General features: G+C 30.5%; 13 protein-coding genes and 1 long non-coding RNA gene across 32 annotated transcripts; 5 read left to right on the forward strand and 9 right to left on the reverse strand.

Moving 5' to 3' along the window:
• Nucleotides 1-15127: 15127 nt before the first annotated feature.
• Nucleotides 15128-18371, forward strand: LOC129313716 (uncharacterized). 2 transcript variants are annotated; one of them, XM_054957042.1, is made up of 5 exons: nt 15128-15262; nt 15345-15559; nt 16576-16651; nt 17482-17608; nt 17818-18371. In XM_054957042.1, the coding sequence occupies exons 2-5, from the start codon at nt 15446-15448 to the stop codon at nt 18011-18013; spliced, it is 513 nt and encodes a 170-aa protein (XP_054813017.1). In that variant the 5' UTR covers nt 15128-15262; nt 15345-15445; the 3' UTR covers nt 18014-18371. The 2 variants fall into 2 exon arrangements, with proteins under 2 accessions (XP_054813017.1, XP_054813016.1); XM_054957041.1 differs by having other exon boundaries at nt 15190-15559.
• Nucleotides 18372-25390: 7019 nt separating this feature from the next.
• On the forward strand, nt 25391-30666 carry LOC129313637 (bidirectional sugar transporter SWEET2-like). Of its 8 annotated transcripts, none has more exons than XM_054956907.1 (7): nt 25391-25981; nt 26122-26158; nt 26255-26471; nt 26592-26750; nt 26850-26969; nt 27064-27199; nt 30114-30666. In XM_054956907.1, the coding sequence occupies exons 1-6, from the start codon at nt 25921-25923 to the stop codon at nt 27175-27177; spliced, it is 708 nt and encodes a 235-aa protein (XP_054812882.1). In that variant the 5' UTR covers nt 25391-25920; the 3' UTR covers nt 27178-27199; nt 30114-30666. The 8 variants fall into 8 exon arrangements, 7 of the variants coding, with proteins under 7 accessions (XP_054812882.1, XP_054812881.1, XP_054812883.1 ...); XM_054956906.1 differs by having other exon boundaries at nt 30117-30666; XM_054956908.1 differs by lacking the exon at nt 30114-30666 and adding an exon at nt 27952-28547.
• Nucleotides 30667-32084: 1418 nt separating this feature from the next.
• Nucleotides 32085-32783, reverse strand: LOC129313861 (uncharacterized). The gene is made up of 2 exons (XM_054957259.1): nt 32471-32783; nt 32085-32416 (listed from the first exon to the last, which is right to left on the reverse strand). Exons 1-2 carry the CDS (start codon nt 32781-32783, stop codon nt 32085-32087), a joined length of 645 nt encoding a protein of 214 aa, XP_054813234.1.
• A 1717-nt stretch (nt 32784-34500) lies between these two features.
• Nucleotides 34501-43243, reverse strand: LOC129312946 (transcription termination factor MTEF1, chloroplastic-like). 5 transcript variants are annotated; one of them, XM_054955747.1, is made up of 3 exons: nt 40970-41121; nt 38232-39296; nt 34501-35992 (listed from the first exon to the last, which is right to left on the reverse strand). In XM_054955747.1, the coding sequence occupies exons 1-2, from the start codon at nt 40987-40989 to the stop codon at nt 38255-38257; spliced, it is 1062 nt and encodes a 353-aa protein (XP_054811722.1). In that variant the 5' UTR covers nt 40990-41121; the 3' UTR covers nt 34501-35992; nt 38232-38254. The 5 variants fall into 5 exon arrangements, 4 of the variants coding, with proteins under 4 accessions (XP_054811722.1, XP_054811720.1, XP_054811721.1 ...); XR_008593775.1 differs by lacking the exon at nt 34501-35992 and adding an exon at nt 41979-43243 and having other exon boundaries at nt 37968-39296; XM_054955745.1 differs by lacking the exon at nt 40970-41121 and having other exon boundaries at nt 38232-39724.
• Nucleotides 34749-35910, reverse strand: LOC129313862 (uncharacterized). The gene is made up of 2 exons (XM_054957260.1): nt 35529-35910; nt 34749-35392 (listed from the first exon to the last, which is right to left on the reverse strand). Exons 1-2 carry the CDS (start codon nt 35908-35910, stop codon nt 34749-34751), a joined length of 1026 nt encoding a protein of 341 aa, XP_054813235.1.
• A 2332-nt stretch (nt 43244-45575) lies between the features above and the next one.
• On the reverse strand, nt 45576-49143 carry LOC129314478 (transcription termination factor MTERF2, chloroplastic-like). Of its 3 annotated transcripts, none has more exons than XR_008594124.1 (3): nt 47902-49143; nt 46880-46958; nt 45576-46399 (listed from the first exon to the last, which is right to left on the reverse strand). XR_008594124.1 is itself a non-coding variant. In XM_054957921.1 (2 exons), exon 1 carries the CDS (start codon nt 49088-49090, stop codon nt 47921-47923), a length of 1170 nt encoding a protein of 389 aa, XP_054813896.1. In that variant the 5' UTR covers nt 49091-49143; the 3' UTR covers nt 45576-46958; nt 47902-47920. The 3 variants fall into 3 exon arrangements, 1 of the variants encoding a protein (XP_054813896.1); XR_008594125.1 differs by having other exon boundaries at nt 46880-46972; XM_054957921.1 differs by having other exon boundaries at nt 45576-46958.
• Nucleotides 49144-50994: 1851 nt separating this feature from the next.
• LOC129314572 (uncharacterized) lies at nt 50995-52219 on the reverse strand. Its single transcript, XR_008594179.1, has 2 exons — nt 51382-52219; nt 50995-51266 (listed from the first exon to the last, which is right to left on the reverse strand). It is a non-coding gene; the product is annotated as an uncharacterized LOC129314572 (long non-coding RNA).
• A 2646-nt stretch (nt 52220-54865) lies between these two features.
• On the reverse strand, nt 54866-56389 carry LOC129313863 (uncharacterized). Its single transcript, XM_054957261.1, has 2 exons — nt 55749-56389; nt 54866-55705 (listed from the first exon to the last, which is right to left on the reverse strand). The coding sequence occupies exons 1-2, from the start codon at nt 56387-56389 to the stop codon at nt 55015-55017; spliced, it is 1332 nt and encodes a 443-aa protein (XP_054813236.1). The 3' UTR covers nt 54866-55014.
• Nucleotides 56390-58400: 2011 nt separating this feature from the next.
• LOC129313119 (uncharacterized) lies at nt 58401-60405 on the reverse strand. Its single transcript, XM_054956024.1, has 2 exons — nt 60110-60405; nt 58401-58752 (listed from the first exon to the last, which is right to left on the reverse strand). Exons 1-2 carry the CDS (start codon nt 60376-60378, stop codon nt 58596-58598), a joined length of 426 nt encoding a protein of 141 aa, XP_054811999.1. The 5' UTR covers nt 60379-60405; the 3' UTR covers nt 58401-58595.
• Nucleotides 60406-66521: 6116 nt separating this feature from the next.
• LOC129313118 (transcription termination factor MTERF6, chloroplastic/mitochondrial-like) lies at nt 66522-69344 on the reverse strand. Its single transcript, XM_054956023.1, has one exon. It carries the CDS (start codon nt 69287-69289, stop codon nt 68132-68134), a length of 1158 nt encoding a protein of 385 aa, XP_054811998.1. The 5' UTR covers nt 69290-69344; the 3' UTR covers nt 66522-68131.
• Nucleotides 69345-70845: 1501 nt separating this feature from the next.
• LOC129312803 (uncharacterized) lies at nt 70846-73788 on the reverse strand. 3 transcript variants are annotated; one of them, XM_054955532.1, is made up of 3 exons: nt 73567-73788; nt 72506-73008; nt 70846-71346 (listed from the first exon to the last, which is right to left on the reverse strand). In XM_054955532.1, exons 2-3 carry the CDS (start codon nt 72830-72832, stop codon nt 71275-71277), a joined length of 399 nt encoding a protein of 132 aa, XP_054811507.1. In that variant the 5' UTR covers nt 72833-73008; nt 73567-73788; the 3' UTR covers nt 70846-71274. The 3 variants fall into 3 exon arrangements, with proteins under 3 accessions (XP_054811507.1, XP_054811506.1, XP_054811505.1); XM_054955531.1 differs by having other exon boundaries at nt 73233-73788; XM_054955530.1 differs by having other exon boundaries at nt 73146-73788.
• A 5226-nt stretch (nt 73789-79014) lies between these two features.
• Nucleotides 79015-84498, forward strand: LOC129312957 (probable sodium/metabolite cotransporter BASS1, chloroplastic). Of its 2 annotated transcripts, none has more exons than XM_054955760.1 (7): nt 79015-79789; nt 82422-82515; nt 82593-82626; nt 82713-82767; nt 82949-83032; nt 83224-83511; nt 84153-84498. In XM_054955760.1, the coding sequence occupies exons 1-7, from the start codon at nt 79232-79234 to the stop codon at nt 84294-84296; spliced, it is 1257 nt and encodes a 418-aa protein (XP_054811735.1). In that variant the 5' UTR covers nt 79015-79231; the 3' UTR covers nt 84297-84498. The 2 variants fall into 2 exon arrangements, with proteins under 2 accessions (XP_054811735.1, XP_054811734.1); XM_054955759.1 differs by having other exon boundaries at nt 84223-84498.
• Nucleotides 84499-86995: 2497 nt separating this feature from the next.
• On the forward strand, nt 86996-89411 carry LOC129314560 (uncharacterized). 2 transcript variants are annotated; one of them, XM_054958038.1, is made up of 2 exons: nt 86996-88087; nt 89047-89411. In XM_054958038.1, exons 1-2 carry the CDS (start codon nt 87107-87109, stop codon nt 89086-89088), a joined length of 1023 nt encoding a protein of 340 aa, XP_054814013.1. In that variant the 5' UTR covers nt 86996-87106; the 3' UTR covers nt 89089-89411. The 2 variants fall into 2 exon arrangements, with proteins under 2 accessions (XP_054814013.1, XP_054814012.1); XM_054958037.1 differs by having other exon boundaries at nt 86998-88087; nt 89041-89411.
• An 11102-nt stretch (nt 89412-100513) lies between these two features.
• On the forward strand, nt 100514-101372 carry LOC129312374 (kunitz type trypsin inhibitor 106-like). Its single transcript, XM_054954944.1, has one exon. It carries the CDS (start codon nt 100567-100569, stop codon nt 101185-101187), a length of 621 nt encoding a protein of 206 aa, XP_054810919.1. The 5' UTR covers nt 100514-100566; the 3' UTR covers nt 101188-101372.
• The last annotated feature ends 1514 nt before the right edge of the window (nt 101373-102886 follow it).

Here is a 102886-nt window from a genome sequence, read left to right on the forward strand (position 1 = left end):
TATGAAAGAAAATAGATTACGCCAATTACTTATTGTTTGAGTTTCAAATTAGTATAACCCTTAAGATCTTTAAAATTTTAGTAGAGAAAATTACTGTTCTAAACTGAACATATATTCTTATGTTTTAAAGGCTATTCATCAAAACAAATGTCTTATAGCCTAGTGATATGCTACATATTCTCTGTGCTCAAAGGTTGCTGATTCAAACCTGTTATTATTATAAATACCAGTTTGTCTTAGGTAATTTTGACGGAAAAAAAATGGTCGAAAATATGGAATCCGTCTCTTTCTTTAAAAAAAAAATGTAAAACGTGATTAAAGATCACTATTATGTAATTTACTTTCAGGAAAAGTGTTCTATAGTTCTCAATTCATGAACCTTGGTCCACAATAACTCAACGGTGTGCAATCCTTTGCTATTGATTTTCTGTTAAGTTTTTAATGCGTGCCAATTCCACATTAATTTCTGGCAAAACAAATTCTGCATTAATTAGGTTCATTATTTTGATGAATGAGAAACCAATTAATTAGTGACTACGCAATCCGCAAATCACGCGCCTTCATGAAACATGTTTCTACTATTTTTGTAGATTCATAATCTATATCATTATACATATGAGGGAATGAAAGGCAACACAAAAAAAAAAAAAAAACACACACACACACACACAGAGAAAGAATGACATTTGAATCCTTTACAAAAAAAAATTACTCTTCCCATTAAAAAATATAAGATATTTTTAATTGAATCTCACCCTCCAATAAAATAGTTACCTACTTTTCAACTAACCCTATCTTTTTATATTTATCCCTATTAAACACCCTATAATAATATAAAGTCATGATCAATAGGAGTATTTTTTTTAAAAAAAGCAATAACTACACCTCAAAAGACTAAAATACATTACATTTTTTAACATCTAACTTCTTAAAAAATGTCTTACATTTTTTACTGAAAGGATTATTTATACTTTGATCGCTTGAATATATGATTTTTTTTTCCAAATAAACAACTACTTACTATAATTTTTTTTTTCAAATAAAAGTAAGACTACTACAATAATAACAATAAGTCTTATCTCACTCGACAAAGTCAACTACATTGATTGAATTATATTATTGTGTTTTATCAACAACCAAATATTTAAGTATATTATTAACTAAAATGTCTTGTTCAATAATTTTTTTGAGTATTCTCTTTATGTTTTCACTGTTTCTCTCAAGACAATGGATTCCACTTTTCCTTATAGGTGCCTCCCTCAATTTTTTTTTACACATGTTCAAATCATTTTGTACATTTTTCTGTCTTTTTTTTTTAATAGAAGTCAAGCCCGCATTTTTTTTAGTATATGCTCATTATAAATTATATTTTTTGTGTATGTTCACACATTTATCTAACGTCTTCGTATATGCTACTTTAACTTTTACGTTCTTATTGTCCTTTTAAAACTCAACATTCACAACCATATAATATGATTGAGGAGTTTGATAAAACTTTCTTTTAGAATGAAGTGTTAGCAGTCTTCTTAATAAAGAATACAAATGTTATCCTCCCAAAAATCTAATTGGGAATCAAGCTAATCGTTTATGTTCTTTCAATCAATAATTAATTAGTTAATATTTATAATTTTGAGGTGGTTATTGAGTCGGTTTTTTTGCATATTTAATCACCATACGTTTATGTACTTAGTCTGGCTGGTTTAATTGACTCTTACACCTTCTGTCTTTCTTTCCTCTCATACTCTCATACTCTTTGTTGTCTTGTAAAGCTAATGAGACTTGTTAAGTTATGAATCCGCCTATTCTCAATGTTGAGATTTGTATTTGGAATAATTTTATGTTAGGATCATGGATGTGACTTAATTGAAAATCATGACCAAATAAATATGAAAATACACTACAAGTTGTTGAGGCTGAAATGAAAATAATCTTATAAGACAAATGATTAAAGTACCCTTGACTAAAGTGAGGAAAGATAATGTGAATCACTAGTTAATACGATTTGTTAAATGTGTAACATGACTTGTTAAATTCCTTATATTACTTTCTAAATCCCCAACAACTCACAAAATGCTACTTTTGTAGCATAACAAAATGTTATTTGTCTTAACAAGTAACATACTGGATTTTACAAGTTAAGTTAATAATCTAACAAGTTGTAATATGTAATAACCTATAAAGTTTTGTGAAAAAAATTACATTAAATATATAATAAGGTGTATTAATTATAGTCATATTAATTTTAGGACCATTATGACAATATGAAGTGTTGGTAGAGTGGGAGTGTGTGTGATACCCATTACTAAGATCCCAAGTTCAAATTTCCTGATGCTAAGTGGGATTTTATTTTTGGTTTCAGCTCCTCCAAAATTACTAAATAGCCCTCTCTTCCATTTGATTATTATTCTCTTCTCTCCTTTCTAATACACGTGTACAAAGCTGAAGAGGGACCTAGAAATTTTGTCTGTAAAGCTTCTAGGTTCATCCGAAAGAAAGTCACTGCCCATCATCTTCCTCTCCTTTATTTTGTGCCCAATATCGATACAATAGAAGTGGAGGCTTATCACTGTTTGATACATCCAGGTCCTTCTTCATGCTCTCTGCTTCCGTTCGTTTTCTTTTTCATGCTACTGTTCTATCTTTACTGTGCACATCTGGGTTGTTGGCTGATGGAAGAAATCAGGTCGCTGGAGTAGGTGTATTGATCGTGAATTTGAATCAGTGCTGAGTTTGTTTTTCTTCTCGTGAGTGATGCTCTGTTTTCCTTCTTTTTGGTTCAGACAAAAATCTCATCTTCTCTTCTTATTCAGTTGACAGCCTCTTGGTCTCTTCCTCCTTTATTTTGTTCGTTTGTGGTTGGGAAGTGAAGGAAGAGCTGATATGGTGTTGTGGAAGAATTAATTCGTGGGTTGAGGCTGAAATATTGCTATATTATTCTTCCCCTATTCAGTTGTAGATTCAATTTTCTTCCTCCCGGTGTGTGTACACTGTCGGCTAACGAAGGTGAGAGATTTTGCATTGTTTCAATTGTTGGTCTATTGTGCATGTGAATGGATGAAATAATAGAGTTGGATGTTGACAATTGTTTTCCTTTGTGCTGCTGCCGTGACTGTATGTGTAGTGTATGGAGAAAAAAAGAACTTGAATTAAGTTGAAATATATAATAAGAAAAGGGAGATGATGATAGTGTGGATTTAATTATCAATTGGAAATAACTAGATATTAGTAGAAGCTGAAATTTGGAAGGAAGCCTTTGTAAATTAAAAGATAATTTATTAAATTTGGTCTATTAATATCTTTATAGGACGTATAGAGGAAGAGAATCCCGATAGAAATTAAAGAAAGAATATTTTGGAGATTTGAAATTGTAACAGGTAAGTGAATATCATTCCCTTTAATTTATTTTTATTGGTATTTTTATTTTTAATAAATTTTCATTGAGATATTTTATTCTTGTGAATTACATTAGTTTTGAAACTTTTTGATATTGATGCGAGATGGTTAAAGGAGGATATATGCATTTATTTTCTCAGGGAATATGTTTCAAAGATTTATAGAATTATTTGGTTTATTAAACTCTTGAAATCCTTAATTATTTAGATAATGCAAGCTAGTATATTATTTTATGAAAGACTGTTTTCAACAAGTCTTAAATTAAAATTTAAAGTGATGCATGCGAGTTTGGTATTGAAAACACAGATTGTATTTCAGAAATAATTATTTTTCTTGCATGTTTGAAATATAATTTTTGAGAGGACTTTAAACAGAATACTGCTACTAACGGCAGTTCTATTAGCCTATAGCACACTGTGGTTAAACACTAGCTAGTTGGTTCGTGAGTTGTATTCTCACATTTGGTATTCGTGGGCTTTGTACTCGTGTTTGATTTTGTGGCCTAAGTCACGTTTGGTTAGTTACCTTTGTGGATTGTGTGTCCACATTTGTTTTATAGCTTTGGCCGCGTTTGGTTATTTACCCTCGTGGACTGGGTGTTTTGTAGCATAAGCCGCGTTTGGTTATTTATCCTTGTGGACTATGTGTCCATGTTTGTTACCTGTTCTGTTGAGCTCTCAAAATTTTAAATGTTGATTAATGTGCTTTTAAAATTTACATGATTTTGGTTAACAATTTTATCACTTTGAGTTATATATGAGTAAATTGTTTTCTTTAAGTATGATAGCGTAAATCGTTTTCAACTTACTCATATTTTACAATTATGGTTATGACTTACTAGTTTATAAAACTTTGAGGAATTCTTTTAATTAGTTGACACCATTATTGAAGTTTATTGATTTAAATTATAAGAATTTTATCATGGGAATGATATTCACTGAAAAAATTATTTTGGTCTCAGACTTGTTAGCTGACGTTGATCCCACCATCGACCTCTAAAGGGCAACTAGCTACAGTGGGTGGACATTTTAATTGGTATTGTTACTTTAATATCAATATATAATTTGTATGTCCTTTTAATTTGAAAGAAAGAATAAATGCTCCACATAGGTTATTGATAAACCTTATTTTTGGTCTATATATTAGTTACTGGCTAGAAGGAGCTACGCTTCTAATTTATACTGTTATCTGCAAAAAAAAATTTATTATAGAATTTTTGGGAGATCCTAGTTATAAGAGAGGTTTTGCCGAAATTTCTACAAAAAACATCGACACTTTCTTATGATAATGAGTTTAAAGGAATTATTTTAATTCTCATGTGATTTCATTAAATTTTGTTCTTTTCTTTGAAAAATGAAATAAATATTCATTTTGAGGCTTACAAGAATGTGTGAGTGGTCCACACTCGTGTCGATTACCCTCCATTTTTGGAGCGTGACATAATAGATTTAACACAAGTTAGATGATTACAAGCAACGTGATAGACTTATCAAGTAACACAAGAGAATTAATAAGTAATGTAACATTTTTAACAAACAAGTATGAGTTAAGATAACAATTTAATAAATTATACATATTTAATTGGAGTTTATAAATTTGCAATCAATGTTAGGGATTTAGCAAGTAATATTAGAGATTTGACAAGTCATGTTAAGTAGTTATTGCTGATATCTTTCTTCATTTCTATTAATGACACTTTAGTCACTTCACTTGACTAAAGTGCCCTTAATTGATCAAAATAATGATCACAGGTAATTGCCTTATGAGATTCATGAAAGACATCATCACTTATGCTCCTACGACAATCCCTAACAAGATATATATTAAACTCAATTACATTAAATTATAAATTATAATCAACTTTAGTCAACTAGTAACTTAATTTTGTTGTGACTCTTCACATACATAAATACTTTGAGAATGTCTACTATGTAAGATATACAGTTGAGCATATAAAAGAAGTCCTTAAAAAGATAGCCATATTGGTGTTCAATGGGTGTGTGGATGGTGTTAGTGGTTAAGCCTAACTGGTTTAGGTATATATTTACACATCAATTTGTTGGCCAATTTTGATGTCTTGGGGTACTTAGCTCAGGCAATTTATTGGAAATTAGCTAATATTCTAGATTTTTTAGAGTTTGGGGTTTATATAGGAATTTTAATATATTTGAATAATAATTTTAATGAAGTATAGTGATATTATTGCTGTTGCCAATTTCTAGTCATATTTTGTACAAATTTTGCAAGGAGCTTCTTTTTTATTTATTAAAAAATAATCATAAATACTTAATAATACTTTAAATAAGTGTCAAGTTTTGATTTACTTGACAATTATTTAAGAATAACTGTTAAGTTTTTGGGCCAAGTGATAATTTACCAAATATACTTAATAGTTATTTGATAATAACCATCAACTATTTGTTATTAGAACTAATTAAAAGCCAAATCTAAAAGCAAATACTTAATAGTTGTCTCTAAATAATCATCAAGTAAGATGGCCTATAATATATAACACCACCTTACTTGATGATTAAAGACAAAAAATAACTGTCAAGAAGTAAGGCTTTTTCTATGTTAGTATACAAGAAATCTAAAATTAATTGTAATTTGTTTGGCCATGAATTTTCATATTTATAGATGTGGATTCAATGAGTATTCCAAATTGTCTCATTGATCTAATGAGTGTCCCATATGAACTATATAAATTATCAATTTAATCGAACAATTGATAGAGATGTAAGCACAAAATATAGAGAGCAGCATCAAATCTCAACTCCATCTTTTGTTGTGAAATATTCTTTAATTTAATGGTGGATATGACTATAGAAAAATGGTGAAAGTGCTTCCTAATAAAACCATTATTAAACTCATCATTTCATTTATTTATGGTCAAGCATAAATTTTCAAATGTTGATAAAATTTATTACTATATTGTGGACACTCACGGTCGGGAAGAGAATTTGGAACACTTACATAATCCAAACCCAATATTTACAGCCTAACTATTGGTTTAAATAATTTTTTATTCCCGCTGGATGTTATATTTTTTTAGAATTATAAAGTGTAAACAAATTAAAAAAGAACAAATAAATTTCATTATTAAGTAATGTATGAATTAAAGATATGATAAAATTTATAATAAGTTATGTGAAATGATAGTTATATCTTTAAAGTTACTTTTAAAAATAATGTAATTTACTCTTATTTGCAATTAATAATTACTCCCTTCATTAAAAAATATAAAATATTTTTTGATATATTATTAGATATTTAAAATTGTAAGATATTTTTAATCTTTTGAGGTGTAATCATTGTCTTTTTTTTTAAAATACCCCTATTGATAATATTTTATATTTTTTGTAGGGTGTTTAGTAGGGATAAATATAAAAAAATAGGATTAGTTGAAACGTAAGTAACTACTTTATTGGGGTAAAATTTAATTAAAAATATCTTATATTTTTGAATGGAGAGAGCATAATAAATTAAATAAAATAAATTAAAAATATTAATTTTTTGTAAATTTAAATGAAAATAAATAGATATGAGGTAAAATTAAAAATATTAATTATTCTAAATCTATTTTATATTAAAAAATCTTCTCTATCTTATATTAAGAATCCGACAGGGCATAGTTTATTTCTCACATTTATCACTAGTTAGGTAGTTGAAAACTACTCATTTCGTTAAAAATATAAGATATTTTTTGAGGAGTTAGATATTAAAAAATATATGACATTTTTAGTTTTTTAAGATGTAATTATTGCATTTTTCTAAAGTGTCCATATTGATAATAATTTTATATTTATTATAGGGTGTTTAATTAGTGAATATGAAAAATAGAATTAGTTTGAAAGTAGATAACTATTTTATTGAAGAATAAGATTTGATTAAAAATATCTTATATTTTTTAATGGAGTGAGTATATTATAGGAAAAACTAAGAATGAAAAAAGATGGGTCAAAGTATACATTTAATAATAATAATAATAATAATAATAAATAAATAGAACAGAACAGAACAATAATTTTTCCTTGTATGGAAAACCAACTTCAAGGTTTTTTATAAAGATTTTAATTATAAAAAAAATCTCATAAAACTTATAAATTATAAAATATTTTTAAATATTAAATTCTATACAATTGTAACTTGATAAAAAAATAATAATTTAACAAAAAATTAATAATTTAATATTAAATTCATACTTAAATTATTATTTTTTTATTGAATTATAATTGTATAAGATTTAAAATTTAAAAATATTTTGTGTATTTTAAAAAATTTTAAAATAATTAAAATTTATGTGCAGGATTTCTCAGTAATTTTCCGTTTCATTTTGATCTGTCTTGAAAAGACAACTCAAGGTTGCTCCAAAAAAAAAAAAAAGGACAACTCAAGGGATTCGGGTATTCTCTTACCATCATCCTATTTAAGAGAATTAAACTAACAGACGAAGACTTGGTGTATGCTCATTTTGAATTCTTCAATTTGGAGTGTCACATTACATCCGAGTCTCATTTATATCTGCTTCTTTAGGAGAAAAATGCATGTTCGGACTTGGGAGTAGTTAACATGCGCCTCCAAAGCTACAAATATAATCCTATATTTCTATCACTTTTTAGAATTAGTAAGTGATTCCATAAATATTAATTGGTCATTTACTCACTTCATTCATTCTTCCAGTTCCATTTACAAATATCTTTTAACATATTTTTTAGAATAAAAAAATTTAAACTCATTAACTTTAGTTAAAAATTTAATAAATTTTTAATTTCATTTCTATTAAATATACACATTACTCCTTGTCTCAATTGATAAATTTTTTTGAGTAAAATTATATATACCAATAAAATTCATCAAATAAAATTAAAAATGTCTCATATTGAGGAGGAAAAGAGAAGTAGCCAATAGCAGTTATATCACTGTTGGGAAATATTTTTTAAATAGACACAAATACCCTTCTCATAATAAAATTATAAAACAATTAGTAATAAATATATATATATATATATATATATATGTATATGTATATATATATATATATTATCCAAAATACATCTAGATAATTAATATATATAAATTATAAAATAATTTTAATATTAAATTGGACCACCTAGATTACATCTGTACTATTTAAAATATATTTAGATAATCAATTCATAAAATTATAAAGAAATTAATATTAAATTTTAAAATTTTATAAAAAATTTTGAAAGCACCAAATGCAGACGTCCTCTCATTCTTGTGGGAACCATAGTGAGCTACTATCACTTATCACTAACCACTAAACTATTATCTACTAAATTATATTTTTCTGATCTTATTTATAAATTATTTTTTAAAAAAATTATCCCTATATGTACTTTTAAAATAAAATACTTCAATATTTAATAATCTTTTCAATATTTAAAAGGAGAAAAAAAAGATAAAGATGGGCATAAAAATCATGAAATTATTCTATAAATAATATCAAAACAACTACTTTATTTACCTTTTACTTTATAAATAGAATAAGAGAGAAAAGTAAATTTTATATATTTTTTTCCAACTGAATTTTGTAAATATTCAAACTATCTTTATCAACATCCAAATAACTAATCTATACTGATACACAGCACTTAATAGAAAAAGTTTTTTTGGTTGTTGACTAAAACAAGTTTTGATTATATTATACTTATAAGTTTTGCTTATTAAAAATAATTTCCTCTACATTAAAAACCACTTAGTTTTCAAATGAAGTAGTTCTACTTATAATTTACACTCCTTTGATCTTGTTTATCAGTTGAGAGAAAAGAACTTTTAAAATTATATTTATAAGTTATATTATTAAATTATTATCATAATTTTTTTTACCTTCTACTGAATTGAATAGAAAAAATATATTATTAAAATATATATATTTAATATGAAAAAATTTTAAAACTTATTAATTTTAGTAAAAAATTTTAAAAATAATTTATAAAAAAGACTAATTGAATATATGTGGGGCGTATTTCTGATTTAGAAGGAGAAAAAGTTCATTGTGGGGATTGATGGACACGGCGGGGGATGTCCCGTCTTTAAAAGCATTTAAGATGAATTAATTTTGTTAGGTGGTTGTCACCCCAGGCGACGTGGATGGTCCAAATTCCAATGATCCTTCAAAGGTGTACGGTTTTCTTTCATGGTGAGTAGATGGGAACGAGTTTATGGCATTATGTTTACTCTTCCTTGTTTTTTTTTTTTAATTCATATATATCATATTATTAAATTTTTATTACAATTTTTTCATTTACACTGAATTAAATGCTTAATGAGAAAAAATATAAATTATTAAAGAAATTATATTTAATAAAAATAAATTTAATAATTTATTAAATTTTTATACAAAGTTAATTAAATTTTAAAATAAAATAATAAATTTTAATTTTTTTTTACTTTAATGAAATATATTAAAAATAAATTATAAATAGAATAAGACGAGTAATATTTCCTCCTTCCCAATTTTCTCTGTGATTTCATCACCTCGGTGTCTTGGAGAATTTAAGGTGTTACCGTGTTTTGTCCAAACTAATCTGAACACTTATTTCGTAGTATCATCTTTTGGAATTGTATAACTATCAAAAGTTCGTGACTGTTCATCGAAATTGTCATTTTGAACTCTCATCAGTCCATTACCATTGACGTCCAATAGCTTTGCTTGATCTAAAGAGCACTCTGCTGATTTCCCAATATCTTAAAAATATCTTTTTTATACATATATTTAATACAATTACCTATTTTAAAACTCAAACTTAAAATCTCAAAATAAATTAATTTAACTTCCTTGATTGATAAAATCAAACACCCTTCAATCATTTCTTTTTAATTTATAAAACATTTTTAGAAAGGGCTCAGTATAAAATATAAGATAATTTAACAGAAATAATTTTTTATAAATTGTACTTGTTTCAATATTGCCTTTCCTACTTATTACTTTTTCTCTCTTTATTTAATATTTTACAAATAATGTTATATTAAATGAATAATATTTTTAAAAATTTATATTTACATTTAAAAAATAAAATCTTATAAATTAAAAGGAAGGGAAGACATTTGAAGGATACTTATAAATTGGAAAGAAGGGAGGACATTTGAAGGATATTCCATTAATTGGAGGGTCTCCTGACAGTGACACTCACTAATTGAAATTATTTCTCAATGCTCCTTTCTTTTTAATTATAGGAAAAAAAAAGTACCATATATTTCATTGTTTTTTCGAAGTAAAACTATAAAATTTAAGAAAACTCACTTCAGTCTTTAATATAAAGTAAAATTAACTTATTTTGTGCTTATTAAAGAAATTACATTATTAAAATTTGATAATTTAAATAACATAATATTGATAACAATCATATAAATTAATGAAGAGGAATATCATTATTTAGGTAAAAAAATAGACTATAAAATTTTAAAATACGATAACAAAACATATTATAAAAAATTATATTGATAAAAATTAAACTCATTTAAGGGTTAATTTACTTTCATTTAACTATATATTTATCAATATATTTTATACATTAGATTATTTTGATATTTGATATGTGTTTTAAAACTTAAAGGATTCACATAATAATTTAAAAAAATATAAAGGATTAAATTAATAAAAATTAAATTTAAAGAACCAAACTAATAGTTAAAATAAACTTGAAGAATTAAAAATTTTATTATCCTAATTAAAAATTGAGGGAGTCCATTTTAATTGAAAATTTTATGTGAGGTGGATCAGTTTGCAACATTAATTCAAAATGTTCCCTCTCGTCTCTCTGTAAGTTCAAAAAAAGCAGTTTTGATCCTATAGCTATTTGCATCATTTCACATATAAAATTAATTACAACCAATTTCTAATAAACTTGAGAGTATTTTATAAATTTGTTTTAATTGAAATTAAACTTATTCATGCTTTTCCCTTCGTCCTTTTCTTTAGTTTTTTCTTTTTCCCTTCATGTGCTCCATTCTAAATGCCATACAGTAATCACTTGCCACAAGCCATACGTGATGAAAATAATTAGATAATGTGTCAAAAAGGAAATTTGCTTTTTTTTATTAATTAGTATATGAAATTTTAAATGATTTTGCCAAAGTAGCTAGCAAATGATTTTTCTATTTTTTTAAATATAAAAAAGTTTAAGTGGGTTGAGTTTTGGACTTTCACTAGAATCCTAATATGCCTCAAAAATTAAAAAAAAATTATAAATATACTTAGAAATTTCTCACTAATAATATTTTTATAGTGAGATTTAAACTTATGATCTTATAGATTGATCAATATTTGTTGGTTGTTTTTGCTAATTTGTTACTTTCTCCGGTTTCAACAATAATATGCTTAACAATAATATCATAAATTCATAATAAGTACAAGAATCTGTGCTAATAAATATGATGGATAAAATGAGAATTTTTTTTTACAAATATTAAATTATTTATATTTTAAATTAAATTGATTGTAAAAAAGTGGCTTATATTTTGGATTGAAGAGAGTAATTTGGTTTCCAACATGAATTTTTCTTTTGAACAATATTTTGCATTGATGATCCAACTCATTGTGGATCCATATTGGATTTGAAACATTCACATACGCACGCTCACTGATCTGGACTTTTTTTCGACAAAGTTTTTTTTCCCCCACCGTCTGTCAATGTGTTCGGCCCAGAGAAATTCGTCGTTCATTTAAGCCCATCCTCTTTTTGCCCCCTCCCTCTCTAGAGAAGCCTTGTCCTAAACCACTTGAAAAAAGAATACCTTTTAATTTTTATAAATATTTTGAGATAATTAATCTTTCAATTATTTAATTTTTAATTTATTTTTAAATCAATCCCTTAATTATGAATAGTTTCAATTCAATTTTTCAACCTTTGATTTATTTATGATTCAGTTCTTCAACTTTTGACCTTTCTGTAACTTAATTCCTCAATTTTTGTTGGCTCTTTTTTTTTTATTAGTTTAGATCTCACATTAAAGGACAAGAGAAGGGTATTTTAAAGTAAGATATGAGCATTTATTTTATCTCTCTTATTTGATAAGGATAATTTTTTTAAAAAACATTTGAAAAATAAGGATTGAATTATAAGTGACTTAAAAGTTGAGGGATTAAGTCGTAACGAATTATAATTGAGGGACTAACTTATAAGTGAGTTAAAAATTAAAGAATTAAAGAATTAATTTTTCCAATATTTTAAGTATCTTTTTTAACGTAAATATTTTATAATCAATTATTAGTTCAAAAGAATTGCTAAAGCACTTAAGCCTTCTGTATTTTAAATTTTATTATCTCTGTATTAATAGAAATACTTAAATTATTTTTTTATTACAAAATGATAGGACTAAACCTAGAGGAGAATTACATCATCTTGTCCGATCAATATAAGTCATTACATTTCATTAGAGGTTTATACCAAATGCTAAAATCATCCTCTCTATTTTGAGAAATACTTAAATTATTTTGTCTTAAAAACAACAACAAGTGGCAAGAATACATAATTTATAATCTTACTTGATTTTAAATGTAAGATAAAAAATATAGCAATTAATTTATTTTTTTCAATATTGCTTATTTTATTTTTTTTACCATCATATTACTTATTTTTGATTGCAACAACTTACTGACAAACTTTGAATTTCTATATACACTTTATAAAGGTCATTAATGCTAGAGAAGAACAAGATTAGAATGCTACACCTTTTTTTAAATATAAAGATATTAATTACCATACTTTAATAACAGTGAAATTAGTTAACTTTACAAATAAACTAAATCTATAATTTCAAGAATATAATGATCAATAATTATTTTTTCAACTATACTCTTACTTAATTTATTATTTTTTAAAATATAATATATTAACATTTCAATTATTATTAAGATCTCTATATAAAGTATTTAATGAGAATACATTTAAAAAGATGAATTTTTGTTAGAGATTAAGGATGTGTTTGATCTTTCGTTGGGCAAAAGTCAATTTATCAAATGAATATTTGAAGAAAATTAATTTAGTAAAATTTAATTGTTAAAATAAAATTTATATTTGAATAAATTATTTTAAAAGTTAGTTAAGTAAACTTTTAAACATACAATAACAAAAAAGGATATTGATTAATGATGATTTGTAATTTTTGTTATACAAATATAATACATTAAAAATGTTTAAAATAGACTAATATTAAAAATTATATAAATAGTTCAATATATATTAATATTAAAAATTAAAAAGATTAATTATTTAGTTTATAATGTATAATCTAATATATATATTTTTCTTAAAAAAGTACAAATTCACTTATATATTTAATTTCTCTTAATTTCTCTTCTACCATTCATCCGTATTCTCTTTCTTTTTCCCGTTCAAGAGCATCCATCTCTGTTGCTCATAAATTTGAACTCACCGTTAAATACTATTTCAGTGTTAGGTATGATAAAAGTATGGGCAGAAGCAGCAAATAATAGAGAACATAAAAAAAAGAGAGAAGGAAGACGCTAGAAAGCAAGGAAAACTTGGTCATATAAATATATAACATCCAACTTTCATTTCTAAAAGCTCCAAATTTTTATGTTGGCCAATTCACTTTTAACTTCATTTAAATATATTTTTGCAAAAGTTAGGCTGAATGATAATTGGTTTTCAAATAACATTCAACTTTTAAAAAGTGAGAAAGTACATTTTAAAAAGTAATAAAACCAAATGAGACATTAAGTTGTCACCAATTTTTTTAAAATCGTTAAACAATTCCAATCCACATCATGCACTAAAGTTGCAAGAGAGCTCTATCTGAGTTAGTGGACATGCTTGACCAGATCAAGGAGGAGCAGTTGAAGAAGGGGGTGATGCATGATGGGCTCGGGACTCATGTGATGGCGAACTTTTGTGGTGGGATTCTAATATGTAGATGTGCTGAAGACAAGAATGATGAACATGAAGGTGGGAAGCCACCATACTTAGGTGCGATATATTGCTTTGTAAAGACGGTGTGAGCAGAGGATCTGATGGCGCTTTATAATAAAGGATTTATACCACCAACTTCCAAACAATGACCCTTCACTGTGGTGTTGTTTGTGATGCTTGAAGAAGTTTGCAAAGCTCCTAAGGAATTTCTGATGATGAAGCTACTAGGAGGGAGAGGGAGAAGAATTTCTTTAGCATAAAAAAATATAAAAAATATTGGTGAGACCTACTATGCAATATTTTATAATAAAAATATTAAAAAAATTTAAATGTGGGCTCACTTAATGAAAAAATGAATGGAGAAAATGATAGGGTGAGAGAACAAAGATTTTTTTTTTTTTTTTTGGCTTTAACACTTGGTATTTTGAAGTGTTTGGATATATTAGATTTATTGTCCACCCAATTCATTCCAAATTAATCTAAATTCTTACTTTAGTTTGGCCCTTGTTGAAGGAGTTTTATAGATACCACTGATAAGACATACTTTTCATGATTAACAGTGTTGTTGCATACCCTAACACTTGAATATGAGATCCTAAATTAAAAGATCCAAGTCCTTGATCACTTGGACAAGTATCCATTAATAAAAATATTTGATATTAAGTGATGTAAATTATTTTTAATTGAGTTTAGAGATTCATATAATCTTTTATATATAGTTAAAGAATAAAATTAACGTTACTTCAAAAAACAATCTAATTCGATAATTTGAGAAAAAAAGACCTTGAATTAAAATATGAGCACATGTAGGAGCCAGCATTCAAATTTCGGTCCGTGTGAGTGCTCAGCCATCCTTCAAACATATATTTTTATAGTACCAATAGCTCAAAAACCACATCTTCGCCTCCCTCAGTTTGCGGCGTTGGCGTGTGACTTCCACCTCGTCTTGCCGTCGCCCCTTCTCCGTTCAGGTGAGTTTCCTCATGATATTCTATTATCAGTATAATAGACAACTCAACGCGTATTTTCTGTGTGGTTTCTCTGGCTTGACAGTCTACTTAGTTGAAGTAAAGATCCCTGTATTGCCACCGAAGAAAAAAAAAAAATTGACAATAGAGAAGTAGGGTTTTCAATTGGGATCGGCGGGAACTGCCATGGGAGGAGGAAGGAAGAACTTGCTGCGAGCAAAACATGAACAGGACGTGGCTCTACAAGATGGCCAAAGTATCATGAAGGTCGTTTCTCTTCGTGGTTCTAATCTCATTGAGGTATCAGCTTCACCTCCTTTCATAATTTTCTTATCTTCCAAAGCTTCCTTTTCCGCTCTCACTTGTATGTCTTCGATTGCGATTTACTTCTATCAACATTGCATATTTGATTATCGTTTATTGATTAGTCTAATTTCTTCTTCTTTCAATAACTACGAGAGTGAGGAAAGAGATAGACGGGAAGGTGTTTGTATAATCTTCCTGGACGTATTTACTAGAGGAAATTGAGCCTGCAGTTTTTTATTTTATTTTTTCTCCGTTAATCCTCAATTAATTGAAAGATTATGGACTTTTTGGCTTAAAAACTTTGGCTTCTTGCTTGTATGTTCATATACACTTGTTGGACCTGAAAGATGCACGCCTGGAGTAATTGGTTCATGGAAGGTTCTTATTTGTTAGCTAATACTTTCTGCAATATATATGTATATATATATGCCTTGTTTTTTCTTTCCTTTTGACTTGTAACGGAACTCATGAGGAGTGAGTAAAAAATTTTCAAGAAATGAGACTGAGACGAGTATTTTTTAGATTTAATAATCAAATAGTTAAGGCATTCATCTTTTAACGGAACAAAAATATGTTTTCTCAGTAATAAAACATTGGCTCTTAGCTTGAGTGATTGAGAAAAACAATGGAGATTGTTTCTATCGAAGTCTAACGCTTGTTGAGACTTGAGAATATGTGACTGCCCAATGGGAAAGCCGCATGAAATTCAAATGGGAGAACTATGATCTGTGTTTAAGTTGACCTTTTTTTTTCATGATTATTTGAAATCTTGAAATTGCAATACCAAGAAAATAAGAATGAACCTGAGCAATATGGTGATTATTTAGAAAAGTAGAAAAGAGATGAATGACAACATGGTGATTATTTTAAAAAAAGAGTATGATACCATGACTTTGTTCATATACATGCCGCATAGTCCAGATTCTTTACTGTTTCAATAGTCAATGTGTCTCAAAATAGACACAGTAGTTCATATTTCTGATTCCGCCTTTATCTGTATATTTCTTTAGGTAATGGATGCACGCGGTGAGAATTTTCTAGCTCTATTCCCAGCTAAATTCCAGAAGAGCATGTGGATAAAACGAGGTTTGTTCTGTGTGTGAAGCAATCCAATAATTTCTGGTTTAAGGAAAAGGGTACTTGCACATATTCTTGATCTATTTATATAAGATAATGCTTTGCTAGTTGCATTATGTCTTTGTCTTGGTGATCCATTTGTTTTGTGTCATTAATGTTATTAACTAAGTATCTTGAATGTAATCCCTTCTTAAGCTCGAACTGATCTTGAGCTCAATTACAGCCTGCATATTTCACTCATCAATGGGTCCTCTCCTCAACAAAAGATATTCTTAATAAAACGTTCCGTCACTTTCATTTAATTATTATTGAAGAAATTACTATATTGGTCCTTGAAAGGTATCCGTTTCATTGATCTAGTCCTTGTAAGTTTAGTGCCAACCATTTAGTTCTAATGTTTTGCAGAATATATCATTTTAGTAATGACCCTAACTGAATGCGGACTAAATTGATGGCAGTAGTAAATTTTCATGAGATAAATTGATTATAGTGGCGACTTTTAAGGACCAAAGGCAAGTTTGTTACTTTATTTATTTAGTGGTGTAAGTGGTTTGTGGTCTTTGAACTTGATATCTGTTATGTTAGCCTATGCCTATTGAAAGTTGAAATATAGATTGGAGAGCTATTTCCATGGCTTGCATTGGGAATTTCATTCAATATGGAACCATCTGATCTGCATTTATGCAACACCAAATCCATCAACTGATGGAACTGTTTTTGAGAACAGGAAATCTCAAAATTAAACTGGGAATTTGTTGGCTTTTGAAAACTTACTTGTTGCCTGAACTCCACTTTTGATTTATTGTTCAACTAACTCAAGCTGCTTTCTCAATGTATAGGGAATTTTGTTGTGGTTGATGAAAGTGGAAAGGAAAGGGCTCTTGATTCAGGTAGCAAGGTTGCTTGTATTGTTACTCAAGTTCTTTACCATGAACAAGTTCGAATGCTTCAGAAATCTCCAGAATGGTGTGCTTTTCTTGATCCTTTTGATCTTGCTAGCTAGCAATAATGATAATGCATAAATATCTCAACTCTTTCCTCTCTTTCTCTTTTGCCTTTTGAAAGTTATAAAAGGATTCTCAGTATTACACCCATGCACTGGCTGTTCCTGCACTAGTTTCTGTTTTTCATCCTATTCATCATGCACGCAGTCTTACAATCATCATTTCATCTAGGCCTGCAATTTTCAAATCTGGGGCTACTGATGATTCAAATGGAAATTTGCATGGAAACACCTCCCAACCAGAGATTGAGAAGGACTCTAGTGATGATGATGGACTACCCCCGTTGGAAGCCAACACAAACAGGTTGAGACCTTTAGAGTTACAAATGGAGGAAGATTCTGAATCCAATTCTGATAAAGATGATTGAATAATTTATCTAGATTTTGGTGAACAATGGTAAAAAAGTATTTCTAAAAATTTAAATTCTTGACAAATATTAGTGGTAAGATTATACTTTCATTTCAATTCATTTTCCTCAATCCAGACATACCATTAATGAACTACATTTACGTCTAACTGAATTGAAATGGTTGGCGTGCGAAACAATTTTTCTTTATGCTGGTGAGCTGGCTGATTCTGCAGATACACTCAAGTTCGTGAGATTGTCTGGCAAACGTCCAGTTTGTGAGATTGAGTTTGCTTTAAAATGTAAACAATTTTGTACTACTCGTAGTACTTACAGCAACATCAATTTATTTGAATGATTAAGTTGCTCTTTGGAATCATTTTTCATTAGTGTTTTTGGCTTAATGAAGTGCATGTAGTGTGTAAAAAGCAGATGTAACTAAGCAGCATCTGTCACTTGTCAGTACTTTTGTTTAAAATTTGAAGGTTTTAAGGGATCATTTTGATATATATATATTTTTTTTAATAGACCACTTGCTGACTGTAGAAGCCTTGTGGCTTTTGACTTTGACTTAATCTTGATCTTTTTGCACAGTTTTACCCATGTATTTCAAAAAAAAAAAAAATTTCAAGGGAAGCCTGTTCTTAAAACAAAAAGAAAGAAAGAAAAGGAGAATTACAGGTAGGTTTCAAATGAGGAAATTAATTATTTCTTCAATCTGTTTAGAAGTCAAATTTTTATATTTACATATTAAATTTTTATATTTACAAATGGATGTGACTTGTACCAATTAGTTTTCTTGTCTATGAGATGTGTAATACTGTTAGGAACTTGAATAATGGAAGAAGAATGAGTACCTTCATGCCGTTTATGATTGAACATTGCGACCAAGTTTTCCTTCAGTTAAAGGATATATAACAATAATTTATCTCTTAATTAAAGGTTGAAATACAAATCCTAAATTATGGAGATTAACTTTGACGGATTACATTCAATTTTCGTAACTCAATACAATGATATCTGGTTGCTTTATATAGATTTAGGATACAAACTAACTAGGTGATTAATCATTAATCATATTTTAATATTCCAACAAGTTCTCCCAAAATAAATCGCATTCAACGCTTGATTTGCATTTTACGAGGGGAGTATATGATAATAACAAAAATATTACAGTTAAATGTCAGAAAACAGGACAAGTGAATGAATATAATCAATGAATGAGATGTCAAATTTTATTACTTTGCATTCTTGTGATTCTCATATATATTTTTTTCATAACCCGTTTGAAGACAATATTGCATAAGAGAAGTGAATGAGTATAATTAATGAATGAGATGTTAAATTTTATTACTTTGCATTCTTGTGATTCTCATATATATATTTTTTTCATAGCCTGTTTGAAGACAATATTGCATAAGAGTTCTTAATCATATTGCATCAATAATCTTCAACATTTTTTTGGCCACATGAAGTGCTCATATATATTAAAAAGCAATAATCTTTAGACAAAATACCATATTAAGCACATGTAAAAGCCGGATAGAATGTATTAAAAAGTAATCAAATTTTAAGTTAAATCAGATGACAAGGGTCGGGGTGAGATGGAGGAAGATTGGTAGAGATTAAAGGTCATGTTAAAAATAAAAAAATTGTTATCACTGAGACATTTAAAATCATGAGACTAACAATGTAGTAATACAAATAAGCCATAGGTTATTTTCAGCTTAACCAGTGAAAGTGACCGGTAGAGACTCACTCTATGAAATTTACAATTAAATATTTTTTTTTTATCAATGATGTTTTCTAAAATTGTTTACATTTTTAGAGTTATCATTCGGATTTTACTAATATGAAAACGATATTTTCACCACGTACCATAACAAAATTTAAAATTTAGAATATACATCACGAAGCATTTTAATTTTTAAAACCTTTATACCAAATCTGAGAAAATATACTTACCATGCCAAAAACTTAAATTGTTAATGGTTGGCAAAGAATAATGTTAATAGAGATCCAGCTCGATATTTACCAACACAGTAGCCCAATCTAAGTTTAGAGTGGGTAGATTGAGTTAGGTTGGGTAAACAACAAAACAGAATGGAACAATATTCACTGAGATGTGTTTGATAAAGGATGATATAGAGATTATTTTAATAAATTAACTATTATTATTATATTTTATAATAATAACTAAAAATCAATTATAATTTAAAAAAATAATAATAAAATCTCACTGATATATATATATAAATAACAAGTAGGTCTTTTAAAATGTCCTAATTTTTTTGAAGTCCCTAAGTACCTTTCTGACATTAATGATTTTATATTAAATGACTAAATTGCTCTTTGTTTAAAATTAAAAAAATAATGAATTCATGTAGAGAGTTGTGACTTCTTGTTCAATATAATTTTTGTGATTTAGAGAATAAAAGTTGTGATTACTTGAACAAAAATTATAACTAATTATTTTTAGAACTTAAACTCCAATAATAAAAGAATTTCACATGAGAAGCTGTGATTTTTTATTTAATTTTTGTGATATAAATAATAAAATTTCTGATTGCTTAAATAAAAATTGTGATTGATTATTTTCAGAACTTAAATTTTTATAATAAAAAAATTTCATGTGAAAAGTTATGATTTCTTATTTAATTTTTTGTGATTTTACAAAATCAATATTGTGATTATTTAAATAAAATTTATGATTGAAATTAATTATTTTTTAAAATTTTTTATTAATCATATAAGATATTGTTCCTTGTCATTTATATATTTTAGTCATTTTTCCTTATAATTTTTATGGTCATTTACAATATAGATGATATGGGTGTAATTTCCCCTGAATTTAAAGCGATTCTACGAAGATGATAAATTAAATTATTTGTTTGAAGATTTAGTAATAATTATCCAATTATTTAATATTTTTCAATTTTCAATAAATCATATAATAAAATTTTGTTTTATATATATATATATATATGTATAGATTTAATAATCACCACATCATACCTCAAAGTAGTGTCCTACTCTAATAAATGAAAACCTTTGTTTTTGACAAAACAATCTTGTTCAGACAAAAATAAAAATTAAATGTAAGTATCTTTTTTAAGGAAATTTAAATATTAATTTGTTATGTTATAAACCGGTCTCTTCTATTATACTCTCTCCATCCTAAATTATAAGACATTTTTAAAAAAAAATTTTTATTCTAAAATATAAGACACTTTAGATTAAAGTTTCATTAAATGGATCAATTTTAATATTATTTTCTCTCTCTTTGTAATTAATTTTCGTCCATTATCTTTTTAATATATTAAATGATAGATATTTTTAAAATTTTATATTTTTATTTTAAAAAAATAATATTGATAAGTGTATTTAATGAGTTTATTGGTATGTGAAATTTTATCTAAAAATATTTTATAATTTAAATAGAGGAAATATTTAACATTTATTTGGATTTTTTATGTCTAAGATCTATAATCTATATCTATAATATTAAGTAAACATTGTTGGAATCCGTTTTTTTTAAATTTCTTTAAATTTAAAATTATATTCTATTTTTAATAAAATCTGTCTATATTATAGTATTTGGTGTTAGATGGGTAATAATGTATATCTACCGTACCTAACATAAGATTTTTTAAATTTTTGTAAAGTAAAATTTTTAAAAATATAGTATATTAAATGAGAATGAAAAATAATAAAAGCCTCATAGTAAAAAAAAAAAAACAAAAGCCTCCTTGTAAAAAAGGTGAATGTGGGATTTATAATAAAAAATTGGGCATGAATATTTTGAAATTAACAATCCATGAATGGATATTGCAGACCATCTGACTTACCCATATGACTTTTTTTTTTTTTGAAATTTTCATGTAGTAAATTTTTTAAAAATATTGTATAATTTTTATCATATAGTAATGACAATAAAAATAATAAAAGCTTCATAATTTTAAAAAAAGATGAATGTGGGATCTAAAAAAAATGGGAATGGATATTTTGAAATTGACAACCTGTGAATTTTATAAATTTTAATTTTTTTTAAGAAAGATAACCACTTAAGTATAAAGTCTTAAGTTAAAGTCTTGAGTTTAAGATTGTATGAATACATAAAACATAATTAAGAGAGTTGCTCCTAATGGATTCAACGATACTTGAATTAGACTCAGTCAAATAATCATATAAAAAAAGATCAATAATATTTTGTATTTTATAAAATAAATAATAAAATGTAAAAAAATCCAAAAAAGAAAGCTTCATGAAAAATAATATATCTCAGCTAAGAGATTCTTTCCCAAAAAATGAATGATGAATATCGAACTTATAGTCAAAATATATATGCAAAACTTGCAATAAAATTGCAAATTAAAATTACGGAAATTCTAAAATGGTAGGTATCCGGTCACCAATTTTTTTTCTTCAAAAAAATAGTTTGATGTTTATATTTTCAACATATAAAAAGTAATTAATTATACAGTAAAATAAATTTTATATACTTACATTGCGTAGAGGTAGAAGGGTAATAAACAATAAAAAAGTAAGTTGTTATTAAAATAACTTTTATTGCACAGAGAAATTTGCCTGATTCTAATAGAATTGGACGGCTAAAATCCTTTTATCCTTATTAATCAAGCTTAAAGCTGGACTTGGAAGCCCATTTTTTTTTTAATTTTAATTTTTTAAATTAAGTCTTATATTATAATATTACATATTCATTATCTAAAACACAAATTGTAGTGCTCTAAGTTCAAACAAATTATAGGGAGAGAGGGTATTTGTTTTGATTTTATTTATATGGTACCTCTATTATTTTTGTGTCTACATTTATTTTTTTATCTTTATTAAATGTTAAACTTTTTTTAAATGCCAAAGTATTTTATTTTTAAAAAATATAATAATAAAATTAAAAATTTATTGAATTAATATGTACAATTAATAAGATTTAAGTTTTTTTAATTTTAGTGAAATATATTGAAAGTGACTTATAAATATAAATAGTGATAATATATTAAAAAAATTAACCTTTTATATTTTTTTGAAAATTGAACTCATTAAAATCTTTTTTCTCTTAATGGTTAATGGTTGGACCGTAGTTGTATCAAAGTCAAATTATTTTTAATTAAATTAATATATTTTAAATTTTTAATATAAAACATTATAACACTCAATAAATTTTGGAATTTAATATTAAAATGTACTAAATCTATAACAATATCTATCTATGTAAATAAAATTTATTTATAATATCTCTAAAATTTGTTTCATAAAATCAATAAAATCTAAAGATATTATAACCATAAATAAAATAAATTATAAATAAATTTTATTAAATTTTATAGATAAATAATATGTTGACATAAAAATCTCAATCAATAATATTTTACAATAAACTTTTCTTAGCAAATAAGATTTCAATTTCAATTAATTTAAATTCTCAAAGTTGCAATATTCATGGCTTCTCAGCTTATCACATGCTCTCGTGCTTGTTCCGATTTCTTTGGCTACCACCCCTTCCTCTTCTATCGTGCAATATTAATAATACTCTTTTTATTTAAAAATATAAAATATTTTTAATTAAATTTTATTTTAATAAAGTAATTATTTACTTTCAAATCAATCTTATCTTTTTATATTTATCCTTATTAAATACTCTATAATAAATATAAAGTTACTATCGATAGAAACACTTAAAAATAAAGTAATTATTACATTTTAAAAAATTAAAAATATTTTATATTTTTAAATATTTAATTTTTTAAAAAATATTTTATATTTTTAAACAAAAAGAGTATTAAATTAAATTTAATCAATGAAACGTGATTTGAGGAACGGAACGGTCATATTTTATATAATACTCAAAACCCCAAAAGCACTCCCCTGTCAAACTCTTATTTTTTTTAATTTAATTTACAAACATATTTTATTAAGGGTGAATTGGATTTGGTTAGGTTAAGTTACGTGGCCTTTTCTTATCTTTCGTGTTTGTATTTAAATATAACTTGTATAAGAAGCTTATCCATATGCGAGGGTTACACGTAATTGAGCGGTTTTATAATTTACCCCAATAATTTAATTTTAATCTAAATTATACCACTTCCAAATTTCTTCCATAGACTATGTCAACACAATTTCTAGTTTCTTACAAATTGACAAGGTATATCAACATATACATTTATAAAACCTACCATTTTTTTTTTTGCCAGGAATTTATAAAACTTTCTATAAACCATTAAAAAGTAGTGAATAAATATTTTTTCCTATAATTTTTGGAGAATGATAGTTAGGTTCAAAATATTGAATTAATAATAATTAAATCCTCAATAATTTTTTAAAAATAAGTTAAAAATATCAATTCAAATAGTTATAAGTCCAAGAGTTTCAATTATATATAAACATTTAAATATCAGATATAACTCTTACTCCCTTCATTAAAAAATATAAGAGATTTTTTAAAGAGTTGGATATTAAAAAATATAAGTTATTTTTAGTCTTTTAAGATGTAATCATTTTTTTGTGTGTAAAAGTGTCCATATTGATGAATGACTTTATATTTATTGTAGTGTATTTAATAACGATAAATATAAAAAGATATGATTAATTTGAAAGTAAATAACTACTTTATTAAGATGTGAGATTTGACTAAAGACGACTTATATTTTTAAATGGAGGAAATATATCAAAATAAAAATTTCTATCTGCAGTTATTTAAATTGATATTTAGCATTTACAATTCATTTGTTAATAAATTTTGTCGGAGACGTAACATTCATTTATTATATCTTTTGATATCTAACTGTGATTTTCCCTATAATTTTCTCCTTATATCACAATTCACAAGTCTTATAACATGTTGGATTTCACTCGTTTTTTATTTTACTATTATTGATGTCTTATTATTCCTGCGCTACTTTTAACAATTATTGATGCATAAGGTAAGACGCTTTCAACAGATATCATACACATTAATAATAAAATTCAATGTTTTTCTAAATCTCAAGAAAATTTTATTTATTTTTTCAATTTTACTCTGTTCACAACTAATAACCTCACACCTACAGATTCTCATGTATAATTTACTCAGATCATATTAAAGAGAGAAAAATGCAAAAATATTTTTTAAAAACTATCAAATATTGTATGAGTATTTTGGATGACAATAGCTTGCAAAAAATATCCTAAATCGTTGATAGGAGGGAGTATTTACCCACTATCTAATGTATTTTTGGGCAAAACATTTTTTCTAGTTTGTTTTTTAACAAAAAGCAATTAGAATATTCGCATCGTATCCAGAGGATAACAATTCACGATAATCTGAGACATTCTGAGGATCAGATCATCATTATCATCTCACACTCTCACTTGCTGGAGCCGGCATGCATCTACCCAAATTCCAGAATTGTCGCAATCCGTACAGCTCAGCTCAGCTCAGCTGCTCAATCATCGGGGTAGCCAAGTAGGCTCCACGCTTGCGCTCTCTCTCTCTCTCTCACACACACACTCCTCCATCGCGCAGGCTTGTTTTCGCACCTTGTCAGTGTAATCAACCTTGTTCACATGAGTAACACAAGATCGTTGAATTTTCGTGGCTCAAAAGCAAAGCAAGCCAATAAAAAGCCGCGCCATCATTGTTGTTCTTTCTTTTGTCTCTTTGTCGTTCTCCTAACACCACTATTACGGGACACTAATTAATTAAGTAATTAATTCTTTCGTCCTCGTGCCTACAAATCTCGAAAGGCCGCCTATTAAGGTATTTAGCAAAACGTGGATGTTTTTTGTTAGTTTGTGATTTGAAAGATACAAGAGGGAAGATCTTTTCGAAAGGAATCATATATTTCAGGTGGTGGGGTCACCGGAGTCACTTCTAATGTTATAAATGGAGGGTTGGGTTTGATTTCTGGTGGAATTTGGTGATTGATAGATTCATGTCTATTTCTGCTTCGTATTCCATCCTCACAGTTTGCAAGGATGCAGCTGGAATCGCCGGTAACTTTTCCCACCCTTTCCTCTAACAGATTCTGGGGTATTGTTGGTCAGCCAGTGAAATTAAAGCCCATCTTTCAAGTTTTCTTGCGATTTCACTGGAGATTTTTCTTCATTTCAATTCTTGCAATGCTTATTTCCAGGGAACATCTTTGCTTTTGGGTTATTTGTGTCGCCCATGTAAGTTTGCTTGTGAATTGCTTTAGAAACTTGTTGAGCTCCGAAGAAATTACTCTTTTCCCATTTATTGACGCTTCACTTGTGCTGAAATTTCAGACCCACTTTCAGAAGAATTATCAGAAATGGGTCAACAGAAATGTTCTCAGGCTTGCCCTATATTTATGCCCTCTTGAATTGCTTGATCTGCATGTGGTATGGCACGCCTCTCATATCTCTTGATAATTTAATGGTCCTGACGGTTAACTCAGTTGGGGCAGTCTTTCAGTTTGTGTACATAATCCTCTTTGTGATATATGCAGAGAAAAACAGAAAGGTTAGAGTTCTGATGTATCATTGGAAGCTTTTTCTCATGAGTGAAGAACTTATTATAAATGCCTTATAGCCTCTGTGTCATTTCTAAGCTTTTGTATACTGTTTTGCTTCAATTTGATAGGTGAGAATGATTGGATTACTGCTGGTTGTTTTGGGGTTATTTGCAATCATAGTATTTGGAAGCTTGCAGATAGCTGACCATGTAATGCGCCGGATGTTTGTGGGATTCTTGAGTGTTGCTTCTCTTATTTCAATGTTTGCCTCTCCTCTGTTTATAATTGTAAGCTTGTTTTTCCCTTAGAAATCCTCTGCAAGATTCTGCATTATCAGTTTGCTAAGCTGAATTGGTTGATTTATCAATCTCAACTGTATTTCCCAGAAACTGGTGATTCGGACAAAGAGTGTGGAGTTTATGCCATTTTATCTTTCGCTATCAACCTTCTTAATGAGTGCTTCATTCTTTCTTTATGGATTGCTCAATTCTGATGTGTTTGTTTATGTAAGCTTTCTTCCACCTCTACAGCATTTAATTTTCTTCTTAGTTACAAATTTGAGCTTGAGATGAGCAAACATATGGGCGGTTCATTTTGTAGGTACCCAATGGAATAGGAACATTATTGGGAATAGTACAATTAGCTTTGTACTACTACTACAAGGGTGCATCTAGAGAAGAGTCCAGAGAACCCTTGATAGTGTCATATGCATGAACAGTTCAAATGACAAAATAAGGTAAAGTAAAATACACAATAATTGTCATTGAGATCTCTGGCTTTTGTAGGCCCTTTTTTCTTCAGTTCAGAGGTTGTTATCTGCAGTACAAGCGGCTTGTTTTCATGATAATCGATGATGAGTTGAAATGTATGTTGGGGATTTCTTCAGCGAGTACATTCATGGCTTTAGATTAATGAAGTGTGTCTGTTCCACTTAAGAAAAGCAATGATGTAACATTCTCTGTGGTGAAGAGTGATTTTTACTATTTCAGCACTCTCATTTTTATGATCTTCACTTCAGGGATTCCCCCCCCCCTTTCTAGTTGGCACAATGTGACAAAGATAGAATTTTCATGAGGTTAAAATATTCTAGAAGTTTCCGGAATGAACCAGGACAATCAAGAAAACCCCGGAGTCTTCTGGAATACGCCGGTATGACCTCAAAAGATCTAAATATCTCTAGAGTAGTGTAGAAAGCACTTGAAGCATCCAGATCATTCTAGAGATATCTTGCTCTTGTACATTCTAGTAGTCTCCTTGTAAATATCAAGATATTCCTTGTAGATATTTCTATAGAATTATCTAGAGATAGAATGTACACCGTTAGATCGAATCAATCCCAACCGTCCATTAAGGAGGTGGGAATTTTCTAGAGAAAGGGGGAGGCCTATAAATACCCTCTCACCCCTCATTTGTAACTCACTTAAGCATAGTGTAAAAGCTCTTAAAGTTCATTCACTCAAGCTCTCTACTTTCTATTTGTGCATCTAGTTCTCTTAGCCTCTTTGCCTACTTGTGGGATTCGGCTGACTTAGCAAAGATCAAGAGAGGGATCAAGCTAAGGCCGGCACGGTTTAAGGGAAGGGAGTTTCAAGGCCGTGACAACAAGCTAATAATCATGCTCATGAAATGAGGGATGATATATTTTCAATTTGATTGACGACAGTAAATTCCACCTGGATGCCTGAAACTAGGAACTGGGCTCCTCTGCTAATCGAAAGACCTATTTCCTTATATATATATATATATATCCTCTCCAATCTCTCATTATACTATCATAATTGAGATGTTGTCTCATTTGCAAATTTTTGAAGAAAAGGTCCTATAAACATCAGTTACTTTTGTCTGTAATCACATATTGCCTTGATCATCAAGAGCTCTGAGTTCAATTCAGACTCTGACGTTTCTGCTTCTTTGAATGCTTATTGTAAAATTTGGATTGGGGGCTAGTACTGTTCAAAACACGCGTGGTAGGGTGATGTGAATTAGTTCCAGTAAATTTGCATGAAGGGTATGATCTGTGAAAAAATTGAGTTATGTATATGGAGATGAGTACGCTAAATAATAGTCTATTGCTTCGTTTTTCATTCTCTATTTTGTCACTTAAAACTATTTGTGCACTTTACAAAACATTTGCCTTTTCTTCTTGTATTTTTCACTTCGCGTGGATTTAGATCCTGTGTGTTTTTCTATATATGAGACGCTCAACATCCTGTTCCCTTATAATGTATTATGATCGCAATCAATCAATTTTGGGTCAATAACAGTGGCTTGTGTTGAACTTAAAACAAGTTCATTTCAAATAGTTTTTGTTGTGAATTAGGCAACCCCTAATTCAGAAGGTGGCCTTGCATAAACAACTTGAAACAAGTTCACTTCAAATGGTAAAAAAAAAAAAATATTAAGCTTAAGACTTAATGATAGCCACAGCAAATCATAGTATATTGCTATCTTTGCCTAAACATATTTTCTTTTCTTTTTGTTTTTTTGGGCAAAAAGTACTGATGGATCATGTGTTAGGTGAAGCAAATCTTGTGTGTGCGCACGTCTTCTACTTTCTTTCCTTGACTTTTCTATTTGCTCTGTCTTTTAAGCTTTCTTTAGTAATTAATTCTATATTTGTTCAAAACTGCAATTTCTTGATATATTTACGTTTACACATCTCCACTAGGCCACATGTTGGTCCTTCAGATGAGATATTATTAAGCTGGCCCGCTGCTAAAGATTAAGAGCACGTGCTAATTTGAATTTTTATAATTAGCATGTTGCTGAGGTGGGCCCCTTTGAAGAGCATGTGATTTATTATTTTAAGGATTACACTGAAGATTATATAATATCCTAAATTTATATGTGATATTTTATCCTTCACCATTTAAAAGTGGTGCATGTGACACTTGTCATAAAATTTTTTTAAATTATTAATTGATTCAAAAAAATTTCAACAAATGATCTAAAAAAATGTAAAAAATAATCATAAAATTATAAATAAGTATTTTATGAAAAAATTAATATCGATTAAGTCTTTTTTTAAGTTCTTTTTTTTTAATTTTTTAAGGTCATTTTTTGAAATTTTTTGGACCAGCCAATGTTTAAAGTAACACTTTTAACACCAAGATATTCAATGCACTAATTTTAAAAATTAAAAGAAAAAAATATATTACATAAAAAGTCATAATATCAAATGTTAATGGTTGAAGAGCAAAAATGTTTTTTAACTTTTATTTTAAAATGTCTTTAAATGGCTCAGCCTATAGAAAATTTTCACATCCCTGCTGCAAAATCTCAATGTTGTCACTTGGACGGAAAGAAGGACTTGGCCCCAAAGTATTCAGTATTAAAGTATTATTAACTAATTTAAATTTAAGTTGAGCCGGGGGAAGTTAATATAATTTTTTTATGGGTGTTAAATCTCTTCAATTGCCAAAAGTATCTAGTGAGAAATTTGTAGGAAGACATGGTCTAAAGTAAACCAAGTTGATTATGAACAATCATATGAAAAGATCAAGATAGAGTATATATATTCTTGCTTGATTTGGCCATTTAATCCTTATAGATTGAGTATACCAATGATTTCTCTAGACTCTAATCGAGTCACAAACATTAAAAACAAATAGCTCAAGAATAGTTCTCATGGTAATATCTATCTCTTACAGCAGTCAATAGATATGCAGAAAAGAAACAGCATCAGCAAATAATAATATATGAAGATCTGGAGGTGGCAACATTGTTTTTTACTCTAGTCTTCTCTTCCAGTGTGGACGGCCATCAGAAGCTGGTAAAAGGAATCAGTTCAAACTATCTCTGTATCAATGCATTGATTTGGATCATGACAAGCAAATCAGAAATGGGACCATTGCAAAGTGGAAGAAAATTGAAAAAAAAAAGAAGAAAAACAAAAATGTTGCACCAGACATGCATCTATTGCTGATTGCTACAAGTAAGCATTTGCTGTGTCTAAGTTACTGCCAAGTATCAGATATGCTCACATCGTTTGAAAAGCTTGCTTCATTTATTATGGTCCCAGTTTTAGTGTTTGATTCACATTTCTTGTCACCTGGCTGTCATTATCTTTAAATGGTTTTCTTGATGAGATCAAATTCATGGTGTCTAAAGGAAGTATAATCCTCAGAACTCGGAAGAGGGGATTGTGTATTTTCTTATTTGTTGGATCATGTATTGTTTGGGGGATTAACATGTGTAAATCGATGCTAGAAATAATTTGAAATTTGATTTTTTTTTCAAAAAAGCTTTTTGTTAAATATGAGTACCAATTTCTTTTTAGTTAAATAGACAGCACCTCAACATTTTCATTTCTTCGCTGTTAAAATAATATTTGACGTGTATTAGAAAATGAGTGGAATAAATAATGATTGAAAAAGGTTATGGACATGATAAACATATCCACTAAAAAAATGAAAATTATTTCGCTGCCATAGTAATATCAGTAATTCAGTTATAGATACTACTATTTGGTTTAAGATTAGATGAACTAATCATAGTGAACCATTAAAAAAATATGAACCACATGACCTTGAGACTAAATAAGTTCGTGAAGAAACTTGCACAAATACAAAGGTCCAGTCGAAGAAGACAATGTCTGGAAAATATGGTCAAATAGATGAATTAAAATGGCTTCAAATAGAAAACAAGAAAACTCTTATAAAATTTCCAAGTTTAGAAGTTGAAGACAAAATGAATTTAGTGTAAACTTTGCTGTAAAAAATTGGGAAGATAGCATGAAGAAATTCAAATTGAGGATAAAAATAAAGAGACTCTGTACCAAAAATAAAAAGATAGACAGGCTCACGAAAAATTGTCTACAAAATAATTACTATTACAAGCGCGTGTGTGGAGTTATTTATATAGAAAAATAAATAGATGACTATTCATCATGAACAACAAAAATAACAGACATGCCAGAGATGTTGAGTTTCATATGATAACAAAAGAGTCTTAATTCCCTTACTATAGTTTACTCTTATGTATAAGATACAAAAGAATTGGAATAACAAGTAGTTGATTAATATAAAAGGTAAATTACAAAGTAGTAAAGATTACAAAACTAAAAACAAAGCTGAAAGTTATTTGAAAATTAAGAGCTACAAGTATAATGGATTTCTTGTTCTCCCCTTTCTCTCTATGACCTTCTCTTTCTTTTATAATGGTTTAGCTGAGACGGTTGCTTCCACAGAATCTAAAACTCGTTCTCAAAATATCAAGGCTTTAGTAGGCTCGACTCGCGAGATTCGTGGCACGATCTTCCTATTTGCAACATGTACCATCATTAACTATCAGCTCATGTCCCAAAGATATTCATGGATAATAGACATGACCTTGCGAGATTCGAGGCTTGTTGAGATCACAGTCTATTGTGAGGCAACAATTTAAATAAGGATTTTGAGTCTTAAGGTATTCCTATACTTGAATTGATTTAGCCAGGTTATTCCATCGCGATTTGGATTGGCCCTGTTGTTAAATCACTTACTGGGCCTAACTTTTAGTTATTCAGCCCATTTTCTGCTATAGTCATGGTAAATGATGTTTCACTTTCAGCCCAAACAATGACATAATGTTTTTCTTATTTTGATAAATAAGAAACAATCAAAACAAACAACAAATAAAAACTAAAACTCCTCCATGAATAAAGGAATAGAGTCACCAGCCACTACGTGAAGACCCATGGGGAGAGATAAGGCATGTTTTGCTAAGGAATCAGCTTCTGAGTTGAACTCCCTTCCAATGCATCTCATATCAACCTGCCAGTCTCTTTGAAGTATTTGTTGAATTTCAGCAATAAGCTCTCGGTCTTCATGAAGGTCGTAATTATTGGCTCTTAACAGAGACAGTGCTTCATGATAATCACTATGGATTCTTACATACTTGGTTTTGATATCCCAAGCACGCTTTAGGCCCATATAACAAGCCCATAATTCTACCGTCAGATTATCCCCCTTCTCTAAACGAAGTATGAAAGCTTCAATGATATTCCCTTTGGTATCTTAAACTAGACCTCCACAACCCTTAGAATTCGTAGCAGTCGTAAAAGCCCCATCAACATAAACAAAGAGCTCATCAGTAGCTAAGATAGTCATATCCACCTGATTATTAGGACGAATGCCAGCAATAGAGGTATTTTGTAAATGACAGTTAGCCTCATTCATGTAGTTAAGGATAACAGTAGCTTGTGCGATGACACTCACTGTAGTCGATCTTCGTCCCTCAAAAACTCTCTCATTCCTACGTTTCCATATTGCCCAACACAGAACAGCAAACAAATCACACCACTTGAAATTATTAACTGTTACCTGAATCTTGAGATTCATCTTACACCATTCACGTAAGTCTGTGGTAAAGAAAGCCCGTCTTTGAGAAGGGTGTAATAATTTCATCCACACTTCCTTAGCTTCAGGGCACTGTCTCATCACATGTAGAGTGTCTTCAAACTCCTAAGGACAACAACTACACCACGGTTGATTATCCAAATGACGGTCAAAGCGAGATTTATTAGTAAGGATACGATCATGACTCGTGAGCCAAAGGAAGAATCTACACCGCTGAGGCACTCGAAGCTTCCAAATCTTGGCCCACATCTGATCAGGGCAATCATAACTATCTATCAATGAATCATAAGCAGAATGAACTGTAAAAATACCATGCTTCTCAGGTTTCCATCTAACAACTTTCTAATTCGCTTGGTTGGTTATAAGTTCTAACTTTGCTTCAACTTTCTCCCAACTGTTTCTCAAACCTCTCCAGAACTGAGATCCGGGGAGAGTCCTATTCACTTGTGGAATTAGCTCCCTTTCACATTTATATTTACTTCTAATAACTCTAGCCCATAAAGCCTCCTTGTTATGTATAAGGCCTTAACCAATAGATGAAAAACTTAACGAGCTTGAAAAAAAAAGAAGACTTAACCAATAGATGAAGAAAATTTTAGTGCCAATCTATTTACGGTCAAGAAATTCTGAATATTGTAATCAGAAACGAAAAGCCTGAAATAAAATTAGTCAAGGGAAAAGTCAACAATAAAGAAATGGGACCAACAATTTAGGAATTTGGTATCATTATCGAGCAAGTTTGCAAGTGTACTCAACTTTGTTGCATCTAATTGCATTTGAAGTAGCAAGAAATCAGCTTCAATAATTCCAGTTAATAAGAACAATCTAATATGGATAGCAATCACAATTCACTTGTCCCCAAGCTCAGCAACATTATAGGTGGTGAATCCTATGTATTCTACTGAACCTACTTTGAACTTAACATCACAACCTCTGGTAAAAGATTTGCTATACTCTCTGAAAGAATAGACTACTTTGAACCTACTTTTTATGAAGGAGAGAGATGAGAAACAAAAACAAAAAAAATCAACGGGAAGCTTTTCTTCAGACCTTAACTTGTCTAAGTGCACAAAAGTAGATACTTTAATGTGTCAGGATCATTTCACTTGGAGAGAAACCAAACGGGAAGTTTAAAATACAGATTAAACCTGCTGTTAGCAGGCCAAGTCATCAACAATAAGTCTAAACCTGTCTCCATCTCATACATGCCAAATTATGTTCCTATTTACCATCATGTTCTTAAATAGAGACATAATAAACATATATTTGTTTATAGTTAAGCACTACGTCATTTATCAATTTATCCATTTTGCTGGACGACCTGATAGTAAACACACAAGTAACTTTAGCCAAGTCTTGGAGAATCTTGCCGCTGATCCATGCAGGTTAACATGAAGAACAGGATGCTGAATGCTGGTTAAAGGTTTTTTGAGGCTTCATGCCAGGATTTGTAATGTTTCTGAAGAAATATAGAGGGAAGATAATTCTTGTTGCTAAATTTCAGAAGAGCATGGAGCTACTCTCCCAACCAATACCATTATATAAGCTAACTCAAACATTAAATTAAGCTTAAATATAACAAATAACAAATGAAGGAAAAGATAGATCATGTCAGAGCCTATGTTGTGATGGTTCATGATCTCCAACACTTTCATTACTTTACAAGCATACAGTCCAGAACAACCAGAGGCCAAGGAGATTAAGAAACTAAAAACAATGTTATAATTGGATCGTATTATAGATAATCTTTAAAACATAGGGTCATGTTCAAATGACGGAGATATTTCAGTGTACAGGAAGCTCTTTATTGACTTGATGTGTCAATACGTCCAAGCTGAATTAAAGCAAACAATAAGGTAACGCACCAAACAAATGTAGTGAGAAAACATGTCTACAATTAAGACATCCTAGTCCATATCCATATCTTCAATCCCTTCAATTCTTCATTCACTTTGCTTGATCCAGTTTTGCACGATACAACTCCAATAACGCATTAGCTTCTTGCCCATGACAAAGGACAAGCCTCCTTAAAAAGTCATTTTCCGTATACAACATTGTTGAAAGCAAAGTTTTTCTTTTCACCAGACCCTTTGACAACAGAACTTGAAGGACAGCACCTCTGGGAACAAGTCGCTTTTTCAAACTATATCCCAAAACAAAAGGATATGTGCTACTGATAACGGAAGGATCACAGCCCAATTTATGGATAAGAAACTCTAATGTTGCATCAATCTTATCTTCTGACAGCGTCAGACAGCAGGGGAACTTTCTAAATGCTGCAAGAATGTCATGGTCAGAGAAACCCCACTTCTTCAAAGCATTTGCCTTTTTAGCCAGTGTGGATTTTTTTAAGGATAAGCATACATGAACAGCCATAAGGAATTGAAGCTTCAAAGGATCAAAACCAAGTTCTTTCACTTCCTCCACAATCTTCTTAATTCGAGCAGGAGAAGAAAAAGTAAATGATCTAGAGTAAAATTGCAAATATTTGATGATATTTGATTCAGGAACTCCTGCTTCTCGAAATATCTCTATTTTAGGCGCGGTAGAGGTTCTAGAACGAAGAAGAATGCCCGAGGAATGTTCAAGAGCTTTTAATGAGCATCTCATCAGATTGAAACAAATCTCGAAAGAAATCAAAGGACGGAATGAGTTGCTTACTTAAGCTTCTTCTCATCATGCTAGGATAATTAAAAATGAGCTTGGAGATGTGTGAGCTTGAAACACCTCTGGATTTGAAAAATTCAATCCTGGGCAGAAAGGTTTTTTCAGGATCAGACCGAAGAAACCATGGGGCCTTTCTAATGAGACCAAGAATGAGGGGCTGTGAGAATCCTTGACTTTTCAGGAACTTGATAACCAAATCTGGCTTCTCTCTCGTCTCGAAGCTGAGACGCTTAGAAGCTGCTTCAGCTTCTTTGGGCGAGAAGCCACACGTGTCAATGAGATATGAGACCATGAAAGAGCTCTCATTCGAGGCGTTTGAGTTAGCGTACCTAACAGGAAACCACTGGCTTTGAAGACAAAGCTGAGGTTGAAATTTTGAAGGAGAAATCGCTTTGATAATATGCCGCCGAAAAGGAATGGCTCTGCGGAGAAAACGAGACATGGATTCCGGCAGCTTGAGCAAGAAAAACGAAGCCGGAGTCTGTTAGAGGAATACACACCGTCACCGGACGCCATCGGGAAACCTAGACAGTATTTTGATCTCTGATCACTCCAAATTTTATGTTTAATTTAATTTAATGCTTTTCATTAGCTGAACTAAAATGCATGAATATCTATTGTTGAAATTAAACTAAATACGTATAAAAATTGTCGTCATTCTTTTTTTCATGGAAATAAATTAAAAGAACAATTTTTGAAGCATTTATTTGTACGATTATTTTTAGAAATAGTTTTTTATTTCCAATGCATAGCAAATACTTTTCTATTTTATTTTTTTTATAAATATTTAATTTGTCATGATTTAATTATAATCTGGTGTGAAATAAGAGAATAAAACCATGAAATTACTTTTGCATATCAAAATAAGATCTTATGTCGTTTTTTTTTCACCTCAATATGTTTAGTTAATTCAACAAATTAGGTTGATCAAAGTAATAAAATAATGTAGAGCGTTTCAAGAATCAAGTGTTTGAACCCAAAAGTAATGTAGAGTTATTGTTGAAATTAGCAAACGAATTTTAACAAAATAGAGCATATAAGAGGAGTGACTAGAGAACAACATTAAATGACTGAGGTTTAACTAGAGATAATCTAAATTTTATTTTAAAAATGTTACCTCTAATCTAACTCTTCCTCATAAGGAAGAGAGATAGACACTATCACACACATACAATTGTGCCAATAGTATCCAAAACTTCTTCTGAAAGAATGAAGTGGTGTTGTAGTTTGCCACTAAAACAATTAACGGTTGATAATTTAAATTTAAATTTCATTGTCTAACCCTTAAAATCATAATGGCAATAATTTTAATATATCCTATCAATTTCGGATTGTAAGAAGTTATATATAATTAATTCATATCTGGCAAATACATTTAATTAATTAATAATTTTTACTTGATCAAGTTATTAATAAATAAATAAATTAGACCTACTCATCCCAAAACATCAAAATCATCTAATTCTATTCCAAATCAATATTAATTAATAAAGATATTGAGATAAATGCGTAAACATACAAAAAAATATAAGATTTATAATGATCAAATGGGGGCAAGAGTGGGGTGTCATTTATTGAGGGAAAAAATGACAAAATCATTTAAAATGGTTAGTACATATATAAAAAAGGCCGTGTGAGGTGTTGGCGACAAAGGTTTAAAAAGAAAAAAAATCTTGAATCCTGTAAGAAGAGATAGAGAAAAAATTAAATAAAATGCTTAATGAAATTGTTAAAGATACTTTTTAGTAAACAATATGCTCAAGTTTGGTGGCATTAGAAAATAATGATGTCGTACAGTTCATGTAACAAATTTTATTAATAAAATAATAAACACAAGTACCTGTAAGTACTATCGTTTTTTAACCATTTTACTGGATGATCTGATAATAAACACAAGTAACTTTAGCCAAGTTTTGAGGAATCCTTGCAGTTCTGAGCATATGCAGGTTTAACAGCAGTAAAAGGATATAACCAACAAAAAAGAAAGAAAAGAAAAAAAAATAAAAAAATAAAAAGAGAGGATACATGTTAAAGGTTTTATGAGACTTCAAGCTGAATTTATAATAATTCTGAAGAAATATAGAGGGGAGAGAATTCTTATTGCTCAATTTCACAAGAGCAGGGAACTAATCTCCCAACCAATGCCCCTAAATCAGGTTGTTCAAACATTAAATTAAACCTAAAAATAAAAATAACAAATGACAGAAAGATAAAGGAAATAAATAGATCTGGAAAAGACAGATGAAATGGAAGCTTATGTCATGATGGTTCATGATCAACACATCCCTTACTTCACCTGCACAAGCATGTAGTTCAGAACAACAAATTTAACAATGGATCATATCAGAGATAATCTTTTTGTTTTCAGTGGAAAGGGAATAATATATCATTCAGAAAAATAATCTACAAATAAAACAAGTGAGATTATAAAATACTAAACAGCAAAGGACTCAGGCTAAGAGCCAGTGACAAAATTACTCCAAAGGTTCCTAGCATGAATTGTATGATCAACAATGGAAACGGTAGAGTTAATGACTCGTTCAGGGGTATGGATCATTGTCATAGATAATCTTTAAGACATAGAATCAGATACAAACGAGGGAGCAATTTTAGTGTACAGGAAGCTCTTCACTGACTTGATGCATCAACAAGCCGAAGCAAAATTAAAGCAAACACGAAGGTAATGCACCAAAAGACTGTAGTGACTAGTGAGAAAACACTTCTACAATTAAGAGTTTAAGACATCCTAGTCCATATCCATACCTTAAAACCTTTCCATTGTTCATTCACTTTGCTTGATCCAGTTTTGTACGATACAACTCCAATAACTCATTAGCTTCTTGCCCATGACAAAGGACAAGCCTCCTTAAAAAGACCTTTTCCGTATATGCAAATGTTGCAAGCAAAGTTTTGCTTTTCACCAGACCCTTTGACAAGAGAACTTGAAGAACAGCACCTCTTGGAACAATTCGTTTTCTCAAACTGTACGCCAAAACAATAGGATATGTACTAATAACGGAAGAATCACAGCCTAAATTATGGACAAGAAATTCCAATGCTGCATCAAGCTTATCCTCTGACACAGTCATGCAGAAGGGGTACCTTCTAAATGCTGCGAGAATATCATTGTCAGACCAACCCCACTTCTTATAAGTATCAGCCTTTTTCGCCAATGTGGATTTGCTGAAGGATGAGTATACATGAACAGCCATAAGAAATTGAAACTTCAAAGGATTAATCCCGATTTCCTTCACTCTTTCCACGATGCTCTTAAATTGATTAGGACTGTAAGTTAATGCCCTAGGAAAATACTGCAACAACTTGATGACATTTGATTCAGGAACTCCTGCTCCTCGCAATAGCTGCATATTAGGCACGGCACGTGTGTTGATATCAAGAAGAATGCCCGAGCAATATCGAAGAGTTTTAACGAGATTCTCATCAGATTGAAACACATCTCGAAAGAAGTCAAAGGAAGGAATGAGCTGCTTCGTTAAGCTTCTTGACATGATCTGAGGATAACTACATACGAGCCTAGGGATGTGTGAGGTCGGAACGCCCCTTGATTTGAAAAATTCAATCTTGGGCAGAAAGGTTTTCTCAGGATCAGATCGAAGAAACTCTGGGACCTGTTTAATGAAACCAATAATCTGGGGCCGTGAGAATCCATGACTTTTCAGGAAATTGATAACCAAATCTGGCTTATCTCGCGTATCGAAGCTGACACGCTTGGAAGCTGAAACAGCTTGTTTGGGTGACAAGCCACAGGCGTGAATGAGATAAGAGACGGTGAAAGAATGCCCATTCGACGAGGTTGAAGAAGCGTACCTAACAGAAAACCATTGGGGTTGAACACAAATCAGATGTTGAAATGTTGAAGGATAAATTTCGATGATAATATGCCTCCGAAAATGGATGGCTCTGCGGATAAAACGAGACATGAATTCTGGAGAAAGATAACCTAGAAGCTGCACTCTGTTATGCCAGGAAGTAAGAATACAGTCACTAGGCCAGAGGGAAAACGGGACATTGCTTTGGGATTTGATCTCATCTAGGCGAGTTTTATTCAAAGTTACATAATATCTTATATTTTTAAAATATATATTTTAGTTTTTTTTAATAAAGAAAGTTTAAGGTTAGATGGGTCTTGGGATATACCAAGCCGAAACATACTCCTACTCCGAAACTAAAAGAAACTTAAGATCAAGAATGTTTATTGAAATGTGTACTCCTTACATTTAAATTCAATTTTATAGATTATGGATCAAATCTTTCTAGGTGATAAAGAATATTTTACTTTATTTTTAAAGGTTTCATTAACTTAATGTACCAATATCTATTGTGGAAGTTAAATATTGAATGTAGAAAAGAATAATTTTCAGTTGGGTCCGACAATATTCAATTTATTCACATAGTTATATAATGGGAAAATGATAGTTAGAGATCTCGTAAAAACATTAATATTAATGTTAATTATAAATTTTAAATTATTAAAATTTCAATAATAGATCATGGTTGATACTTGTAATTAAAAAAGTGAATAATAAATTTTTTACTATCAATAAATAAAAAAATTACTTAAAAAATTAAATAAATAAATTTGAAATTATTTATATTATTGGCTGAAAATTTATGTAAATCAATTATGAATCGCAAACAAATTAGTAATGATTTTTTTACAATCAATATATATGCAAATATATAAATCCCTTGGAAAATTTAATAAATATAATTGAGATTATTTATAACATCAGTTGATAATTTATGAGAGCCAGTTATAAATTACAACCCAATCACTTGTAATTTTTTGTTATCATTTCAGAAATATACAAAAATTAGCTGAGAATATTTATAATGTTAGTTGACAATTTACTAAAATTCAATGTGAATTTTAAACTAATCAATAAAAGATAATTTATTATAAGTAAGGATCTTGATTTATTATTAAAATTTCAATAATTCAAAGTTTGTAATTGTCATTAATGTTTCCATGAGTTTCTAATTGTCATTTTCCCTTATTTTAAAAAAGTAGTCTTTAATTTTTCTTTTAACATGTAATGTAAATAAAAAGATCGATTAAAAATGTATTTATTTCTATGGGTTATTTAGGGAAATTTTCCTTCTTCCCCCGTAATCCAAATATTTTTCTAATTTTTATTTTGTTCTTTTTTTTTTTTGGAATTAGAAAAAACTCCATTCACAGGCATGTCTATAACTCCTCCATGATTATTTTAGGAGCAAAAATATTCTTTAACACCAAGATAATTTGAGATTAACGATCAACATCAATGTCTATTAATCAAGAGACAACATTGCAACTATTTTAACACTTGAAGGATGACATTACCTCAATAAATAGTCTAAGATACCCACCACTTCTCATAAAAATAGTTCAAGAGCAAAAATATCTTTTATTCCTCCTAGAAAATGTCAACAATAGAGAAATGGGAATGACAGCATGGGAATCTGGAATCATCATCAAGAAGAGTTTGCAAGTGCACCTGAATCTACTGTCTTGCATCAAAATGGATATTACAGTAGCAAGAAATCAGCTTTCATTAATTTTAACTTTCAAGTGCAACTGGACACCATGTCCCCAAGCTCAGCAACATTATAGCTCTCTATTCTGTCTCCATTTCTTTCCAAGTGCACACTGCGAGTTAATTGGCTAGCTGAACTGAGTATAAAATTATCAAACCCAACCTCCATTTCATACATGATGAATATTGTGCCGACTTATCATCATGTTCTTTCATAAAAACATAAACAGATATTTATTTATAGTTTAGCACTTCATTATTTATCCATTTCACTGGATGACCTGATAGTAAACATACAAGTGACCTTAGCCACGTCTTGGAGAATCTTTGCAATTCTAGGCTTATGCACATAATCAACAGGATGATGGTTAAAGGTTTTATGAGACCTCATGCTGGAATTTATAATTATTCTGAAGAAATATAGAGGGAAGAGAATTCTTGTCGCTTAATTTCACAAGAGCAGTGAAACTACTCTCCCAACCAAACCTACAATATCAGCTTACTCAAATGTTAAGTTAAGCCTAAATATATAACAAGTAACAAAGAAAGGAAAAGATAGGTGATCAGAGCCTATGTGATGAAGATTCTTGATCTCCAACGCTTTACATACATACGGTCCAGAACAACGAGAGGCCAAGGAGATTAAGATGCGCAGATTTTTTTCCCCCAACTAACAGCCACTCCTTATTCTCAGGACTTGTTATTTCAACCTATACTGCACATGATTCTCACTCCAAAATGATTTACTTTAAGAAACTAAAAACAATGTCAAAATGGGATCATCTTTAAACCATGGGTCATGTTCAAATGACGGAGAGACTTCAGTGTGCAGGAAGCTCTTTTATTGACTTGATGTGTCGACATGTCCAAGATCAATTAAAGGCTTAAAACAAACAATAAGATAATGCACCAAACGAAATGCAGTAAGATGACATCTACACAATTAAGACATCCTAGTCCTTATCCATACCTTAAAACCTTTCCGTTGTTCATTCACTTTGCTTGATCCAGTTTTGTGCGATACAACTCCAATAACGCATTAGATTCTTGCCCATGACAAAGGACAAACCTCCTTAAAAAGTCCTTTTCCGTGTATAGAAATGTTGAGAGCAAAGTTTTTCTTTTCGTCAGACCCTTTGACAACAGAACTTGAAGGACAGCACTTCTTGGAACAATTCGTTTGTTCAAACTATATCCCAAAACATTAGGATATGTGCTGCTAATAGCGGAAGGATCACAGCCCAATTTATGGACAAGAATCTCCATTATTGCATCAATCTTATCCTCTGACGCTATCATACACAAGGGGAACTTTCTAGATGCCGCGAGAATATCATCGTCAGACCAGCCCCACTTCTTATAAACTTCAGCCCTTTTTGCCAAGTTGGATTTGCTTAAGGATGAGTACAGATGAACAGCCATGAGAAATTGATACTTCAAAGGATTAATCCCTATTTCCTTCACTTTTTCCAGAATCTCCTTAAATTGATTAGGATTTCCAGTTAATGTCTTAGGAACAAACTGCAACAATTTGATGACATTTGATTCAGGAACTCCTGCTTCTCGCAATAGCTTCATATTAGGCACGGCACGTTTGTTGGTATCAAGAAGAATGCCCGAGCAATATCGAAGAGCTTTAATGAGCTTGTCATCCGACTGAAACAGATCTTGAAAGAAATCGAAGGAAGGAATGAGATGCTTACTTAAGCTTCTTCTCATGATACAAGGACAACTACAAATGAACGCAACGATGTGTGAGCTCGAAATGCCTCTGGATTTGAAAAATTCAATCTTGGGCAGAAAGGTTTTCTCAGGATCAAATCGAAGGAACTCTGGGACCCGTCTAATGAAACGAAGAATCTGGCGCTGTGAGAATCCTTGACTTTTCAGGAACTTGATAACCAAATCAGGCTTCTCCCTCGTTTCGAAGCTGACACGCTTAGAAGCTGCTTCAGCTTCTTTGGGCGAGAAACCACAGGTTTCAATGAGATATGAGACGGTGAAAGATTTCCCATTAGAGGCGTTTGTGTTAGCGTACCGCACAGAAAACCACTGGGTTTGAAGACAAAGCTGATGTTGAAATGTTGAGGGAGAGATAGCGTTGATGATCTGCCTCCGAAAAGGAATGGCTCTGCTGAGTAAACAAGACATGGATTCCAGCAGACCCCAGCAGCTCGAGCAAGAAAAACGAAGCCAGTGTCTGTTGAAGGAAGACAACGGAGGCCTAAGGGAAACCTAGACGTTACCATTAGGAGAATTTCAATTAACAACCATCCATGTGACTTAATTATTAATAAAACTCAAAAGAATTTAAAATTTTAATTCAATTTAAAGAAATTAAAAAAAATAATTTTAACAGAAAAAAATCAAATTATCCCTCACTTATTTTATAAAATTATTAATTATTAATTTTTTTACTTTATTTATTAATTTATCATTATGAATTATAAATTACATTCATTCGTTGAACAAGTAATAATATCAGTTGTTAATTTTAAAATTTTATTTATTAATTTATTAATATTAGTTATAAATTATAATATATATTAGTAATTTATAACTGATGTTAGTAAATTAATAATTGATATTAAATATTGTATAATTATTGATTTGTAAATTCATGTAATTTATAACTTTTATTAATAAATTAACAAGTAAAATAAAAAAATTAATAATTAATAGTTCAACATAACAAGTTAAGAGTAATTTGATTTTTTTTCGTTGAAATTATTTCAATTTTAATTCCCTTAGATTAAATTGAAGTTTTACATTTTTTTTAAAACTAACTAGTAATTAAGTTCACTTATAGTCTTTAATTGAAATTCTTCATTTTATTTAATTTTTTAAAAAAATTACATCTAAATCTCACATAAAAAAAATTTATTATCAAAAGCTTTCAAGAAATTCACTAAATACTTTCAAGTCTAAGATCCTGAGTACTTATAATTTAATTAAGGGTATTAATAATTAGGTAACAATCATTTACAACTTGTGTAGCTGGTACCTAGTTGTTAGTGCCCTTAAACCCTTAATCAAATTATAAATGTGCAAGATTTAGAATTTAAAAAATTTTATAAATTTTATAGGATCTCTTAATAATAATTTTTTTAATAAAATCAAGATGTCATTTTCTCTCTCTTTTTTCATTATCTTGGGTAAAGAGTCTCCTACCTGAGTAGAGCTCCTATGCTATAACAAGCCAACTCTAAATGATATATATATTTTTTTAACATGTCTAAAATAAAGAGAATAATGTAAGATGGATTTATTTGTGGCAAGAAATTTTATGTGTAAGGATTATTTACGGATATACTCTTTTTTCCTATATAAACCAAATAAATTTTTATTTTAATTTATTGGTTCTACTTGTTATTTTTTTTAAAAAAAATATAATGTGTATTTAGATTAATAAGAATTTAAATTTGAATATGAATTTGAGTCAAATCTCATGTTTAGATACATAGAAAGTTATAAATGTAAATTTAATTTAAATCTATGTTTTAGTATAACTTTTTCATAATTTTAAATTCTTTATGTACCTTAATTATTTAAAATTTCAGCCTCTTTAACCTTCTTATTTTCTTTGTATTTTTTTTTCGTTAATGTTTCTTTCACTATTGCATTTTTTTAATAATCTCACTGTTGCTTTTTCTTTCATCCCTTGTTTTTGTTCATTGCCAATTCAATAATAAAGGTAAAATTATCATTCTTAATCTACTCTTTCTTTTTTTTACTTTGAATCTTAAATTATCTCTCTTTCTTTTTCAATTGATTTAATTGAATCAAAAGAATTTGGACTAAACCACTAATTTTCCCATTTGTATTTATAGTTACAGGGAATTACGTTGAAATCTTATATAAAAAAATTAATTACTATAAGATTTATTAACAATTAAACTAAAATTATTGAATTTATATGTAATTCTCTCTCACAGTTAAGCACAAGTTTAGCATGGCGTTTGAGAATCTTTAGTGTTCCGGGTTTATTTAAAGCATGCTTTTGATGAAGGAGGAAAATTATGGAATCATGTATCGTTCCCCCATGTCGCATAGACATCCTCCAATTACCATTGATTGATGTAACCTTGATCCCATTTTGAACAAGGTTGTTGCCCACCTCTCAAAATAAATACTAAACTAGTTAATGTAGCGTTAGAGTCAACCTAGACCATCTATCAAGGAAGTGGCGAAATGCAAAGTAAGGTTATCTAAAGGTACAAGTTATCCAAAATTGAAAACGTTTGATTAAGCTAATATACTCAAAAGTGCTAGAAAACCTAACCTAAAGAGAGTGTGTACGAATCCCCTTTCATGAAGCGGAACACTAAAGTTTAGACAGTGAAATAATCATTATCTTTTTCATTAATTACGGCTTTCATGTTAATTTTCTCTTCTTGGCCGAATTAAGCTCCCTATGAAAACTATCATAGAAAACTTAGATCCTTTAAGTTATCAACTAATGTCTTTAGGTTCCCTTTCTAATTTAGTTTTAGAGTTGACCAAGTGTCTTAATTGGTTAATCCTTATGAGGCCATGGCCGGTGTTAGATTAGAGTGAACCATAAGACTCATCAATAAAAAACACAAAACCTTGCATTAAACTAGATATGGCCGAATCAAATACCACAATTCTCACAAGAATATAGTCATCCAAACAAATATTTCTCATTACAACAAAATGAATTCAACTAGAATTACAAAGTCATGATGCATCAATCCTAAATTAAGGAACCAATCATCAATTCAAATGAGAAAAATTAAAAGAATATAAAGTCTTAGCCAAGTGTAGCTTCTTGATTCATCTTCCATCTATCATCCCTTTAGAATACCTTGAGAAATCCTCTCATCACTACCTTCAAAACTTCAAGAGTTAAACGCACTAGGCCACACCTTTTCATCTTCTTCAATGAATGATTTGAACCTTTAATCCTTAATTAGATCTAAAGGAGTGGACGAATTTGAAGAGAGGAAGAGAATGTGAGTAGTTTTATGTGATTTGGTGAAGGAATGAGAAAGATATGAGTGATTGATTTAGTAAGAAAATGAACAAGTGAGAAAGTGAGAAAAAAATGTTTGAAAATGCAAAAATTGGGAGAGAATCTGAATGGGAATGCTAATGCGCGAAATTGGCCAAGGGAAAATAATAAAGAAGTTATGGAAACTTATCAAGTGGTTGTGATCTTCAACCAATTCACCCCCTTGGCCGAAACTACCTCTAGAATTTGGAGGCAAATGACGACAATTCCAAAATTAGGCCTGATTCAATACAATGCACCATTTCAAGCTTAACTTGCACCCTCTCAAATATACACAAATGTCACGAACAATATTGCCTTCTTGAAGCCCCTTTGAATTGCTTTGAACTATATCTTCAATTCTCACATTAACTCATCTAAATCACAATTTAATCAAATAATCAATTCATTATAGTATAACATTTATTTAATTGAACTAAGATAGAAATATTTGATTCAACCTAGTTATTAAAGTAACAAAGGAAATATGAATGCAAAGGTCTCACAAGACACAAATGCAAACAAGTACACATTTGAATTAAAACCTAAAGCTAAATGAAAACCTTTTAAAGAGACAACCTTAAAGTGTGTCTTTTCTTAATAACTTCCAACCTCAGATGAATAAATAAAAAACCAATTTGGCCAATCATTTTAATTCATTAAAAAACATAATTCCAAAACTTAACCCCACATTTGTAAAACGTGCAGTTTATAGCCAAAATACTCCTAATGCATCTAACTCAACGCATAGGCAATTTTGCACTAAAAATGTAATATAAATGCATATGAAATGATATTAGGCATGTAAAATGGTCTCTTTAAGCTAATGAATGTATGCAAATATGTTTATCACGTACCTTACAAAACAGATTATGACAGAAATGGAAACTACACTATTTCTCTGCCTTCTCTTGCAATAAGCCAATAAGCATGCACCTGCCAGGAATATACTGTAAGAATCGAATCATTGATTTTGTCAAAGACCACGGACCTGCTCTTATATGGATCTAGAAACCCGTCCAACGGGGCCAAAATGGAAAACCATATAAAAGTGGGAGCCAGAATTAACTTTAGGGTTAAGGTCCAAAATTATTCAAAAAAATTTCTTTATGAGCTTTTGATATTCTTAAATCAACAATAATGCATGAGTATCCATTAACTTCATAAAAACAAGACAACCTTTCCTAATTTGTTAAATAGCATGACATTAACCATCAAGTTCTAAGAATATAACTTATTGGATTGGGGAAGGTTGACCTGTTATATAAAGTTAATGGGTATTTATGTACTATTATTGACTTAAGGATACCAAAATCTCTTGGGAATTTTTTTTTAAAGTATTTTTACCCTTTAACCCTTAGTTTTGACTTTTTTTTTTCACAAATGAAAGTATTTAAAAAAAAAATTGCTTCCCCACCCCGGGGGAATCCTTCTCTGCTCATACCCATTGGATTTCAAGCCTATCCTCTGGCCTTCCATACATGGCTTACACTCATACATTGAATAGGCTATGAACTTAACATCAAAACCACTAATCTGTAGTTACCAGCCAACGCATCAACAGAAAGCTTAAACCGTTGTTTTTTATGGGGACAATTATTATGTCGCTTGTCATCTAATCCTTCAATATAAGCATAATGAACACTATACTTTTTTGAGCTAAGCACAACATTTTTTTTAATATAAACTATATAACTTTACAGAGATCGATTTAGGCAGAAAAACTTTCATTCACAGACATAACATTAGTTTTGATTCATAGGTCCTGTCCTGTCCAGGCAAAATTAGAGCAAACATGAAAGTTAATATTGTAATGCATCAAAGAGATGTAGGGAGAAGAAAGCTCTACAATTTCTACATTTATAGTCTATATCCATACCTTAAAACCTTGCCAGTATTCAACGATTCATTTTCCTTGTAAGATCCAGTTTAGACTGATACAACTCCAACAATTCACTTGCTTCGTGCTCATGACAAAGGACAAACCTCCTTAAAAAGTCCTTTTCAGTTAATTTAAGTATTCGAAGTAATGTCTTCTTTTTCACCAGACCCTTTGACAATAGAACTTGAATGACAACGCCACGTGGAACAATTCGCTTTTCCAAGCTCAATGTAATAACTGCAGGATATTTGCTAAGAGTGGAAGAATCACAGCCCAATTTATTCACAAAAAAATCCATTGCTGCATCAATTTTATCCACTGATATTGCCATACACAAAGGATGCTTTCTAAACACCGTGAGAATGTCATGGTCAGAAAAACCCCACTTCTTATAAACATCAGCCTTTTTAGCCAGTGTGGATTTTTTTAAGCATAAGCATACATGAACAGCTACAAGAAATTGAAGCTTCAAAGGATCAAAACCAAGTTCTTTCACTTCCTCCACAATCTTCTTAATTCGACCAGGACGAGAAGAAGTAAATGTTCTAGAGTAAAATTGCAAATATTTGATGATATTTGATTGAGGAACTCCTGCTTCTCGCAATATCTCTATTTTTGGCGCGGCAGAGGTTCTAGTACCAGAAAAAATGCCCGAGCAATGTTCTAGAGCTTTAATGACATTCTCATCAGATTGAAACAAATCTCGAAAGAAATCAAAAGAAGGAATGAGTTGATTACTTAAGCTTCTTCTCATGATGTTAGGACAATTAAAAATAAGCTTAGAGATGTGTGAGCTCGAAACACCTCTGGATTTGAAAAATTCAATCCTGGGAAGAAAGGTTTTCTCAGGATCAGATCGAAGAAACCATGGGGCCTTTCGAATGAGACGAAGAATCAACGGCCGCGAGAATCCATGACTTTTCAGGAAATTGATAACCAAATCTGGCCTTTTTCGCGTTTCGAAGCTGACACGCATAGAAGCTGCTTCAGCTTGTTTGGGTGAGAAGCCACATGTGTCAATGAGATATGAGGCAGTGAAAGAACGGCCATCTGACGCGATTGAATTAGCATACCTTACAGAAAACCATTGGCTTTGAACACAAAGCAGATATTGAAACGTTGAAGGAGATGTTGCGTTGATAATGCGCCTCCGAAACGAGACCGCTCGGCTGAGAAAACGAGACATGTATTCCGACAGGCAGCTCAAAGGAAACCCTTAAACAGAGGAAGGTCAAGTGCACCCCTCCCCGTGAAAGCCGAGAAGCCGGACATGGCCCTTTTATTTTATTTTTATTTTTTGAAGTAAAGCTCAATCTTTTTTATTCATTATTATCAAGTATCTCACAATTAACAATTGTAAAATTAATTTCTCAAAAAATTTAAATACTATTTTAAAAATTTGTCTCTTTTAAATAATGTTTTTTTATATACGTCTTTAAAAATTGAAGTCTGACATGATGCTTAAGTGCCAGACTCCTTTCATTTAATTTAACTGAAGAATAAAGTTGTATTTAAAAAAAAAAGAAAAAAAACAACTTACAACTTACGAGAGAAGGGCAATGAAAAAACGAAAAATAAATCTCACTCGAGAAGATAAATGACAAAAGAAGGGCACAAAATAAGGTAATTACTTTTAAAAAAATTTAGACTTATTTGACGTTAATTTAGACTTATTTGACGTTATAGCTTTTCACGAAATGACTATAATACTTCAAAAAAATAAATGACAATTTCAAAGATTACTTTCATTAAATTAATAATTAAAATAATATAAAAAATTACTATTATTTTTTAATTTCATTTTATTAATATTGAGAAATAGAAGTAATCATTTCACACAATATATTAATTTGTAATCACTCTTTAATATAAGTAATCATTTATTATTTTGAAGTTTTTATTTATTTTTATTAGATAAATTGGCCTATTAGCTCAAAAAAATCTTGTATTTAGAAAATATAGAATTAAATGTTTGAAAATTTTTGAGTATGGCTGGTTCACATTAATATATAATGAATTTATCATTAATTTTAAAAAATTTATTATTAAAATTTTAAAATTTATAAAGGATTTATCATTAATATATAACGATATATTATTAACAAATATAATAAATATCAGCGCTATTTGCTTATTTGATTCTACAATATGAATTATATTGTGAATTGGGCCAAAAAAAATATACCTACAAAAGCTTCTTATTATTTTTAGAATATTCTGACCATTTTATTAAAAATTAGTATCACATACTCCCTCTAGTCTCATTTATAAGTCTCATTTTAAAAGGTGTATTTAATCCCATTTATAAGTCATGTGCGTCTTTTTAGGTAATATTTGAGAGGTATTTTCAAAATTACCCTTTATGAGAGAGAAAAAAGTAACAGGACATTATTTTTAGATTTGTTATATAGGGGCATGTTTGAAAATTTTTACTTACTTTTATTGCATTGGTATTGATGAGGTTGGTAAAAATGATTGTAAATAGGACCGGAGGAGTAAATCATTACTCCCTATAAATTTCAAAAATAATTACCCTACTTTGTTGTCATCTGGCATTTATTATTTGGATGTTGATTTATTTACCATCTCTCTATGAGATACAACAGAAAAAAAGAGAGGAAGATTATTTGTATTCTCACACAGATAATCTTTTTTTTTTTTTTGACAAAAGCTCACACAAATAATCTAAATATATAAAAGTTTCAAACAATAGCTTTAGCCAAAAGAGAACGTTACAACTTACAAAGACACAACAACAAAAAAATTGCCTGTCCAACATAAATAATCTTAAATATAAAAAAAATTATGAACAATTTCACTAACAATTATCTAATATATTTTTTTTGGTACAATTATCTAACAATATTTTAATACAGAAAATTGACAATGTCAACAAAATACATGACTTTGAAGTAATTTTAAGATAATTTTTATATTTAACTTGATTGTGTGGTACCTGAACTGTGATTTTCTCAAAATAAGATACCGATACCTCCACAAGACCATCTTCCATCATTCACCTCGTTTTAAAATTAAAAGACGCAAAAATTATTCTAAAAGTTTATGTGCTTTCTAGCCAAGGCCCAAGGATGAAAAAATAGGAATTAATCCCAGTGCTAATTACATCTCTGTACACAAAATCAATTGAAATAAACCAGTTTCTGTTCACAATATTACAAGCATGTTGAATAACATCTTGAAAAATATGGTGGTCGTTGTTCCTGTTGATGAGATTAATTCCTTCAACACAATCAGGTGAAGTATAACTTTTAAATCACCCGAGACAAAACTACGTTTTTGCTCGTTGTTCTTGCTTCTTGAGAATGGACCTTTACTCTTCATAAGCTTTAATTCCAATTGTCCTACATGAATCACACAGACAAATTACAAGTTAGCAAATTTAACAATAATGATTCAAGAATAACTGCCAGGAAGTAGCACCAACTTCCAAACACAAAAGTCTTGTGAGATGCTTACAAGTTCATCCATGACCTGAACAAGATTCATCAGTAAGGGCCATGTTCTAAGATGAGGAAAAGCCAAGCTTATTTATTAAACAACATTTGAATTTTCCTTAAAGGACATTGAAATTTGAAATTTGTCAACTCTCAAGCAAGTTTGGGCAGCCTAAATCGTGGGCTAAACAGTGCATGTCCAGCTTAAGACAGACAAAACCATTGTTACAAGAGATTGAGCATTATCTTAGCATAACTAACTGAGATGGTTATGGTTTCAGTCTGACCCCATCAAGAAGCATGACTCCTCAACGAGCTTCCTCCATTCTCATTAATGTTGGCCACTTTGAAACATTTTTTGCCTTTGTCTGCCATCAAACAAGTGGACCCAATTGGAACTCTCACTCTTGGTCCTTCCCTTCACAGCAAGAATCTTCATAACAAATCCTTGCTTGCTTTGCCTCCACTGACACCACTCTGAAAGCCTTCTTCATAGGTTTGGGCATATTTAAGCTTGAGATCATTGACAGCAAGCTGGTGAAAGGTTTTATGTAGCATCATAGAGCAATAGGTGCAATCATTCCTTTCTATCATATGTTCCATGACACTAACAACCAGAGGCAAAGAAGATCATAGTGGTGGTGAAATTTGCCAGGTATTACTGGCAACTCCTTACTCTCAGATGTTTCATTGCATTTAACTCTATCCAACAGACATCCCTCATTTTATCCCCAAAAGGAAATTATACCGGCGAACAGCCAATTAACAACAGCATAAATTCAGCAGGATCATGTCATTGACGATAATTCGTAATTAAAGAGACAAATAACAATGTCAACAACAAATCAATTTCATATCCTTATTGATTTATTTACCATTCTCTCTATGAGATACAACCAGAAAAAAAGAGAGGAAGATTATTGTATTCTCACACAAATAATCTTTTTTTTTTTTGGACAAAAGCTCACACAAATCTAAATACATAAAAGTTCTATGAACAATAACTTTGGCCCAAAAAAGGAACGTTACAACTTACAAGACACAACAGCAACAAAATTGCCATGTCCAACACAAATAATCTTGAATATAAAAAAATTTATGAACAATTCACTAACAATTATCTAATATATATTTTTTGGTACAAATTATCTAACAATATTTTAATACAGCAAATTGACAATTTCAACAAAATACATGACTTTGAAGTAATTTTAAGATGATCTTTTATATTTAAATTGATTGTGTGGTACCTGAACTGTAATTTTCTCAAAATAAGATACCGACACCTCCACAAGACTATCTTCCATCATTCACCTCATTTTTAAATTAAAAATAGGAAATGATTAAAGACGCAAAAATTATTCTAAAAGTTTATGTGCTTTCTAGCTAAGGCCCAAGGATGAAAAAATAGGAATTAATCCCAGTGCTAATTACATCTCAGTACACAAAATTAATTTAAATAAACCAGTTTCTGTTCATAATATTACAAGCATGTTGAATAATATCTTGAAAAATATGGTGGTCGTTGTTCCTGTTGATGAGATTAATTCCTTCAACAGAGTCAGGTGAAGTATGACTTTTAAAGCACCCGAGACAAAACTACATTTTTGCTCGTTGTTCTTGCTTCTTGAGAATGGACCTTTACTCTTCATAAGCTTTAATTCCTATTGACCTACATCAAACACAAACAGACAAATTACAAGTTTGCAAATTTAACAATAAGGATTCAAGAATAACTGCGAGGAAGTAGCACCAACTTCCAACTCAAAAGTCTTGTGAGATGCTTACAAGTTCATCCATGACCTGAACAAGATTCATCAGTAAGGCCATGTTCTAAGATGAGGAAAAGCCAAGCTTATTTATTAAACAACATTTTAATTTGCCTTAAAGGGCATTGAAATTTGAAATTTGTCAACTCTCAAGCAAGTTTGGGCAGCCTAAATCGTGGGCTAAACTGTGCATGTCCAGCTTAAGACAGACAAAACCATTGTTACAAGAGATTGAGCATTATCTTATCATAACTAACTGAGATGGTTATGGTTTCAGTCTGACCCCATCAAGAAGCATGACTCCTCAACGAGCTTCCTCCATTCTCATTAATGTTGGCCACTTTGAAACATTTTTTGCCTTTGTCTGCCATCAAACAAGTGGACCCAATTGGAACTCTCACTCTTGGTCCTTCCCTTCACAGCAAGAATTTCTTCATAACAAATCCTTGCTTGCTTTGCCTCCACTGACACCACTCTGAAAGCCTTCTTCATAGGTTTGGGCATATTTAAGCTTGAGATCATTGACAGCAAGCTGGTGAAAGGTTTTATGTAGCATCATAGAGCAATAGGTGTAATCATTCCTTTCTATCATATGTTCCATGACATTAAACAACGAGGCAAAGAAGATCATAGTGGTGAAATTTGCCAGGTATTACTGGCAACTCCTTACTCTCAGATGTTTTCATTGCATTCAACTCTATCCAACAGACATCCCTCATTTTATCCCCAAAAGGAAATATACCGGCGAACAGCCAATTAACAAAACAGCATAAATTCAGCAGGATCATGTCATTGATGATAATTCGTAATTAAAGAGACAAATAACAATGTCAACAACAAATCAATTTCATATCCTTATTGAACTCACTGGTGTTCAAGAATCAAGTGCTTGATACAAGCCATTTAATCTTGCTAAAACGTAGTTTTGTTTCATGCTACTACATTAACAGCCTCGTGTGTCCAATTTTCAACACCATTACCACAGAGAACGATGACGAAACACCATGTATATAAACCAAGCAATTCATGCAACATACTGTTTGATGTCTTTTGGTGTGTGGTTAGCTAATCTTAATCTTGAGAGGGATTTTAAGACAATTAAATAGACATGAATGTTATTATTTCAATGTATTCTATAATTATTTTTTCTAATGTTTTCTTTTTCTTTTTTTGGGAAACATAGCTTTTGGTCCCTATAGTTTACTCGCATTTTACTTTGATCCTATACTTATTTTCGATGTTTTAAGTCCCTATACTTTTATTTTTCATTATTTTGAATCCCTCCAATGTCCTTATACTTTGTTTATGAAGGGATTAAAAATAATGAAAAACAAAAGTGTAAGAACCTAAAACATCGGGGAAAAATACAGGGACCAAAAGCAAACCTAAAACACCGAAAAAAATACAAGGACCAAAAGCAAACGTGATCAAAATACAGGGACCAAAAGCTATGTTTTTCCCTTTTTTTAAATGAATTTTTCTACTGTTTTCTATCACAAGGCAATTTACATGGTATGTAGGAGTTACAGCATTAAGGTAAGCTTTTGCAGTTTCCACTTTCTACTATTTCCTTCTACTTCAAAATTTATTCCCCTAAGAAACAAAAAAAAAAAAAAAAAAACTGCATAGCATCACAAATAACCTTGTTAAACGCAGGAATTGGGACCAAATTCAAATGGCAGAGAAATTTCAGTTTTTAGACAACCATCAACAGATTTGATCCGTCATGCTCAAGAGAAATTAACAAGGTAATGCATCATACGACAAAAGAAATGTAATGACAAGGGGCTTGCATCATCTCAGCCCAAATCCATAACATTTTTTTTTTTGGTGAATAGCCCAAATCCATAACTTAACCTTTCCATTTTTCATTCACCTTGCAAGATTCAGTTTAGTTTAGACTCATACAGCTTCAGGAGTTCACTAGCTTCCTCCTTATGACACAGGATAAATTTATTCAAAAAATCCCTTTCAGTGCAGACAAACATTGAGAGCATGCTCTTCTTTTTCATCAGACCCTTTGACAACAACATTTGAATGACAGAAGCCCGAGGAACAACTCGCTTATTCAAATTCGATGTCAGAATTACAGCATAATTGGAAATAGTGGAAGGCGAACAGTCCAATTTATCAACAAGAATCTCCAATATAGCATCAATTTTATCTTCAGATGACTTCATACAAAATGGAGACTTTCTAAAAGCAGCAATAATGTCATTGTCAGACCAGCCCCACTTCTTATACACATCAACCTTTTTTGACCATGTAGATTTGCTTAGTGACGACAAAGCAAAGACAGCCATAATAAATTGAACTTTGAAAGGATCAAACTTCATTTCCTGAAGTTCCTCCACTATCACCTTGAATTTTCCAGCACTTTTAGTAATTGTCCTAGGATACCATTGCAACAATTTGCCGACATTTGCTTCAGGAACTCCGACTTGCCTTAATAGCTTCATATTGGGCACGGCATGGGTTTTAATATCAAGAAGAATGCCAGAGCAATGCGTAAGAGCTTTAACGAGCGTGTCATCAGATTGAAACAAATCTCGGAAGAAATCAAAGGAAGGGAATGAGCTGCTTATCCAAGCTTCTTTTCATAACGTTAGGACAACTACACAAGAGCCTAGGGATGTCTGAGCGGGAAACGCCTCTGGATATGAAAAACTCAATCTTCGGCAGTAAGGTTTTCTCAGGGACAGATCGAAGACACTGTGGGACTTCACTCGTGAAACGAAGAATCTGGGATTTTGTGAATCCGAGATTCTTCAGGAAATTGATAACCAAATCTGGTTTTTCTCGTGTTTGGAAGCTGACATACTTGGAAGCTGAAACAGCTTGATCTGGTGAGAAGCCACATGTATCAATGAGATATGAGAAAGTGAAAGAATGCCCATTTAATGTAGTTGAATTACAGTACCTGGCTGGCAGTGGCAAGTAGCCATTCGTTTCGAACACGATGCAATTGTTGAGATGCTGAAGGAGAGATTGCGTTGACGATATGCCTCCGAGAAGGGATGATTTCCCGAGAATGGAAAACATGGATTCAAGAAACTTGGGAGGAAGGAAAAACCCTCGCTCGGAGTCGTGGCAGTAGTACCAGTATAACACGAAGACAGCTTCTAGGCCTGAAAATAAAAGTCCTTCCAAAAGAAAATTCAAAAGAAAATAGGAGAATGACAGGTCAGTCGTAAACGTTAACAAAAGTGGGTTTTTTCTTTTTTCTTTTTTATTTTCGACTTGGAGTTGGGGTTGGGGCATGTTTGATTTCCGTTAACCAAAAAGCAATTTAATAAAAAGTATTATTTTAATAAACTTTATGTTGGGATGCATATTTTTAAAAATTAACTTAATAAATTAAATTTTTTTTGAACTACTGAGAAATACTTTTAAATAATGTATGATTATCAAAATGGATATTAATATTTACGATTTGTAATTTACGTTATAAAAATGTTTTATATTATAAATATTTCAAAAAATATATATCATACAAATGTTAAATAACATAAATTTGATAGGTTAAATAATGCGTTTTTAAAAACATAAAATTTGATGAATTAAATAGGTTAAAATATAATAATATTAAAAATTAACACAATTAATTATTCATTATGTAATGTGTAGTTTGATCTCTAATTAGTGAAGAATGAAGAGCACAAATTAGAGTATTATTTAAAAGTCAAATACACAGAATGTCTATTTTGATAAATTTATATAGATTTTTTATTGGTAACAATATTTATCAAATTTTATATAGTACTGTTCATTATAATTTGATAGATTTTTTATATTGATATAAAGGATAAATATGATAAAGATACAGGTAAAATTATAAAAACTAGACAATACAAAACTGTTCCTAAAAGCACCCTAGAGAAAAAAAACCTATTAAAATCGTCGGAGGAAATGCAATATGACACAGTGGAGAAGATACAACTTGGATCTGGTTTGGAGAATCAAGGTCTTTATCATTATAGGAACCTCTGACAAATCTAACCGAAGAATTACTAAAAACTTTTACAAGTTATAACATCAGGCTAGTTGTCAATGATATTTGATTTTTTTTTCTAACCAAAATCAATGATATCTTGATAAAGATGTCATTGTTAAATGATATGCACAAGATTTTTTTAAATTATTTATATGTATGCTCTTTTTTAAAAACAATCTTATTTGAGAACTGTAATACTAAATGGTGGAGATTTTAATGGTGGATAATAGATGTTTTTTAAACTTGTGAAGGCATATCCAGCTCGGATGACCCATCGAAATAACATCTAATTGTTTTCTCTCAAAATAATCTCACATATTAAAATTATATTTTCAATATAAATTTAGATAATCATAAATATGACAATATTAAATGTAAATTAGGCATTTAAGTGTCATATGTCAAAATTATCTCAAATATTAAAATTTATCGTCAATATGATTTGTAATTAATTTATTTTTATATTAGCAATTATTTGAATGAATGTATTTGTACTATATTTTTCTGAAAAATTTATGCTTCATTATCATTAGTTAATATTTTAAGATTTAAGTGTCATTAGCACAAAAAATAATTGTCATAGTCATTAGAAATAAAAATACCCCAAGGTCCCAACATTGATTAGAGGACCACCATGCTCACGAGTCACAACAATCGTGTTTAACTTACAATTTTTGAAATAATTCAAACAAATTGTTAAAAAAAATCATATGCAGTTTATTAACCCATACTTCATATTAAAAAAAAAAAAAAGATTGCAATTTTTACTATTTATAACTTCAATTTTTCATGCATATTTCTTTTTCTCAAATCTCTTCAAATAATACCCTTTTGGTGGTGATTCCCTTATATTACAATGAATTTAAAATATACTTCCTTTGTTAAAAAATATAAAACATTTTTAAAAAATTAAATGTTAAAAATATAAAGCATTTTTAATCTTTTGAGGGTGTAGTCATTATTTTTTTTCAAAAGTACTCTTATTGATAATGACTTTATATTTATTGTAGAGTATTTAACAGGGATAAATATGAAAAAATAAAATTAATTTAAAAATATATAAATATTTTATTGAGGGTGAAATTCTGTTAAAAAATACCTTATATTTTTTAACGGGGAGAGTACTTCAATTGGTTTAAATTTTACAATTTCTAATTTTAATAACTTTCATTTCAAATAAGATAAGGCTGAACTTAACAAATGCTTACAGAATTTTTTTTTTTTAAAAAAATCATAGTTCAAAACTATTTTATATTATTAAATAACAACAATAGAAAGTAATAATAATTCGACATGATTATATATTTCTCTTTTACTAACAAGAAGAGGGAAAAAAATCCTCTCTCATGTTTCAGGAAAACCAGCATCATAACATGGCCAAAGCAAAGCATCCTTAAGAAAGAAACTACACTTGGAGAAAAGGGTATGGAAAATTAAATTCGAGCTTCATCATACATACTCGAGAAGCCTCGATTATCTCAGGTTTGACTTCATCTGGAATAATGCTACCTCAACCAGCTTCATCAGTAATAAGACGAAGATGTTACTCCTTCGTGCCACTGAAACTTCTGGAGATTTTCTGTTTTCTTGATGCATATGATTCTCAAGCATTGATTCATTAGGAAGTAATCTGCTTGAAAATGATAATCCACCAGAAGAAGCAAGATGAAATTCAAAGCATTAGAAATTTTTACTCACTTGAATTTTGAACATAGTGCTGGTTCTAAGTTGAATAAAGATCTAACAAAAGGTAGCAGATCTCAATTTGAACACCTAGAAGATTGAACTTATCCGATTTTGTGTGAACTTGCAGAGGCTAGAACCCACAAATATGGAGGCAACCTTGATCATTGACACCCTTGCATATTCTATTTCCACTGACACAAGGTTGAGGCTTATTCAAGTTATTAGATCATTGACAACATGCTGGTGGTGAAAGGCTTTAGGAAGCATCATAAAGCAAATATGTGCGTAATCAACTAATCATTCTTTGATTGTATATGTTACAAAACAACCAGAGATAAAAAAGATTACATGACACTGGTGAATTTTATCAGGTATTAATGGCAGCTCCCTAAAACCAGAGGTCATGCCTGCATTGCATTTGACTTTTATCAACAAACATCACTCATCTTATCCCCCAAGGAATGATACTGAAGAAAAGAGCCTATCAATAACAGCATAAGCTCAAACTCAGCAAGATGTGTCAATGCTGATAATTCATAATTAGAGAGATCAATAATGTCAATCACAGGGTCAAAAACTAAACTTGTCACTCAGAACAATTGTATTTCTTTAGTAAACTCGCTGGACTTCAAGGGTCAGGTGCTTGATACAAGCTACACGTAGTAATACTACAATTTATATAACTTTTGCTAAATATAGTGCTGTCTCATTCACCACATTAACATCCTCAAGTGTGTCCAATTTTAACACCACAAACAAAGGTGAACAATGAATAGCCATATAAGAAACCAAGCAAATCATGCTACATAATGTTTGATATCTTTTGGTGTGTATTTGGCTAAATTTTATTCTTGAGAGGAATTGAAACATTGAAGAAGACTCGCATATTGTTGTTTCAATGTATTCTATAATTCTGTCTTTCTATTCTGTCTTTCTCTCATTCCTGATGCAATTTACATGATATGTGGAAATTACAACAGTAAAGTAAGCTTTTTGTAGTTTCTTCTCTTTACTTCTACTTCAAAATACCTTCATCTAAGAAATAAAAAGGGACAGAAACATTGCATAGCTTCGCAGATGACCTTGTTAAACTCAGGAGTTGGGATCAAATTCAGATAAGAGAAATTAAAGTTTATAGACAACCGTTGATAGATTTCATTCATCATAGTAAGCTGAATCAAAGCAAATCATAAGAGAGAGAGAAAAAAACAAGGTAATACAGCAAAAGACGAGAAGAAGAAACTTACATCATCTCAGCCCAAAACCAAATCCAAAACTTAACATTTCCAATCCTCATTCACCTTGCAAGATTAAGTTTAGAATGATACAGCTTCAAGAGTTCACTAGCTTCCTCCACATGACACTGGATACATCTGTTCAAAAATTCGCTTTCAGTACGGACAAGCATTTTGAGCAAGCTTTTCTTTTTCATCAGACCCTTTGACAACAAAACTTGCATGACATAAGCCCGTGGAACAATTCGTTTATTCAAACTCATTGTTAGAACCACTGCATATTTGGGAACAGTTGAAGGCAGACAATCCAATTTGTTGTCACAAAGAATCTCCATTATTGCATCAATTTTATCCTCAGATATCTTCATCATACAAAATGAGCCTTCTAAAAGCAGCAAGAATTCATTGTCAGACCAGCCCCATTTTTTATACAAATTAGCCTTTGTTGCCCATGTACTTTTGCTTAGTGATGACAAAGCATAAGTCCCAGAACAAATTTAATTCTTAAAGGATTAAACCCCATTTTCTGAAGTTCGTCCACTATCCTCGTGAATTTGCCAGTACTTTCAGTTAATGTCCTAGGATACAATTGCAACAATTTTCTGACATTTGACTCAGGAACTCCGACTTCTCTAATAGCTTCATATTGGGCACGGCACGGGCGTTAATATCAAGAAGAATGCCCGAGAAACATGTAAGAGCTTTAATGAGCTTGTCATCAGATTGAAACAAATCTCCAAGGAAATCAAAGGAAGGAATGAGCTGCTTATCCAAGCTTCTTTTCATAACGTTAGGACAACTACACAAGAGCCTAGGGATGTCTGAGCGGGAAACGCCTCTGGATATGAAAAACTCAATCTTCGGCACTAAGGTTTTCTCAGGGTCAGATCGAAGACACTGTGGGAGTCGTTTCGTGAAATGAAGAATCTGGGATTGCGAGAATCCTAGATTCTTCAAGAAAATTGATAACCAAATCTGGTTTTTCTCGTGTTTTGAAGCTGACAGACTTAGAAGCTGAAACAGCTTCTTCGGGTGAGAAGCCACATGTATCAATGAGATATGAGACAGTGAAATGAAAGAATGCCCATTTAACGTAATTGAATTACAGTACCTGGCAGTGGCAGTAGGTAGCATTGGTTTTGAACGCAAAGTGATTGTTGAAATGTTAAAGGCGATTGTGTGTTGATGATATGCCTCCGAGAAGCGATGATTTTTCTGAGAAAGCAAAACATGGATTCAAAAAACTTGAGCAAGCAAACGGCAAACCCTCGCGCCGGGCAGATCAGACCAGTAAATGTGTAATTGTGGAAGACGAAAACGTTGCTTCTTGTCTTTAAAGAAAAATTGCTTAAAAGTCCTCATTCACCAATTTTTTTTAAGCAACTTTTCCTTGAACATATTAATTTCCTACAAAAAAAAAATTGATCTAAATTTTAAAAATATTTAATAATGAGAAAAATTAAAATAAGAAATTAGCAATTTTTAAGGTAGCAGTACCGGACAAAACTTGATTTAATTAAATTGATCCCCAATCTAATTGATAATGCATAACAATAAGCGAGATTTTTAGTTAGAAAAATGACAATTAAATCGCAAGAAATTGAATTGATGACAACTAAATGTTTAACCTATTTTTTAAAATATGTGTTAAAAATACCAATTCAAACTACTATAAATGAAAAGTTCAGTCACAATATAGGAGTTATATTTAAATCTCGACTGCCGAATTTGCAATTAAATTTTTTTAAATTTAAGTCTGTCTAAATTGATTTTTTTAACTCATTTTTCATAAAATTTTATCTAGGAACTAACTCTTTTTAACCTCATTGTAATTTTCCCATTTTAGTTTGGTTATAATGATGCTAAAATTAACCGGTTTGGTTCTTTTTAATTTGTTCAAGTTTTGGTTAATTTGGCCATGATTCAATTAAACCACCCATGTAACATCACGGTTTAACCCCCTAATTAATCAAAAATAAGTTTATATTGATTAAAAATTTAATTAGAAAATAGTTAAAGGGGATTAAAGGACCATTCGGGTTTGGATATAGTTTTAGAATTGGATCCGAAAGTCGAGTCTAAGGGAAAAATAGTAACGTGTGACTCTGCCAAGCGCTGCAGCATGGATATCATTTGCAATGGCGCATGATGCTAAATCAGTGAGGGAGGGACTCCTTGTACATTCCACCACAACACACGAGTCCTTCAAGCGTGATTGTGGCATCTATGCCATATGTCGAGGCACATGGCCCATTTTGTGCCACACGTCATGACATAGCCATTGTGTGCCGCAACACATGGCTAGAATTTAGATTTATCATATGTGATTTGAATAAGAAAATAAGAAAAAAAAAGAGAATTTGAATGAGAGGGAAGGAGAATATTAAGGAGCTCTATTAGAGCTTGAGGTTTTGAAGTATAGAAGTAGTATTTTAAAGCTTCTAACATTAAAGACAAGTTTTTAAGCCTAAATCCTCCTTCCTCTTCCATTTTCTTGAGTTTAGAAATTAGAGGTTTCTAGAAAAATGAATTTTCAAACTTATGGAGCTATGAGTCTGAATTTTTGATTGACTTAAACAAAATTAATAGAAATTGTTTAGATTATTCAAACATATCGTTTATGGTTTGTGAGTTTTGATAATTGTAGGATAATAAATATCCCAAAATTAGCAATTATGGAGGTTGTTGGGAGTATTTAATAGCTATTAATGATGGTTAGATTGTTTATTGAAACTAATGTGAGTGAAATGAAGCCAATAAACCCTTTGTGTATCCTTGTATTGAAGAATTAGAACTTTTGAAGTTTTTGAAGTGTTGAATATGATGTTAGGAATTATCCTAATGAAGATATTAACAATTGTTGATGTGAATAAATGTGGACTAATCACAATTTGGCATTATTCAAACTTCGAATAATTTTAGAAGGATTTGTTTGAGGGGTGAACATTTGATCTCTCAAAGTTTAAAGTAACATGAAAAAATTTGTATGTTAACTAGTTACTTGATTAACAACTACTATGGTAATTTGTAAAATAATAATTGATGAATTTGTGTGTTTATAATCCAAGTGTGGCATGCGACAATGATAACTAATGATTTTTAACTCATTTTTATAAATTTTATTAGGATAATTAACTCATAATTTTCATTAGTCTGGTTATAATGATGTAAAATAAGGTGGTTTAATTGTTCAATTTTGGTTATTGGAGTTCATTAAAACCCATGAAATCAGGATTTTAACCCCCTAATTATCAAAGAATATGTTAACAATTAAAATTTATTAGAAAATGTTAAAGGGGATTAAAGGAAGGGGAATAGTTAAAATCCATGGTTAAGGGAAAAGTCGTACTTGCCAACGCTATGGATATCATTTGTCCTATGTTCAGTGAGGACTCCTTTTTCCACCACAACCAAGTCCTAAGCTATTTGCATTTCAATGAGGAAGCCCATTTTGTGACACGTCTATAGCCATTTGGCCGCACCACATGGTAAAATTAGATTTATCATATTGAAATAAGAAAATAGAAAAAAAAAAGAGATTTGATGAGAGGGAAAGAATATAAAGGAGCTCTATTAAAGCTATTTAATTAGAATATTGTCTACATTAAAGACAAGTTTTTTAAGCCTAAATCCTCCTTCCTCTTCCATTTTCTTGAGTTTAGAAATTAGAGTTTTCTAGAAAAATGAATTTTCAAACTTATGGAGCTATGAGTCTGAACTATTGACTTAAACAAATTAATAGAATTGTTTAGATTATTCAAACATATCGTTTATAGTTTTGTGAGTTTTGATAATTGTAGGATAATAAATCCCCAAAATTAGCAATTATGGAGGTTGTTGGGAGTATTTAATAGCTATTAATGATGGTTAGATTGTTTATTGAAACTAATGTGAGTGAAATGAAGCCAATAAACCCTTGTGTATCCTTGTACATGAAGAATTAGAACTTTTGAAGTTTTTGAAGTGTTGAATATGATGTTAGGAATTATCCTAATGAAGATATTAACAATTGTTGATGTGAATAAATGTGGACTAATCACAATTTGGCATTATTCAAACTTCGAATAATTTTAGAAGGATTTGTTTGAGGGGTGAACATTTGATCTCTCAAAAGTTTAAAGTAACATGAAAAAATTTGTATGTTAACTAGTTACTTTGATTAACAACTACTATGGTAATTTGTAAAATAATATTGATGAATTTGTGTGTTTATAATCCAAGTGTGGCATGCGACAATGATAACTGATGAAATTGTTTAGAGATTGATTGTATTATGAAATGTGAAGTGGGTGGATTATTGTGATACAATGAATAACTTATATTACAAATAATGAGATGAGATATAAAATTAGTATATGTTATGAATAGTGAGAGGAATATTAGATATGGAGTTCAATAATATTATATGATGTGGAGTTCCATTATAAATTATGAAATGAGGATGTTTAGAGTGCAATGAAGTTATTTGGCATGTTAAATATGTTAAGTCATATGCATGTTATGAACTTTATGCTTATGCATTACATGAACTTGTGATGTGGGAATTCACCGGAAGAGGAGAAGTGAGTTTAAAAATCACATGGTTTAGCAGCCATTTAAAGCTCGATAACTTGCCTTAACATATTTATATCTTATTTGTCCTACGTGTTCAATGAGCGACTGTCCCATATTTTTATTGAGGAACCTAAACCTAATCTAGTTTTCTGCATTTTCAATGAGGAAGCTAGTTTAGGAAGAACAACGCTCTATAGTGTAAGATTTGGAGGAAACCATAACCTACAAATGAGTTAAATAACCTTAGCTAAATAGCTTCTCATACATGAAAGGTTAAGGTAGTCTCATCAAATAGACAAATCCATTATATAATAGTCCACGGTTTGATGTTAGAGGCATAAAGAGGTTATAAAGAGAGGTGTGATTATGCATATTATAATTAAGGGCACATAATTGTCTATATTATAGCTATCATGATGAAAATACATGAATATATATGATTTGTGATATAACATGTGAAAATATGCCTTGTGATTGATAATGTAACATGAGGATGACAATGAGTTATCACTTGCATTCTAATTAATTAACATGCCTTAGTATATATTAGATATATTTTGGTTACTGAGTAGTTATATTTACTCCTCTTTCTTCAATATTATAAGAGCTAACTCATCAAGACAGGATTGAAAAAAATAATTTGAGGCTTAGGATATCCTAAATTTATAGACCTCGTTTATTTATGAATTATGTGTATACCTTATTTTGATATTGCCAATTAGGAGATTACATATTTTGCTTACTTGCACCATTTGATTGTAAGCTAAGTTGTGTATTTTGAACCCTAAGATGTATGTGAATTTATGAGTTGTTGAGAAAATGTCAAAATACTAGTGCAAGTGAGGAGTGAATATATTTGTGATTGAAGGTGAACTATATGATGCAACTGAGGCTTCCCCATTTATTTTTGTTATTATGGGGTTAAGTATTGAAAATAATATAAATGTGCTATGCATGTGTTGTGGTGTGTTACACAGGTATTTTGGGGTTTATTGAGTGTGGTCTAGAGTTTAAGTCTAAGCTTTTAGCACTTAGAATGAAAATGGGACACCTAAGTTGTGTTTTAAATATAAAAGAAGTCAGTTTGAAAATAGATGTCCAACTTTTGATTGAAAAATAATTTGAACGTAAAACTAATATCATTAGCTAGAACTCGAAAAAAGTTTTCAATAGACACTTAGATCACCTAAATTAGACACTAGACAGAGAAATGGACAGTGTTAAAAATTTGTTCTTATTATTGTCAAATGACAGCAATAGAAGCTATCATGTTATGCAATGTGCCATGGCGCATAGCACAACTTGGAGTATACTGTAGCGCATTCCCCTGTTTTTGTGTTGAATTGTTGTTTTCAATGAAAATGCAAATGCGTTGAACCTTTTTGATATTCTATGTTTTTATAATCAAAATTTATTCTAATTTTAATTTATGAAATGATATTTAAACATTTTTTTATATTTGAAAACTTGAAATTCTATTTATGTAATATCACAAACTTGCTAATCCAATTAAATTAATCCTATAATTATCTTAATTTTAAAGTTAATTGTAATTTAATAAGGAAGAACTTACAACTTAAAACAATAGCCTTTAATCTTTGACAAATCCTTGGGAAAAGAATTATTGTATAGCAAACATCCCAATTTTAGGATTTCTTCTATGCTTCTATTTCCACTTTCACAATTCAAGCGTACCAAACACTAGGAAAAAGTATGAAACAAGTCCTATGAGAAAGATAATGATAAAATGAAATATGAGTAAATAAGAGGAAAATTTGAAATTTTAATTTTGATTTGTGAAAAAAATAACAAACGAAAAGATCACATCAGGACCTTGACTTTGTAAAGCGTTTGGATTAGAAAATTTGAATTTCTCTAAAAAAAAAAAAGGAAAGGAAAGCAAAAGGCAAAGCTGGCAAGGAGCTTAATGAAGCCACGCTTGGCGTGTGTTTTCTTTATTGAAGGAATACATTCATAATTAAAAAACAAATTACAACATCAAAGGTCTAAGGCGATCACTTTCATCGTCTGCCTCTCTCGGGGAGAGGTGAATGATAATCAAAGGTACAAAAATTAACTTTAAACTATAAGACAACTTAGCTAAAAAATCAACATAACAATTAAGAGTCTCTATTAACATAGTGAATAAATAAACTCCAATCTCTCTGGTATTAAAGGCGTGCTTCATCAATAATATTCTTGAAAGGGTGTAACTCATCACAGCCTTTGGTGATCAAAGTATGGCCTCAATGCAGTTGCATTGGATATCCACAATGTGTTTCCCATTAAGTCCAGCAAACGTGAAGGCCATGAATAACAGCCAGCAGCTTCACAAGTTTTAACATGTTTTGATACACACACCCCCCCTCCAATCTTTATTATAAAATACTTTTAACCATTTCACGCATTTTAAGAAAAGTTATTTTTTCTTTATATCATAAAAAAAATTATATGTACTTTCATTTTTACCCTCAATTTTAAATAATGATACAACTACATTAAATACCTTCACATTAATCAAGAAATAATAAAATTAAAAAAAGTAGTTTAATTATTGCAAAGTGTCCTATATTTTGGATCAAAAATTACATCTAGAAGGTGTCTTATAAATAAGACTAGAGGGAGTATATATATAGGTCTCTGTAGGATTTTTTTCATTACTCTAGATTCCTCTAGTTTATCCCGTCTGTAACATTAATTCCTATATTTTTTAATATCTCCAAAAAGACAATGAGATGACAAATAACAGTGTTAATGATGCTGACATATGACTAATGCCGTTAATCTGTGACAAGTTGGAATTATTGTTCAGCAGATTAACAGCATTGCTCATACGTTTTTCTGGACAGGTTCAAAAATGGAAGGATTCACGATGTAGACAGGATAAACTGCAGGAACTTGAAGCAACAACAAAAACACTATAGGACCTGTACCAAAATATGTTAAAACTATGGGATCAATGGTTATGGTTTCCCTTAATTTTAAACTAAAATGCACAAGTCTTCCACTTCAAAATATCTTCCTCTCAGAAACAAAATGACAGGAATTGCATAGCATCACAGACAACCTTGCTAGACTCAGGAATTGGCATCAAATTAGGATCAGATTTGATCCATTATATTCAAGCTAAATTAAAGCAAACAAAAACAAGAGAAGGAAATTAACAAGATAATACGGCAAAAGACAAGAAGTTTACTGACAAGGGACTTGCTTCATCTCAGTCCATATTCAAAACTTAACCTTTCCGATACTCATTCACCTTGCAAGATCCAGTTTAGCCTCACACAACTTCAGGAGTTCAGTTCACGACCTTCTTCTTCCTCATGACACAGGATACATTTATTCAAAGATTCCATTTCAGTGAAAACAAACATTGAGACATCTGTTCAAGATTCCATTTCGGTGATAACAAACATTGAGAGCAAGCTTTCCTTTTCCGCCAGACCATATCCTGCAAAAACACAAAAAGAACTGCAGTGACAAGGGACTTGGTTCATCTCACTCCATATCCAAAATCTTTCCATTCTTCATTCACTATGCAAGACCAAGTTTAGACTGATATAGTTTCAGTAGTTCACTAGCTTCCTCCTCATGACACAGTATAAATCTATCAAGAAATTCCCTTTCAGTGTAGATAAATAATTTGATCCATCTTTCCTTTTTCACCAGACCCTTTGACAACAAAACTTGAAAGACGGAACCGCGTGGAACAATTCGCTTATTCAAACTAAGTGACAAAACCACTGCATGTTTGGTAATAATGGAAGGTGGACAGCCCAATTGGTAGACAAGAAACCCCATAATTGCGTCAATTTTATCCTCAGATGCCTTCATACAAGATGGACACCTTCTAAAAGCAGCAATTATGTCATCGCCAGACCAGCCCCACTTCTTATACACATCAGCCTTTTTTGACCATGTAGATTTGCTTAGTGATGACAGCGCATAGATGGCCATAATAAATTGAAATTTTAAAGGATCAAAACCCATTTCCTTAAGTTCCTCCACTATCATCTTGAATTTGCCAGTGTTTTTAGTTAATGTCCTAGGATACCATTCCAACAATTTTCTGACATTTGACTCAGGAACTCCGACTTCTCTTAATAGCTTCATATTGGGCACGGCACGGGCGTTAACATCAAGAAGAATGCCCGAGAAACACGTAAGAGCTTTAATGAGCTTGTCATCAGATTGAAACAAATCTCCAAGGAAATCAAAGGAAGGAATGAGCTGCTGATCCAAGCTTCTTCTCATGACGTTGGGACAACTACACAAGAGCCTAGGGATGTCTGAGCTCGAAACGCCTCTGGATATGAAAAACTCAATCTTGGGAAGTAAAGTTTTCTCAGGGTCAGATCGAAGAAGCTGAGGGACTTCACTCGTGAAACGAAGAATCTGGGATTTTGTGAATCCGAGATTCTTCTGGAAATTGATAACCAAATCTGGTTTTTCTCGTGTTTGGAAGTTGACATACTTGGAAGCGGAAACGGCTTGATCGGGTGAGAAGCCACATGTATCAATGAGATATGAGACAGTGAAAGAATGCGCATTGAATGTAATTGAATTACAGTACCTGGCAGTGGCAGGTAGCGATGGATTTTCAACGCAAAGCAATTGTTGAAATGTTGAAGGAGAAGCTGTGTTGATGAAATGCCTCCTAGAAGGAATGAGTTTTCTGAGAAAGCAAAACATGGATTCAAAAAACTTGAGCAAGAAAACGGCAAACCCTCGCGGCGGGGCAGATGAGAAGCATGGGGTTATACCAACGGTGAAGCGATGATATAATAATTAAATTAAAAAAATTATATATAAATATATATATATAATAATTTAAATATAAAAATAAATATAAAATTATTACTTAATTAAAAATAAAATTAAATATTTTAAATTTATTATAACTTAACAAACTACGATAAAACATTAAATAATTAAAAAATTAAAAAAAAATGATAGAAAAAGAAAATTAATTTTTTGGTAACCTGATTTTTAAAAATTAAGTTTAGTTTTTAATTTGGCTGTCAATTTAAAATGGTTCAATTTTATTCAACTATTTAAATAATTTTATTTAGATTAATTGAACTGTTAGCCGAACTGATTAACAGTACAACCAATTTGATTTTTTAATTATTGATTTATATTACACTTGCGTTGTCCATGTTAGGGGTGGGAAAATTGTTTGTAAATGTTGTAGATGGTGTGGGGGAGTCAAGGCATGATATTGATTGTATCAGTGCGTGTCAGGGGTGACTCTGACATGCTTTATATTGATCGTATACAGCCTGGTTTGATAGAAACCGATTACTTTGCATGTCTGACACTTAAAAAAAAAAAAAAAAAACTCAGTATCTTACAAACTAAGTTTTGACTTGTAGCATCTTGATAAATATTTTTAAAAGTGTAGTATTTTAAAAAATAATTTTTTTTTTGCAGCATGATAGTAAATTTGCCTATCAAATTCTTACTATTTAGTTTTATTTATTTTTCATAATTTTATATTTTAACAATAATTTTGTGAAATATTAAACTCGAGCCATTGAAAATTTAATCCAAAAATTATCATAGAAAATGGGGTGGAAGTGAGAGCAAAGAGAAATTAAGAGAAACCAAATCCGTATGTTTTTTTTTTTTTGAGCCAAACAAGTCTTTGGGTTACGGATACTTGGTTTTTAAAAGGAGGAAGAGGACAAAAGGTTTCTCTCTGCAAATTTCTACAACAGACGCGCGTTTCATACAATGCATAGTTGTTAATTTCTTAGAAGGACTTGTAAATAATAGAGCCACGTATTTACAACCCTCTTATTAAATTTATAAATGTATAAAGATGTCTTGTTAATTATTCAAAAGGATATGTTTCTTCACCTGGTTAATGTTTTGATTCTTTCAAAGGTAGCTAATTCCTTGCTTTTGTCTTTAGCATGTTCAGGTCATATTATTATGTTTTTGTCATAGAAAATTAGAATTTTCCTTTGGAAGGCTGCATGGGACTATCTCCAACTTAATTTTGTCAAAAAAGAAGGAGCCAGAATTGGCCAAAAGATTTGTCCATCCAGCTACAATTTCCCTTTTTTTTTTTTTGTTACCTACGATATTAGAAACAATATTGTTTGAGACATTATCAAATATTAAATGTAGATACCCTTGCCAACAAGAATTAAAACCTTATTTTAATCATATTGTGAGAATTAGCCGCTTCTGCTAATCTCAAATCCTTCACATTCTTTGGGATTGCACCAAAGCCCAACATGTCTAGCAAAAATTAATTAAATGTTCTAATTTGACATTGGACCATATGGAATGAAAAAACATAAAGTAAAAAGCTCACACACTCACTAATACATAAAAGACTTTTTACAATGAAAAAAAAAAGACAATTTTTACATCAGGCTAAAAATCAGTGCAGTCTAAAGGATATTCTACACTGGTTGTAGAAAATCCAACAAACACGCTCAAAATTACAATATTGTAACCTTCTAGAATTTCTACATCGTTTACCTTGCAATCTCTGTAGAATGTCCCCAATAACAAGCAAATTTTGCCTGGTGACTAGAAGACCACTATGGCAGAGACTCTCTTTGCAGTTAAATCAATTTCCAATTGGACAAGAAAATCCTAACACAGCAGTCGAGCAAGGGCGTGAAGCAAAAATGCGGTCAAGACTCAAAGAGTTTAGTGCGTCAGGCAGCCAAAAGACGAGAACAGTTAGCTTGTAATGTAAGTGACGAGTCGCCAAAAATCGCTTGTACGCTCTATTACCATGACAAAAACCATTTGAAAGATGACTAATATGTGGATGTATTTATGAAACTTGAAAAGGTGGAAATGACAAAGCAATGACAAGATGCTAGCAATTTTTGCATTTTTCTTAGTCAGAATGGAATGTATAACACAATCTGAATAGCTAAATATATTGAACTTGATGGAACAATGTAATGCAGCGTAGAGAAATGCCATGGAAGAAACTAAAATATTATTTATTTGTGATGGATGAATCAGAAGGTTAGTGTAATCCATTCTCTTTTTCATTAAGATTATCCAATGTCTTCCCATAATGCTGCGTCGTGTGAGAAAATGACATGTTTTACAGTAAAATCTGAAAAATGATGTCTGCACATATAACAGAATCATCTTCGATTTCTTTTGGAAGCAACATAGTTAATATAATCAAGGAGATAGTTTAAAAAAAAAAAACAGAAAATCAAGGAGATACTTAATCAGCATGTCCAATGAATCACATGACATAGGAGACAATTTAAGCTCTACTCCCTCCAGTCCTATATACAATTTACCTCATAGAAAGAATTAATGGTTCTTTTTACAAGACAAGTTTCCAACTCCAAAATGTCTCCCTTTAAGAATTTAAAAAATAATAATAATAAACATTGCCATTGTATTATACATGACCATATTTGATAGACACCTAAATGGGATAGGATTCCACATCTATTTACATAATGCATTGATCATCCCATACTATGCAATGTGACACTTGATATTTTATACTAACAAGTCTCCACCTGCACTCCATGGCATGTAACTCGGTCTTTTATTAGTCAAAATCCTTAGTAGGTAGCCCACTTAATGGGTACTTAAGTGATATGAGAAATCCTAACCCAAAAGCTTATTTTTGAGGCAGGAGAACCAACTCACTTAAATATCAAATCCCTTATTACTCAACATGGGACTTGATATTCCATACTACAAGTCCCCGTCACTGTTCAACTTAGGAAAATTCAATTCAAGAAGAAATTTGAGTGCCTAGAAAACGCTCCATTAATTTGATTGGTCATGTCCAAGCTAAATTAAAGCAAACAAGATAGAATTTCATAGATATCAATAATGTTATGCACAAACCAATTTTGAAGAGAAGAGACTAAACCACTGTATCATCTCAGTCCATGCCCGTACCTGTAAGCCCTTTCCATTCTTCATGCACCTTGCAAGCTCCAATTTATCCTGATACAGCTTCAATAGCTCAGTAGCTTCCTTCTCATGACACATGATAGACTTTCTCAGAAAGATGTTTTCAGGGTACATAAATAGCAGTGGCAAACTTTTCGTTTGAACCAGACCCTTTGACAACAAAACCTCAATCACAGCACCTCTCGGCAAAATTCGTCGATTCATACTGAACGCAACAACCCATGGATATTTAGCAATAATGGAAGATCTACATCCCAATTTGTTGACAAGAAAACCCAGCACTGCATCAATCTTCTCTTCTGATGGCTTCATGATAAATGGATACTTTCTAAATGCTGCAAGAATGTCATCCTCAGACCAGCCCCATTTCTTATAAACATGAGCCTTTTTTCTCCATGTGGATTTGCTTACTGATGCCAATACAGCAACTGCCAAAAGTTTATCATCAAAGGACTAATTCCCATTTCCTTCACTTCCTCCATAATCCCCTTAAATCAAACATGAATTTCAGTTATCACCATGGGAAAATATTGTAACAATTTTAAAACATTTGGTTCAGGAACTCCTGATTCTCTAAATAACTTTATATTATGCATGGGTCGGCTGTTTAAATCAAGAAGAATACCTGAGAAATTTCTGATAGCTTGAATAAATTTGACGTCAGATTTAAACAAGTCTCGAAAGAAATCAAAGGAAGGAATGAGCTGCTTACTTAAGCTTCTCGACATGATGATAGGGCAACTACATGTGAGCTTAGGGATGTCTGAGCTCGAAACGCCATTGGATATGAAAAAGTCAATCTTTGGCAGAAGGGTTTTCTGAGGATTAGATCGAAGAAGCTTTGGGACATCCCTAACGAAACGACGAATCTGGGGTTGGGACAGTCCTTGACTCTTGAGGAAATTGATTACCAAATCTAGCTTCTCTCGCGATTCGAAGCTGACACACTTAGAAGCTGAAGCAGCTTCTTCGGGTGAGAGGCCTCATGAGTCAATGAGATACAAGACAGTGAAAGAATGCCTACTTGATGCGTTGAATTACAGTACCTCGCAGATGGCCACTGTTGATGAAGACAAAGCAGTTCTGGGAGTGCCGTCTCTGGAGAAATGGGGTTGAAAATGTGCCTTCGAAAAGGGATTGTCTTGCGGAGAAAGCAAATCATGGATTCCAGAAGCTAAAGGCAATGCAAAAGGAGAAGAAGCAACTCAGGAACTCACCAATTGATGAAGATATCTTTGCGAAACCTTTGCCGATGAAGATCCCGCATTATAATATGCTGTTATTTGGTTTAACTGCGCTGCTCATTACAACAGGCACGGTTAAGAAATCTGAATCATTTAAATTTCAATTTGGATTGTGAAAATTTAAAGCATTATTATATATTTTTATTTTATATTTATTAAAATAAAAATTATAAAATAATATTAACAAATATTTATTTTTAATCTTATTTTGATTTAATTTTAATATTAGATTTAATATATATGTGTGTATTTAAATTGTTTAGAATATATCTGAATAATTCATATATAACAATTGCAAAAATTTTAATATTAGATTAAACTCTTTAAATTAAATTTAAATCAGATTAAAAATAAAAAATTTTAAAATTATTTTATAATTTTATTTTAATAAATATAAAATAAAATATATAATAATATTTTAAATCTAATCTGTCTTGATGTCATTACATAATCAACAATGAAGTTAAACCCATTGCTTTTCGATGCTAACATTTTAATATATATATATACACATACACAAACCCATATACATGCCAGAAGCACATTCAAATATATGAAATATATAATTTTCATATATTTTTATAATATTTAAATTTGGTCATTTATTTTATTCATTACTTATGGATAATATAAATCTGACATTTTATTAATTGAATTAAAGCATGATTACGTTTTAGTTTTTTATTTTAAAAAATGCGAAATAATAAATCCATAGTCCAAATGGACAAAAACGTTAATTACAATTTTTCTTTATCATTAATTACAATACTAAAAAAAAGTGTATAAATGGCTTTAAAAATTTTAAGATTATCAACTCAAATTGAGGGAAGTAATATGGACTTTCATCATTTAAATAAGTGGTTGAAATTCAAATATAAACTTTTTACTCCCTCCGTTAAAAAATGTAAGACATTTTTTAAAAAATTGAATATTCAAAGATGTAAAATATTTTTAATCTTTCAAGGTGTAATTATTGCTATTTTTTCAAAAGTGCCCCTATTGATAATAATTTTATATTTATTATAGGGTATTTAATAGAGGTAAATATGAAAAGATAGTGTTAATTTAAAAGTAAGTAACTACTTTATTGAAAGGTAAAATTCGATTAAAAATATCTTATATTTTTTAAATAGAGGGAATATATATCTAGCAACTTAGTTATAAAGTTTTTATCTTTGCTTTAGCAAGTAGTTGGAATTCAAATATTAAGTCTGACCTCTTCTCTCTTTTTAGTAACTTTGTGTGTCTAGTAAAAAAAAAAAAAGCTCTCTTGAGATTTTCTCAAAATTATATAGATTTTTTTATTACTTACAACTATCTTCTTGTTAAAAACAATCTTACTCAATATAATATTAAGTATTAAATATAGTATTAACAGAGATTTGAACCTTAATTTTTTATTTTATATTTAAATGTTTATTGCTTTCTTTCCTCAAGCTCAAGAGATGTCCATAGCCATTGTTTGAATATTGCACTTTTCATATTTTAAAAGTACTTTTTCACTCTTAGAAAGTGAAAAGTTATTTGGGTATAATTTAATAAGATTAACTGTATTTTTTAAAAGTCCTTTTTGAATGAGCTAAATATGCTTTCTTAAAAGTTTCATGTTATTACTTTTAAAAAATAAATTTAAAATGTAAGATCTTATTTAACCATACTATCTCAAGTTTAATTTCTTATTCTTTTATTTAAAAAATAATTAATTTATTAAAAATATAGTTATCATGTAAATAATAATAATTAGATATCAAGTTTTTATCATTATAAATTGAATAATTAATTATGTTAATTTTTAGTATTAATTTATAAATAATTAAAAAAGTATAAATAATTAGAGATCAAATTTTTAATGTTATAAATCAAATTTTATGTTATTTTAAATATTTATCACATTTTTTTAAATATTTTAATTTAAATATATTACATTTGTATAATAAAATTTATAAATTATCATAAATCAATATTTTTTTACTAATTGTACATTTAAAAGCACATTTCACTATCATAATTCAAATAACTTTCAGTGTACCAAACTGATTTTTGAAAAAATATATCCAAATATAAATTTCATTACAATAACTGACTTTCACTAGATTGATTTTTGTCAAATGAACTTTTATTAAATGAATTTTTAACAAAATGAAAATCAAATACACACAATGGTTATCTTGCCAATCCCTGCAAGTGTTTCCTTCCCTTTCTGTAGAAGCTTTGACATTTTATTCAGATTCCATGGTTCTGAGAGGTCGGTGTAATATATCATATATGCCATTCGAATTATCATCTCTTCAACCTCTTCTATGACAGTTTGTGAATCACCTTCAAATTTACTTGCATGTTATTTGTATTATTATGTTCCTTTCGAATGCAGCAATCGATTATTGAATAGTCAATTTAATTATCTCTGATTAATTTAAAGTACACAAGGGAATCTTTCAATCACTAAAATTGTGGTATCTTTAATATAAAAAAAAAAATACCATTCAATTTGCCTATAAATATAGGACTTTTGGTCCAAATCCAATGCACTCATCCATTCTACTTAACATTCAGCATTGAAAAATGAACACGAGTTAATACATTAACACAACACTAAACTACTTTCAAACCATTCCCCAAACATTACCAGCCATGAATAGAAACTTATCAACTTTTTTGTCCGTGATTCTTGTGCACTCCAATGAACCTGCTATGAACTTAAACCTCACCAGCTGATGACCACACAATAGAAAGTTTATCCGTAGAATTTTAAAATTATATTGCTCCATTTCTTTGGCATGTGTTGACTATTTTCATTGGAATATGTAATCATTCCTTGTGACCAGCTGTGCATTTCTTGAGCCACAAGTAAGGGCTGGCCGACAACAATCTCATTGTCATGAGTTGTTCTTTCAGCACTTGGTTTGGCCAAATTTTCCACCTTCTTTTTAGCCTGATGGACCCTGAAATGCATCCAAACAACAATACATGTAAAACCAAGCCAAATATAAAGTCGAAATTCAATCAGATTGAAGCCTTAGATGAGTATTATATTTATATAATGAACTCATCAATCATTTTCAAGGAAATACAAGAACAAGAAGAAGAAGAAGAAGAAGGATTGTATCATGTCATTGTACTCTGTTTCTAAGGAAATATAAAAATAATAAAAATAAGGGACATAAAAGTGTGCTCAGAATGAACAGCACAGCATAATGCCTAGTCTGGGTGGTAGATTCTCCAGATCCAAAACTTGCATGTTCTCGTAGGTTTTGCAGGCACAGGATCACACCCAAAAGAGATCAGTCATCCCATTCATGAAAAAACATAATGCAGAGCTTTTTTAGGATATCAGAAGTTCAGAATTATGAAAACCTAATGACATCTAAGGAGCTTAACAAGCCTTGCAATCCTGGAAATATCCATGCACAGAGGACTAAACTCATTATATGGAATAAGATTAATACTAATAGTTCGGTATCTTGTAAGGTTATTTGGCTTGTTTTGTTCTTGGAAAGGATTCATAGACACGTAAAGAGATGTACTATAAGTTTATTCTTTCAAATTTATCCTTCCAAAATTTTATAGGGAAAATTACGGAAAAGTCCCACACAAAAATTTTAATTACTTTAAAATTCTATGAAATGCATAAAATATTTTTAAATCTCAAATCCTGTACAATTATAATTTAACAAAGGAAAATGAAAACTTAAGTCAAGTTGTAATTATTTCTGTCAAACTATAATTGCACAGTATTTAAGACTTCTTAGCAATTTGTGCATTTTATGATATTTTTGGGTGATTAAAATTCTTAACAAGGGACTTTGGAGTGATTTTACTAAACTTTATATTGGCATAAGTAAGGAAAGAGATTGATTATACATGAGAAAGAAAACATTTTTAAAACCAAAATCATGGTCCGGTCTTTCTTGCCAAAAATGCTCTTGCCAGAGACTCGGTGGTAGTCACTGCAGCAACTTTTTTTAATATAGAAAACTCTTTTTACGTAACAATTAAGTACTACAAATCTATTAGCAACTCAAGCATAACAAAATCACATCTTAAACGTAAATGTAATTCTCCCAATTTTTCATCTTTACAAAAATCTTGCACATGGAGACCTATAAGGATAGGGGTGAAATTAGGTTATATGTTGAGGGGGGCCATTTTTTTTATTTTTTCTAAGGAGGTATAGATTTCATATTCATGACATGTCTCTCAACTATGACTCCATTTAAAAAGGCTTTTAGATTTAGTTAAAAAGGCTTTTTTTAGGTGTTTTTGGGCAAGGCTTATTAGTAATAATTGCACGATGTTTTGATAGAATGGAGTCTATTTTAAAAAGAGGTTGTTTTAGTTAAATCCAAACTCAAGCATGTTGAAAGAGAGAAAGAAAAGTATACAAATGCTAGCATAAAAAATTATGATAGAAAAGAGATAGTAAGTTGACATATAAAAAGCAATCGAGAATTAAGTTATTTTCCTCTTGGTTTTGTTTATAAGAAAGATAGAATGAATTTTTTTAATCTTATTTATAGATATGCTATTAATTTTTTTATAACAATTTTTTTCTTTTACTCCATTAAGGTGAAGAGAAATGTGAAAAGAAAATAGAGATGTGAGAAAATTAAAAGAAGAAATTTTCAAAAATTATAACTCTTTTTAGAAGCTCTCTCTCATAATTTTCTTTTATTTCTAGCTCTTTTCTTCAATTGAGATGAAGAGTAAATACTGGTGAGAGAAAACATGTCAATAAAGTATATATATTAAATAAGAATAAAATTAAAAAACTTATTAAATATTTAGCAAGAGTTAATGATTTTATTAATTTTAACAAAACAAGTTAAAATTATTTTATAAATAAGATGGATGAAAGGTATGTACACATACATAAACATTTGTTTATGATTATACAACCCAACTTTAGCTTCACTTAAAATCTCATGCTGGTTCCGCCCATGCATAAAGAGGCAAATTCATGTAATAATTATAAAGATTGTGGACAAAAATAAATTTCACACTTTAAATTTAAAATTTAAATGAAAATTTAAGAAAAACATAATTTTAAATTTTCAGACTTTACCAGCATTTTATTATTATTTTTTGTATTTTAATCTTTGTATTTTTATGTTTTATTATTTTAGATTTTTATATAAATAAAGTATAAAAATTTTAGAGAAATTTAAAATAATAAAAAATAAAATTAAAAAAAAATATATAAGGATTAATAGTAGCGCCTTCTCGACAATTTTTTACTCATGTGTCGTCAGGTTCTCACCATCACTGTGTGGTCGCTAAAGCTAAACTAACGAAGAATCTGAACGGACACATTCGCATGCAACAGCCAAGAGGCGGGGTTGATTGTAAAAACTCACTGCGGGGCCAGCGATCAAGGTGCGTCCAGACATTCATTGGTGGAGCAATAAATTTGTGTTTGTTCGGATAATTGGATTTAAGATTTCCCAAAGGCAAAAAGAGAAGCAACCCAATGCTAGCATCAATCGCAAGCTCTCACCATGGAAAATCACTTTTCAAGCTTCAATCAGACCCCAATCTGGTGGTTTCACTACGTTCTTCAAGAACTTGCTCACATCTCGCTTCGATTCCTCCCAACAATTGCTCCTTTAAATTCACACTTCAACGCAAATTTCACCCACAATTAGTGTTAAACCAATCTATTCGTGTTCCGCGCACCAGTCTAGCTCCATTATCGACAATCCGCAAAACTTATAGGTTAAGCTATGCTCCTCCTCTTCGTTGCGGCATTTCACCGAATCAGTATAGTTCAAATGGTGGCCGGAGTTTTCGGGATTGGGTGGAGCTTGTTGGAGAGGTACTGTCCACGGCATTTCCCTTGTGGGTTACTATTGGGTGCGTGTTGGGGTTGGTCAAACCTAGTTCCTTCGACTGGGTGACGCCCAAATTGAGCATTCTTGGTCTAACCACGATCATGCTTGGCATGGGTATGACGCTTACTTTTGATGATCTTCGTGGAGCTCTTGCTATGCCTAAGGAAGTACTCTCAGGTTTCGTGCTTCAGTATTCGGTTAGTATATTTACGTAGAAGCTAAAATAGTCAGTCATTGGTTTCCTGCCTTGATTGACAAAGATTTTCTACATTGTTAATCTGATTAGTCGTTCTGTATGCTGTCCCCTTATGTTAGTTTCATTGTTTCATGAAGAGCCGTACCAACTGCAGTGGATTTAAAATCTTTTTCTTCATTTCCTCAATGATTCCCTTATGTATTTGTAGGATATTGTCAGACAGCTAATTCATTTTACTATTACATTTGTTATATTATTTATTTTGAAGCCAGTACCTCTAGGCATTGGATTTGGAATCCCCGTTTGATGGTCCTAATGAAGATAAGGGACCCAGTAATTCTGGGTATGCTTGAGATGCTATATTATGCTACTAAGCTTGTCGGAGGTGCTGGCAAAATGTTCAATTAAGGCAGAGAAACTGACCAATTTTTTGGGGATGCAGAAATGATGGTAATGAATGAATAGCCAAGGGACTAATGCCAGCTATCTATTTCCAATCTAAGACGTCTAAAGAGCGGAAATCCCATATTCTTTAATTTATAATAGATCCTTAGGTGTATTAAGGATGAAGAGGGAAGAATTTTAGTTACAGATGATGAAATTAAAAATAGATGGGAGACTTACTTTTCCAAACTTTTCAATGATGGAGAGGGTTCATATAATAACTTGGAGGATTTAGTAACTGGTGAAGGAGAACAAAATTTGTCATTCTATCGAAGGAAGCTCTTAAGAAAATGGCAAATGGTAGAGCCAACGGACCTGATTGTATATCTATCGAAGCGTGGAAATGTTTAGGTGAAGAAGGGGTGAGATGGTTAACTAAGTTATTTAATGTGATCTTACGGTCCAAAAAAATGCTTGATGAGTGGAGGAAAAGTACATTAATTCCTATTTATAAAAATAAAGGAGATATTCAGAATTGTACTAACTATAGAGGGATTAAACTCATGAGCCACACAATGAAATTGTGGGAGAAAGTAATTGAGCACAGGTTGAGATTGGAGACAAGTATTTCTAAGAATCAGTTTGGTTTTATGCCAGGTAGATCAACTACAGAAGCGATTTATCTACTAAGGGGATTAATGGAAATATTGTTGTAAAGATAAAGATTTACACATGGTTTTTATTGATTTAGAAAAAGCTTATGACCGTATACCAAGAGAAGTGCTTTGGAAAGCATTAGAAAAAAAGGGAGTACGGATTGCTTATATTAAAGCCATACAAGATATGTATGAGGGGGTAAAAACTAGTATAAGAACGCCTAGTGGTCAAACAAATGATTTTCCTATAAAGATTGGACTACATCAGGGATCATCTCTGAGTCCTTATCTATTCAACTTGATTCTAAATGTTTTGACGGAACATATTCAAGGGGAAATTCCCAAATGTATGCTCTTCGTAGATGATATAGTTCTTGTAGCAGAGATAAGAGAAGAGGTTAATTGCAAACTTGAGTTATGGAGAAAGACATTGGAGTCGAAAGGTTTCCGTTTGAGTAGGAGTAAGACAGAATATTTATATTGTAAATTTAGTAAGAGACTATTCGACAATAATTTAGAAGTGAAATTGGGAGATCAAATTATACCTCAAGTGAAAAAGTTTAGATATTTGGGAGTCATTATTCAAAATGATGGCGAAATCAGTGGAGATATTTCATATAAGATTCAAGCTGGGTGGTTTAATTGGTAGTGAATGCTGGACTCTAACGGAAAGTTTTATTGCACTGCTATCAGACCGGCAATGTTATATAGTAGTGAATGCTGGACTCTAACGGGACAGCAAAAGCATAAAGTTGGAGTAGCAGAGATGAGAATGTTACGATGAATGTGCGGACATACACGTAAAGATAAAATTCGAAATGAGCACGTACGCGAAAAAGTGAGGGTAGCACCTATTGAGAAAAAAATGGTAGAAAATCGGTTGAGATGGTTTGGGCATGTACAAAGAAGACCAAGGGAGGCACCAGTGAGAAGAGTGGAACATATAACTTTGAGTCCGATTAAGAGGGATAGAGGAAGGCCTAAGAGAACACTCTTGGAAGTTGTTGAACGCGATCTTTTAATTAATAATATTCCTAAAAGCTTGATAAATGATAGAGCACAATGGCATCTTGCAATCCATGTAGCCGACTTCACCTAGTGAGATAAAAGCTTGTTGTTGTTGTTGTTGTTGTTGTTGTATCCTCAGCGATTATGATTATACAAAAAAGGCATTATATCTTGGTCGGATCTTGGTTTTATACTTGTATTCATACCTTAAACTATCAAACTTTTGTCTTTTACCAAGTAGTTCTTACTACGGGCAGCCTTACTTACATAGTTTGTTGCATTTGATTCCATGGATAATAAGTTAACCCCTTGGAAATTGAGCATTCATGTGTTTATCATGCCAGAGGGGGCAGTTTCAAGTTCTTTTTGCTTAGATGATACCCATGATATGTAGCCACCTACTCCTATGATATGTAATTAGAGATGCGTTTCCTTTTCTTCTCAATTTACTGGCACACTGAACCATTTTTTCATGATGATTTGTCCCTGTTTGTGTCTAAATATTTCTTTACACTTATGTAGTTTATTTTCATACAGTATGACATTTGTTTACTTTGTGAGAATGTGATATCTGACAATTCTCAGGTTATGCCAATATCTGGATTTCTTGTAAGCAAACTCTTAAATCTGCCATCACCTTATGCAGCTGGTTTAATATTGGTTGGGTGCTGCCCTGGTGGTATGTGTATTGTCCTGCTTATTTATATTTGTACTCCATCCTCCACCTGATCAAAGTAATCTCCTTAATGTTTGCAGGTACGGCTAGTAACATTGTTACTTATCTTGCACGGTACATTGGTTCTCAGAATTTTCTGACAGTTCATTCTTAATGCATGTGAAGGACTAGTAGTTCTAATGATCTATTTGTTTTGCCAGAGGCAATGTGGCGCTTTCTGTGTTAATGACAGCTGCAAGCACTTTTGCCTCTGTGGTATAATGATTTCTGTTTTAATTTTTATTCTTGGGTTGAGTGTTGATAGTAATGTGCTATCTTAAACCTTTTACATGTAAAGGCATAAGAATTAAGTATTACAATAACGACTTTACATGTTTGATATGAGATAAATTTGATCTCACATCCACCATTTTAATCTTTTCCTTTTATGTTTCAGGTCATGACTCCTTTTCTGACAGCAAAACTAGCTGGTAAATATGTAGCTGTGAATGCAGCTGACTTGCTGGTGTCAACTTTGCAGGTAACATTGCTTATCAAAAGTTTCCTATTTCCATATCTGCTTTAATGCCGTTTTTTTTTTTTTTTAAGGTTTACATTAGGAGGATTCGAATCCTGATCACTACAACATTCCATTTCGCCTTTAATAACTGAGCTAGTCTCAAGCGGCTTCTGCTTTGATGCTTTTATCATTGTCTTTTTCATGTCAAACAGGTTGTGCTCCTACCTGTTCTGGCTGGTGCTTTCTTGAATCAGTTTTTCCAGCCTTTTGTTAAATTCTTCAACCCATTGATGCCACCTGTTGCTGTAGCAACCGTGGCAATTTTATGTGGAAATGCCATAGCCCAAAGTTCTTCAGCAATCCTCATGTCTGGAGGGCAAGTGATTCTAGCTTCCTGTCTTCTTCATGCTTCTGGGTTTTTCTTCGGTTACATACTTGCAAGGATGCTGGGGATAGATGTGTCCTCATCTCGAACAATTTCCATTGAGGTTGGCATGCAGGTAAAACATTAGGCCACTAGAATGGTCTAGTGATTGGGAAGTCTGAGTAGTTAGTGAAATGTCTTCGATTCAAATCTTTGTTCTGTCCTGTACTAGAAAAATAGAAAACAAAATCAGTTAGTCACTTAATCAATCATGGTATTTTACGACCGAAATCAATGAAAAATAACGACACAGAATGTTAAAATGATGAACTTTTCGTTATAAATTGTCTGGTTCACTTGTAACATTTTCATTGTTCTGAAACTATCACCAGGATTTCTTTAAAAGACTATTTTGACTATGCAACTGTAGGGCTATAAGTGAAACATATTTTAATTAATGATATTGTTATTTCAGTTTTAATCAATGCATCAATATATTTTAATATATGTATATATATATATAAATAAAATTTATAGGATGCACACCTTTTCCTTTTACGTTATGAATAGTGTGATTTATTCTTCAAACTCGTGCTATTTTATGTATGATAAAACTTTAACAATGCCCTTGACATTGGACCATAAATATTGCCAATCATTTATCATATTCTGTGGGATACCAGAAGTTGATTGTGGGGTAATGAAACATATCAGGACTTTACACATTACATAGAGAAGTTAAAAATATGCCTATTTTTGTGGCTTTCCACATTACAGAACTCGGTTCTTGGACTTGTGCTAGCTACAAAGCATTTTGGGGATCCTCTGACAACAGTACCATGTGCAGTTTCCAGTGTGGCACATTCAATCTTCGGAAGCGCGTTGGCTGGAATTTGGAGACGCTCTGCACCTTCTGAGTGAAGAATTTGTATGTAATCAGTCGTTGAATTCATGCATAAGCTTTGGAACTGTTTCAGCGATGACTTGTTATCCTTTCCAGTCATTAATTAAAATTGCATCTGGGTTGTTTTCACTACCCTTAGTTCAGATTAAATCATGTCTTGCTTTTGATGCTATCAACAATATATAGAGTATGTTAATATAGGTGATAAATTTAAGCTTATACCTAGTGAGAAAATTTTCACAATGAAGAGACGAGTCTCATATGTATAGATTATAGTCATGTCTGTAAATTAATGCACTTAACTTAAACGTTATGTAAGAAATTATAATACTAGAAATTATCAACCTCATGCACCTATAACACCTAAAGTATCAAGACACCTTCGGAAAAATATGAAACCAAAATATGTAGTAATTCTTCCAAATAAAAGAAAAAAGGTATAATAACCATCATGAGGTTACTAATAAATAAATAAAAAAAAATCCTCTTGCACTTATTGAAATGCAGTATTATTCCATGGGAGCTATACCTATTTAGAGTGATGTTAATATTATCATGAGGCTATGCCTTTTAATTGGAAAGTTGTGTCAATTTAATAGATACTGCTTTATAATCTACTATGAAAAAAAGGGATTTAATCACCACTTCATTTTTTAACACAAATTTATTGTTTTTGCCTTTGAATGCAAAATAAATAAATAAATACAAGTAAACTATCACTTTATATACATTATTATTGTTTTGGTTCAAGTTTTGAGAGTCCAAACTAAATACTTGAGGACTTCATTGTATTTAGGAAGAAATTTGTCATTAATCCAGTCTGCGCCTGAGGTTTAAAATAGATGGAAATAAATTAAGATTAAATGAAAATATTGCTCATACTTTAAAAACTTTGGGCACTATTTTATTCTAATCCCTTATGCAATGTTAAAAAAATTTTTTCTGGAAAGAAATTAAGAAATACAATTATTCAAAATTTCTTTCCAAGGACATTTCTTATTTCCTTTTTAGGAAATATTTCTCTTTCTACCAAACATGCACTATCCCCCCCCCCAAAAAAAAAAAAAAAAAAAAAGAACCATTGCTGCCATTTGACAACAGATTCCAATGAAGAAATTAAGCTTATATGGCTAATTACCAATACCTGCTATGCTAGCTCTTGCTAATCTTATATGGAAAGGTTTGATTGAACTTGAATTACAAAAATTCCACCATTATTATCGACCAACTTTAATCATCAAAAAAGTTTAATTATATTAAAATTTATATTTTCTGTGGACAGAACTACAAAATTTTTTTTCAGCAACACTTATATATGTTGTAATTTATTTTATAAGTGAATGCAACTAGATGGCTTTGTATTAAATAAATAGTTACTTCCTCCGTTAAAAAATATAAGGCATTTTTAATCAAATTTTACCCCCAATAAAAGTAGTTATTTACTTTCAAATTAACCCTATCTTTTTCATATTTATCTCTATTAAACACTGTATAATAAATATAAAGTCATTATCAATATGTGTACTTTTAAAAAAAAGACAATAATTATATTTCAAAAGATTAAAATACTTTATATTTTAAATATCAATTTCCTTAAAAAATATCTTATATTTTTAAATAGAAGGAGTAATAGTTTAAATTTTATTATCATAAACAAATCACACAACTCCTGTTGCACAGCGAGCACTTAGAACCCGGCATTTGTTTGGTCTAGCATTATATTTTAATTATAAAGTTACTATCAATATGTGTACTTTTAAAAAAAGAAAATAATTATATTTTAAAAGATTAAAAATACTTTATATTTTTAAACATCAATTTTCTTAAAAATATCTTATATTTTTAAATAGAAGAAATAATAGTTTAAATTTTATTACCATAAACAAATCATACAACTCCTGTTGCGCAGCGAGCACTTAGAACCCGGCATTTGTTTGGTCTGGCATTATATTTTAATTATCGGTACATGTGACTCCTGCAATAAAATGTATTTTTAAATGCTTAAACAATAGTTAAAAAAAAAAACACAATGATTTACACAATTCTGAACACAAATTTATGAAACTTATTGCAATAAAATGACTGAAAAAAATAAACACATAATAATATCATATATTTTTTGTGGATATAATTCAGATAATCTTACCTCATATTTCAAGAATACTAATAAGACAATTATGGTGTTTAGTTCAACTAGTTGAAGATGTTAAATCAATTTATTTTAGGATTTTATTTTCAAATCTTGTGACATGTAGTTATATTAAATAAATATATCAGGGGCATTCTCATAGATACACTCATATGTTTTTCAAGATATTAATGAATGAAATAAAAAAATGAGACAGATATAAATAAAAATGTAAGTTACAAATTAAAAAATATTTAAAAATTAAAAATTTAATTTCTAATTAAAATTTTAAACTTTAATATAATTTAAATTAATATTTGCAATTTATTTTTTTGAAAAATTATCGTCACATAATTTTTATTAAGTTATATTTATGATCTGACTATTATTCTTATATATATATATACACACACATATCGTGTCAGCAGACAAAGCGCGGGTTATTTCCCAACGAAACAAACCGGTCCAAAGTATTTTTGGTGTCCCGCCATATTCAAAAGCATCAATTTTCTCATTCCAATTCGCTTCACCGCTCTGTTCAAACTTCAAATTCCGAAACCCCAAAATATTTCACTCCCTCTCAATTTCCAAACCTCTATTTCCTTTCGCTCTCTTTCTCTCACTTATACTTCTTCCTTGCTTTCTTCCTTCTGTTTCTGTTTTCAAACCCCGCAAACAAACCCAGAAAACCCAAAAAATATGGACCCCAGTTATCATGGCTTACCTCCCCTCAAGCGATTCAGACTCATCCAGCAGCAACAAGAGCTCCAGAATCATCAGCCACATCACACTCACAATCACAGATCGCAGGATGAAGCCACCGGCGTTTCCTGCTCAACCTTACCGGCAAAGAAGCGTAAGGAATCGCGAGATTCAACATTTCTTTCAGTCTCTGTCAATGCTTATTCGTTACCAGCTAAGAAACGGGTATGGGCTCTTCAACCTGATTTTGCTTCCGATGTTGGTGTTTCTTCTATTGACCTCAATGTTGAATACAAACCATCGGTTGAGGAAGAAGTAAGATCAGTAGATGATAAGGCCAATGATGCTGAGATTCCATTAGCAGCGAATTCACTCGATGTTGAAAATGAAAATGAAAATGTCAAAGATGTTGTTGAGGATGACGAAGATGGGATTGTGTGTGCTGTATGTCAAAGCACAGATGGGGATCCAGCAGATCCAATCGTTCTCTGTGATGGGTGTGATCTAATGGTTCACGCCTCCTGCTATGGCAATCCACTTGTAAAGGGTATACCAGAAGGCGATTGGTTCTGTGAAAAATGCAGGGTTTCATCGTCTTCTCAATCTAAGAATGATGATGAAAGCAACATTTCTTGTTGCCTCTGTCCTACAAAGGAAGGGGCTATGAAGCCCACTGTAGATGAACGGTGGGCCCATCTTGTGTGTGCACTTTTAGTCCCTGAGGTGTTTTTTAGGGACCCAGAAGGAAGAGAGGGAATTGATTGCTCAAAGGTTCCGAAGAAGAGATGGTCTGAGAAGTGTTATATTTGTGAATCTTCAAATGGATGTTCCATTTTGTGTTCTGAGGTCAAGTGTCCTTTGGCATTTCATGTCACTTGTGGGTTGAAAGAGGATCTTAGCATTGAGTATCGAGAAGGGAAGAAAAGTGCTACCATTGTTGCTGGTTTCTGCAAAAGCCACACTGAACTATGGAAAAAGGTACATCTTTTCAGGAAGCTTGCTGTTTCTTTTGCTAGGCTAGGATATAATTTCGGTGTGCTAATGCCTAACAGTATAGTTGTCTATTATTTTTTAAATGATTTAGGTTTGTATTTATATAATGATATTAAAACTCAACTCAAGTTGATTAGTCAGACTAGTAAATTGGTGAACTAATTTCTATCTGACCAATCAAGTAGTTTTAATCAGGTTAATAGATTAGATTTTATATATTTTTTCTCACTTTATTGACCCTAAAATAATATGGTTTGGAGTTAAAAAAATAATTATAATTGGGTTGGTATTAGTTCAATCACAATCTTGATTATTGACTATTAAATTATTATTTTGATCGATTCAATAACCTGTGCAAGATTTAGTATCTTGATTTCTAGAGTATTATTTCTTTGAAATTTCAAGTCAAATTTGACAATGCTTGATGTGATTTATTTGATTGGTCATATTGATTCATATTTAGGTCTCCTTGGAAATAATAAGCTGATATTTCCTAAAGAGATTAAATTTAATATCTTGCGAGTATCTAGTGTGTCTACATTTATCTCTTGGATTTGTTGATTCAAAGTAAGCCAATCAATTGGAGTGGAAGCTGAGTTTAAATATGCGTTTGTGCGGTAGTGTTGTGCAACCCCAACCCCAATTGAAGTAGTAGCAAATTTAAACCAATCTGTCTTTGTTTTCTCCTTTCAAATAGATTTGAGATCTAAATTAAATGATTGTTAAATTTTGTATGAAGGTGAAACAGAAATATGAAACTAGATCACTTAAAAAAAATGACGACGACATTGTATGCTATCTAGAGGATCTGAATCAAGATTTTTACAGTAGACTTGTAAAGGATACAGTATGTTTAGGCTGTTTCGCTTCTTTTGCCTTACTAATAGTGAACCCACATGATTTCTCTTATCTGTAAATGATTATGATTTTATTTGCAGCAACAGCTATCTGGGAAATACAAAATCGTTGCTGAAGAAAAAAAGTAGTCTCATGCTACTAACGTACAAGTCTCATGGTACAGTACCAATTTGAATGGTGCTTGTTGGTGTCGACAAAACTTGACTGTTCTTTCTTTTAGTTAGTCTTTTGACACTTAATTTCATGTTTGAGCACTTCAGATTTCATTTGCTCTTGTAGTTCCTCTGCAGTGACTTGGTGAAGAGATAGAAAATGAGACTTATTTGACATGTAAGTTTTACCAATCTGTTTCCTTTTAATGGGACTGTGGTTATTAGATGGAGTCTTGAGCTGTTGAATAAAGCCCGGCTTGTAGCGGGACGTTGAAATCAATGTAACTGTTTTATTTGAATGAAAACCAACTTCTTGATTTACGTTCAGAGATTTATTTTAATACTATTGAAAGATGGCGTGCAAGCTGGTAGTGTTTAATACTTTCGAATCCTGCTGGGAAGAAAATTATTCTCATATTAACGTTTACTAAGACTTTTTAGACAATTTAAAAGGTTTATTGGATTTTATTTATAAGTCACATTGCATATTTGTAGATAATATTTTAAAAGTATTTTAAAATTTTTTTTATGAAAAAAAAAAGTAATATGACATCATTTTTTAAATTTATTATGTATGAATATATTTAAAATTTTATACACTTTTATGTTTTATATTTTTTTTGCATTGGTATTAATGAGGTTAGTGAAAATAATTTATAAAGAGGATTGAAGGAGTATATATTCAAATTTAATCATTCTTCTACTAATTTTATTACAAGGATTATGGATCTTCTTATGCGTCATTGATAGGTTTCAATTGATTATGTTTTTAATGAAGTAAATTAGTGTGTTGATTGGTTGGCTTATTAAGCCGATAAGGGTAGTTTCAAATTTCAATATTCAAATTTTTAATGACCTACAGGGTGTAAAAAATTTTTTGTGTTCAGATATTTTTCTAATTTTTTTTGTAAATGTACGGTTTGAATCGTAGCCTTATAAGCTCAACAAAAAAAAAAAAGTAGTACAAGAGAAGGCTTATAAGGATCGCATTTTTTTGGGATGTCAATTTATGGAAGGCAAAACAAGATTTTAGATAGCCTGACCTATCTGAATTGCCATCTCAATGCAACAGGTCATTGTGGGCCAAGATATAGAAAACAATAAGTTTCTTTTAAAAAGCTTGTTGGATTAGGGTGATTGATGTCTATGAATATTTGTTAGATTTAGTGTTAGTTTGAATTAAAAAATTTATAATTAAGGTTAGTACTTAACTAAGGTTAGAAAATTGAGGTTAGATTTTTTTTTTTGTAACTTTAACATGATTTATGTTTAGATTTTTTTTTAAAAAAATTTGTTGGACAAATTTTGATATTTGTACAAAAAATATTAAACTTAAAATTCCAAATTTTTAAAAAGTAGTTTACAAGTATGAATACATCAGTCAATCAAAAAATTCCCATCCTAATAATTATATACATATGAGACTTTGAAAGAAATAAATTTCATCAATACTTCTATTCACAGCGTCGACCTTTATATCAAAAATGCAAAGATTATTGATTATAGTAGAGAGGTTGACATTGTGACAAAGCTACCCTCGTTTTGGTTCCCATTCCTTTCATTTTCGATTCCATCATCATCTTGTTCTTCCTTTCTCTGCTCTTGCCAATTGCTGTTAATAGCCTCAATTTTGCCTCCATCATCACCGTCTATGAAACTGGTATAACATCTTGAAATTAAACCCTTGTTGACTAGATTAAATAAGGATTAATTAAGTAAATTAAAATGATGTGTTGTTAGAGGGTCTTAACTAATTCCTTGAATTATAATTTCATATCTTATCTGAAGCAAAGAAGGAAAAAAAACAAGAGAAAGCACCTTTGTACCATATGTCATGGTGCACACATTATGTCTTGTGGCGTTTGCTTCACAAAAATGTGAATAGAAACTCTATGTCACATGCGGCGGCTCATGTGTCATGCGTTGTAATAGATAGCCAAATTTTGACAATGATAAGTTGAGTTTCAATTCAAAAAGAAGAGAGAAACAAAAATTTGAGCAAGAGAGACTTAAAGCACTTGGAGAGATTTGCTAGAACTTGAAAAATTGAAGATTTGGGAGAATTTTGGGCTCTTAAATACAAGAGGTAAATTTCTCAAGCCTTTATCTTCCTTTCTCTCTAATTGTTCAGAAGTTTGGCTATTAGGGTTTGTTGTTAGATGTGATTTTCAGTTTATAAAGGTTATAAGTTCGAACTCATTGACTTAACAGAGTCAATTAGAGTTATTTTAGTTGTTTAAACTAATAATTAAAGTTTTTACATGTTTTGGTACTTGAAGGTGCATTTATGGCTAAAATTAGCCACTAATTATGATTGTTGGAGTTGATTGAAAGCCATTAATGGTAAGCAAGGAATTTAATGATGTTTGTTAAGGCTAATGAAAGTTTTTTAAACCTAATGTGTAAGCTTGAATGCTAGAAATAGAACTTTAGGATATTTCAAATATTGGAATAAGAGTTTAGATTGTGAAAATATTGATAATGATGAGTTTGGACATAATTATTTATAAATTAACAATCCGTGCACCTAATTGAGCTTGAGAGCAAGCTTGGAAGTAAATTATTTGAGAGGCAAGTTTTTGACCTTTTAAAGTTTGAGGTAAATAGAAGAAATCTAATTTGTATAGTTGTATGTTAATTGATTGAAATTTATAAGATGATATGTTTAATATTAATGATTAATTCCATGTTATGTTTCGTAAAGAATATCTAATGAATTTATACTAATAAATGAGTGGTTAATTCATGGACATATGTGTGTATATTATATTGACTAAGTAATGTGAAGAACATGATTTGATTTAATCAAGCAAAAGTTACATGCATGAAAATGTAATAATGTGAGTATAGTAATTATGAAATGATATTGTTAAGGTGAATGATGATGTGATGATATTTTATTTTATGCGATGTTCACATATGAAAGAATGTTGATTGTGATTGGTATTATGGGCTTATTGTTGCATATGACAATATGTTGAGAATGTGAGCATACATTTATTGCATGATATTTTGGTAGGACTTCGCTTAGGGAGAGAAGTAAATAAATCCACATGGTATTATATAGCTACCTTTCGATAATCGAAAGTTAGCCTTATCCTATTATTTGTTGAGGATTGCTTCATTGTTTGTCAAAGGACTTAAACCTAGTTATCTCCACTTATTGGTTGAGGAGATTAGCTTAGGCTTTTATGACATCCTAGGGATTTGAGAATGGGAGAAGATATAGTTTGAGAGTAAGTATAGTGATCTTTGGCTAGGTCACTCCTCACAATGGGTGAGTTTGGATAGTTCAGTCACACAGATAGAACCCTATTTGTATTATAGCCCATGGTTTCTGAGAAGGATATAAGGATGATTCAATCATGCATATTATTTGATATATCACATAGTTGTTAAGATTGTGGCAAGTCATGATTATTGAATTGCTATTGCCACATAGTTGTTAACAGTGTGATAATGAATGCCATAAAGTGATTGTGATATGTATGAAACTTATCCATGTATGTGAAATGAAATAAGTGTGTTCATGTGACTATGTAATTGTATTTATGTGTAAATATGTTTAATGTTAATTGATAAGTAATTACATAGATTAGATGAATCTTAGTTATTGAGTAGGTATACTCACCCTTATCTCTTAACAATTTATAGGTTCTAACTCGAGTGTGGATAGGGGAAAATCTCCAAAGGCTTAGGAATTAAATCATTCCTACATTAAAGCCTCCCAGACTTAATTTTTTTGGGTGTAATTATAAGATATTGCCATTAGGAATACATTTTAAATATACTTACGCTATAATGATGTTCATGATTGATTGTTGTATTTTAGGCTATGAAATGTGTATACGTAAATTTGATTAATTCTAATAGGGTCAAAATACTAGTATAAGTGTAGGAATGATTCATATTCTCCATTATGCATTAATATTGATGAAATGCACATGCTAGACCTCCTCCTTTATTTTTTATATTAAGTGGTTGAGGATTAAAAATAAAATTTAGTTGTTATTATATGCATGTGGTGTGTTGTTTAGATTGTCCTTAGTCCTATGATGATGGTCTAGGTATTAGTGGTAGCTTTTAACACACATGTTGGCTTTGGACACCCTGTTGTGAAAAGTGTGAAAAATTGAGAAAATATGTTTTGGTGTTTAACTTCCTTATGTGAAATTATTTGAAATTAAAACCAGTGTCGTTAGCTAAGTTATGAAAAATGGCACTTGTACCACGGCATGTTGCACAGAGAAGCATAATGTTGTGTGCATTTCTTTATTTTCCACTCCTTTAAAATTTTTTAGCTAATTTTGAGTCTTTTTAACTATCGAATGATATCTCATGCTTCCATAATCGTTTATTCTTAAATTTTGACTCAATAAAGTCATTTTGACTGGTTTTATTAAAACTTAAACTTGATATCTCAATTTTTGAAAGAAATACTTATAGTTTTAAATTACTTTTAAATGGTTAACCATATGATTGGGCAATTACTTTTGAGTTAATACCATTGATTACCCATGCTTAGTTATTATAGAGTTGGATATTACATCTAGCACCTTTTGCCAAAGAGTTAAACATTAATATTGTGAGATGTTGGGGAGGAAGGAGGTCACATTTATGGCGATGATAAGGAGGAAAAAAGCTCAAACTCGTGAAGGTAGAGCAAAGAGATCAGCTCATTGACACTCATGAAGATAATGAAGAGAGAGAAGTATGATAAAAAAAATTAAGAAAAGCATTAAATGCTCTAATGTCTCCCACTCAATCTCAACATTAGTTAGAAAGCTCTATGAGGTAGCTTTGTTGAAAATGCCTGTTCTCCCCTTAACACTTGTTGACATGATCATATGAACTTTTAACATCCTAACCTAGATTTGGGCCACTCAATCTAGGTTGAAAAATTATCCAAACATAAATTGTGTATCATAAAGCTATGCAAATTGTATGTCTTGTCAGCAGGGCCGTGTTAAGATGTTTTGAGGCCTAAGGCAAAATTATTAGTAAAACCTAACACTTGTAATTGTCTCTTAAAAAAAAAAGGCACTCATAATTTTTTACAAAATTATATATTAAAATTTTGAAATATAGTGATTCTAATAAAATACTAAATTAATTTAATAGTTAAATGAAAAGTAGTGTTGACAAAGTGCTCCTACCCCACCTTATATATTGGGATAGAATATTAATAATGATATGAGATGGCAATATATAAACTAGATGTTTAATAAGGCTTAAAGGCATCATGTTGATGGTCTTAAACTATACAAGGTCTTGGTACTATATTTATTGATGTTTTAGGCTTTAGAATAAGAAAAAGAAAAAATGAAAAGTAAGATTGTAAGAGGAATTCAACGCAAGCTAATGTAGTGCAAATTAGTATCTTGTGAATCTCACTATTCTTTTTTATGTAGATAATGAATTTAGCTCAATAATTAATGTTATAATGAGAATGATTAGAACTTTTCAACAAAAAATAATTAATACTTTTTATTCTATTTCATCTTCAATTAAATATATAATAATATAAATATCACTTGCACACATATATACAATAGGAGTATTAATAAACTTTTTTTTTTGGAAGCCTAAGGCAATTGCCTCACTTGCCTTATGGCTTGCACGGCCAGGCTTGTCAGTCACAATTTAAAAACTAGATGATTAATTTATAAATTTCTAAAAAAAGTGGTGGCAATAGTTGACTGGTGGGGGTGGTGCCAATGCTCTGCCGGTTGACTGGTGACCATCGACAATCATGGAAAATATTTTTTTTAAATTTTCTAAAATAAGATTTTTTTGATAAATATATAATAAAACTCATTTGCAATTAAAGCCTACAAGATCCCAAAGTTATTTTTACATTTATTTTGAAACTTTTTGGTGATTAAAATTTTTGTGAAGGACTTTTGTGTGATTTTCTCTTAAAAATTATAAATTTAAAAATACAATAAATTACAGCCTTACATATAATATTGAAATAAATGCTAAACTAATTCCTACACATAAGAGGCGAGTACAATAATGGGAGAATTGCACCTAAAATACAAATATGTTTCTTTATAAAAAGACACACTTGTTCTTAACCACACGAACTATACATAATAAACGAACGTTATGTTGTTTTTGTGTATGAACCTTGTTATGTTCTTTATAGACATTATATTATACATACATATAAAAAACTTGTATATTGTTGTTTAACTTAATCACACGGATTATGTACAATAAAACTTGTATATTATTATTCAACTTAACAACATGGACTATATATAATAAATGAACATTATGTTGTTTATGTATGAATTTTATCATATTCTTTGCGAACATGATGTTATATATACACTTAGAAAACTTATATGCTATTATTCAACTTAGCCATAAGGATTGTATATAATAAACACGCATTATGTTGTTTGCGTCTGAACTTTATCATATTTTTTATAAATATTGTGTTATACATATATTTGAGAAACTTAAATATTTAGGACAAATGCATCTTTTTATGTAGAAATATATTTATATTTGAGGCCTTTAGGTTTGCATAAACAACTCAAAATATATTGGACTTTAGATGTGATTATCTTTGTAACATGTGCATGACAAATGTAAATATTATAATTTCAAGCTTTTTTGCATTGTATTATAATTTTGGGGAATGGCACTATCAAATCTAAAAGGCCAACCTAATGAACCAGCAACAACAAATTCCAGAACGCGAACCGAATGCTTTTTGCTTTCAAAGTTCGTCATTGTCGCACGCACGCTCGCACACGGCACGCATATTTTCAAGCCACGCACCTCAATTTTGTCGTCGCGTGCCGAACTTCAATTATGAGCCGAAGTTGAAGGCCCCCCGGGGGGGCCCACAGAGAGAGGGAGAGAGATAGAAAATTATGTACTAAGGACAAAATGCTTCAGGTAACATTTGGGGGAAAAATAAGCATATTCCTCAGTTTTATATATAAGTCCTCTTCCTGGCCCAATATATATATATATATATATATGTATAAGTCCTCTTCTTAAAAAAAATTATAGTCCTTTTTATAAGTCATTTAGAGATGATCTCTTTAATAAAAGTAATTGAGAAATTTTTTTAAAATATATCAATAAATTTAACTACCTATTCTTGTTCCTAGTAAAGTAATTAAAAGCAACTTATAAGATTGAAAGGAATACACAATATGTACTTTTCTAATTTTATTTATAAGTTATTTCTAATATTTTTATCAAAATTAAAAAAACTTACTTCCTTTGTTAAGAAATGTAATACATTTTTTGAGAAGTTAGGTATTTAAAAATATAAGATATTTTTAGTCTTTTAAGGTGTAATACTTATTTTTTTTCAAAAGTGTCAATATTAAATAAATTATTTTATATTTATTTTAGAGTAAAACACCTTATTAGATAGAGATAAATATGAAAAGATAGAATTAATTTAAAGACAAATAACTATTTTATTGAGGGTGAGATTCAGTTAAAAATATCTTATATTTTATAATGGAGGGAGTAAAACTTATTAACTCTATTTAAAAACTCAATAAATTTTTAATTTTGACCCTATTAAATATGCATGCTTTAATAATGTATTTTTTTTACCAACATTTAATGAAAGGTAGAGGGAAATTTGTAATTAAAATTCAATGGTGTGGTTTATAAATAAAATACAAAATTTCTATCTCCTCCTTATAAATAACATAGGAGGGAGTATGTGTATAAGTATTTTTTCTATCAAGTTGACCTGGAGTTCATTATTCATAATATATTTATCAAAGTCTGCTATAGAGAAATGCACAAGTTTCAACTTTATTATATGTCAACAAGTCTCCTGCAATTTTTTTCCCCAAACATACAATTTTTTCCCTTAATATTTTCATAACTCTTTTAAAATTAGGAAGAATTACATTGAAGTCTTACACAAGAAAATGAATTACTATAATGTTCATTGATAACTGAACTAAACTGCATTCACAACATAGTGTGTGTTTGGATTAAAAAATTTACAACTGAAGTTAAGATTTAACTGATGCTAGCAAACTGAGGTTAGAAGAAAAGTCAGTTAATGTAACGTAATTTATGTTGGATACCTTTTTTTTTCAAAAGTTAGTTAGATAAATTGAAACTTGTTTGGATGATTTGATTCAAAAGTCAGTTGAGATATTTAATGACAAAAATAAATATGAACTTTTTTATCTTAAATATTAAATTTTAAATAAGCATGTTTATATTTTTTAACTAACTAATAAGTAAAAAATATTAAACTTAAAATTACAACTAATAAGTAAAATATCTTAAATATTCAATCATGAAAACCTAAAATAAATTAATATTCAATTGATATTTAATTATATCATTAACACGCTGCATCTGTCTTGACGATTTGGGTAGATTTGACAAGGATGCCTTACCAATATTGGTATATTCCTCATGGACATCTACACTTTCATCTTTAGATTGCATGAATTACTCATCAGTAATTAAATTTCTCCTAATAAAGTTATGTATTTCCATTGTTACACAAACAATTTGAACTTGTATTTTATATCTAAATTTAAGCATTTTTCATATAATTGCAAACCGATTCTTCCACACTCCAAAAGTTCTTTTTATAGTGTATTTCAAACTTGAATGATAATACTTCCACACTCCAAAAATAAATGTAATGGCTAGGAAATTTAAGAATTTTAAAAAATGTGATAAATAATTTTTTTAGCAAAAAAAATTAAAATAAAATGATCAATTGTTCTTGTTGGTATTTTGACTTAAATGTTAGTGAAATTCATAATATATTATATATGGACACGCAATGATTTAGAAAATAATTATGATATTAAAATTATTAATAACATGTTTTGATGATATTTTTATAACTTTATAATTTTAAAATAGATGCAACAAGAAGTTATTGGCTTGATGGAGTCTGTACTTGTCACCTACAAAATGTTGAGTCTCCGCAGCGGTAAGGGAGAAATTTTATTCTGCTCGAAATACTACAAAATTACCAAAATACCCTTTTTAGAAAAAAAATCAGATTTTCTCCCTATTTCCCATTTCATTCGTGTTCTGCATATAAAAAAACAGGGAGTAGGAGACAGCTTCAAAAAAACCCTTCTCGATTCTTCTCTTCCGTTCCCAATCGGAGTGATTTTCCAACCATTCTTCCTCCTCCATCATCCTCTATCTCCTTTGTTCTTCTTGTTCGTTTTGTCGACGAGCGTGTGCGCAGAGGAGTTCAGTTTGTTGCTATTAAGTTCATGGATTCTTCTTCTTTCTCTGTCATATTCTATAGCTGATTCCTCGTAGCTTTTTTTAAAACTAGTCGACGCTGCTGTGTGTGTGGGTGTGCACACAAAGCTTCCATTGTTCTTCCTTCACATCGCAAATCGTCCATCGTAGCTGGTCTCTGTCTGGCTGGTATTTTTTTCTTGTTCTCTCATGCTAGATATGCTGAAGGCAGAGCTCGAGTAGATAAAAGACAAGAGAGAGAAAGCATAAAAATTTAAAACGCATTTAATGCTTCCAAAGAGCAGCAACACTAACGCTGAGAACCAAAAGCCAGGTTAGTGGGCTTCTTGAATAACGCTCGTTTGCATGCTAACTGAGGTTGAAAATTTATGATAATCCAAACAAGATTTTTTTAACATTTTACATCCTAACCTCAGTTTGACCCACTCTAACTAAGGTTAGAGTATAATCCAAATATGCTCATAATCAGTTGTCAATAAAGTTTAATTCAGTTGTCAATGAACTTTATAATAATTAATTTCTTTATATAAGACCTAGTTGTAATTCTCTTTTTAAATTATGGATTAGATCATACACTCACAGTACGTGGCAAGCTTATGCGCTGTGAATAGAAATGTTTGTTATATATTGGAATAAAAATAATAAAAATATTATTATTGTTAACTATCGATTATAAAAGAAATGAATCTATTCACTGTACCATGATGCATATTCTTTTATTTAATATAATTTAGTGGGAAAATAAAAATTCAAAAATTTCCGAAGTTAAAATAAACTTATGTTATTATAGGTGGCAGTCCTAATAAAAAAAGATTGTAATAATTAAGTATAAGGTTTTGGATTGGAACCAAAGTTAATACATTTTTTTTAATGCAATGCAAAAGGTTGTTGAGGAAGCTATATCCCGTTTAGAAATGATAATACTCAGGATAATATCGAATGCCAAATATGTACCACATAAAAGGGAAAAACTTCAGTATAAGACCGCACCATTATGGCAACTTTACTTCAAATTAGGACCAAAATGATTCATAATTTACACCGCAAGAACAAGATATTAAATTGAAATTATGTTTTAAAAAATAATTAAAATGTCCTTCAGTTATTATTTTTTCAAATTCATCTATTCATCGTTGCCAAAGCCCCATTGCTAGTTGCCATTTGAAGATAATTGAAGTCCTTTACATTTACAACATAATTTTTAATTTTATCGCTTGATTCCGTGGTGTAATTTTAAAATCATTTGATCTTGATTTGAAGTAAAGCTTTTACTATGGTTCTATATTGAAATTCTACTTGTAAACAAAAAAAAGATTTCTTTAAAATATGGTATATTAATATTATACACTGCCAGTGAAGATTGGTTCGCGGTTCTCTCTCATAATTATAATTAAAACTACTCAATGAACAATCTATGATATCTAAACTAGAACTCCACCTCTTGAAAATTAATCTAAAAAACGAAGAAGGTACAAATGTAAAGGGACCATTTGGTAAAAACAAGATTTTATATAATACTTATATTCATGAGTGGAAAAATAATATAATCCTCTGCTAGTGGGTTTTTCGTAAAGGTTTCCTCCAACTTACCAAACACGGCTTAATTTTTTGTGAAACTTCAGATTGAATTTTGCCATCATAAAAATTTAAACTTTTGTCGGTTTCGCCTTCAATAGTCAAAGCTGTGACATGAATGGCTTATCCCAAGCAGCCTACGGCATTGAAAATTTGCCCTTTTTCTTTATTTTATAATCCTAATTATTAATTGAGAACTACTTTCAAGTTTTACCTATAATATTACTGAAATAATGATGGATAATGTTGGAATGATGATCAATGAAATGTTAATATTTTTTCTACATGTGTTATATTTTGAAATTAAATTATTTTAAAAAATGTCTTGTATAATAGAACGGATGGTATACAAGATATATTAACAACTTTTTTTTGAATAAATTAAAATAAAAAAAATCTTATAAAAGAAATTAAAGTTTTCAGAGAAATTCATGAATAATCTCTATTTTAAAGAATTTAAATAATAAATTATTGATATCAAAGGCAATGAATACTTGAGCTACGTTCAAGTAAAGCATTTGTCCATTTTGGACTTTAGTTCATCACTTATTCAACCTCGTTTATCTTCATTCCTATAAATACCTTACCTGTCCTTTCTTCTCTGCAAAACGTAATCACACCAACATATCCATAATCAACATGATGAAGTTGGCTTCAAGTTCAGTCCTTGGCCTTGCATGGCTTCTCACAATGATGACCACGTCAGCCCTATCCCAATCCGACACCATCGCCTCCGTGCTCGACACAAATCGCCGTCCTCTTCAACGCGGCCGTGAGTACTACATCAAGCCCGCCATCACCGACTCCGGCGGCCGATTCACTCTCATCAACCGCAACAACTCCTGCCCTCTCTATGTCGGCCAGTTAAACACCGACGTCGGCAAAGGCCTCCCGGTCACCTTCACGCCCTACGCCGGAGAAGACAATGTCGTGAAGGTGAACAGGGACTTCAAGGTGGCGTTTTCCGCCGCCACGATATGCATTCAATCAACACAGTGGAAGGTCGGCGAGGGGGACGCAAAAAGTGGAAGAAGACTTATCGTTACCGGTAGTAGCAACGGTGGTCGTGATTATAGTAACTATTTTAGGATTGTGGAGACACAGTTCGGAGGAATCTATAATATTCAATGGTGTCCTACAAAAGTTTGTCCTACTTGTAGGTTTGCTTGTGGGACTGTTGGTGGATTACGTGAGAATGGCAAGATTCTGGAGGCTTTGGATGGGAATGTTCTTCCCGTTGTGTTCGTGAGGGCAAAATAATCATTAACTATAATTATAGTTTTGTGAACAAGTTGTGTAATATTTGGGTTAAATATTGTAATTAGTAGAAGATCGGGGGCTATTAATTCATCCTTATAAAATAATAAGAGGATGAACATGTGTGTGTGTTTATTGTTACGTTGCATCTAATTATAATAAAGCCCCAAATTGTCTTTTACCATCAATGACGATTTGTGCCGACAACTTATTTAAAATTTTAGTCTTCATTATATCTTAATATGGTTTGATGAAAGTTCTTATAATTATACACAAAATTGGATTATTTTATTTATAATAATCATGTCATCAAATTACAAAATTCATCTAAATGAGTGATAATTATGGGTTAATTGTCTCTGATGCTTGATAATGCTATTATAGTAATAGATTTGTAAGTTGTATGGTCCAGATTACTTTAAACCAAGAAGAATGATAATTAAATCCTAAAAGAAAAAATTAATGATATAATTATATTTCCACAAAATTTTCTGAAAAATAAATTGTAGAGAATAATTAATTTAAAAAATTGCAAATTCAATAATTATAATTGTAAATAAGAGATTTAAGTTCTAATTACTTATCTTTATTGTAATAAAAACAACTTAATAGACTAAATCGATAAAGATTAAAGTTGAAGAAGTAGACTAATAACTAAATTTAATTTAAAACGATTTTTTTTAAAGAAAAAGTTTACATGAGTTGAGTTCAAAGAGCTCACTAGAGTCACAACATATTTTCAGGCTCAAAGAGTACTTATAAAAGTATTTACAAATCACTGACTAATAAAATCCTTATATCGATAATGAAATTTGATCTTATAATATTTTAAACTATGTGCTAAATTTTTATTAATTAGACCAACAACCTTTGTTAGTAACTCAGACTTAAAAGTTCATTTTTTGAGCCTTTATTGTTTTTTGAAATGGGCTTTAAACTTTAAACTCAAATTCCGAACCGCTTGCTTCAAGCCTCTGACATCACGCTGTCATATAAAATTTTTACCCACATGCACCTTACAATTTTATATCATACACTTCAATTATGTGCCAAAGACAAAATTGGACACATACACACGTGTGTATTTGTTTATTTTGCTTCAAGTTGACCAGGTGTTTCATTGACATATCAAAGGCAAATGGATAAGTACTCTCAAGTTTATCCAAAAGTCAATTGAAAATGTTTTGTTTTTCCAAAATATGCATGCAATTTTTTCGCTCATAGTATTTTCAACACTTTTTAAATATGGATTTAGATACACACACAAGCTATGTGCATGGTTAGCTTATGGCTTAACATTTTCCCAGGGAGAGACACTGCTTTTAACTTGTTACGTTAAAAAACATATATGATTTGCCTTGTATTGAAAGAAAGTCTGAAAGTGGGGGTTTATGTATTTATGGCTTTCCTTAGTTTCTTATTTAGGGGTTGGCAGGCAAGATTTGTTCATAAAATATTAAAAATGATTATTGTTAACTATTGATAATGAAAACATAATAGATACATTTATGCATGTGGGTTTTTCTTGCACTATATAGAAAAGAAAGAGATGTATTTATAATTTATTAATTTGAATTCTTTAATTACAACACAATAATTCTATAATTTATTAACTCAATAAACTACGACATTACTATAAAGGATTGTATTGATCAAAGATCAAGATCCAAATTGATATTTGGAAGAAAGTTTAAAGACTATA

Source organism: Prosopis cineraria, unplaced genomic scaffold (assembly GCF_029017545.1).
Source record: "Prosopis cineraria cultivar Desert tree isolate PC_DT_omini unplaced genomic scaffold, ASM2901754v1 PC6, whole genome shotgun sequence".
NCBI lineage: Eukaryota > Viridiplantae > Streptophyta > Magnoliopsida > Fabales > Fabaceae > Prosopis > Prosopis cineraria.

Coding starts and splice junctions, on each gene's coding strand:
- LOC129314560 (XM_054958037.1), top strand. CDS start 87,107: ATGGACCCCAGTTATCATGGCTTACCTCCCCTCAAGCGATTCAGACTC. Junction 88,088..89,040: donor ACACTGAACTATGGAAAAAG/GTACATCTTTTC, acceptor TTTTATTTGCAG/CAACAGCTATCTGGGAAATA.
- LOC129312374 (XM_054954944.1), top strand. CDS start 100,567: ATGATGAAGTTGGCTTCAAGTTCAGTCCTTGGCCTTGCATGGCTTCTC.
- LOC129313119 (XM_054956024.1), bottom strand. CDS start 60,378: ATGGAGATTCTTTGTGACAACAAATTGGATTGTCTGCCTTCAACTGTT. Junction 58,753..60,109: donor TCTAAACTTAATCTTGCAAG/GTGAATGAGGAT, acceptor ATTTTCAAGCAG/ATTACTTCCTAATGAATCAA.
- LOC129312946 (XM_054955744.1), bottom strand. CDS start 43,159: ATGTCTTGTTTACTCAGCAGAGCCATTCCTTTTCGGAGGCAGATCATC.
- LOC129313118 (XM_054956023.1), bottom strand. CDS start 69,289: ATGTTTTGCTTTCTCAGAAAACTCATTCCTTCTAGGAGGCATTTCATC.
- LOC129313637 (XM_054956907.1), top strand. CDS start 25,921: ATGTCTATTTCTGCTTCGTATTCCATCCTCACAGTTTGCAAGGATGCA. Junction 26,472..26,591: donor ATGCAGAGAAAAACAGAAAG/GTTAGAGTTCTG, acceptor TCAATTTGATAG/GTGAGAATGATTGGATTACT. Junction 26,970..27,063: donor ATTCTGATGTGTTTGTTTAT/GTAAGCTTTCTT, acceptor TTCATTTTGTAG/GTACCCAATGGAATAGGAAC.
- LOC129312957 (XM_054955759.1), top strand. CDS start 79,232: ATGCTAGCATCAATCGCAAGCTCTCACCATGGAAAATCACTTTTCAAG. Junction 82,516..82,592: donor GGTTGGGTGCTGCCCTGGTG/GTATGTGTATTG, acceptor TAATGTTTGCAG/GTACGGCTAGTAACATTGTT. Junction 83,033..83,223: donor TGCTGGTGTCAACTTTGCAG/GTAACATTGCTT, acceptor CATGTCAAACAG/GTTGTGCTCCTACCTGTTCT.
- LOC129313861 (XM_054957259.1), bottom strand. CDS start 32,783: ATGAATCTCAAGATTCAGGTAACAGTTAATAATTTCAAGTGGTGTGAT. Junction 32,417..32,470: donor GAATTCTAAGGGTTGTGGAG/GTCTAGTTTAAG, acceptor TACTTCGTTTAG/AGAAGGGGGATAATCTGACG.
- LOC129312803 (XM_054955532.1), bottom strand. CDS start 72,832: ATGAAGCCATCAGAAGAGAAGATTGATGCAGTGCTGGGTTTTCTTGTC. Junction 71,347..72,505: donor AGAATGGAAAGGGCTTACAG/GTACGGGCATGG, acceptor TCATGGTAATAG/AGCGTACAAGCGATTTTTGG.
- LOC129313716 (XM_054957042.1), top strand. CDS start 15,446: ATGGGAGGAGGAAGGAAGAACTTGCTGCGAGCAAAACATGAACAGGAC. Junction 16,652..17,481: donor GAGCATGTGGATAAAACGAG/GTTTGTTCTGTG, acceptor CTCAATGTATAG/GGAATTTTGTTGTGGTTGAT. Junction 17,609..17,817: donor CTTCAGAAATCTCCAGAATG/GTGTGCTTTTCT, acceptor CATTTCATCTAG/GCCTGCAATTTTCAAATCTG.
- LOC129313863 (XM_054957261.1), bottom strand. CDS start 56,389: ATGCCCCAACCCCAACTCCAAGTCGAAAATAAAAAAGAAAAAAGAAAA. Junction 55,706..55,748: donor TCAGACATCCCTAGGCTCTT/GTGTAGTTGTCC, acceptor TTGGATAAGCAG/CTCATTCCCTTCCTTTGATT.
- LOC129313862 (XM_054957260.1), bottom strand. CDS start 35,910: ATGTCTCGTTTTCTCCGCAGAGCCATTCCTTTTCGGCGGCATATTATC. Junction 35,393..35,528: donor TGAATTTTTCAAATCCAGAG/GTGTTTCAAGCT, acceptor GCTCATTAAAAG/CTCTTGAACATTCCTCGGGC.
- LOC129314478 (XM_054957921.1), bottom strand. CDS start 49,090: ATGTCTCGTTTTCTCAGCCGAGCGGTCTCGTTTCGGAGGCGCATTATC.